Source organism: Parasteatoda tepidariorum, chromosome 2 (assembly GCF_982258835.1).
Source record: "Parasteatoda tepidariorum strain Cologne lab strain chromosome 2, Ptep-v5.0, whole genome shotgun sequence".
Taxonomy (NCBI): domain Eukaryota; kingdom Metazoa; phylum Arthropoda; class Arachnida; order Araneae; family Theridiidae; genus Parasteatoda; species Parasteatoda tepidariorum.
The window spans coordinates 20,836,028-20,939,086 of NC_141756.1; the positions used below are offsets into that span (position 1 = coordinate 20,836,028).

Genomic DNA, 103,059 nt, shown 5'->3' on the forward strand with positions numbered 1-103,059 from the left:
ACTACAAGGCTACGGAGTTGAACACTGATAGTCGTAAACTCAAAAATGAGTCGACTGTTCAACACCGGCTATGAAAAAAGAATTTCAAAAAAAAAAAAAAAAAGTAGAAATATATATGAATTTTTTTTCGCAGCGAAATAAGAAAAGAAGAAACGAATTCTTTCAAAATATGTTTAGCAAAAGAGTGATCAAAACCTTAAAGCAAAAAAAAAGAAAAGAAAAAAAAAAAAAAAGTGATTTTTATTTTTTTATTAAAAATTATTGTGCATTCAAAATAATAACAACGTTTTGACTAACTATGTTTCTTTTTTGTTACATTTATTAACATTTTCAATGTTTCTTATCGATTGCCCCACCCTGTATGCTGCATTTTACTGAGGTATCCAATGAAATATCCCAGCAAACCGAAGAGAAAGTCAACAGACGGGACTCACCATTCGAATTTCACCGCAGCAGGTAAATACATTTTCCTCTCCCCACTCCAGCACCTGGCTCTCATTTATGTCTACGAAAAAAAAGAAAAAAAAAAAATTTTTTTTAGAAGGGGAACCAATGACGTCACTTCCACCTTCCACCTCGCACCTGTCCTCTCAAGGCTTACTACTGCCGAGAATTAAGCGCTTTTTTGGCGAATATTCAAGCTAAACACTTTTATAGAAAATTAATATAGAAAACCTTTGTTAAAATTACACACTAACATATATGTTATAGTTTGGTAAATAAATTTTTTTTAATGGTATATTGAACAATAATCAATAAACTATTTTAAAGTACAATATAAGAAGTTTTTTTTCACTCTTTTTATTAAAAATAAAATTACTTAAACTGCAACGGGAACAGCGGTCTCCAAAAGTTGTAAGACGGAACAAACGTTGTAAAGCGGAACACTACCCGAAAGGATAACAGGGGTTCTGAAAGTTGGAACTTTTTTTAATAGTAGTTAATAATTATATATATGGAAACCATTATCCATAATTTATTTAATATTTCGCTTGTTATTTATTTGAACTTATTTATATAAAATACCAAAAAAAGAAGAAGTGGCAAAATTTAAATTTTTTTTCTTCTTTTCAATATTTTGAATGAATTGTAAGAAAGATATGCATTTATAAAAAAATCCAATAACTATTTCACGTCGAGCTTCTAAATTCAAAATAAAATAATTAAATTCAAGAATAAAGAATTCTTTTAAAATGATTTTTAACGTTTATAACAGTTATTTCTTGAAAACAGCTTTTCAACTTATTTTTATTTATTTTCAGCATACGCATAAACCGAAAACGAATTTAAAATTTTGCACTCAACCACCCCGTTCCTCTGTCATTTAAATATTTCATTCTTCACATTAATTATTATCAAATTATTGGCAGTATTTTGTTTTATTTTTTTCGATTTGTTTTTGGTTAGTATATTCACAGCTGTTAATGAACTTTTCTTCCCTTCAAAACTTAAGGAATTAACGGGTTAATGCCCGAAGAAGCTCGAACATTTAGTATTACATACCCGAAAAAAAATCAGAACTGCTGATGTAGACTACCTCAGTATTTGCACGGAGTGACAGACGTTTGATTCATGTACGATGGATGGATTTTAAGTTCAGGATGCATCATCCATCAGCTTCTTCGCATCCACTACCCTAACCCCTTTTCATCTATCTCCATCTTTCCTTCTTTTTTTTTTTTCACTTTCTTTTCTTCCTATTCGCTTTCTTGTTTATTTACTATCGTTACTAAATATTTTTTTTTTAAAATTTTATTTTTTCTTCCTTTATTCTTTTTTATTTCACCTTCATTACTTTTTTTTCCATTAGTTTTTTCAGTCGTCTTACATTCGTTCCTTTCCCTCTTTTTAGTGTCATTATTAGTTCATTCCTTCCTTATTTTCTTACTTTGCTACAATAACATAAATATACTCATTCATTTATTCATACATTTATTCTGCTACTTACTTCCCGTTTTTCCATTCCTTTCTTTTCATCAGTTTTTTAATTTTTCATATATTCCTTATTTTCTTCCGATCTTTCTTTTATTCATTCCTCCCAACATTCTCTCTTTTACCACACATTTTTTTAAATTTTTTTCATTCATTCAATCCCTTTCTCATTCATTCATTCAATTCATTTATTCACCAATTTGTTCATTCTCCAATTTATCCATTCCCACTTTATTAACACAGCCGACCAGCCTGTGTAGAGATGAGGGAACTGACCTTGCATCAGAAAAGTTCTGGGTTCGAATCCATGGCAAGGCATGATTGTTCTTTCCATCACTGTACTATCTGTCCTTATTGTGGGAGCAACATTGGCCCACCTAATATGATGCCCCTGAAAGAGTGGCCAACAAATCTGCCCTTCAGATGCCTGTTTGACCAAAGGGCATTCTCCTGGTGGGCATTGGAAAAAAAAAGTTTACTAATTCCCTTATTCTATCATCATCGTGCTGACCGAGGAAGGTTTACGTGATTTTCCACTCCATGTAATGATAATTCGGGTTAGTTCCAAGTAACGCGCAAATTCTCCATGAAGGCTAGTTCACCCCAATTATTAATCTTGATCCAGGAGTTCTTTTGTCTTCTGGGTTGAGTTTGAAATTACAGGGCTACGGAATTTAACATTGGAAGTGGTAAACTTAAAACTGGATCGGCTGTTTAACACCAGTTATTAAATAAAATAAAATATTAAAAAATACTGACATTGCTCTTTGTTCAAGTGTGTTGTTTTGATGAAAATTCCCAATTTATTCAATCCAATTCATTGCAATTGTTCAATTTTTTTTTTTACTTTCCTTATTTAAGAAAGAATCTCGAAATTAATTTGATGCAAATCCTGATTCAAAGAATCGATTTCCATTAATTGATTCACTAAATTTTCCCATTTCGATTCCATGTCATATTTGGATTCCAGCTGAAGTTAGATATTTTATGAACAGCTTATGTTTTCATCTCAATTCCCTAAACTGACTTGGAGAAAAATTCATGAAAATTTAAAATTCTAATTCTAAATCTAATATTTGAAATTCTAATTCTTCATAATTCTAAAAATATGTTATTTTAAGCGAAGTTCATACAATACTTCTATTTATATCATATAAATATAAATTTCTATAGACGACTATTATGCGTAACTATAAAATGATTACTTAAAAGAAATAAATCACACATTCTTATCATAGCTTGGATAGCTTGGATATATATACATAGCTAGGAAGAAAATTTAAATTTACAGAAGTAAATTTAAATTTTCCAGAAATTTAAATTTTTAAAGGAAATTTAGGAATCTTATTCTAAGAAAAAATGTATCCTTTTATTTATAACTATTTTTACATGTTTTTAACTTAATTTAAAATAATCAGTATAATAAATTAGTTGGAACTAAAATGTGAGAAAACATCTTTTTAGAAACTTTTAAAAATTGTGGATTCGACAACTTTTCAATTTTCCTCTAAACTGTGTGCCATAAATTGAATTTTCGTTGAATTTAAATGAACTTTTTTAAACCTTTATTTACAAAGTTAATGTACTAACGTAAGTTAACATACTCACAAACAGTATATTGAAAAATAAATGCCCTTAAAGTTCGAGCTAAAACTTTTATTTAATCGAAAATTAGTAAAAGATGAAAATTAAAATCTGACTTTTTAATAGAGTTTGGATAATTCATTCATATGAATGTTGTTTTTAAGCAAGCTGGAAGAAAATTGATAAAGTTATCGAGTTTGTGAATATGCATCAAAATAAAATACGTTGCATTATTTTCTGATACGAGTTTAAAATCATTAAATGATTATGAGTTTAAACTCATTAAATCATTATGAACTTAAATTCATTATGCGATTATATACTTAAGCTCATTATATGAATATGAGTTTAAACTCATTTGATGAATATGAGTTTATTGTGTGAATATGAGTTTAAATTAATTGTATGAATATGAGTTTAAGTTCATTGTATGAATATAAGGTTACATTTTTTATACTGCTATTAGTTCGAACTCATTATATTGATATAAGTTTAAACTGATTGTAAAACTCAAAGAACTGAATACGGGTTTAATCTCACAACGCGATTATTAGTTTAAACTCATTAAATGGGTATCAGTTTAAACTCATTGGATAAATATGTGTTCAATCTTATTGTATGAACATCAGGATAAATTTTTTATGTCATTATCAGTTCAAATTCATTACATGAATGAGCTCAAGTTCATTCGATGAATGTTAGTTCAAACTCTTACATAACTCATAAGATGAGTATGGGTTTAATCTCATTACATGATTACCAGTTTAAACTCATTACATAACTGACTCATTATATCAGATCCTTGCATAAATAAGATTTCAAACTCATTGCATGATTATGAGCTTAAATTCATTTCCTGAAGGAATAGAAGTTTATACTCATTAGAAGAATATAGGCTTAATCTCATTACATATTTATGAGTTTATACTTTTTAGAAGAATATGGTTTTAATCTCATTATATGTTAAGTGTTTATACTCATTAGAAGAATATGGGTTAAATCTCATTGCATGTTTATTAGGTTATAGGTACTCATTAGAAAAATAAGGGTTTATTCTCATTGTATGTTTATGAGTTTCTACTCATTAGAAGGATATGGGTTAAATCTCATTACATGTTTATGACAGGTTATGACATGCCTCATTACATGTTATCTCATTACATGTTACATGTTTATACTGATTAGAAGAATATAAGTTTAAATTTTAAACACACTTTAGGAAAATGTTCTTCAATTTGAACACTGTTGAGGTACGTAAAAAAATAATAAAACTGAATTTTTCCAAACTTTACAAAGATGTTCTCCCTTAAAAAAATTGTAATTTGTTTACCGATCAAAGAACTAAAAATAAATCTATTAAAAATTAAACATAGATATATAATTAATATTCCTAACAAAATGATAATGTCTGAAGAGTTTCGGGAAATGATGTCGCGTTCTAACTATTTCTCAGAATTACTTTTTTTCTTCTTTTCTCTTTCCTCGGGTCATCGGAAAGCCATCGATTAATTGAACTCATTTGCATTTTATTACGATTCACCGAATGTGTTATTAGATTAGAATTTGAGAGATGATGCTAAATTCTTTATTTTTATTTTGGTTAAATGACATCTCATTGAACTATTAAACTAATGACGATAAAAAAAATTGTTCACTCATGAAACGGAAATGAAATAATCATTTAAAATTCTTATAGCCATTTATTTGACCTTTAAATGTAGTTAAAACATTTCCTAAATGAATTTTGCCACACGTAAATCTATTTTTAAACGTCAAAGGTAAAGGTTATTTAAAATCTGGCCAGGGAAGAATTTGTTTTTGTATTTTTCGAAATTTTCCAAATGATTTTAGGACATTTCAAATTAATATTCAAAATGCAGTGATAGTCAGTTATAGCCACAATTCATAAAAGTAGAGGAGTAGTGGCTCAGGGAACAAATCATTCACGTCAAATTTTGGTGATCCAGGTTCGAATCCCAGTAATGATGGGTCAATACTAATTCTGCATCCAACTCGCACCAACCACAGTACTGGCTTAAAAACATCCTTAGTGGTAGACGGATCATGGGTTAGAATCCCCTTGCCATCGTGATAACCCTGGGTGTTTTCGTGGTTTTTAGCTCCGTGTAACGCAAATGCAGGTTAGTTCACCAAAAAGTCCTACACGAAGGTAGTTTGTTCCAATGCTTGATTCAGCTGTTCCCTTGTCTTCTGGGTTGGGCTCAAAATTACAAAACTACAGAGTCGAACATCAGTAGTTGTACGCTCAAAATTAGGTCGGCTATTCAACAATGGTTATGAAAACAAATTTTTAAACTTGGAGCTGCTGAAGATCAGGGGATAGAGCGTTTTCATTCCAGAGGTGAATCTGATTTGAATCCCAGCGAAGGTTGGTCGATACGAATTCTGCACCGGGCTCGCACTGACTACAGTGCTGACTTAAGAATATCCTCATTAATATATTATGGGTTAGAATCCCCCTGTCCTGCTAACCGTGAGAGGATTTCGTGGTTTTCTTCGCCATGCAACGCAAATCCGGGTTAGTACCATCAAAAAAGTCCTCCAAGAAGGAGAATTTCTTCGAATACTCGAACAAGGAGTTTTTTTTTTGTCTTTGGGATTCTGTTCAAAATTACAAGGCTATGGAGTTGAACATTGATAATCATAAACTCAAAATCGGATCGACTGTTCAACAAAGGTTATAAAATTCATAAAAGCAGATGAAATTAATTTTAAAGTGAGCTTGTGGTATACAAGCAAATGCAAACAAAAATATTACAATATACATATAGCAATATTACAATATACATATAGCAATAATACAATATACGTATAAAAATATTGCAATATGCATACAGAAATATTACGATATACATATAGTAATATTACAATATAGCAATATTACACTATATATCTAGCAATATTACAGCATACATATAGAAATATTGCAATATACGTATAGCAACATTACAATATACACAAAGCAAATGTAACAGCAAATACAAATATTCATTATTATAGTAGACTGAATTACGTAGCTCTTTGTACTTCACGAACGGTAAAAATTTCTACAACATAAATGATTGAATTAAAGGTTTCCAAATCATAATAAGTTTTAGCAAAAATCAATTGAAATGAAGTGCAATTGATAACAAAGAATGCTGATTTTAATAGTAAGTTGTCATGGAAAGGAAGGAAATAAAGGGCTTAATAGATATTTGATCAACAAAAGGAGCATTCTTTTGAAGTGAATTGCGGGATTTCTTTTTTCTTTTTAAAAAAGCGGAAGAGCTTTTTTGAATAAAAATAATGTTCATTTGAACAGAAAAAAGAATTTATTTCCGTGAATTTTTTTTTTGTCGCAACATTGGTTGGCTAGTAATTTTTAAATTGTTATAAACATATGATTTTGGTATCGTTTATATTATCGATATTTATTCCTATCGTTAGCATATTCTATCATTAGCGTATTCTCGTCGTTTAGTTTTTAGCATTTGCACTTTGCCTGTGACTTGGATATGTGTTGCAGTAGTCTTCTGTTATATTGAGCTTTTACGTTAGGAACAAAAAATAGCGTCATAGAGTTAACAAGTTACATTATGTTATGTAAGAAAAAAAAAATCGAAACTAAAAAAATAAGCATAGAAAAACTTATTGTGAAAATATTTAATGACACATTTAGGGGTTGCTCATAAACAATGTCTCGCTTGGAAAGGAGTTATTGAAATTGTGAGAGTTTTTGACAAAGAGGAGGTAGGGGCAACCAGAAATGTGATATCTGTATTTTGCATAAAATAAAAATATTTAAGATCAGCAAATTGAATATTTTTTCCGTCAAAATAAGTTCACAATTACTGTTATGCTTGGGAACTTCTTGAAATGCATAATTTGAAACATGTTCTGCAGCATGGGTGTTTTGTTTCTATAATATGTTTATTTAATATGTTTATTTAACATAGGTTGAAGTATGACACGAGGGATTGAGGGCATAGTGAAATTTGACACTTTGTGACAAAGGGGAGGAGGAAGTCAAAATATTGAAAAAATGTGTGTCATTATTTATAATTAACCCCTTACTATTACTATTTTTGTAATCACTATAATTTACATCTTCTAATAAAGAGAATAAACAAAAAATTACCATAATCTAGAACAACTTTTGTTTTTAGTATCGGAATTTTACTTTCTAAAAATCAATGATTAAAGTTCAATGGGTTAACTTCAAATACACTAATTAATTAGTGTTAACTCTCAATTAAGTAACGAAATTGATATAAAAGTGTATTTTCTCTGAATGAACTTGACTCTTTAAAAAATTTCGATTCTATCAAGGATTAGAAGAGAGCTGCATTCTGGAAAATAAAGTCTCAATAATTAGTAGAGCAGTCAAAAATTTCAACACCTTAATATCAATTTCACTGTATCTCTAGAACTTTTTAAGCGAATCAAAATTTTTTTTCCCCTCTGTTAATATATTTATATATCAAAATATAATTCCAAGTAAAAAATAGTTTCTAATAATTATACATTAATTGTTATTTTTTTATTTAATAACAACCGAAAAAATTACACATTTAAACAAAATATAAACTTTGGGCGAAATCGGACGAATAGTTCTTGAGAAATAGAAATTTATAAATACGAAACTCAGAACCATTTCGACCAATGTTAAACGAAATCGTATTTTGGCATAAAAATGATGTAAAAATTTGTTTAACTTTCAACTCAACAATTTTATTAACAATTACAATTTAAAATTCCTTAAATAAAATGATTAAAAAGAAATAATAATTATTAAAAATCACTTATCTTTGGATTACCTTTAAGTTATCTGTAGATAAACGAATTTTATAATTTTGTACAAAAAGATTTTGATTCGCTTATATAGTTCCCCAAAATGTACTCGAGAAGTTAAAATAACATTAAGAGGTCTAAACTTTCGACCAATCTCTTGTCGAAACTATTGGGATCTTGTTTTTCAGATTGCGGTAATACCGATTTAATTGATCAAAAATCCAAATCCGTTAAAAAAAAATCAAAAATTATTCAGAGAAAATACAGTTTTGGTCTGATTATATTAAGTAACAGTTTTCTTTAATAATTAAGCATTATTAACGTCAACATTTTAAACCATTAATATAGATTTTTTTTAGAACTTCAAAATGCGATCATTAGAATAAAAGTTATTCAGGATGATATCCTTTTTGGTGGCTCACTGTATAATCAAAGGTAAGTGGAGTGAAAAATCATGTAATATTGCTCAAGGTTTGCAATATGTACTGTTAATATAATACAATAAATCACGAAAATGTATTAAAACCTATAGTTTAAAATACTTTTTTTTTTTTTTTTTTTTTTTTTTTTAAAAAATCCAAAATTCCCTCTTAAGACGGACTACTTAAAAAAATGCATCTATTTCCGATTATTTCAAAATAACTCCAGCCTACGATACTCCACAAAATGTCTGAAATGCTATCCCTAAAAAACGGAAAATAATAGGAAGTATCTGTTAAAACATTTGGCTGCTTTTATTCCCGATTGAAGATAGTAAAATATTTCAGAGAATCGTTTTCATTTGGCGCTTCCCTTGGCGCGGCTCAGGTGAAAAAAGAAACTTTTTTTAGACGCAGCAGGTAACCCTGAATAGCGCTCGATCTTTGAATGAAGTTGTTCCCTAACTTTCAACTCAGTTTGTTCCACAAACACGCGACATGTAGACCGGTGTAGGCATATTCCACTTCTCATTGGATGCACGCTCAATTTACAGGATCGTCTGTGGATTAATACAAATAAAAACAAACGATCTTTTCGGATGAAGTGATAATTAAAAAGGATAGTTGTGCAAAATGTCCGGATTGGACAAGGATAGATTTCACAGGGCTGCTCGGGATGGATTTTTGGATTTGTTGAGAGATGCGACGAGAAAAGATTGCAATGCTCCGGATGAGGATGGAATGACTCCCACGCTTTGGGCAGCTTATTATGGGAATTTAGATGCTCTAAGGCTCATAGTTGGACGGGGGTAAGTTGCCATCATTTTAATTAATTCCATTTTTCACTGAATAATTCCCTCACTTTTCTACTTAATTTTGTAGTATTAGTACCACGCTTCTCAATTTTATTTTACACAATAATGTCCCACTCTTCCATTTTTTTGCCCATTTTTCATATTATTTTAAAGAATAAGCTGTCCACCTTTTAATGTTATTTTAAAGAACAATTAAACCATTTTTCATTTTGTTTTACGAAAAATGTTTTCGATTTTTAGGGTTATTTTAAGGAATAGGTAGCCCCTTTTTATCAGTAACCTCTTTCTGTTATTTAAAGTAATATCAGCGTAAATTTTATTTTGTTTTACGGAAAAAGTTGTTCACTTTTTAACGTTATTTTAAAGAATTATTAGACCATTTTTCATCTTGTTTTATGAAGAAGAAAAAAAAAAGTCAGATTTTCGAGATTATTTTAAGAAATTGGTTGCCCCTCTTCATTTTGTTATAAGTTGTCCTTTTTAAAATGTTATTTTAACGAATTAGTAACCTATTCTTCCTTTTGTTTTCGGAATAAGTTGTCCTTTTCCTAAATATTATTTTAAAGAATTAGTAACGCATTTTTCATTTTGATTTTGGAATGAGTTGTCTACTCTTTAATATTGTTTTAAGAAAGTGGTAGCGCATCTTTCATTTTTTTTTACGGAATAAGTTGTCCGCTTTTTAATGTTATATTCCAAAATTAGTAGCCTATTTTTCACTTTATTTTAAGGAATAAGTTGCCTGCTTTTTAATTTTATTTTATAAAATTAAAGTCCTACTTTTCGAAGGCATTTTGCAGAATTATTGCCACACATTGGTTGTATACTTTTGTGCTTAACGAAACGAGTAGCCCCCTTTTTCTTTTTTTAAAAAAAAAAACTTTTTTATGCAAAATAGATACCACAAATCTCACTGTCCTTTTGCAGAATCAGTATACCACCCTTTTATTTAAAACATTTTTTTAAAAAATATTTTATGGAATAAGTAACTGTTTCTTTTATCTTTAAGTGAGATTTTATTTAATAAACCGGGATAAATCAGAAAATGATTATTTTTCAAAATTAATAGATAAATAGAAAAACAGCTTTTTTATGTCAAAATTTTTTTTTCATTAATTGTTCTTAATATTATTTTGTAATCAATAAAAATTTAAATAATAGTACCAAATTGTTAATTTAATTTTTTCAAATAAGAAGGAATTTATAATCATTTCAGACAAGAATTAAAAACATTTCTTTGAAAATTTAAAGTTTCTTTCTTCTTTTTTATTAATGTGCACTTTTAGAACTTAGATGTTAGAATATTTTTAACTTAAAAGTTATATGATTCGTACTTTTAGTTATGTAACTTAAATTCAATTTCAACGCAGCTTATCAACAAGAATTAATAATTTAAAATGGAATTTAACTTAATAATGATAATTTAATTTTAACAAAAATAGTTTCCTTTTAATAATAATAGCTTTATAATAATATTTTAAAAGATAATCTTTTTCATAAAAATAATAAATTAGACTTCATGAAATTTTATAATACGTCATATTAATTTAATAAAAAATTTATAAATATAATTATACATTTGATAATATTAATTTTATTTAAAAATCAATATTAATTTAGATTTTATTTTTTAATAATTATTATTTAAAAATTTTTTTATTTTCATTCTTTTAACTGTAATATATTAAAATTTTCCGAAAATAATTGTAGAATTTTTCATTTATTAAAAACATATACACTGTAAAAAATTCCGCATCAAATTACGGTAAAAAGTACCAGCACTCCGTGTACCGGTATTTTTTACCGCAAAATCTATTTTTGCCGGAACATATTACAGAAAAAAAATCTAATGTACAGTAATTTTTACAATAATACAAGTAATAAACTAAACACTAAACTCAGTGGCAAGACAGCCCATGGACTTATTTTCTGTTTTCTTGACCTTGGGCACTGAGGTGCAAGAGCAGATGTTCCAATTGGTGGTCAGCTGAACGTGGAAACCCCCAGTGTTTAGTCCTCAAGCAGGCTTGGTACTGATTTTATCGATCCACTGAAGGGATGAAAAGCTGTTAATACCGCTAATAATTGCCGAAAATGAAACTCTAATTATATAAATTTTACAGTAAAAAATTACGACATAATATTTTACTGTAAAAATTGAATTTTGCATTTAAATTGATTTTACAGATGATGCACCCAAAGTTCTAGTAATTTATACCTAATTTTTTATAGTTTAGTTGGAATATTACTTTAATTAGAGCACGCATAAATTTATACGCTTATAGTCCACATATTTCTAAATTTAATTTATATTCATATATATTATTTAACCATTTAACGCAGAAGGGACATGGATATCACTTTTATATTTTTAATTTTTTAATGCTCCAATTACAAGCAATTAGTTATAAAAAGCAGTTTAATAATTACTAAAGAATATCGGAATTGTAATTGTACTAAAATATAAAATCCAAAAAATAAAGTAGCTTTAAAATTTTTTTTCTTCTCATTCGTATTCAAAAATCTTTAAATATAATTGATTTTAAAAATAAAGAAATTTAAATGATGAATAACCTGTTTTTCTCAGATCTAGATAACTGAAAATAAATGCAAATTTCAAAAGGCTTTTGTTTGGAAGTGAGCCCTGTTCGGGAGCTTTAGTTTTTAACCTAGAAAAAGACACCGGTATCTCAGAATGTATTACATTACCATGAATTATAAAAGTACTAAATATAATATCACTCATTTTGAACTACATTAATACACAATAATGAAGAAAAATATGAAAAATATGCTTAATTAAAATTCTACATCATAGTAACCCAACCCAATCTAGAAAAAATCTTTTAAGATACTGTTATTTTTTTTCCATAGTTTTTGAAATTTAAACCATTTTTTTTTAAAAAAAAACTATATAGCTCTTTTCATTCAATATTTTTTGATTTTTTAATTTTAATTCTTATTATTAACTGATTTGAATTGATATGATTGGGAAATATGAATAGTTTTTGAGAGAGAAAGTTCAAAAACACAAGAGAGGTATATATAGGGAAAGTGGAGCAGAGATATTTTTATTTTTCCTGAATAATTTCTCTTCTGGTGTTATAGATCAAACACTTTGTCGGGAGTAGATGTATGGATACTGAGATATATACAGACATTTCACATAATTCTCCCGAATTCAGGTCAAAGTTTTACTTTTTGTCGCAATTTCTGAATGACGCTAACTTCAGACGAATATGTGTGAACTGGAGGAGGAGAGAGAATAATAATAAAACAAATATACTGAATTCATTTCAAAGTTAGTTGATACAGAAAATATTTGAGGATATACTGTCGGACCCCGTTATAGCGAACGGTCTGCGGACAACCCAGTCCACCTTATATGATGGTTCACTATATCCCATATCTTCGAAACAATAATTTTATAGCATATTGTAGTAGTATTATTGGAAATAGTGATTGCAGTAGGGGTATATAATTTGCTGTTCAAGCTCAGTTAGTTAATGAATTATTAACTAACTGAATCTATAGTCATGCTATAGCTTGGTTTTCTTATAGCGAATTTCTCTTCATAGCAAAATATTTATTTTATTTTATAACCTGCTGAATAGCTGACTCAATTCTGAGTTTACGATTAACAATGTTCAGCTCCGTGGTCTTGTAATTCTGAATCTAATCTAAAAGGCAAAGGAGTTCAAGGATCAAGTATTTGGAGAAACTTGCCTTCACGAAAGACTTTTTTGATGGAACTAATCCGCACTTGCGTTACATGGAGAGGAAAACCATTAAAACCTACCTCGGTTAGCCCGATGGCAAGGGGATTTTATTTTATTTAATAACCGTCGTTGAACAGCCGACCCAATTTTATGGTTTAACGACTATTAATGTTCAACTCCGTAGCCTTGTAATTTTGAAGTATTGGGAGAAATTTTGCTTTCGTGGTGGACTTTTTCGATAGAGCTAACCCGCATTTGCGTTACATGGAGAGGAAGACCACGAGAACCTCCCACGGTTAGCCTGACGGCAAGGGGACTCTAACCCATGATCCGTCTCCCACTGAGGATATTTCACGTCAGCACTGTGGTCGGTGCAAGCCGGAGGCAGAATTCGTATCAACCAGCCACCCTTTGGATTCGAACATGGAACACCTATTTCGGAGGCATGCGCTCTATCCTCTGAGCTATCATGCTCTAAAATCTACTTTAAAAATACGCAAAATACTCTCCATATAGTGCAGTTATTGATCTCCATTTAACAAATTTTTAAGACGTTTATCTTTTCAATTTAAGTAATTTTTTGGAATTTTCTACGTGTTTACCTTTTTTATTTCCGTCATTTTTGAAAACAAAAATGCATTTAAAAGTTTGAATTTCTGTGTAACCGATTCAATTCTCCCAAATGCCTGTTTTTGAAGACCGGGCAAAGCGTATTAAGAATGTAAAAATGTGTCTTCTGAATTTTTAGACTTCCAAAAATGTTTTGTATGAATTTTAATTGTGCGAAGAAATTATATAATGTTTAAATTTGAAAATATGTTTTATAAATGTTGAGAATGTTAAAATGTTTTTTCAAAATGAAGATATATTTTATATATAACACGATTGGTGATTCTATGAACGTAAAGTACGTCAAAATGTCTTTTATGAATAATAAGAATGTGAAAATATGTTTTATCAATGTTAAAAGAGCAAAAAATTGGTATATGAATGTTGCGAAAGGAAAATTGCACTTTAAGAATGTTAAAATATAAAAATTCCTTTCCAAAGTGAGCATACATCTTATAAATTATTATGAAAGGTAAAAGTGTTTCAGGAATGTTAAAAGTATCAAGATATATTCTATAGATATTAAGAGAGCATGAATGCTAACCCTTTGATGCAGAATGTTTATTAAACATATTTTTCATACTTTTTTTCGTCATTTTGTATTAAGTTAGGTAAAAATAAGTGAAAAACACTAGATTTAGTATTTTAATAGTTTATGGTTATGAAATACAGTATGAAACACAGGTATCTTTTTCTGCGTTAAAGATAAAATCTTCCTAACTCGGCTCACTTCCAAAAAATAATTCTTCAAATTTGCAAGTATTTAGCAGTTATTTAGATCCAAGAAAAAACGGTTATTCATCCTCATTCATTATACGAGAAACAGTTATTTACAAAATAAAATATTGATAAACTTTATGAAAGAAAAAAAAATTCAAACCACTTTTTTTTGGATCTTTTTATTTTAGTACAAATATAATTCCAATGATTTAACCGATTTTTATAGTAACTATAAGACAATCCTTTATAATTAAAAAATACCAAAATATATATTTGCACGCAATTAAAACGTCAGAAAAAATATATAAAAGAGACACCGGTGTCCCATCTGCGTTAAAAGGAAGTGAAAAAGCGTTTATTAATTGTTAAGAATGTAAAAATGCATTTAATAATTGCAGTAAACTCTTGCTATTTCAAATGTAAAGGAACGTTAAAAAAATTCCGAGATAGCGAGTTTTCGAGATATTAAGTTCAGAACTAAATATCTTCTAAAAATAGAAAAATATATTTTAAAATATTACTCTTAGAAAAAAATAGAGTCATGATACATGAGAATAACGACTAATAAATATGTTTGTATTTATTTTAATGACTGATAATTTTAATTTGTATGAAATGAATTCTTCTTCTTCAGGAGCGCAACAGCCCTTTGCAGGCCCTGGCTGCCTCAACAGCACGCCTTCTCCAGCTCCCTCTGTCCATGGCAACTCCCCTCCAGTTCTTAAGTTTCAGGACTTTGAGGTCGTTTTCAGTGTCTTTGAGCCATCGAGTAGGTGGTCTACCTCTAGAGCGGGACCCCTGAGGGTTCTTGAAGGTGGCAATTTTTACAGGGCTATCTTCAGAGCCTCTCCATATATGTCCGAGCCATCTTAGTCGGTTGCTTCGGATTATCTGCATAATTTGAGGATGTTTATAGAGCCCATAAAGTTCAAAGTTGTACCGTGTTCGCCAACATCCCCCCTCTGGTATGGCACCAAAGATAGTTCTAAGTATCTTTCTTTCAAACGTTTCTATCGGGCGTTGTACGTCAAGGTTTAAAGTCCAGGTTTCGTTTCCGTATAGCAAGACAGGCAGAATGAGTGTCTTATATAATTTTAGTTTTGTTTTTTGGCTAATAAAATTCGATCTTAGTTGACTTTTTAGTCCAAAAAAACATCTGTTGGCCATATTGATTCTATTGTCAATTTCAGGTTTCAGTTTGTTTTGGTCATTGATAATTGTACCAAGATACTTAAATTCTTTAACCTTTTCAAAGGAATGTCCGTTTATCTGCAAAGGTTCACTATAGTTTACAGTTGAGCTTGAAAACTCCATGAATTTGGTCTTGTCTTCGTTAATGGAAAGGCCCATATTTATAGCAGAGGCCTCAAGGGCTTGAAAGGCATCTTTAACAGCCCGTTCTGATCTTCCAATGATATCAATGTCGTCCGCATAAGCGAGGATTTGGAGAGATCTGTTCCAAATAGATCCTCCTCGGTTTAATCCGCTATCCCGAATGCATTTCTCCAATGCCAGGTTAAAAAGCAGACAAGCAAGAGAGTCTCCCTGGCGCAGGCCTCTTTCGGTAATGAAAGGTTCAGATAGATGGCTTTGGATTTTAATCCTGCATCTCACATTGTTGATAGTGGCACGGGTGAGACTTACGAGTTTTGTAGGGATTCCGAACTCGTTCATCGCTTCAAGTAATTTATCTCTTTTAATGCTGTCGTAGGCAGCTTTGAAGTCTATAAATAGGTGAAAAGTCCTGATGTTGAACTCTTTAGTTTTTTCAAGGATCTGTCTTAGAGTATGAATTTGGTCAATGGTAGACCTTTGAGGCCTGAATCCACATTGGTAATTTCCGACCGCTTTATCAGCAAAAGGCTGGAGCCTTTTGAAAAGAATATTGGAGAAGATTTTATATGCCGTATTGAGGAGTGTTATACCTCTGTAGTTACGACATTCAAGTTGGTCTCCTTTTTTAAAAATAGGGCAGATGGAACCTTCTTCCCATTCAATGGGTATATTCTCAGTGTCCCAGATTTCAATTAGGAGTTTATGGATAGCATCAATAAACTGGGGTTCGCCGGTTTTAAGAAGCTCAGATGGGATACAATCGGGACCAGCCGATCTGTTGTTTCTGAGTTTTTTAATAGCCATTATCACTTCATCGATTGAAGGTGGGGGGTTATCTACATCCCTCAGTATGACTAGATCTACTGGGTTGTTGCGAGGGACAGAAATATTATAGTAACTATAAGACAATTTTTATAGTAACTATAAGACAATCCTTTATAATTAAAAAATACCAAAATATATATTTGCACGCAATTAAAACGTCAGAAAAAATATATAAAAGAGACACCGGTGTCCCATCTGCGTTAAAAGGAAGTGAAAAAGCGTTTATTAATTGTTAAGAATGTAAAAATGCATTTAATAATTGCAGTAAACTCTTGCTATTTCAAATGTAAAGGAACGTTAAAAAAATTCCGAGATAGCGAGTTTTCGAGATATTAAGTTCAGAACTAAATATCTTCTAAAAATAGAAAAATATATTTTAAAATATTACTCTTAGAAAAAAATAGAGTCATGATACATGAGAATAACGACTAATAAATATGTTTGTATTTATTTTAATGACTGATAATTTTAATTTGTATGAAATGAATTGCTTTACAGTAAATTTACATTATGATTTTTCCGATCCATTTCCATTTTCTATTTCGAAAAAAATTCAAAATAACAAGGTTTTGAGAAGAAGTTCTTCGACATAAGAATTCAAATTTACGTTAGGAGGATATTTAATGCCAAGGGAATAAAATATTTTTTTGACGTAACAAGGTTTTCGTAGTATCGAAGTTCGAGATATCGAGATTATACTGTATTAAGAATGTAAAAATGTGCTTTCAAAGCAAAGATGTGTTTTTAAAATATTACGAATAGCAAAAATGTGTTTTAGTACTATATGAATCCAGAAAAAATTACTAGGGTGTATTTTGTCTATTTGTCATACCAAAAGCTAAACTAATAGGTCATGTTTTATTTTCAACTCTAAAAATGTCATATGGTATGATGTTATGGAGGCCTATACGAAACCAGTGAGTTCAACGTCCACGATTGAGCAGGCAACGTCAATTGTTTTCATTGAATTATAAGAAATGTCCCCACATTGAAAAATGACTCTTTTTATGAGTGTTAAGACCGCGTATTGTCCGTGACCCTCTAGTTAACCTGAAAACTAATAATTCATAAAAACAGAGCTTTCTTTCGTGATTAGTAAGGGACCGTTTACCAATTACATTTTCCTTAAAGAGGATCTTCAACTCATGCTATTGTTTCTCCTACAAGAGTAATGGAAGTTAAACATAATTTTTTTTTATTGTAAAATAAATAATGAGATAAAGATAAAAATATTGAAACATAATTGTCGCAAGGGTAAGGATGAAGAGGGCATGTCAGGGGGCACAACTGAAATTTATCGTTACATTTTATAAATATTTTCTAGTGGAAGTTGTCAATTACTTTTGGAGACAAAATTTTGAAATTATTAATTTTTAATTTGGAAATTGGATATAAATGTTTTATTTAATTGTACGTATAACTCACTTAAACATGGTATAAATACAAAAAAAATATGAAAGAAATATTTAAAATTTATTTTATTTTATTGGAGACTGGTTAAAAAAATATTTTTTCAAAATCACATAGCTTTGTTAAAATTCATTTATCACATTTCAAGTCTTTACACTTAATTTTATTTAAAACTTACATATTTATGCTAATTATTATTTAATTTCTCACTAAATTTAGAAATAAAAGTTTTGATTTTTTTACAAAAAAAAAAGGATAATATAAGACATGATTTCGAAAAGCTCTAAGGACATCAAATTTCAATTTAAGGTCGTTTTTGATGGATTTTTTTTCTTCTGCATTTTTTAAGGGCTTTTTTAAGGAAATTTTTAAGTCATTAACGTTTTCGGCTCGGTTTATCAGGTATTAGCTTGCATTTTATTTTATTTACAAATTACATATTTATTTTATTTATTATTTTATTTTTTTTTAAAATTTAGAAATAAAAGTTACGATTTAAAAATTTTTTTAAGGAAATCATTTTTCAATTTAAGGTCATTTTTGATGCTTTTAAAAGACTTTTTTTAAGTTTTTTTATTTATTTATTTATTTTTAAAAGAATTTTTAGATCATTAACATCCTGCTTATACTGCTCAAAGAATATATTGCATTAACGTCATTTTTTTAAAAAATTAAGCACGAGCGTATTTTCCTACAAAAAATTGTTATTTGTTGTCAAAATTTCTCTCTAATTATAATCTAAAGTTAAGAATCTTTCCTGTTTTGAAGCGGTTGCATTAAATTACCATTTTTCGAGTGAGCAGTTTTAAAAAAGACGAGGGGGAAGTGCTCAAAAATGATGGTAATGATTTATACACGCTAAGTTAATTGTCAACATAACGATTAACCTGAGAACGATGCCGTGCGTTGTTAGATATCTTAAGAATTAGGCAAATGAGTAACAACATTTTAAAAATTCTATTCACTACGGAGTATTTATGAAAATAGGAAATTAGTTTATGTGCCAATGAAATTTGGTTTTAGCAACATTTAGTTTATAACAGCACAACTGTATTTTTACGAATAATTTTTCATTTAAAAATTACCATCTGGTAAACATGGAGTGCAATTTTTTTTAATAAATAGTTGCAAGTAGGTTCTTACATAAAATTACCGACATTTCTCATCATGAGATGATAATAATAATAATCAGGATTAGGATGTTTGATAACCTACAATTCTTAAAAAAGGGCTCAAAAACAATAAAAATAACTTTAAAATAAAAGATAATGTCCTTAAAAAATGTTCTAAATTGTTTTATATTATCTTCTTTTAATAAAAAAAGTATAAATCGTACTATGTAATTATTAAATTTTGTAAAAAACAAGGTAATAATTAAAATGATAAATCGAATTTATCTTTTTTGCCTACTTATTTACATTTCATTCATACGTACATAATTTATAAATAAAATTAAACCGATATAAGTATCTGATAAAGATAAATAAGATTTTATCAATTTTTCTTTGTGTTCTCAAGAGCATCAGAATTGCATCGCATTATCAATTGTTTTTAATATTCTTCGAAGAGGAAAATTGCTATTATCCAAAAGCAAGTTTTTATGCTTTGTAAAACTCTGTTCAAAATCAACGTTTTTTTATTGGAGGATATTTAAAATAAAAACTTTCAACGCAATATTTATATTAATTTATAAAGAAAAATATAAACACTGTAAAATTCATAAAATATGATTGAAAATGAGAAAAAAATCTAAGACGGGGAAAATTAACCCCTTCCCTAAAAAAAAGCAAATACGTAAAATAAAATAATGCTTTTATCATTAACATAGTAACCCTGATAATAATAATGATGATTAGCAACTTATTTTTATAATATTCAGTATGTAGAAAAAAAAGTGTGAACTTGTTGATAGCTAGGTGATCTAATGATCGGATTTTAATGTATTAAAATGCAATGTTAATGGTTTGAAGGCCTTAAACTAAATATGCTTGTTATATAGTTCAACGATAATTTAAGCTATGAAATCAGTGTATTTCTTTAAATACATATACCTTCTTTTCGATTTGTGTTCTTTAAATTCAAATTATGGGAGTGGGGTGTAGCCGTTTACTGGAAAATATGTTCCTAATGGTTTCCTCAGGACAGCAATTAAAGTTTAGACCCCGTAATGTTAATTTCACTATCTGCGTTGTCATCCAAAAGAGATCGCTTTTTAAAAGTTTATTTCTAATTTTGTCATTTGAAATTACGTTTACTAAATTGGTGTTCGGTTGTTGACTTGTTCTACATGGTCTAGCTACAGCCTAGACCAAGGATCTTCAAAAGGATCCCAAGAATCTTCGAATGGTAGCATACAAAAAAGGTGCATTGTAAAAAAAGGCGCATTTTTGCAGTCTATTTTCTGAAACACGCATTTCGAGTTGTGTCCATTTTCTAAAACACGCTTTTGAGATATGTCCGTTTTCTTTAATATGCATCTCGAGCTGTGCCCATTTTTTAAGCAGGCATTTCGAGCTGTGTCTATTTTCTTAAACACTCATCTCAAGCTGTGTCTATTTTCTTAAATACTCATTTCAAGCTGTGTTCATTTTCTTAAACACTCATTTCGAGCTCCGTCTATTTTCTTAAACATGCATTTCGAGCCACATCCGAATTCTTAAATATGCATTTCGAGTTATGTCAATTTTCTTTAACACGCATTTCGATTTGCGTCTGAATTCTGAAACATGCATTTTGAGTTGTGTCCATTTTTTAAAGCACACATTTCGAGCTGTGTCCATTTTCTTAAATACGCATTTCGAGCTGTGTCTGGAATAAAAAGCTCATAGACGTTGTATTAGAAGCGTTTATCTCACAATATTTTTGCAATAAAATTTTTTCTCTGCATTTATCGTACATGATGCACTTTTTCCAAATTCAGGAACTATTTCTCCAAAATCCAATAGTATCTTACTCGATATTCCGAAGGTAAATATTTTTTTTTAAAATTAAGTCTTATATCACCCTTACCCGGTAGTCTGACTCCATTGTCAATACAAAGTTATTATGCGACAACCGATCGCATAGCTAAGAATAAACGAACCCTCAGAAAAACCGTTACAAAAGCAAGCCAAGAGCAATTTCAGAAGTTTCGTCTGCCACTTCCTTTTTCCGGGACTTCCTCATCGCACAGAAGCCATCCATTGGCACGACAGCAACAGCTCTCTTGATGAAATTAGATTCGAACTTAGGAATCATTTTCGAATGTTTGCGTGTCGGTTGACGAGCTACAGCAAACAATGGACATCGCGGCCCCTGGAAACGTCCCTATTAAACAAAATGGTGAGGGAGGAAAGAAAAAAAGAAATGTCCGTTAAGAGAAGTGAAGAGACTAACTTTCTGCTTCGATGGTTTCTTCGAGAGAATGATTCTATTTTCCTTTTTTTTTTCTGATAGAAGGAGATGGAAGATTCTTGGATATTAACGATAATGATTTTAAAATGGATTGGTGTGAGACGGAGGTTTTTGAATCGAACTTTTAAATCGAATGTTTTAATACCAAGTCTGTAATAAGTTTGTTAAATTGTTGTTCTTTGTAGTTTACACGTCGAAAATGCTTGAATCAGAAATTAGTATCGTTCGAATCGGGATTCAATTCTTTCTGTTCGAAAGAGATGCAAGATTCTTGGATATTAACGATAATGATTTTAAAATGGATGGGTGTGAGACAGAGGTTTTTGAATCGAACTTTTAAATCGAATGTTTTAATACCAAGTCTTTAATAAGTTTGCTTAACTGTTGTTCTTTGTAGTTTACACGTCGAAAATGATTGAATCAGAAATTAGTATCGTTCGAATCGGGATTCAATTCTTTCTGTTCGAAAGAGATGGAAGATTCTTGGATATTAACGATAATAATTTTAAAATGGTTTGGTGTGAGGCAGAGGTTTTTGAATCGAACTTTTAAATCGAATGTTTTAATACCAAGTCTGTAATAAGTTTGTTAAATTGTTGTTCTTTGTAGTTTACACGTCGAAAATGATTGAATCAGAAATTAGTATCGTTCGAATCGGGATTCAATTCTTTCTGTTCGAAAGAGATGCAAGATTCTTGGATATTAACGATAATGATTTTAAAATGGATGGGTGTGAGACAGAGGTTTTTGAATCGAACTTTTAAATCGAATGTTTTAATACCAAGTCTTTAATAAGTTTGCTTAACTGTTGTTCTTTGTAGTTTACACGTCGAAAATGATTGAATCAGAAATTAGTATCGTTCGAATCGGGATTCAATTCTTTCTGTTCGAAAGAGATGGAAGATTCTTGGATATTAACGATAATAATTTTAAAATGGTTTGGTGTGAGGCAGAGGTTTTTGAATCGAACTTTTAAATCGAATGTTTTAATACCAAGTCTGTAATAAGTTTGTTAAATTGTTGTTCTTTGTAGTTTACACGTCGAAAATGATTGAATCAGAAATTAGTATCGTTCGAATCGGGATTCAATTCTTTCTGTTCGAAAGAGATGCAAGATTCTTGGATATTAACGATAATGATTTTAAAATGGATGGGTGTGAGACAGAGGTTTTTGAATCGAACTTTTAAATCGAATGTTTTAATACCAAGTCTTTAATAAGTTTGCTTAACTGTTGTTCTTTGTAGTTTACACGTCGAAAATGATTGAATCAGAAATTAGTATCGTTCGAATCGGGATTCAATTCTTTCTGTTCGAAAGAGATGGAAGATTCTTGGATATTAACGATAATAATTTTAAAATGGTTTGGTGTGAGGCAGAGGTTTTTGAATCGAACTTTTAAATCGAATGTTTTAATACCAAGTCTGTAATAAGTTTGTTAAATTGTTGTTCTTTGTAGTTTACACGTCGAAAATGATTGAATCAGAAATTAGTATCGTTCGAATCGGGATTCAATTCTTTCTGTTCGAAAGAGATGCAAGATTCTTGGATATTAACGATAATGATTTTAAAATGGATGGGTGTGAGACAGAGGTTTTTGAATCGAACTTTTAAATCGAATGTTTTAACACCAAGTCTTTAATAAGTTTGCTTAACTGTTGTTCTTTGTAGTTTACACGTCGAAAATGATTGAATCAGAAATTAGTATCGTTCGAATCGGGATTCAATTCTTTCTGTTCGAAAGAGATGGAAGATTCTTGGATATTAACGATAATAATTTTAAAATGGTTTGGTGTGAGGCAGAGGTTTTTGAATCGAACTTTTAAATCGAATGTTTTAATACCAAGTCTGTAATAAGTTTGTTAAATTGTTGTTCTTTGTAGTTTACACGTCGAAAATGATTGAATCAGAAATTAGTATCGTTCGAATCGGGATTCAATTCTTTCTGTTCGAAAGAGATGCAAGATTCTTGGATATTAACGATAATGATTTTAAAATGGATGGGTGTGAGACAGAGGTTTTTGAATCGAACTTTTAAATCGAATGTTTTAATACCAAGTCTTTAATAAGTTTGCTTAACTGTTGTTCTTTGTAGTTTACACGTCGAAAATGATTGAATCAGAAATTAGTATCGTTCGAATCGGGATTCAATTCTTTCTGTTCGAAAGAGATGGAAGATTCTTGGATATTAACGATAATAATTTTAAAATGGTTTGGTGTGAGGCAGAGGTTTTTGAATCGAACTTTTAAATCGAATGTTTTAATACCAAGTCTGTAATAAGTTTGTTAAATTGTTGTTCTTTGTAGTTTACACGTCGAAAATGATTGAATCAGAAATTAGTATCGTTCGAATCGGGATTCAATTCTTTCTGTTCGAAAGAGATGCAAGATTCTTGGATATTAACGATAATGATTTTAAAATGGATGAGTGTGAGACAGAGGTTTTTGAATCGAACTTTTAAATCGAATGTTTTAATACCAAGTCTTTAATAAGTTTGCTTAACTGTTGTTCTTTGTAGTTTACACGTCGAAAATGATTGAATCAGAAATTAGTATCGTTCGAATCGGGATTCAATTCTTTCTGTTCGAAAGAGATGGAAGATTCTTGGATATTAACGATAATAATTTTAAAATGGTTTGGTGTGAGGCAGAGGTTTTTGAATCGAACTTTTAAATCGAATGTTTTAATACCAAGTCTGTAATAAGTTTGTTAAATTGTTGTTCTTTGTAGTTTACACGTCGAAAATGATTGAATCAGAAATTAGTATCGTTCGAATCGGGATTCAATTCTTTCTGTTCGAAAGAGATGCAAGATTCTTGGATATTAACGATAATGATTTTAAAATGGATGGGTGTGAGACAGAGGTTTTTGAATCGAACTTTTAAATCGAATGTTTTAATACCAAGTCTTTAATAAGTTTGCTTAACTGTTGTTCTTTGTAGTTTACACGTCGAAAATGATTGAATCAGAAATTGGTATCGTTCGAATCGGAAGTACTTTCCATTTTTGCAAGATTTTTTTTGTCGAACATTTGGCCTGCTTGGGCGATAAAACTAAATTGGATGGTCTTCGCAAATTTGATGCATGTCATTACAAATAAATGTAATACATGTTTTTACATGAAAATATCAAATTACAGATATAAACATGTTATACATAGTATTACACGCAATTTGATATTTGTATCCAGATTTTGAAGCCTAATCAATTTTTTAATCTAATGATAGCTCTCTTTTTGAACCAAGTGCATATAAGTGCAAATATGTGTACACAACGTACAACTGAACACACACTTGAACAAAAATGCGTAAATTGCATTACGTTGTATATAATGTATCAGTGAGTATCAAGTACATATTATTGCATATAATTTGATATTTGCATATTTGTATCCAAATTTTGAAGTAAAAAATCTAATTATAACACCCCTTTTGAGTTCCAAATATAAACAAGAGCAAATATGTGCACAAAACACAGAACTCAGCACACATTTGAGCAAATCTTTCTAACTCCAACTCCTACAATTTTTTTCTGAACTCCAACTCCACGGCCCTGTAAATGATACAATGATAATAATTCAAAAACACTTTAACCTCTGAAACTTTATTTTTGGGAATTCTTGTATCACTTCAGATCCAAATGAGTCACCTTTCTTAGGAGTGGGCTGCTACGGTTTCTTTCATTGCGTGACTTGACACACACCTAATAGTAGAATCACTTATTACCTGGAAATAAATCCCAAGTTGGGGGCCTCCGGGGTAACAGGGTGTCTTCGTATCGATTTCTTGTACTTTTGTTTCGAAATTTCTTAGAAAAACTGCCAGACGAAACTAATTTATTTCGATTCTTAGAACTTACATGTCTCAATTATTTGAATTATAAAGCTCGAAATGTAGTAAATTTCTTCAGAAACCATTTGATTGACTTAAGAAGATGAATCTTAGTCGTGATTCAGATTAGAATTTACTAATTCAGGCAATTTTTTAGTATTATTGCATTAAACAATGCGTTTAGTTTCAATCACTAAAAACCACTGCATACTTTGAAAATTTAATTCACCCTAATTAACAATACAGAGTCGCTTAGGGGATAGAGCACTCGCCTCCCAATGAGGTGCCCCGGGTTCGAATCCCAGCGATGGCTGGTCGATTCAAATTCCGCACCCCGCTCACATCGACCTCAGTGCTGACGCAAAATGTTCTCAGTGGTAGACAGAACATGGGATAGAGTTCTCTTGCAGTCAGGGTAACCGTGGGAGGGTTTCCTCTCCATGTAAAGCAAATGCTGGTTAGTTCCTTCAAAACGTCCTCTACGAAGGCAAATTTCTCCTAATACTTGATCCAAGAGTTCCCTTGTCTTCTGGAATGGGTCAAAATTACAAGATCACGGAGTTGAACATTGGTAGTCGTAAACTCAAAATTGGGTAGGCTGTTTAATGACAGTAATATAATTAACAATACAGTAAACCTGCTAAGTTGACCATCTTTATATACTGATTATTTGTCTAAGTTTCTCTTAATGGTCTAGTGCAGTTTCCCAAAGTGTGGTACGCGTACCCTCAGGGATACGGGAGCAGTTTAGCTGGGGCACGCGTTCTTATGTGAAATATCTTGCAACAAACTAAATTAAAAAAAAAAAAATTAAAAACAAATCTAGCCAATAAAATTTACGATTACATATTTTTCTATGGGCTATTTTTTCAGTTAACAGTTAATAATTAGTTTTGTCAACAGCCAGTTGTGATTTTTAACTTTAGTGCAATTTTTTTATAGTAAAAAATACATTCATTTTCTTATTAGTGGAACCCAGCGCTACGAAAATAGTATTAGAAAGGGTACGCAAGAGTCATAAGTTTGGAAAACTCTGGTCGAATGGCAAAAACAAGCAACATTTTCCTTATTATCATAAAAACCGCTGTCATAAAAGTCATTGTCAAAAAGCGGCTCTTCATGACTGTTAACAAAACATAACCTAACAGTCGCGAATAGCTGTTACTAACTCAAGACATTCTCTCAAAAGCGTTTTGTTATGTGACGACGCAACCTTCGAAAAACGGCTTTAAAGGACACAAAAGTATTTTTTACACTCACCGTAACAGAGCAACGTTTTGTACTGGTTTTGGCTTATTTAATTTACAGTGTTTGTCATCTTATCTACCAGCGTTTCATGTCTTCCTTCTGAGTTATATTATACTCGTAAGGTCATAAAGATAAATGAAAATTGCCGGAAATACGAGTATAAATCTCACACGATAAACAATCTTTAAATCTGAAAAACTATTTCCTTGCATTTATTTGTTGTCAATAATTATATGATTACGGAAATTTTTCAAGAAATAATTCTTCTTGAAATCGGTTTTTACAAGAATCATGGGGATTAACCTCATCCAAGCATAGACGTAGTAAAAATTAAATAAGATAATAAGTTCTTCGTAATGAAGAAGTTTTATTTATCTTTCATCTAAAAATTTAAGAAATAAAAAATCTTCAAAAATAAGCGATGCTTAATCTTTTCATTCTAAGGAAAAAGTAGATAACAGTTGTTACAGTAAAAACCTTATAACGACGTTCTATGGCTAGTTTATTAAAAAGTATCACAATGAAACTCTTTTTATGTGAATTTTTTTTAATTTATTTCCCTAAATGTGGATCTAATTTTAAAATAGAGGCATTTAATTTGATGATTCGCGATTTTATTTCTTCCCCTTCATACAGTGGCGTGCATAGCGGAAGTGAAGAGGGCAAAATACCCTAAGCAAAGATTACATCAAAACGACAATTAAATACACTGAAACTTTAAGTCTGTTACTAGATTATGAGAGTAATTTTCATTATTAAATTAAAATTTTTGTTTGAAAAGTTTTTGGCTTCAGTGATATATTTTGTGAAGAATAAAATATTATTTTCGAGCATAATTAAATAATAATATAGGACTGGGGTTAGATCCTCAGTGGCAGCTTGAAGATTGTTTGAAAAGTAAAGGCGGCATGTGCGTAATGCTGAACATATTACCATGATCTTGTCGTTGATCTCGAAATTGTGGAGCCTTAATCTCTTTGAACCTTTTGGATCACAGCGGACATCATACTTTAGTTTAGTTAAGAAAGTTTTAAGTCATTAAAATTTAAATATTTTTTTTTATATTTATGATCATTTTGTAGGAAATAATACATTTTTACAAAAAAAAAAAAAAAAAATATTTATGAAGGCCAAGCATTCCAATGTCTTATACTATTAGTTTAATTATTTAATTTTTGTCTTCTCTAGACACTCCTCTTTTGAGGGGTTTATTTCCCCGAGCATTTATGTTCTGTCATACATCATTTAGTCTTTTCTAAACTCTTCAATCTATCTACAAAATTTTTAGCATTCAACAACTGAATTATTTGGGTGAATGAAAGACAAAATAAAAAATTGCTTGTGATGAATAGAAAAAGCTGCTATTATTCTTCTTAAAAATCAATTTGCTCCATACTATAGAAACATTGGCTTAGTGGTAATATTAAATATAAATGTTATGCAAAACTGAGTGTTAAATTGTATTTTTATATAATTGTGTCCATTGGGGAAAGTAATAAAATTAGTTACTTGAATAACGTTTGTTCAAATGATCAAGCACTGGTTTGAAATACAAATGATTCAATGTATAAACCTAAAAAAAGATTTTCGAAGCTCTATTGCAATGAGAAAAAAAAGCCATAGTTTAATCACTTAACACTTCAGGCAAAAACTATAATTCTAAAAAACGAGTCACGCGGGCTTAGGAGTGTTCGCCCTTCAATGAGGTGCCCCGGGTTCGAATCTCAGAGGTGGCTGTTTGTTACAAATTTTGTTTCCGGCTCTCACCGACCATAGTGTTGTCATAAAATATCTTCAGTGGTAAATTTATCATGGATTGGAATCCCGTAATCGTCAGGCTAACCATGGGAGGTTTTCGTTGTTTCCCTCTCCATGTAACGCAAATCCGGGTTAATAAAAAAGTCCTCCATAAAAGCTAAGTTGTTCCAATGCCTGATCCAGGCGTTTCCTTGTCTTCTTGGTTGGGTTCAAAATCACAAAGCTACGGCGTTGAACATTGCTAGTCGTAAACTCAGAATCGGGTTGGTAATGGTAATTCAATGCCGGTAATAAAATGATAAAATTTTAAACTACTAAATGTAGCATCTTGCTATAAATAATTTTCTGGGCCTTAGAATGGGCAAAGTACCTTAAATATTTTAGAAGTTACTAATTTTCAGAAAAAAATCTCCCATTTGGTGAGATTTTTCTCCCTAGATAAAATATTTCAAAATCAATAAAATAATTCTCAATATTTTTCAAATTATGACGCCAGATAATAAAATTTTTACACATTAAAAAATTATATCGCAAACGCTTTACATTTGCGGGAAACTGCGGCCTTTCTCTATAACGATGTTAATTTCAGAATTATCAACACAAAAGGCGCTGACTAAAAATAGTCAAAACTTCACCTAACAGTCGTGAGAAACTATCAGCAGTTATAAAAATAGCATCTTATTGGGAAAAGCACGTTATTATTTGAAAAAACGTTATTTTATGTGATGACTAAGCTTTCGAAATACAGCTTTAAAGACAGGTGAAATTCTGTTTTTTTTTTCCTTCATAGTCGAAGAGAGTGGTGTCTGGGGATTTTAATTATGCTGCTTTTAATCATTTTTATATAATATTCACACGAAAGCTGATGTTAGGTGATTTCCTAATTTTAAGTGATTTTTTTTACAACATTATACCAATACAAGTTTGCAATCAGCAGTATTTGAAAGATATTTTTTTATTTCTTTATTTTGTTTTTTAATAAATATATTTTTGCATAGTTTACCATAGTTTACGTTCACGCAATTTTTCAGCAAAAATTTAAATCAGTTTTCGTTAATTTGAACAATAATAAATGTAAATTTTGAAAAAATCTAAAAACGAAAAAATAATGCACACACAATTTTAAATAACCTATCCAAAATATCTGACAGCACTGTTTTATTGTTTCACCGTTTTGAGAAAGAAAGTTTATTCAGCCAAGCGACGCCTTAATCCTCCCCTTTCTTAGAAAATGATGTAATCGAATAATACTCTATCCTCTAAAGTCTTTTTTTTTCTAATTAAAAAATCGAAAATTAAGAATTTTACCTAAAATCTAAGATTTTATGGCAAGAAGTACTTTTAATTTTTTCCCCCCGCTTGTATCTTCCAATACACTTCCTTCAAGTTTAATGCATATGGAATAGAAAATCAAACAGACTATTGTCTAGTAACAGATGTAGCAGTATAAAATTAACCAAATAAAACTTTGAAGAAAGAAAAAAAAAACTTTCACTAAAATTCAATTTCACTTATTTATTTATTGAGAAGCTATTTAGCATTTCCTTGATGTTCAACTGAGACATTTTCAAATGTCTGAATTTAAATCCCATCATATCGTAGTTAATGAAATTCTGAATATTAAGTGCAAGTAATAATGCAATAATGCTCGCAGGTAATGAAATTTTGAATATTCTGTGCAAGTAATAATGCAATAATGATCGTAGTTAAAGAAATTCTGAATATTCTGTGCAAGTAATAATGCAATAATGTTCGTAGTAAATGAAATTCTGAATATTCTGTGCAAGTAATAATGCAATAATGTTCGTAGTTAAAGAAATTCTGAATATTCTGTACAAGTAATAATGTTCGTAGTTAGTGAAATTCTGAATATTCCGTGCAAGCAATAATGCAATAATGTTCGTAGTTAATAAAATTCTGAATATTCTGTGCAAGTAATAATGCAATAATGATCGTAGTTAAAGAAATTCCGAATATTCTGTGCAAGTAATAATGCAATAATCTTCGTAGTTAATGAAATTCTGAATATTCTGTGCAAGTAATAATGCAATAATGTTCGTAGTTAATGAAATTCTCAATATTCAGTGCAAGTAATAAATCAAGCAAGTAATAGTTCAGCACTTCGTTGACTCTCGATGTGGGTTCAAAGGGAAGAAAACTTTAAGTCAGTCGCTTTTCTCTGAGAGGCCAATATAATCGGCCATTGTTTAAGAGGGCAGCACAATGAGAATGTGTGTGAGTGAACACATTGTTCGGTCAGTTCTTTTTTTCTCAAGGACAGTCCAGGATGCGGGCACTTATGCAAAGTGTGATTCCCTGAGATCCACGACCTTGGCACTTTATTACCTGTGGGCGATGCTTTCATTCTAATCTTATGACCTGATCTTGATCCGTACTACTCGATCACAAAGGAGGAAAGGAAGAGGGTTTTTGTTCAATCTCTCTCTTAATAAAGAATAAAAGCTGATGACACCCAAATAAGAGCTAAGATGGCGGTCTGATATTAACACTTGGTAGACTCGAGAAAATTTAGTATATTCTACTTCACAACTTAACAGGGCTTTATAGGCAACTCTTTATTGCTTATTGTTTTTTCTTTCTTTATTTTTTTTTCTTTTGCTCAAACGGCTAAGCAGTTTGGAAGCATGGTACGAGGAGCGGATGATTTCTACCTCCGATATAAATTGGAGCTGTGTGAAGTGCGCATGCGCCACATATAGGGCTAAATTAGGAAATATTTTTATTGTTACTGACCAGTTGTAGCATTTTTAACAGTGACCACATCTTAAGGCAAGTGAAAATTGAAAGTTGTTAACGATTCAAAAAAGTGTTGATATTAAAAACGTAAAGAATCTCATTTAAAGCTTTTCATAAAATATGGTAAACATTACAAAAATCATTGCGGAAACGAGAAAAAAAAAACAAGCAAGGAGTACAGTAATTTTCTGAATATCATAAAATATTCATAATAACTCCGTATTTTTTTAAATTTTTTTCTTAAATTTATGCATGTGGAGTACATTTTCAAAGAAAAAATGACGATCTGGTGGTGACCGTTGATCTTGCCTTATATCAGATCATCAATAAAGATGAAACCCAGATCGTCACCAATAGTTCATTATTATAACGTTAGTACGACGTTATCAACCAAACTGAATTATTATTTACGTCACATGAATTCATATTATCACATGAATTATTAACGGTGAAAACAACTTATTGTTTCCGTTCAATACCAAGGTTAGGTCCAATACTAATTATGCTGAAATAGAAAAAAGGGATTACAACAATTCCAAATGATTCAACAAAGTAATTGTGTGTGAATGACAAGATCAGTATGTTACGGCAAGCATTCAAGATGGTGAAGATCAATCACATGATTAATTTATAAAAAGTCCTATAAGCATTTTTAACTGTATTTATAGGACAACTTTTGAATTCTTGGTGTTCGGACTGGGGGGAGGGGGGGTTCGGCCTCTCAGCCCCAACCGGTGAATTTTTATCTTTACAGAAATTCTTGATGTTAAGAGAATGATTCTCTTGATCTTCCTGAAGAACTTCCTTTCTTTATCTAATTATTTCTAAGTAAGGCCATATTCTCTAAATTATAAATCGATTTTTCACAAATTAATTTGTTTATTTTTCTGGGATAAATATCCCTTCTTTATAACAAATTAAGATGTATCTTACACGATCAAAAATATGCTTAATACTGCAATGATGCTACCTCCCCTAACCACTAAATTGAACTAACCACCCCCATCATTGATCCAGGAGTTACTTCGTCTTTTGGGTTGGATTCAAAATTACAAGGCTACGGAGTTGGACAATGATAGTTGTATACTCAATAATAGGTTGGTTGTTCAATTCCGTCTATAATTATAAGATAAAAGTATTTTTGGAGGACATGCGATACCATTTTGGAACACTATTGCAAGAGGCTCATACAAGGCAGAGAAAAAAATTCATTTCGAAAAATATTTACTGTTCTTCAAAATTCCTTTGGCTCGTATTAAACTCCGGATAAACTTTTATTACAGACTTCATCTATAGCATGTATCATTATACTCCTTTATTATAGTATTATTATAAGTAACACCTAAGCTATAAATTGTATCTGGCACACAAGTGTTTTATTTGATAATAAGCTATTGTTCTAAAATTAAAAAGCAAGTATATTCGAATATTCAAGCATTTCACCTTCGGTTTTAAACTCTCTTTTGAGGTCAGTTATGTAAAAAAGATTTCAAGATTTAATTCGCAGATATGAAATGTCCAGTTCCAATTGTCCAAATCTTATCATAAAGCACTGTAAACCATATTTCAATGCTCTTTTACATTCCATGTATTACAACATATCGCTTATCGTTCCATCGAAACATAAAAACAAAGACATAACAGATCTTAATCCAAATGGACAGAACGGAAAGGGTCACAAAGTATTCGAACCCAGGGTGGATGGAACATGGAATAAAAAAATAAAGTTGCAGTAAATGTCAGCACTTTAGAGATCTCCCTTTTGTTGTAGAGTTTCACTGCACGAAAAGGGCCTCTTCCTTTCCTAAAATCCCAGTAAATCGTCAGAATATCAACTCTCACCCCCTAGTTCCTCCCTTCCGCCGGAAGTGCATCCATACAGGTAACCAACCACCTGTGACAGACCCCTTGTTGGGAGTTCTTTCTTTTGCTTTTTGTTTTTTATTTTTTTATTTATTCATTCTGCACGTACTACTTTTAGCTCCGAATTGGGAGAAAAGAATGGGAAAGTATAGAAGTAGAATGATCTACCCTTTTTTTTGGTTCACATGACTGCGGTGGTATTTTTTGGTGGAATTCGAATGATTTCGAATAAGGTGAATTTAAGTTCAAATGTTGAAAGGCAAAATTTTTTTTTTAGATATTTGTTTTTAAAAATGTTTAGGTATTCCGTTTTTTTTTCTTTAATGTGTATAAAGTCTATACAAATAGTGTTACTTAAGGTTAATATCTTCTGTATGATTTTTACACACAAATTAAATACATTCATTTTTAAAAAAAATCATAAGTGATTGTCAATATTTATGCCACAATTCAAGTTGTTTTGAGAGCTTTTAAAAAATATCTTGCGCATAAAATTAATAAAAACAGAAGTATAAAGAAAAGAAAATTTTATTTAGTCATTTACTTACTCAACTAAGTTCCAAATGAGAGTGGTGTGTTCTTCGTGCTTAGTACTATTCGTAATTTTAGTGCTAAATGCATTCTCAGCTGCATTCTCAGCTACACATTAATGAAGCAAAGCGATTTCTCAAAAAAGCACAAATAACTGCACAAATTATACATTCTATAGTTTAGGTTCAATAAACAAGAACTGATATTATAGTATGTTCATTTTCGTACGTTGAACAGCCGATTCAATTTTGAGTTTACGACTACGTATGTTCTACTCCGTAGCCTTGTAATTTTGAATACGATCCCGAAGATAAGGGAGCTCCTGGACTAAGTTCCAAATGAGAGTGGTGTATTCTTTGTGCTTAGTACTATTCGTAATTTTAGTGCTAAACGCCTTCTTAGTTACATTCTTAGCTACGCATTAATGAAGCAAAGCAATGCAAAAAAAGCACAAATAACTGCATAAATTACACATTCCATAGTTTAGGTTCTGATTATAGTTTAGCAAGAACTGATATTACAGTATGCTCATTTTCGTACGTCGAACAGCCGATTCAATTTTGAGTTCACGACTACGTAGGCTTGTAATTTTGAATCCGATCCCGAAGATAAGGGAGCTCCTGGACTAAGTTCCAAATGAGATTGGTGTATTCTTTGTGCTTAGTACTATTCGTAATTTTAGTGCTAAACGCCTTCTTAGTTACATTCTTAGCTACGCATGAATGAAGCAAAGCAATGCAAAAAAAGCACAAATAACTGCATAAATTACACATTCCATAGTTTAGGTTCTGATTATAGTTTAGCAAGAACTGATATTACAGTATGCTCATTTTCGTACGTCGAACAGCCGATTCAATTTTGAGTTCACGACTACGTAGCCTTGTAATTTTGAATCCGATCCCGAAGATAAGGGAGCTCCTGGACTAAGTTCCAAATGAGAGTGGTGTATTCTTTGTGCTTAGTACTATTCGTAATTTTAGTGCTAAACGCCTTCTTAGTTACATTCTTAGCTACGCATTAATGAAGCAAAGCAATGCAAAAAAAGCACAAATAACTGCATAAATTACACATTCCATAGTTTAGGTTCTGATTATAGTTTAGCAAGAACTGATATTACAGTATGCTCATTTTCGTACGTCGAACAGCCGATTCAATTTTGAGTTCACGACTACGTAGCCTTGTAATTTTGAATCCGATCCCGAAGATAAGGGAGCTCCTGGACTAAGTTCCAAATGAGAGTGGTGTATTCTTTGCGCTTAGTACTATTCGTAATTTTAGTGCTAAACGCCTTCTTAGTTACATTCTTAGCTACGCATTAATGAAGCAAAGCAATGCAAAAAAAGCACAAATAACTGCACAAATTACACATTCCATAGCTTAGGTTCTGATTATAGTTTAGCAAGAACTGATATTACAGAATGCTCATTTTCGTACGTCGAACAGCCGATTCAATTTTGAGTTCACGACTACGTAGACTTGTAATTTTGAATCCGATCCCGAAGATAAGGGAGCTCCTTGACTAAGTATTGGGAGAAATTTGGAGGACCTTCGTGGAGGACTTTTTGAGGGAACTAACCCGAATTTTGCGCTGCATGGAGAAGGAAATCACGAAAACCTCACATGGTTAGCGAGGTAGCAAACTTCTAACCCATTATCCGTCTACTACTCAGATATTTTACGTCAGCAAGCGGTACAAGCTAAGAGCAGAATTCGTATCAATCAGCCACCGTGGCTATTGTACCATTATTTTTACTTCATTCACGATGTTTTTCTTCACTCATAGCTAAACTTTTTCACTCCTTTCTATGTTAAAAAATCGTAACCGACGATGTTTTGGGTATTTAACATAACGTTATATTTTTTAAAAAGTTAATGTTATATACAAAAACTGTAAGACATAAAAACTTGAAATTACAAAGGCATGTAGAAAGGTACACAGGGTTTATGATGCAATTAAAAAAACATTTAATAATTAGTTCAAGAATTATTAACTGTTAAATTTGTTGAAAAAATTCCAAGCGGGCAGCTATAGAGACCGCAGGGATACAATTACGGAGCTGAAATTTGACAAGCTGAAAGAATCATTTTTGTTTATGAACTTTAACGCGAACTTTTTTCCAAAGTAATTGAAATTTTAATTATTTCTTCTACGAATTTTTTTTATTTATTTATTTTATTATTATTTTCTTCTTACATTACATTATATTTTGCAGCTCAAAAACAAAAAGACTTAAAAACTTAAAATTGCTAAGATGCGGCGAAAAATTTACAAAAAATTAGATGATATATAAAATAATTTACGATTTGATTATTATAGTAATATAATAAAATCGATAGATTTATTTTTATTTATTATATGTATTACATTTATTTAATCTTTACGCATATAAGAGTCATGAGTCACTAAAATTTCATTTCCAACTGCACAATATATAACTACGATAAAAAAATTTTTTTAGAATAAAAACTTTATTAATTAAACTAAAGTAAAGGGGGAAAAAATTCTTCACAAATTGGCATAATAACTTGATGTGCCAAAATATTCTCTTAAATTTTCTTAACTATTTAATTTTTCTAACTTTATTAAATTCAAAACTAAGCCATTTAGTGCAGGAACACCATCAGCTGTTTGAAACAAAAATACTGTTTTAATAATTAAGAAGAAATGTGAAACAATTTGAAACCATTCCTGTTATTTTAAGGAATACCAATCAGGTCATTCTACACGCTTTGACCTCAACTTCTAGGGTGATCAAAATAAGTCTAAAAATTCCGGACCCATTGACGTGAATTGATAACGAAAAGTGATCTTTTGGATATTGTATTCCAGGCCACAACGATGAGGACAGAGGAAGTGTTTAATGTGAGTCGAAATATGTTGATCGAATCGACGAAGCCTATTGTTCGATAGTCCATCGTGATCTGAGTCTATAAGGAGGAATAATATTCGAATATTTGGGATATTTCTTCTATACGATGCCGCTGGAAGAAGCATGGTATTTTTGAACTCGAGATCTGTTATCGGATATTAGCTTCAATATGTATTATAATCCTTGAAAGACATCTCAATATATATAGATCAAATTTTTTTTTAGATATTTAAATAGTTTGGCTAATCAAGAGAATTATTTTCATATTTCAAAAGTATAGAGTTAAAATTCCGACTACATGGATAAAACCCATCCCAAATAGCAAAATAAGGTTTATTTTAACTCGGCAAAAACCTTTTAATGTGAACCTGAAAAGGTTTTTATGCGGTTTTCATTTAAACCTTCTAACCTTAAAACGAGATCTGCGACAATCTGCTCTATTCTACGCACATTACCCTAATCCAAAACCTTGAAACAACCTTCTATATAAAAACCTTAAATCGAGGTTGCCTTAGGGTTTTCAAGCGTGAAAAAATCCTTTAATAAAGCTAGTCTCAAGGTGAAAATAATCTTAAATCCAGGTAATTATAAGGTTTCTTTTCGCAAAGTCTTGTATACTCAGCTAAAATCCACCTTGTTTTGAAATTCTAATGGACAATGCAATTTATCATATAGCTCAGGGGTGGCCAAGCTCCTTGATAATCGAGCCACTTTTCAAAATCGCAAATTTTTTGTGAGCCGCAATTAAATACGTATTTAAAATGTAGGCAAAAAAGGTATTAAAAATCTTTTTTTTACATAAATTGTATTTATTGAGAACATGTAAGTAAAAGTATTGAATTTAAATATTAAAAATGAAACACATTTATTTTTCTTCTCCTGATAATTCTTTAAAATTTGGTGAATAATTGATGACAGCACTTCTCAGTAATTCTTTGAGATGCTGGTTAGTTTATACTGATCGGTGTTTGGATTTCATGAATTTTAAAGTGGAATAAAATGATTCACATAAGTACGTTGTTCCGAATATTGAAATAATTCGACAAGCAACCTTTTTTAATTCAGGATACTTCGATTCTGGTACAAATTTCCAAAATTCAGTAATCGACGTCGACTTATATTTTAATTGTAGAGCTTCATCTTCTTGCATCTCTATTAATTCCAATTCTACAGATGCTTTTTGTGTCATTATTACATTGGAAATGGAAAATTCACCTTGAATTGAACAACGTTGCATTTAGTCTTTCATATTTGTTCTCAGTAATTTAAAAGACATTTTGAAACACACACGGAACGATAATAATTTTTTAAAATATAATAGCACAAAATGAAAAGGGAACTCTGGTACATTTATCGAGAGCCACAAATAATCCTTCAAAGAGCCGCATGTGGCTCGCGAGCCGCAGGTTGGCCACCCTTGCTATAGCTAGTGGAACGTCAGCTTAAACGTCATTATGGACCTAAATGACCATTTTACCTAAGTAACACTACTTTTTAAAAAAGCTTTGAAAAATAATTTTTAATCCTTTTGGAATGAAAGATTTGAATCTGCAATATTTTTGCTTCATTTAAAAAAGGTTTTTAGTACAAACATTTTCGTGACAGTAAAAGTAAAATTTCGGCACAAGATTGCGGTATGGTTACATGCTTTCTGGGATGCATATCGAAAACTCTAAATCATTGTATAATCGGAATTATTTCATAAGGTGAAATTTATAAGTATGCAGACATTAAACATATCGATTGCCAATTTATTGTTATATCTGCGATTGATGAATCGCGCATTGCTATCTATGAATTTCCATGACGAATCATATTCGAACAATTTACGATTGACCAATACGAAACAAAAATTCTAAAATTTAGTGCTTTTAAGTGAAATTCTCAGCAATCACAAGAGCCAACTATTCCCCCAGAATTTAACATTGTGTGTAACTTGCTTTTTGAATGTTTGTACATGCGTTTCCTATATAATTTAACAAAATGCATTTCTAAACTTTTACGGGAATATAATTGCAAGAACAGTACTATTTTTATTAATATATACCTTTATTTTTGAATATCTGTATAGTAACATAACTAAATTTTTGCTATATTGTTGAAAGACTGTGCAATAACAAGAGTATACTGATTCTACATAGTTTGCCATTTCAGTTGAGCGCGTTATTTTTCATCGGGTTTTTTAACTGTTATTTTTATTGGTTTATGACTTTAGTTTTCTAAATCCGTGTTGATACTACAATACACTGTTCTTACATAGTTGAACATATCCAGTTTCTAGTTCAGTTTTTAAAAGTTAGTTTACTTATTGCTCTGTTTTTTAAATGGTATATTCATTGATATCTGAAGGTGTGTGAAATTATTATTTCTTTTTGTTTTATCGCGTAATTTTTAAAGGTCAGATGATACTTGTTACATAACTTAAAAGCGTATAGGGAAAAATTAAGAAACTTTGCTACTATCCAGTGGCTAGTAGTTATAACATCTTGAACAGTGGCCACATCTTAAAACTTGTGACCACTGTTTCAAAACACGAGAACATTTAAAATTTTTTCTTTTTTTTTAAATGGTGAGCACTTGGGGTTTGTCCCATTGGCCACAGAAATGCCGGAACTGCTAATCTCTTCTCGTTACCCAATGGGCACCTGTGGCGAAGACACGGCGGTGGAGCAGCGTCGCCCACGTCACACAACCACGAACCCGTTTATAGGGCGGGTCACACATTCACCATGCCCTGAGCAGGATTCGAACCCACGGCCAATGGCTCCGCAGTCAGACACGCTAACCACTCGGCCACCTGATCTGCACATTTTAAACTGTAAAACAGTTTTTGATATTAATAATGTAAGGCAGTTTTTGAAACATTTCTCCAAATGTGGTATATTTCTAAAATGAAGGAAAAAATTTAATAAATAAACAGGAAATAAAGTAATTCTCAGAGTATTACAAAATATTTGTAATAATTCTATATTTATGAAAAAAAGTAATTATAAAATGCCCATGGTGTGTATGTATATTCGACGAAAAAGTGATGATTGGCAGACGGTTTTTTAAACGCCTATTCTTATATTTACTTGTCGCCTTGTAGCTGTTGGCGACAGTTAATTTCGCCCTATAATGAAGAATGCCTTTTGTGCTTAAATTTCACCAGTTTTACACGATCACACTCTTCCCGGGAAGTTTAAGATGGTGTGCATCTTAAATTTTGAACTAGTGTAAAATTACAAATGAACAATCATCGCGGTACTTGGTTCCTGAAGATAAATCTGTGCACACGGAATTCAATTAAAAAAGAAATCACAAAAACTTCACGGTGGAGCTGATTGAGGTGTAAATAAACATGTTAACGAACACCGTTTTTGGTGATCGATCTCTCTCTTCTGGATGGAAGTGCTTTGAACCACATGTTGCGTGGCGGTGATTTTTGACAAGCATTGATGCCCTTTGATGCTTATCTATTGATTTCCGTCATTTTGTTTGTTTGTCTGAGGGTTATTTATACAACAAGAACGATCACAAGAGTTCATCTTTTGTGCTCGGTTCTTATTTATTAACCGAATTTGTTGGTTACTCATCACACACCAGAAATGAGTTTTAAATTGATGGAATTCTGATCATCGGTAACCATTGAAAAAGAATCTTTACGAACCATAAACTGCTTTTATATTTTTAAATAGTTTAATATTTTTGATGCTAACGCTGTTGTCTCACATTAATCTTCCTATTCCAGCAATGAACATAGGCAAGAGAAAGTAATGTTATAAAATTACCATTAAATTATATAAAACGCATGCATAAGTGCAGCGCAAATAATATTTAATGCTAGAAATGGTAGGATTTTAACATAATTATTTAAGTTAGTATGATTTAGTGTGGTTCAGATTCTCTTCCGTCACGCATGCGCAATATCTTTTTATTCATATTCAGCTTTCATATTGCCCTTTTGACGTTTTTGAAAGTTTTCATTAGAAATAGGTAATATTTATGCGATTTTATAGCGATTGCTCGATGGAATAAGTATGTTTTTATCTGGGATATAAGATATAGATTTAGGCATTGGATCCAGTTTGCAGTGGTCAAAACTTACAATGCGGATCTACGTATCATACGATAAAGTCTTATTGCTATACCATATCATGCTGTAATGAAAACGATTATTAGCTTAAGTCCCAACCCATAACATGTTGAAAATTTATTCGTGGTGCCTAGATCACCGGTTTTGAAGTATCATGGTTTAGAGCCCAAGTGGTATACCATACCATGCTGTAATGTAAATAATGATCCTTTGATCACCAGGGTCAATAAATCAACGATTATAGCCCCGATCTACCATGCTGCAACCTGACTCGTGATTTTTCTATAATCTGATATTCATGCACGATGGTTGAGAGCCCCCATGCAATGCTATGCTGTAATGTAATGTGTTGATAACCCATAATCCAACATCAACGAATCAAGTATTAGCTCCACTCTTGCACCATGCCACGCTGTGTTATGATCCTTGATGCGTCGATCACCGGCATGGAAGCATTATGGTTATGAGATTATAGATGTATGGTTAAGATGGCCAATGCAATGGCATCTCCTGTTGATAACCCATGATTCAACATCAATGAATCAAGTATTCTATAGACAATCTTGTACCATGATTGCTTTCAGAGCTCGATTCATAATTTTAAATACTGAGATAATAAAAGGTAACGTGATCATTTCTCATATAAACGGCTCAAGTTCGAATCCCGTTTTTTAAGAGACTCTTCCTCTCCCACAAATAAACTGATAATGAATATTTATTCTGTTAGTCAGTACCTTTCGATACATGCAAAATACAAGGCTGTCAGCCAATCGCAATTTGAGATACAAAGCGGGCGGTATTTTAGATTATCATTAAAAAAAATTTTCTGACAAAATTAGACCAATACAATTTTCCAATTAGCAGTTTTTGATATGTAGTTAAATAATATACAGTTAACTGTTTTTAGATTATTGATAATTATCTTTATTCTTATGCAATTAACTTTGAAGGACATTTTTAGCGCCATCCAAATTGCTTTTCACCATATTAAACTGCAATATGATAAGATTTTAAAAAATTTAAAAACTGAGAAACGCGTAGCTTTGAATTATATACTCAGAACAACAAACCGCATCGTTTTATTGCTTTAAAAATTTGAGGAAAATTTCATAGAATTTCTAAAATTATCAAGTTCTATTTCTCTTATTTCCAAGTTCTACTTTGTGCTGTATTAGAATACTTTATGAACAAAAGTTTGTTAAGTATAAAAGATATCGAGAAAACAAAAATTGAAAATTTTACGTCAAATTCAAGATGGCGAGAGTTGAGACATCTTAAAGTTGTCATTTATGTAATTTTATTCTTGATTCGTGCCTTCGCTGAATAATCTGAGGATCATTGTTTGTAACTCTATGCCAAACTGATATCATTTTGCATGTGTTTGCCATTGGAGTAAACGTAAGATATTACCTTGTTTTCTTTCATGTATAAAAAATATGCTCTTTAATACCCTAAAAATGTTTTCCATTGAACAAATTTGTTGTAATACTTAATTTAGAACTTACTTTGTCTTCCGTGAACTAATTATTGAAAATAGGGTAAAGAATTAAGTATATCGAGACAATAATCAAATGTGTGGCAAAAAGATATGAAATTAGAAATCAAAAAGCAATGATTACTACTTGCAGTTCGTAAATCAATACTTAGAAAACGAATCCTACTAATTCATTAGTAAACTTAAAACAATTGCCAATAGCATCTGTAATTGATGTGAGAACAATACGAACAGCAACTGAAGAAAAGACACTCCCTTTATCTTACATGATAGTTATCTTTATTTTCGACTAATAACCACTCATTGTTCTTTTTAACACCTTTTAAATGTCGTTGTTTTGTTTTCTATTAAAAGATCTCTATTGAGATTTGAATCCCTGTAATTTATTTCAACAGATCGTAAATAATAATGTTTATTATTCTTCGGTATACTCTGCAATTTTACTGTCTTGATATTTAAGTAGGATGCGTTTCAATTTGTAAGAGATATGGTTGCAGTTAAGTGAGATTAGTGACCCAATGTCGCTTGTGATATATAAAGATAAAAATGTGGAACATCTTGAACTTAACAGTTTTATAGACAATGTTTTAAAAGAAATAATGAATAAAAATATGTTTTTTTTCTGTTAATTTTAATTCATAAATAAATTCTGGTATTTCCTGTTACTCAATATCGTGTTTGAGGAAAAATTTTTAAATTATACAGACTAAATCTAAGATCAAAGGTTGGTTTTAGATAGAAAAATAGTTATAAAAATTGAATAGGAATAAAATAATAAATTAGTTTTTGAATTTTTTTTCTTACGTCGAATATACACAACATTTTCTTACTATTTCGGAAAGCTAAGCAAATAAAAGAAATATTTATATTTTTTATTAATACTTAAATACACATGTGTTTCAAAATAATGTTGTTTATCAGGATACCAATAAAAAATAGTAGTAATAAAAAATAATCAGCTGCAATAGTCCGTTATGTCTGATGAATCTTTATGGAGAGAACTGACTAAGACAGCCTTGACCGAAAAATGTTTTTAACAAAAATATTTTTTATGCATTTTTTTAATTTAAAATTTTTTTTAAAAAAAATTATGGCATATATTTTTTAAATAAATCAATAAAAATAAATAAATAAAATCAATAAAAATAAATAAATAAAATCAATAAAAATAAATAAATAAAATCAATAAAAATAAATAAATAAAACCCATGAAATGAACCAATGAAAATAAATAAATAAAACCAACTAAAAAAGGCATCAAAACAGGTTTTTTTTTTCTTCGTCTGAAGTTAAATTTAATCCCAAATTCAATTAATTCTCAATGTAAAATGTCCAATCCATAAAAATATTTAAAAATATTTTTATGGATTATTATTTGAGTTATATAAAGAATATCATAAGCATGTCTGCTACAGATTATTTTCCAACTTTATATGTTTAACTTTGGCATGAAACTTATTAAGCAATAGTTTAACAATAAAACTATCACACGAGTTCAAGTATTATTTTTATTTCATAACCGGTGTTGAACATTCTACCGAATTTGGAGTTTATTACCATAAATGTTCAATTCCGCAATCTTGTAATTTTGAGCCCAATCCAGAAGACAAGAGAACTTTTAGATCAAGAATTGGGACAGACTAGCCTTCGTAGAGGTCTTTTTGATGAGACCATAGTCCCTAGATGAGACTGAGCCCATTTGCGTTATATGGAGAGGAAAACCACAAAAACCTTTCACGATTATCCCAACTGCAAGAGAATTCTAATCCATGATTCATCTACCAGTGATGATATTTTACGTCAGCACTGTGGTTGGTGCGTGCCAGGAGCAGAATTTGTATCAAACAGCCCCTGTTGAGATTCGAACCTGGAACGCTCTATCTCCTGAGCCACCACTGCTCACGAATTCAAGTTATGATTTTTCGAAGTTGGATAAAATATTGAAATAAAGAAGTTTATTCTTAAGAGACCTTGTCTCAAGCCAGCTTAAATTTTAAGTTTAATTTTTGACTTTAGTTAAAAAAAAATTATTAATATCAAACTTTTGATGATAGAGTGTCTTTCGACAAGTTAGAAAATGAAGGGGTCACTTTATTAGGTTAAAACGTGGCCTTGTTTACATTAGCAACTGTTCTTTCCATTCTATTTCGAGTTAACTTACCTCATCAAGTATCAATTCTCTTAAGTGATAATCCTTCACAAAGATTCACTCTTTTGCAATGATTTCAATTCTTTCACCATCTATTTCTTACTTAACACGAAGACAGGCACGAAGCCTCGTAGAGTATAAACAAACTAATTATGCATTGAAGTTGCCAGGTACACAAAGCAAAAATATATCACTCATTGCAATAGAATACATAAACAAATAATAAATATAAGAAAAAATGTTTCAATATATTCAATGTGCGATACGGAGCTGTATTTAATTAACATTCTAACTTATGTGAAAAAACTTAACTCAACTTTGTGACCTATGACGATCAGCTGGAGCTGACGTCATAGGTCACATGTGTGGGTATGTTTGATTTTCTTCTTCTCGAAGTGCAAGTACCAAATTGCATGGATGGGATTTTATCAGAAAGAAAAATGAATTAGGAAACTAAAATATCGTTTGCAAGTGCAATATCTCAATTTGTGGTTGCATGACAGTCTTCTATTTTATGTGCATCAAAAGATAATGGCGAAGGGAATAAAAATTCACTATTAGTTAATTGGTTTAAAAAAAATTAAGGGCATATTTAGAATTTTCATCAACGTGCAGCACCCCTACGACAAGGCTTCGAAGAAGGCCTCTTAAAGCCTCAATGAAATAGCTTACAGAATTTTCGTATCGTTAAAATCAATTAATTATTCGCGAATGCATACTCGTGATTTGTTTTCTTTCGATTTTCATTTAATGAGCGACAGTCATTCATGAAATTATTCACGATTAAAAATACTCCATGATTAAGCGTATCGACCTTTCATGTTTTGTCTAGATTTAATCCTTATGCTCGTAATCATAGTGATTAAAGATGGAAGCGAGAAAAATCGTTCTCTTAAGTAGATTATCTCTCCTTTCTTTAGACATTCACCACGGGTTTATTCACACGTTAAAATAAACAAAATAGTTTTCTTAGGTGCGGAAGACATTAACTAAAATGGCTGAAGTTTAAAGATAGTCCATCATTAGAATGAAGAGAGGCATTTTCCTAAACCAATCATCCGCCATCTTTGGTCGTCTAGTTTACACATGAGACCTGTAGTTTGATAAGACTTAGAATTTCTAATGCTGTATGGCTCTTTATAAAATTTATGTTATAGAGTTTATATTAATTTTTTCCATATATATTCCATTTTTTCCATATGTAATGATTATTACTCGGATTAATTTTTTGAAAATGATTTGAATTTCGCACTTACATGTAATTGTATGAAACTCAAATTTCTCACATTTGACAAACTCATGTAATTTACAATCCAAATTACTTTTAGTATGTTGTTTTATGAAAAAAAAGTAGCGTTAAGTGAAAAATTCGTTTAGAAAGCGATTTTTAAATATAAAGGATGCATTTTTAAAATCGTTTGTAGTATCGATGTTTGATATAAATTTGTAAGTTTGGATTTATTCGATTATCAATTTATAATAATTAAATTTAATTTAATTATCAAATATCGAATAATTTATGAATTTATTCGATATTTAAATTTTTGAAAATGCAAATTTTGCATTTACATGCCTTTGTATGAAACTCTCATATTTGTCAAACTCTCAAAATATTTACATTTTAAACTAAGGTTAGCGTGTATTTTTTATGAAAAAAAAATATTGTTAAGTGAAAAATTCTTGGAGCAAACGATTTTTAAATATAAAGGGTACATTTTTAAAATCGTTTGTAGTATATCGATATTCTGTTTTGTTAATAGAACAAAATAATTTATAATAAAACATTTTGATTTAAAAAACACTTAAAACAAAAGTTTTTGAAATTGAAAATCTAATTTTGATGCATAAGTAAAAATATGAATGTATAATTTACAAACTAAAACCCTATAACTAAACATTCCACAAACAGTCTTTGTGAAAACGTCACGTTATTGCAACACTCTAACATCGTCAGAGATTGCAAAGAAGGTTAATTTTTTTATCATTTGTCTATAGTTTAATAATGAAAACAAATATTGTTTCCTTTAAGCTACGGTAATTTGCTCGAGAATTTTAAAGAAAAAATAAATCCTTATTCTATGAGTGAAATAATTAGTTGCGGAGTAACAATGATTTAAGTTTAATCTAAGGTTGAAATTTCACAAATCTTTCTTAAGTAGAATTGTCAATATTTTTTAATATGTGGAGGTGGTAAAAAATGGCCGCTGTTTGAATAATTCGAACTTGAATGAAATGCCTTAAATTTTTAACAACGCTTGATCGGTCCATTGACACGAGTAAATGGCTGATTTAACATCGAAGGAAAAAAATTAAATGAAGGGAAGAAAAAGGAAGCTATATACCATTCACTTTCATTACCAAATATCTTCACTTCATTTCTGCCTACCATTGTAGTGCATTCTTTCAATCTTTTCTTTTTTTAAAAGAAGGCAGAATTCTTCTTAAGTTAATAGTTTTGACGACCTTAACTGTGTTGGTTTTTTCCCGTTTTGCGTCATTATCCAAAATAATGAAAAGCGTCTGGAGATTGTAAAGGAAAAAAGAAAGATGATTTTAATTGACGAAAGATATTTTCAGCAACTTTATGCGCAGAACTGCTTCCGCATTGAGATTTAAAATTCTAAGTTTATTAGGATGTGTTTCGATAGGGCAAACAATTTAAACTGACATTGCAATAATACTTAAAGAAAATAATTATATTATATTTATAAGACCACAATAATTAATAATAAATATCTTTTTACCCGTATTCTTGCGCCTTCTTTCATCTCTTATAAGCTTCTTGCTGTTATCTTTAACTATTAAATTTGTGGCGTTAACTACCACTACGATTATTAAACACCAATTCACTGGTATATAAGACTCGAAGTCACGTTAACTCGATTCTATACTGAGGTACCTTATATGAATATTCTATAGGTCGATTCTATGATGAAAGTTGGCAGTGTCGAAAGCTCCCTCCCCACAAAATAATGTTAAATTTTGTAAATAATTGATCCTACTTTTAAAATTACTAATCGTATTTTTCTTCAAAACAATTTCTAATTTGAAAGAATGTAATACTTGAAATATTAATAACCTGGAAGTATTAATAACTTGAAAATAGGTACTCAACTTGAAAGTATGCATTAAAAGGAATAATTAGGGATATTTAACAAAAATATTTAATTAAGTATTCACCATCAATGTATGGTAAATGTTTCTAAATTAAGTAGACATTGAATCAGAATATCAAGAGGTAATCACAAATCACTTTATCTAACGACAAATACAGAGTATAGACGAACAATGAGGAACAGACGATTGACAAATATAACTTCGTGAAAATAACTCAATCAAATGGTATATATCAGGGATGGCGAACCACTGGCACGCGTGCCATTTATGACACGCGACACAATATTTTGATCACGCCACTCATCACAAAGTTCACTATGTATGAAGCATATTAACAATTAAATTAAAATTCACAATAAACAAACTAAAAAATAAATTTTTTTCAACTAAATAATTAACAATTAATGCCAAAAAACAATTAATAAGCATAAAAAACAAGCTAACAATAAATAACTAGCAAAAAATTAACAGTAATGCTTGAATTAACATCTTACATCTTACAACAATTAATAAGCATAAAAAACAAGCTAACAATAAATAACTAGCAAAAAATTAACAGTAATGCTTGAATTAACATCTTACAACCTAATATAAGTTATTTGTCATCTAATCTGCAACAACAGAAGTCACAAAGATGTTGAATTACGCATATAACTGAGACATTGCAAAATGTATTATTTTTTATAGTAAATAAAGAGTTTTCAGTTGATAGTATTTTTTAAAATTATTTGACGGCACGTCTATGGCCTCATTAAACATTTTTTTAGAAAAAATGGCACGCTGGTGCATAAAGGTTCGCCATCCCTGGTATATATGCTCAAATGATTCTCAAATGAATTATAACAGTAAATTACTCATTTATCACATTAAACTCGAATAACCTACTCTTATCATAGAAGCTTTTAGAACACACAAACAATCGTTTCTACGAGGACAAAAAATTTAATTAAAGCGAATCGTTTGCACTCACGTGACAAGTAAATATTGTTTATGCAAGCCTAGAAATAAAAGGTCACAATTTCTAACTCTAAATGTTAACGTTTGCTGGTGTAGGGAAGAAAAAATTATATTTTTCAATTTTTTTTTTAAAATTCGTTATACTATACTATACTATACTATACTATACTATACTATACTATATTCATTATACTATACTAAATATTGAGATTTATGGGTATAAAGGATAAATTACGATATTTGATAAAAATATTTAATTCTAGATTTATCATCTATGTCTACAAGTACCGGTGTTAAAAAGACATTAAGCAAAAATATTTAATTTAGCATTCACTATCAGTGCATGCAGAATATCGAAATTTACCGTCTTAAGGCTGAGTTAATTACATTTAACAAAAATATTTCATTCTCGAGAACGTACTAAATGCTGTCACTGGCCTGTGTAAAATCGAAAAAAATAATATCTAAAGCAATGCCATTTACCATTCTTAATAAGAGCATGCTGAGTGTTAAGATTTGCAGATATAAATGAAAAAGAAAGATATTTAACAAGCATATTTCGATCTTCACCATCAAAAGGACTATCTAAATGTGGACATATACTAATTTTGGTTTAAAACAGCAATATATGTATTCAATAAATATTTAAAAAACGTTTAAATTGTAAGTTTTTAAAAAAAATAAATGTCAGTTCTAAAAATAATGGCCTTTTTATAAATTTAAAAAATCAAAATTGAAAACAATATGTGTTGCTATTTCATTAAGAAAATGCAAAAGAACCTCGTGAGGACTTATTGAGAATTAAAAAAAAAACTATATTAATTTTATAATTTTTTCTTTTGAATTTGTCAAATAGCTTATAAAAAAATTATGATGAAAAATGTTTGAGTATATAAGGAATTTTTTGTAAGGAAAGAGTAAGGAAAAAGAAGGCAAGGAAGTTTTAAGAAAGTAAGGAAAATAAATTTTAACCATGGCTCTTAAAATGAATAATTTATTCTTTTATTTAATTTGAATAATTTTTAAAGAAAATATTCGCTTAGAATGATGTAGATAATTATAATGAAAAACACAAATAAATTTAAGTAATTTTCAAAATAAAAATATATTTGGGAAAATTGTTTCGATTTTTACTTAAATAAACATTTAAAAATGAGATAAATAATATAATTACCTGAAAAATTGCTAAACAAAAGATGGAATAATTATTTTCATACTCTTCTACAACTTACATACATTCTTTAGAAAAAAAAAACTTAATCCCTTTTTTTTTCTTTGTATTATTATTATAGGAACACTTAACAGTGGTTGTAGAGTTTCTGCTTTTTAATCCGGTAATTGCATTTATTAAAGAACTAAATCACGTTCGAAAACTAAAAATGAAAATAATAGGTAATAAAAAAAAGATTAGAAAGTTACTTTCTTTACTCCGTCATTAAAATTTCAAAAGTGGTGCAATAGGTTACATTCATAGGTATGAACTGATCGTAAATACTGCAATGAATAGGGGGGGGGGGGATAATTCAATAATTTAAAGGAATGGAAATTTGCTTTTAAGTGTATTAATTAAAAAACGTACCAGTCTAATTAATAAAGTGTAGGAATTTTAAAAAGTATTATTCTCATAGCAAAAGTTACGAAACTGATAAAAATAAACCATTCGATAAAAGGAAAGGACTGCACAAAATTTTAATTTTAAAGCTAAACAATATCTAATTAAAAAATGCTTCATTACAATGCCTTATTTTAAAGAATTTCACAATGGCCTCTTGCAACAAAGGAATTCATTACACAGTCTAATTTTTGAAGATTTCATTAAAGTGTCTTGTTTAAAAGGAATTTATAATAATATCGAAAAGTAAAGGAAACTGTGTCTAACTGTGATCCGTAACTGTCTAAATTTAAACGATTTCATATAACAGTGTCCCATTACGAAAACAATTTTAGCAGTTTCTAATTATAAACGATATAACGTGTAAATATCAACACGATTTTAAGGTGTAGTATCAATTATAGTCACATTTTGTTTGTTTGTTCATTGGTATAACGTACATTTGCAGGCTTGTGTGCTCAATTAAGGCTTATGCTAAGTAGAAGAACTGATAGCAAATTACAGAAATATACAGCACGAAGACATATCGGGCTAACAGCGGGATTTGAACCAGCTACCTCCACGCCTCGCACAGCTTTTGTCGGGCGATACTGCGAGACCAGGGAGGTCCTTCATCACATTAGAGAAAATGTCAGTTATAACGAAACTACTGGAACTTGTACTAGAGTTTTTGCATAAGTTTGATACTTCTATCATATTGCTTTCTAGTGCATACGTCATAAGGACTAGTCCTAGTAGAATAAATGACGCTGCGCACGGTACTCGGTAGTGCATGTAAACTGAAATTATCTATATTAATTAACAACGTGAAATCCAGCTTTCACAGTTATGAGCGTTTAAACGCGGAGGTATCCAAAATTACCTTTTGATCGAAACAGGAGGCACAAAATTAAAGTCGAAACAGTGTTTAAATATTCTGAAAACCTATTAATTTCGGAATTATTATTATTAAAGAAGCCGCTTTCGATTCGAAAACGATTGCACGCGTGCTAATATGACCGGTATGTTCGAAAGGCCCTGCGGCCGAGTCAAGATCACGGTTATCATATATGGGAGGGGGGAGAGGTATATTATCATCTGCTTTTTTCTTCTTTATCCAGCGAACAGGTATGCAGAGTGGCTGGTTAAAGAATGAGAAGCATTCTATTTTGCTTGCCTTGCTGAAATGTGTATTACTTTTTTTTTCTTCTCCATATAGTTTTATTTCCGTTTTTGACTTCAACCACAAAGTGAAAGCACCGCAGGTATCTTAGAGATGGACGGTCAAAACAAGATAAAAGCGGGTATATGACCTTTTGCCTATGCAAATAAAAGGAACAATTTCCTGTCTTCCTAAATTTCTTTGGGGTTACTGTTTTTATTTCTGATGAAGATTTTCCTCACTTTTAAATGTAACTTTTGGTAAAGAGTAACCTTTGGTTTTTCAAAAACTTCATTGTTGAATAATTATTATTCTCTTCATAGATTTTATCATCATATTCATTACTTCATTTATTGATTACTTTATTACATTCATTACTTAATTATATTCATTACTTCATTGTATTCGTTACTTCATTTAATTCGTTACTTTATTTAATTCGTTGCTTCATTTTTTCCTCATGAACCAAGCAAGAAATAAAGAGAAGATTTGAACTAAAAATTAAAGTTTTAAACCTTTATGATTTAAAAATAATGTTCAAAAAATGTAATGTTATTAAAAGTAAATGTTCAATTCAAATAAATAGGATTTAAGAAAAAATAATTAAAAAACACGTGGCAAATACGTATAATTGTAAAAATATCGTTGTTTAACGTATAATTGCAAAAAGAATGCATATTTTTTTAATTTAATTCAAAAAGGAGGATTGGCATAAAACATTAATTATGGAAAGTTTGCGAAAAAAATACATTTACTTTTCCATAATGTGAAATCATAAAAAAAAAGAACAGTTTATTATAAAAATAATATGCTTCTAAGAATGTTATACGAATATTTTGAGAAAAATTTCATCAACTTTTTCCATAATATGAAATCATAAATAATTTGAATAGTTTATGAAAATAGTATCAATAGTTTATGGAAAAATTACATTATTATTTTAATAAAGTATGCATATTAGGGAATACTAACCCAAAAATATAAAAATTCTTTTTTTTGTACAAAAAGAGTATAATAAAACATTTTTATAAAATGATGCACAGCTCGATTGTTACTTCGTAGTAATATAATCATTTTATGTTATTGATGCTTCATCAGTTATGCAAATTTTTTTGTCACGCTAAAAAATAAAAACTAATTAATAATGCAGAAAATGTCATAATTGCTAAACTATCGTCGAATAGTGGATTCACACAAATATCATGGTTGGTCGTTCCGAAACGGGTTGTGGTCAAGGTATGGATCATAGGTATGGCTCATAGAAGACTTCCAAGGAGATGTAAAAGTTTCTCTAAAACAAAAGTTAATTTTTTATTCTTCTTTTTATTGTAAAATTTCCACCTTTGGCGACCGGTTTGGCATCTTTCATGAACTCGTCTCTTCGCGGTTCAGCGATATAACAAAAATTAATTACATCATTTATTCTTCTTTTTATTGTAAAATTACCAATTTTTGAGACCGGTTTGCCCTCTGCCATGAACTCACCTCCTTGCGGCCCTTCGATATAATATTTTGGTAACATGACATTACAATAATTAATAAACTACTGAATTTCTTAAAATTTTTAATTTTAACTCAAAGCATTGAGCGAATCCCAAACTTGTTCAAATTTGAGAGAAGACGGAAATAACAGTCTGCTTACGATACTCGCTTGACAGAGTCTGAAATTATATAAAAATTAAAACTAAGAAATGTATAAAGATCCCAATTAAATAATCCAATTTAAATTAAAAAAATATCCAATTATTTGGTTTGTTGTAATCATAACAACTTTCAGTAATTGACAAATCAAATTAAAGAGACAATATACTTTATAAAGATAACAAATAACTACTGGCGTTTTTGCTACTCTATTTAATGATTTCCAGTGAAGCGGTTGGTAAATGATTATTCTAGTTGGTAAAGGTAGTAAGTTATCATCTATCGTGGCTGAAAGTCCCATTATTGGTTATGGTATGGAAGTTTGGAAAGGGGAGTTCAAGCTCAGGAGCTGTCCACGTCATCTGACTGGGGTCAAAATTACATGGCATTCCTATCAGGATCTCCTTCCTACTATGACAGTTAAAAGCTGGACAAGTTGCAGAGTCAAGGTTGAGTGATGTGTGTATTCTATTTTTCCCTTTGTCACTGAAATCTATAAGAACACTTCACAAATCTAATTAAATCAACCATAAACTGAAATTATTAATAAAGGGCCGTCCATGACTCACTTTTTGTCATTATTTCTTAACCCTTACTCCCCTTCGTCACGAAGTGTCTCCCCTCACCCCCTTTCCACATTTCACTCTACATTCTATAAACATATGCTAGAGATTCAGAAACAAAACACATCTAATAGACATCCTTAATTTCGTTTAAAAGCATTGGTGTGCATAGCAATGCAATAATTATGATTAAATGCGCACATTTCTTCTAACTGCTGAAATTTCATTATTCCCCTCCAAGCGCGACAGAATTTATGAACGGCCCCTAATGCTAAAATTAAATGTATGTCATAGGATGAAAATTCGAGAAAAATTTATTTTGTTCGTACATACATAAGTTTCTATTTCTCCGTATGCCCCCTGACGGGGGCGGGACGGGTTTAAGCTTTGATGCATAAGTTTCAAAAAAAAAAAAAAAAAAAAAATTAAAAAAAAAAAATTAATGGACATTTATGTTAATATCTTTGATAAGTATAATCTTCTTCAGCCATTATCTATCCTTGGTAAAATTGGATACCTACAGGTGACGTCACCGTTTGTGTGGATCCTGGTTTGGTTGTTGAAACTTGTTATTTGCTTATGTTAGTAACTATTTTTTCCATTTATTTCGAGTAAGCCTTCCCCGCTAAGCATGAGTTCTTAGTGACCCAATGTAATTCTTCCACAAAGATTGGTTTATTTCTTATAAGTATTAACACAAAGACAAGCATAACCAAGGACATGCTAGACCATGTAGAACATATACAAACTAATTACGCTACTAAGTTATACACAAAAAAAATAAATAATCAAACTTACAATAAAATACATTAGCAAATAATAAATCCGTGTTGAATAAAATACATAGACAAGAAAGAATTATACTTTAACAAATTCGATATGCGATACGGCATAATATTTAATTAATTTCACGTTTAACATTCTAACTTATGCAGAGAAACTATATTTAACATAGTATATTTTTAATATATTCTATTTTTAATATAACTCTATATTTAATATATTGCCCAACAGTCTTTTCATCGATGTTCATCGTAGATTAAATTATTACAGTTAATTGTTTTATTGACTTTACAGAAATAATGTTAGTCTATAATTACAACTTAAAATGCTTTGCTAACTTCTAAAGATTATTTTTTTAAATATTTCTTTTCAATCAATATTACATTTATTTTGCTCAAATTTTTGTCTTGCGAAAATGATCAAGACAATCGCAAAATTTTAAATCAAACGTAGGTGATTTTTCAGATCTTAATTGGCTGATTTATAGGAACGCAATTCAAAGTGCCAAAGATTAGAGGCGCAATTACTTTACCATACAATTTCATCGGCCTTTCAATTTGAGCGTCTAATTGAGCGAAGAAGACGCCATATACAGAAAAATATGTCTATTTTATTTTTTTGTCCAGTTTTACTTCTTTAGAATGAAAACGAGAGGTTTTCGCAGGTTACTCAACCTTGCTTGTTAGACGAAGAAAATTAAAACCTCTGAGCAGTCACGTGTCCTTTGTTTATGATCTCATCTTGCCACATGACATTGTCCCAACAATTGAGCTGCCATATTCGAATGTATGTTGAAAAATAAAATTCTTTACTTTTCAGGAAATAAAGACTAATTTTTGACAAGAACTGAGAAGGAAAAATGTATGGTATGTAAAACGATGACAGTAATTGGAATGATACAGCTCAAATTAAGCCTATTTCGCCACCTAACATTTGATTTGTAAATTTTTTTCATCGTTTTTTTTAGTAGAAGCTTGCTGGAAGTGCAAAAAACGGTGTTTTAATCATTATTGCTGAAAATCAACTAGTTTTAGTTTAAAATTTTGTGATTGTCTTTATCAATTTCGCAAGAGAATATTTTTGCAATATCAATGTAGTATTGATTGAAAGATCATCTTAAGTAAGCAATGTATCATTAATAAGTAAAATATTTATCGAATAGATTTTTTTCGAATTTTTAATTTCCAAGTCATAATTCTGAAATTTAATTTTGCTGATCAGTATTTTATATCTTGAAACCAACTGGAAAATTAATGTACTTTTTTTGATTGTAATAAAAGTCGAAATTCAAAGTGCCAAAGATTAGAGATGTAATTCTAAGATTAGATTCAAAATGATAAAAACTAGTGTCGAAATTCAAAGTGCCAGAGATTAAAGATGTAATTTTAAGATTAGATTCACAATTCAAAATGACAAAAACTAGAGTCGCAATTCAAAGTGCCATAAAATAGAATCGCAGCTTAAAGTGCCAAAAATAGTGTTCAAAGTGCCTTAATATGTGAGATTTCAAGGCACTCTTACTCTTATAATCACAAATATATATATATATATATATATAGAGAGAGAGAGAGTATATATTACAAAAAGTACTGTAGTTAATATCAATAATATTACTAGAGAAAATATTAATAATCTATTTTAATTTTTGTAATAAATATGATTTCTTTCTTTCTAGCAGTTGAATTCGAAGGAAAAGCCATTTTATTATTTTAGTTAGCCTTCAATTTGTTGTAGCAAATTGTTTCTTTTTTTGCTGTAATTATCTCCTTAATTACGTATTACTGTTTCAGTTGATAACCTTCATCTATTAAAAATAAAAGCATATATTTCTAGAGCTTGAGATAGGTAAATGATTTCTGGCTCAAAGGTGAATATTCAAAACTGAGAATTTGTTAGTTTTACGTACCTGATCTTTCGACCTCAAGAGTACGTTCGATTGTAGAATAGAACATTTTAAGGGTTTTCTGAGAGGTCACAGAGGCTCATTTTCTCTCTTCCGCTTGTGTGAGTTGAATAATGTAGGAAAAGGTACTTGTAGGTAAGATCTCCTGCCCCACCCCCACTTGCTTAGGGTGAGATCGTTTGCTAAACACTCGGGTGAATGACACCATGACATGAAACAATAAGAGGAGACGACACATTTTCTACAAAGCACACACATTACTGTTTTTCTTATGAATTTTTTTTTCTTACTCTCAATAATTTCTTTATATTCCACGGATGAAAAAAAGATTTTAATTTCTCCTTTTTGAAGTATTGAGATGGTACGAATTCAGTTTCTAATTAAGGGCTTCAAAGCTGCAATACGAACTATAATTTTGAAAACTGAATTCCGTACATTTTGCTTTCATTAACCAAAATCATGTTTTTTTTTTAAATTTATTATTATTTTGTTTAAAGAACCAAAAATGTCGTGACCTTACCGTAGTTTCCAGAATTTTTTTCTTCGTGTGCAGTAGTAAACATGGTAATAATAACGCGGTAAACATGATAGGTAAACATGGATGAAGTTGAATCCCTTTTCTGTCAGAAGGAGACAAGTTCAATTCTTCAAAAGTTGATAAAATTAAACTTATTATTAATATAAAATGTTAATACATTAAATGCATTAATGTTAATACACTCATGGACGAAAAAATTAGCTCACTTTAGCTTGGTGCGCTAATTTTTTCGTCCATGAGTGTATATTAATTTATTTAATGTTAATACATTAAACGAATTAGTATTTTAAGAAAGAATTTTTGAAAAAAAAGTTAAGTGTAATATATATAAAATTCTAAATAGAAGTAGAAAAAAATAAAGTCTTTAATATGAAAATGTAAAGAGATTAAATATTAATTTAAAACATGAAGACAGATAATGTAGGAAATGTAAAATATTAGAATGAAATGAGATGTACACGCACCAATCAAAAATATCAAGCATTTAGCCCCCATTTGTAAGCGTCTACCTTTTAACAGCTATAGTAAGAATGCCACGTAATTTTGGCACCAGTCGTAACGACATGGATAGTGCTGGAACTAATACCCCTCTCTAGAAACTTCTACACCATAACTAACTAGAGAACTTCCAGCTACGACAGATTTGATGAGCACCTTGCGTTAACACAAACGCTGGTTATTTAGTTAGGTATTGCGATCGAACTCGCGATACGCAGCTCCCTACCAGCCAAGTGATCTACGCCTCTGCCGACTTCGTAACTGGAGTACTAACGAGACGTGTATCTAACACGAGGACAGAGTTAGAAAGAAATTTATATACACATATTAGAACCGTGGTGGTTCAGGTGATTAAGCGCTCGTATCCCAATGAGGTGAGCCGGTTTGAACCCCAGCGGTGACTGGTCGATTCGAATTCTGCACCCGCTTTGCACCGACCACAGTGCTGACGTAAAATATCTTTAGTGGTAGACGGATCGTGGAATAGAGTCCCCTTACCGTCAAGCATCAATGTGAAGTTTTCGTGGTTTTCCTCATCATGTAACGCAAATGCGGGTTAGTTCCATCAAAAAGTGCTCCACAAAGGCTAGGTCTACTTGATCTAGGAGTTCCCTTGTCTTCTGAATTAGGATCAAAATTACAAATATAAGGAGCTGACCATTGGTTGTCGTAAACTCAAAATTGGGTCAGCTGTTCAGCGACGGTTATAAACTAAGATATATATATATATATATATATATATATATATATATATATATATATATATATATATATATATATATATATATATATATATATATATATATATATATATATATATATATATATATATATATAAGAGCCTCGAAATTTCAGAGGATGGAGCGTTCGCCTCTCAATGAGGTAACCCTGGGGTTCGAATTCCAACGATGGCTGGTTGGTACGAGTACTTCTCCCGACTCGCACCGACAACAATGCTGACGTAAAATATCCTCAATGGTAGACGGGTCATGAGTTAGAATTCCCTTGCTGTTGGTCTTACCGGGAGAGGTTTTCGTGGTTTTCCTCTCCATGTAACGAAAAGAGGGGGGAGGGTAGTACCATTAAAAATTCCCCCAAGAAGACTATTTTGTCCTAATGTTTGATCCGTGAGCTTCTTTGTCTTCTGTGCTGGATTTAGAATTGCGAGGTAACGGAGTGGAACAATGATAGTCGCCAACTCAAAATTGGGTCGGCTGGTCATAAAACATTATTAGAATTAGAAGCTCGTATTCAGATAAAAACAATGATTTCTACAATTTTACTTCACGAATTAAGTCCTTTTTCAAAAGAAGAAATTTATAATAATAAAATTTAAAATTAAAAATTTATAAGTAAGCATTCATTAAATGTGAAATCCCATTACAAAATTAATAGTTTCAAAATTTCGATTTAGAAAACTGAAGTGTGCTTCATTTTATTTACCATTTGTATGCTATGGCCCGCTGAAGTCATAGGCGCTTATCTTTGTACTCTCAACTAACACGGTGAAATAATCGTCAATGATGTTCATGAAACAACAGCAATCTGTTCGTAAGAACAAAAATAACTCTCCATTTTGAAAAGAGTTTAATGCCCTTTTTAGATACAACTCCGATTACTTACTTTTGACAATTGGCCTGATCAAATATTGCCCTTTTGTCTCCTTTATTGAAACAATTCATTTATTCTCTCAAAGCGTTATTTTTGCCCACGGATTCCTTTTATGTTTGCAATAACAATACAGTCTTCTCTTTTTACAGTCTTCTTTAATCCGTGAATAATTAGATGAACTTTGCCAACAATGGTGGCAACTTCTGTACTGGGAAGTCTTCAAATAATGAGGTTTATTTGTTCATAAAAGAGGAATGTAATTAAGGAATAAATATGTACTTTGAGGATTCCTTTTATGCAACTCTCTTTCAAAACAAATTTTGTTATAAAATGATTGCAAGTGTTCGATTATAAATTGTTTAATTTAATAATTGGTTAGAAAAATATTATTTTGAAATAAAATTAGTTGCTATTTATAGTTATTAACAATTAACAACTTATATAATAACAGTTTAATAATGTAATTAACAATTAACTTTTAATCAGTGGGCTTTGCGGATTTTAGTATTTCATGAATCTTAAATAATAAATATAAAATAAAGAGTTATAAAAACTGTGTTTTTAAAGTAGACCAAAGAGAAAATGATGTATTCATTTTTTTGTTTATTTTGTTTAAAATGAAAAAAAAGACAGGGGTCATCACTTTTGAAATACGTGAGGGGATTTCCGACGGTAATAGAAATTCATTTCAAAAGTGATGCTCCTTTCCAATATTTTTTGCTTTTAAATCTAACGAAAATAAAGTTTTTATTTTAATTGAAAGCGTAAAATATTGATATTTCCTAACAATGTATGGCAATATTAAAATTCCGATACAGTCTGCAGCTTCATTCATAATTATTAAAAAATAAAATAAAAGCTTGGCATCACTTCCAATAATAGTTGAAAAGTTTAACGTACGAATTTTACCCTACCTAATGTTTTGTTACAAAACTAATTACTACGGAAAAACATAAGCATTACAAAGACTACTAAAAAGTAGCTCAGCAAGAATACAACGTAACGCGTTTTTTCAATCTGTATATTTAATTATTATTTATTAATTTATTGAAAACATTTCATTCTAAACAAATAGGAATAGGATAAAAATTGACTAGGTCTAGATCACTAGGTCCATATTAGAGATTTAACAATTAAATACATAAATTTTAGAAAGATTAAAAGAAGGAAAACAAACAAAAAAAAAGGCGTAACTTTCGAAAAAACGTCGAATAAATTATCTCCTTAAAGTAAATAAATAAATAAGTAAAATGAAGTGAAAGAAGTGAAAAAAATTATTTCACTTATCATTTTATATGTATTGTAAACATATAATCTAACAGGAATGTTGTGTTTGTAGGGGGATCGCCTTAATAATGTTTCGGCTCAAGTGAAGATAAGTGATATCGTTATAACAGTATATTAATAACAACAAAAAACGGCCGTGTCGGGTAACAAAACATATATGCCAAGGTTTCAATTATTTTTTCTTTTATCCATTTTTTTTATTCCCAACTTTTTCCCTCCCACAGTAGAGTCAGATGAGATCGGTAATATAATAAGGACGATTAAAATAACCTTTCAATAGGTTATATTACAAAGAAAAAAAAATTTAACCTGAGGCTAAAAGACAAATGAATTCTCCACACGATATAGTAGGTTTTTAGTTTTGTTATTGTATTCTAGCGTGGAACAAAGGTAGGCCTACAACAGGAAGATGCAGACGATATTACGCGTTCGGTGAAGTGAAATGAAACAAAGAAAAAGTTTCTTTTGTCATCAATGTCATCTGCATAAAGCTTGGCTAATTGTTCAAGGCTTTCTGTACCAGAAGCTTTGATTATTATGTTCTATGATGAGCAGATATTGTTCTATTTATGCATCCAATATCTGATCGAAGAGAATTCTTTTTAAACGTGTTGGAATTTCTGGTCAAGATTATGTCGAGTAGGAAATAAAACGATATGCAGATTAGAATTCATTTTTACTTGGTAAAGAGTGACGAATTTAATATAGTTTTTTATTCCAACTATTTATGCATTACAGATCGTACGTTTTGTATAGCCCCATAGAATATATCTATAAGAGTCTGCTATAAAAGTGATTCCATGAGTTTGCTAGTATTAGTTTCAGCAATTACACAAATTGTACCAAGTTTGTTAAAAGCTACCATACGCAGTTATGATAATTAAGCCTCGTTATAAATATCTGAAAACTGACTGCCACCGTTGTCACGTGACTGATATATTTTTTTCGACTGAGATCATATTAGATTTGTGAACACGTGGGATTTGTATTTTGAGATGCGAGTATGAGTATTTGTATTTAAATAAATCTGCATTATGTGTTTTTCATCATCTGTAAATATATCATGCTTATATTCGTTCATCTGATCTTGTTTATTAAAAGGATCAATCAATAAAATAGAACCTAACAATGTGTTAAACAAACATGAGGAAGTCAAAAAGTGATTAGTCCCACTCTACACATAAAATCACAATGTAATTTTATGCGTACGTTTTCATTTATTATGGCAACCTAGCAACCGTTTAAGCTCTATAAAACGTGCTCTTTGTAGAACTGTATACAATATGTTTAACGAAAGCGTAGAAAGGTGCTTTTTATACTTGTATTAAAGAAGACATAACCTAAAAAGGATTTATGATAGCATTAGCAGAGCTGTCACTAGACTTTTCGATGCTCTAAGCAAGTGTTTCCCAAAGTGTGGTACGCGTACCCTCAGGGGTAACGGGAACAGTTCAGCGGGGGTACGCGTCCTTATGCGAAATATCTTGCAGCAAACGAAAATTTCAAAACCTTTTAGTTAAAAATAAAGTTAGTCATGAAAATTTGCGATTATGATTTTTCTATTGGTTATTTTTTGCGAAATTAACAGTTAATAATTAGTGGTGTCAACGGCCACTTTTGTGTAAATTTTGTTATTTTTAACTTTTGAGTAATTTTTTTAAAGTAAAGAATGCATTCACTTTTTTATTAGTGGTACAAAACGTAACGAAAATTTTAGAAAGGGTGCACAACAAGGGTTTGGGAAACACTACTCTAAGCTAAACATTTTACAATGATCTTTAAATATTTTTTTCCTGCTCTCTCCGTCACAATTTCGTCTAAGTGATTGAAATTATTTTTTCGATTTTCCTTCAAAAGAACAGTCAACTTAGCATTCTTATATTATTATAAATTATTTTTCTTTATTTATTATTATTATTTTTTTCAGATTTATTCTATCGTTAAAGTTTTATCAATGATTTATCGGGCACGAAGCACTTAAAAGTATAAACACGGAACTTTGCGTTAAAAGAAGCAATTTTAATAATTATCCAAAAATGCTTAATGTATTATTTTCAAATTCCATGTTTTTGATTTCTGTGAATAGTTTTCTAGTGTGGGGGACATAGAAGTAAGAAAACCACGGGATTTAAAGGGCCATACCTAGGTCGTATGTTATTATTTAAGAATCAAATAAATAACAAATGTTTCGATTTTTCAATTAAAACAATAGGACTAAGTATTTAAATAAATTAAATTTTTATATCATTAAGAAAGGGTTTGCGAATATAACTGGCATGGCTCTGTCTATTGTCCTAGAAATGCGGCCCACTTGTCCCTCCCTTTCGACGGCATTGAATACTAGCCCCACATTAATTATGCAACATGTAACACTAACTTGTACATACGCTTTAGTCTCTGAATGCTTGATTATCCGACTTCTGAATATAATTTCATATTTGGGAATAACACTGATTACATCTGTTCAACTGTCCCGCTATACTGATGCAATTGCAGCAAATAGATGACAATCCGTGGGCGGACTTATATGAAGAAAATTGCCTTCAAATTGCAGATGTTGTATATAGGACCTTTGATCACATTTAAAATTATTTTCTGTCCATGACACGATACCAACCAATAACACTGATCGTCAGTGTTTCGCGAAATACCGATTGCGACTCCATTCATAAATCACGTAAATGAGAATCGTGATTTGTGGTCCGTATATCACCTGAATCGCTATAAATAATTACAGGTAACACATATTACGTCATGAATTCTGCGAAAGCAAATCGCGATTTAGAATTTGTATTGATACTTGCAAACAAGAATTAAATGGTTTTTAATAAGAATTGTGAACAAAATAAATCTGCATTGTTTCAGTTTCTTCAGCATTTCTTCATTATATTTTCTTTTTCATCATTACCTTTTCCATCATTATCTTTTAAAAAGAAATACATGCTTAGGCCGTGAACTCTAAAACTATTCACATAGGAAAAGGAAGGAATTTATAAAAATCAACTTTATTATCGCTTCGTTTAAATAAGTGTGGGAAAAAATATTTATTTACTTCATGAATCCCTTCATTATTTTAATATTGAATTTATTGAAGTTTTTTTTCTTCGCTGTGTTTATGGCATTTTAAGTAAAGTCACTCTCTCTGAATATATATATATATATATATATATATATATATATATATATATATATATATATATATATATATATATATATATATATATATATATATATATATATATATATATATATATATATATATATATATATATATATATGTATATGTATATATATATAAACAAACTATTTAACATTTAACATTTTTTTGTAATTTTAAATATTTTATTTTTTTAAAATTTATACTAGAGTTTAGTTTTTTTTTTCAATAATGTATAAAGCGCAAAGCTTTGAGAAATTATTAGGTGATTTTTTGCATTTATGGTTGTAGTTAAAATAATAATTTAAAAATGTTTAAGTATATCTTAATTTCTAATTTTATGATTTTGGTTTCGATGAATATTTTCTAGAAATGAGTAAATCTGCTTTTAAAAGATTTTCATCCAATATGTTAACATCTAATATGATAGGTATCGCAAAAAAAAGTTTTTAAATTTTAGATCCTGAAAATAAATGTTTTAAATAAGTCGAATTATTTACAATTATTTAAAAAGTTTTTTTTAAATTATTATTATTTTGAAAACCCGGCCTCCGATCTCTGTATAATAGAAATGCTGGACCCTGAGCAAATGCCCAGCTTTCCCACCCTTACGACGGCTCAGAGCATGAAATTAATAGATTTGTATGTTGAGGTTTGAATTTGTGAATTAAATATTGTACAATTTTCCTTTTTCTTTTAATCATTAATACAGAAGTCAGTTTTTTATAGTAGTTTACATATTAATATTATCATAAGGAAAAATATATATAAAAAAAATGCAACTGATAAACTTTTTGTTTAAATCGGGGGCACAAAGAAGAAAAAAGAAGCATTAAAATCTAAAACTGATAAACATTCCAAAGAGAAAAATTTTAATGCACTCGTGTTTACTAAATTACTTGCAAAAGTATGTTTATGAATTTTTAATTACTAATAATTTCCAATGGAATTATACAAAAAGAAATAATTATTTGATTTTTTTTGCTTATTTTTTAAAAGATGTTAGTAAAACACATGTATTAATTAAATTTATTTCTACAAACCGACATTGTACCCTCAGTTATTTTTATTTTCTGAATAATTTGAGAATTCAATATAAGTGAGTCTGGTTTTAATTTATAACATCGAATTACGTAAGACATAAGCAACAGAAGATTTAGAACATAGTTAGAACTTCGGTGTCATCCTGACATACTTACCGAGTTAGTGATTACTTCTGAGTAATAAATACACGTCGCTTTATTGAATTCCTCGTTAATTGTATTACTGAAGTGGTGGTATCGAAGATGCTCACTTTTTTCATAACGAGCATTGAATGCTAATTCATCATCTTGCCTAAACGCGCTTACTTTTAAAGATGCCACATGCAAATTGCCGAATACTGTTACTTGTTCTTATTTAACATCGTGGCCTGAAATAGAACAAGAGGATTATGTCATCTCATTCTTTTCAATGCATGTTCTCTAATACAATAATCATAAACAATTTTCTATCTTTTAAGTATTAGATAAAGATAAATAAAGATGAAAAGAGATTAAAAATAATGCTTGCATGTATGATGGCTTAAAGAATCGGATTACTGAAATGATGATTGGAATATTAGAAACATCATGATGATATAAAAAAGCAGATTGAATTTTTTTTTTTAGTCGAAATGGTAGTTGATAGAACATGAGAAAGATTAAGAGACGCATTTTTATTGATAATCGTATTAGTTATTTAGCTTTATTTGTAGTTCTTGTAGATCGTTTGTTTGTGCTTGAGAAAGCGGCTGATTATTTTACGAATATTTTTCGCTGCTGAAATGATGGAAGTTGGAACATAAGAAACATCGTGATGATATAAAAAGCAGATTTGTTTTTTGTTTTCATTAAAGTGTTTGATGACTGAACGTGAAAAATATTAAAGTACATTTTTTATTGATAATCATAATAGTTATTTTTATTTCAATATGAGCTCTTGTAAAACGCTTGTTAATGCTTATGAAATTGACTGCATATTTTAAGGTTTTTTTTTAAAAGATGATTGCTGAAATATAAGAAACATCATGATGATATAAGAGGTAGTTTTTAAGTTATTGTCGATAGATTGATAAAATTTTTTTATTGATAATTGTATTACTTATCTTTGCTTCATTCGGAACATTTGCAGAGTTTTTGTTGGTGCTTAAGAAAACAGCAAAATATTTTAGATTTCGAACTCTTCTTCGTAATAAGCCTTTTAGTGAATAATGATCAATTTTTTATAACTATTGCAATTTCATAACTATTATGTTTAGTTTTCTCTTTATCTAGCCAGCGCCCTCTATGCTGATAAGGAAAATGGCACAAAATCTCAATATATAGAAAATTCAGTTTATTAAAATTCAAAATCGTTTGTGATCTAATATTTTTAATATATTTCAAAAGTTATTCATTATTACATTGTCTTCGCTAATAAATATATTTAAACAAATTCTTCTTTGCTTTAAATGACTTTCTTCTAATTGAAAAAAAAATTCTCCCTGAATTGGCTGTTTAAAATTAAATATTCTAATCCATAATTTTTTTCTGAACAATGTGGTGTATATAGTATAAAAGTAAAGTTAAAATTGTGTAGAAGGTATTCAAAATAAAGTTTATTTTATTTTCCTAGACGAAATGGTTTTGAGAAACAACTATAGGAAATTTTTTGAGATACTTAAAAGTAAATGTTATTTTTAATATAATTGGAATAACATCTTATTTCTATCAGTAGTTCTGAAAATTCTAAAACTAACTGAACTAAATTAAACTTTTCGAACTAAACACGAAAATCATTATTTTATTTATCTACTTTTTTTTTGATAGAACATTTAAAAATCATTCTATATTTCCCGATATTTCTGAGAAAATTACTAATTGTTATACCCAATACTTTACTTCTTAATATACAATGCTTTTATTGTTTTGCCTAATGTTTTGCATTGTAACGAAATAAAATACATCATTTGACAATCTTTTATAGGTAGTGAAAGTTCAAAAACTCTTGAACACGATGGCCTAACCGTTCATAAAAAGTGGACTTATATGCTTGAATGATTGGTTAAATTTAATCAGGCTATTATCTCTTTCTCTAACATCTGGATTGTCCCTTTCGAAAATTTTCAATTGTGTATGCTTACTTGGTCAACCAAATTGGTGGGCGGCGCTGTTTGAAATTTCAAAAAAACATTTCAGGCCTCACCGAAAAAAAGAATTAATGTGACTGAATGACAGAAATCTTTGACTAGCACATCTAATTGCTGGAGGCTGTTACGAACTTAGCGAACCAGCTATGGTATATTCGTCCAGTTCAATGATATAAATCGCGTACGGAAAGCGAAATCTTTTCAGGAATTACTACACGCTCAGGTGGATTCCGTTTTACTTTTTTGCATTTTTTTAACGGAATATTTTATGGAGGTTTTCTTTTCTTGAGAGTAACATTAGTATACAATTTTAAGCCTCACTAACCTTCTTATAGAGATTGAGAGTTGGGAGAGGGGGGTAAGATAACAGGGAGGATAAAATTTTCGAAAACGGAGGGGGATCAATTCCCGTGAGAGAGAATATTCTTTTTTATTCCTTTTTTCTTTTTCGATTCTGTATGCTTTTACTGTCTGGTTCATTCATACAGAAACGGAAGAATTTCACACAACCTGTTCTATTTTGATTTTTCTTCTTTCTGAAATAAGTAATAGTGGATTTATTTTTTTAATTAAGTATATGTGATCCATTAGATTATAGATCACGTTTGAAATATATTGGATTAACTTTTTTTTTTGATTTATAATTTAAATAATTTATTTATCAGAAATCTATATTTACGCAGCTCTTACATTAGTGACCTATCAGTTGAATAAGTTTGAGTTAATAACCTTTATTACCATATAATTTTTTATAAAACTTTAAAATATTATGTAAACATTGAAATTCTTCCGTTTTACTCTTAAAGACATAATTATTTTCCGATAATTCACTATAAATATAAACTATAATTTATGATGTTTTTTTAAATTTTAATTTCCGTTAAATTAATGTATTTTTTTAAACGTCATACAGCAAGATATTTAAAACAATTAATTGCTTGAAACAAAAATGAATAAAAAAAAAGTATATATGTTTTTATGGACATAGAATCATAAAAAAAATAATAATAAGTCTGTTTTGCCCTTCACTACCCCCTTCTTTAAAATATCAAACAAAATTATTTATTGTAATTTAACTAGAAAACTTTGAACAAAAATTATCAATAAATAATACTATTGGTATTTAACCAAGGCTCTAAAAATATAAATTAAAAAAATTTGTATATTTTTCCCCGTTCTCAGCCTTTATTATAATAATGTGCTTATTACATGCAATTAAAATCTAAGTTACTTATTTATTTATTTATATATATATATATATATATATATATATATATATATATATATATATATATATATATATATATATATATATATATATATATATATATATATATATATATATATATATATATATATATATATATATATATATATATATATATATATATATATATATATATATATATATATATCTTTCCACTTCAAAGGACGGAAGGTACCAAAGGGTGAATATAAAAATTATAGATTGTTATCCTTTTTTACTCTTAAGTTTTTCTTCTGAACATCTCATTTTAATCAATACCTAATCAATACCAGCAGAGCTTATCACTGCATCAGTCGGGTGACAACACATCTAACAATATTTTTCACGTAGCTGGCATGTTTTGAGGATGGTTGTTATGGCAACTTATGAATCACACTTCAAAATCCGTCTTAGTTGGAAGGTTTGGAGGGATTCCCAAATACTTGTAAGAGAAATTTGCAAATAATTATTAAAACTATGAATATAGTGAGAACAGGTGAGGTAAACTTGCATAGTTTATTTGCTTCTTCTACAAATATTATCTGTAAGTCAATGTTTAAAATTGTGATCTACATACTCATATATGTAAACATTTTGCTTAGCAATTAGGGAAAAACAAAGTGCACGCCAGTGCTACAGAAAAGGAATGTAGTTTTTTGTTGCATATGTATTCAATATTATAAAATAATGTATTCAAAATTTTAATATCTTAACTATACTCCTTTATTCCTTTTAAAAAAATAATTCGATTTCTCTTAATTCTAGAGCGAATTTTTTTAAATCTAATTTATCTATAATTTTTTTTATCTAAATGAAAAGGTAAAAAAGTAATTTTTAATAAGTGGTTCGATTATAAGTAGAAAAGAAAACGTTATATCATTTCGTAATATTTAATTCTCCTTTTCTGTTTAAGTGTCCAAAGCTTTCAGAAAAAGACCTAAATTATTTAAGTAATTCCCAAGAAGATTTTTTTTCAGACTTATAGACTTATTTAAGTATTCAAAATAAAAAGTAATCATTAGACCGTGAATGACGATTTGATTCCCAGCATATATTTTCCGATCGAATTTATACATTTAATTTATAGATCATATTATGTATTCAAATGAAAAGAAGTAATCAAACTAACATGATTTTAATAAAAAGTACATAATTGTTAGAGCATTAATGGATATTAAATACTACATCTGGGAAAAATAATTGTTAACATAAAAAACCAAATTCTTGCACTCTTTGAATTTTTTTTTTCTTCTTGTTTATTGACTATTTTATGTGCTCAAAGGAAAAAATAATCTGTAAAATATAACTCGATTATAATAAAAAGTTTTCGTAAGATTATTAATGTATATTAAATACTCTTTCTGTTCAAAAATAATTCTTCAATTTGGAATTTCGTTTTGTCTTATGGATATTAAAATCTAAGACAAATTCCAAAATTAACCATTATAAACTCAAGACAAAATATGAATTAAAATTAGATGGATATTATTTATACTCCACAGCCTAATAAGTAATCCTACGGTGTTAAAAATCACCCGTTATAATCAAATTTGTAATTTTTAAACGCATCTAAATTTTTGAAACTGCGCATTGCATTTTTCAGAGGGATTTGAAAAAAGGGTAAAAGAAATCCAATTTTCCAAGCTCGTTAAAAAATAGGCCTTTATCATCGTTTATTTTTCCTTGTTTCTGAGTATGTAGTACTTATACATATTAAGTACATAGTACATATTAATGTATGGTAATTTCATGCACATAATACTAGAACTTGATATGTTACGTAAACAATTTTGAAAAAGAAATAATATTTTTTTTTAAATGATTATTATTTTGGAATACATAGTCCTTACTGATGATTATTATTTAGGGGTCCTTAATGACCATTCTGTTTCTGATAAATATAATACTTCTTAATATTTATTATTTGGAACTATATTAATAAATAATAAAATAGTGGGTTTAGTTGCTGTTGTTGTCGTTTGACAAGTGCAGAAAAGTACAAGTTGAATGGGACCAAAGGCAAGTGGATTTAGTATTAAAGCTAAAGAAATCTAAAACAACAAGGACAGGAAGCCCATAACAGTTAAAATAAAGTTTTGAAAAAGATTAAAGTTTTAAACTAGCATTATTTCTTATATTAAAAGTTGTCTCATTCTAACACTTGCCGATAGTTGTCATTTACTTTTAGTTGTAGATATAGGGCAAAATTAGGAAATTTTACTTCTGACAGTGACATGTTGTATTATTTTTCAAAGCAGACACTTTAAAACCACATGGCCATTTTTCGAAAATTAAAAACTTTAAACGATTGAAAAAGTGTTAGTATTTATTTTGAGGCATTTCTTATTTCAGAAAAAGTAAATTTTTCAAAAAAGTTATTTTTTCAAAATATTATGAAATATACTTAATAATTCAATATTTAGTTTTTTTTTCCAAATAAATGCACATGGGTGTATTTTCGACGAAAAAAGTAGCCATTGGGTGGCAACCGATGGATTTTTTAATCGCCATTTGTTATAATTAGTCGCCTTGTTGCCGGAAGCGACTGTTAATTTTATTCTATAGTAGTAGAGTTATAGAATTTCAAAGCTGTAACTAGTTTTTTTTTTTTTAAATGTAACAACCATTACGGTACAAATAAAAAAAAAACATAATAAAAAGAAGTAAATATTAATAAAAGAAGTAAATATTAATAAAAGTTACTTAAAAATTCATAACCTTTTACGAAGAAATGATTTTATAAAATGGTTGTTGGTAACGAAACTGGAAAAAAAAACATTACTATTATTATAAAACAAATCTTTAATTTCTTTTTCGAAGGACAGTTAAACTGATATGTGTCCATTTTTTTAGTTCTTAAATGTGGGACTTGTCCCTTTGTCTTGTCAGTGTGAATTCGCAACCCTTTGTCATCCTGGATGACCATACAGCGTGACATTGTCATAACTTTTCAGAATGAGTACTTCTTTAACACAGATTCCCCATTTGGTCCTTCCAGCTTATAGCTCAGTTTCATCTTAGAATTTTTTTGTGAAAATAATGCTTTTAAGTTCTGAAATAATGTTCGTCATTCTTGCGTCATTACAAAAAACAAACAATGCTCGCTGAAAAACAAAAAGATGAGGCTATATGGAGAAACTATGTAGGTGCGCTTCTATTTAGTGTGAAGTTCTGCAATGTTTAAAGATCATACGTAATCTATTGTTTTAAAACAAATTTGAAGAGTGATTTTGGACAATCGAAAATTTCATTATTTAATTCCAGTAAAAGGCAATAAAATATATTTTGCAAATATATATTATACAATAAAATATATTATATGCATTAGGCGAAAATTGAGAGATTTTATAATTTTTTTCAACTCTGTTATAACCATCCGGTTTACCATTTTTTTTTTATTAAACTCATTAGTTTACAGAAAAATATTTTTAGACATATTATAAATACGTAATAATTTTTTTTAAAGTTAATTTTTTGTCATATTTGCCACGTATTCATTTCGCCATATTGCATTGAGATATTTTTGAATACGCAGTTTCTATTTTATTTCACAAACAGTCTACAATTTTGAAATTTGGTAATGTGCAATTTAAACATATTATTTTTAACTGGCTCGTCTACTCCGGTTGAGCCTTCGTCAAAATTCCAATGTATGCTGTTCTGTTCTTTTCTAAGGTTTACCAGTTTGTTATTCTAATAGGTTTAAGGCTTTTTTTTCCACACAGTCTATTCACCTAAGTTTTGGTTTTCATCTCTGAGGTAAAAGATAGCTTGATGGTAGTCGACCTATCAGATGACAAGATCTTTATTACGTGTCCTGCCTATTTAAACCCCTTTTTTTAGCAGTCTAATATATCTTAACACATTTATTGGAATAAAATTATAATTTGCACATTCTGTAGTGTAGCAAAAAACTGAACATCACATTTAGTGATGTTTAGTTTTTTGTTTTGTTTTGCCATTTATTTTTCGAATTCTGCTGTTTGCGTTGTTTTTAAAGATGGAAGTTTTAAATAGAATTATAATTTGCCTATTTCGCATTATAATATTTATATGATGTTTCATTGGCATGTAGTTTGGCCTGTGATGATGATAATTAAAAACTACAGAAGTGTTACTTTTTTTCTTATCATAATTTTTAAAATTACATTAATTTACTAAATATTTTTAAAGTTACATTAATTTTACGTTTGCGTGAAAAGTGAATTTTGAAAACTTTAAATTATATTTTATAGTATGTATTGTGATGTTTTTAGTAAATGATACCTCTTTGAACTAATCAGTAATGATGTTCGTCAATCTGTCAGGTGACAATACACAATGTAAAAACCCCGAATCTAAGCATTGACTCGTTTGAGATGGAAGTTTAAGATTAAGTTAAAGATGGAAGTTTTAAATAGAATTATAATTTGCCTATTTCGCATTATAATATTTATATGATGTTTCATTGGCATGTAGTTTGGCCTGTGATGATGATAATTAAAAACTACAGAAGTGTTACTTTTTTTTCTTATCATAATTTTTAAAATTACATTAATTTACTAAATATTTTTAAAGTTACATTAATTTTACGTTTGCGTGAAAAGTGAATTTTGAAAACTTTAAATTATATTTTATAGTATGTATTGTGATGTTTTTAGTAAATGATACCTCTTTGAACTAATCAGTAATGATGTTCGTCAATCTGTCAGGTAACAATACACAATGTAAAAACCCCGAATCTAATCATTGACTCGTTTCTACTTCAAATCATAGAATAATAGAATTTTTTTTTTAGTAAAATTTTTGCTATAAATAATTTTTTTCTTTGAAAAAAGGTAATTTAAATTAAATAAAACTATTTAAACGCTAAATTGTAAATAATTAGAATCAGGGTTGGAGGAAGGTGTGATTGGACCTAGGGCTGATGTGTAATTTGAAGCCGTACCTCTATTAAATTAGTCAAAATTTCCCTATATTCGTAAATGAAATTTTTTTTAGTAAAATTAAATTTTTACATAAATTCAAAAAAATTTTTTTTAACGTTTTTAATTTTAAGAAAAAATCGTTTAGCATTAAAATACGAATAAGTTGTCTATGTCATTATTCTGTATGCATTATTCTATATCTATTCTCTGTCTATTATGCTCGAAAATATCTAATGAATCTTTTCTAAAATTATTTTTATTTTCATAAATTCATTATTTTTTCTCCTTTGGGTTCCGCATAAAAGAGTTATTCCGAGAAGATTATTTAGAGGTCCCATATGAAAACAGTTGGGGGCTTGGGGCTACAGCTCTAGTAGCACCCATTTTTTCCCCGCCCTTTTTATAACAATAACCCAAAATAATGTGCATAGTTATAAAAAAGAGATTGAACAATTTGACGTTTATGTAAACCTTTCGATTTTTAAACTTTTTTTAAATATATTCTGTGGCTATCTATTTTTTTTTTTTATGATTACATCGAAAGTAAAAGATAATAGGTAAACATTGTATCAAATTACAAAATCGACAAACCGTTAAACTGAAACACCAAGAAAATAAGTAGAAGAAGAAAAAAAAATTGTCTTGGAGGCAGATTTTAAACGACAAACAGAAATTTCTCCAAGCATTCATGCATTTCATAAAACAAAATCCTTTGTTTGAAACTTCTCCTGTCCTGTCAGCGATGGACTTGAAATTAAACGTTTTTTGTTGTTCTAATATCCCTTTTCAAAAAAGATTGTTCCAGGTATAAGTCGTGTTTACACTATTTTCCTGTAAACAAAAGTACTTTTCTGCCTTTGTTGTAATTCTTTACCATGGTGAAGAATATGTCATTAAAATTAGTTTATTTTACACTTAATGAATCAGAAGAAAATAAAGGAGAGTCTTAGAAGGCAGTATTTTAAGGAGAACAACATTTAATAAAAGTTCTTTTTTCGTATTTCTGTAGTAATACAATATTAGACCTCAAATCAGTAGAGCTATGATTTTCGTGATAATGACAAAGATAAGGTAGCATGAAAGAAACTATAGTGCAACTCTGTGTCTGTGAGGGCTATATAAAATCAATTACCACAGTACCTACATTACGTAAGTGTATTCTTATATTAAGTACATTAATATAGTAGTATAAGAATCAGTAAAAATATTTATTTGGGAGAAGAAAAAATCAGTTGAAATATGAAACAACAGAAATAAACAGTCAAATAAGGTTAATTTTATTTTTATGTATTCACTTTATCCTGATTCTTTGTCTTCTTTCCCTGAATAGGTGCGTTTGACACTCTGTACGAGCCAACAAGCGATGTGAGACTTAAAACGTCTATTGATAACGTTGATGTGAGACTTAAAACGTCTTTTGAGAACGTTATACGTCTCATATCGCTTTTAATGTGATAACTTTTTACCTTCCTAAGACACATACCTTACGTCTATTAGCGTCTATTGAGAACGTTGATGTGAGACTTAAAACGTCTTTTGAGAACGTTATACGTCTCACATCGCGTTTAATGTGATAATTTTTTACCTTCCTAAGACACATACCTTAAAATGCAATGATTTTATGAAATTCCTATTTAAATGTATTAATGACGTTTGCTAATTACATGATAATATTTTATTTATTTCTTATATTGTGGAAAATAGCCTTTAATATCTCTAAACAACTTTTATTATTTTCTAATCATAAGAAAATACTTATATTTTATATTTTTCTTCCAGAGGAGATCCTGACCGCTGCGACCATTTTGGAAATACAGCTCTACACTGGGCTGCAGCAAACGGTCACATGAACTGTGTATCGTTCCTCGTCAACTTTGGTGTTTCTCTCTGGGCACTGGACAATGATTTTCACACGGCGTCCAATGTTGCTGCCATGAACCAAAGGGACGAAATCATTCGATATTTGGACGACGTCGTTGCCAGACAGAGTGCCCTTAACAAGAAACTAGTTCAGAAGCTGAAGGAGAAATCTGTGATCGACACCGAAAAACGAATAAAACAGTACCAAAAGCTGCAGAGGAAAGCCGCCAAAAGAGCCGAAAAGGAAGAGAAAGAAATCGAAAAGCAAAGGCGAAAGCTATACGGTTCGGAGTTCCAGCTAAATGGCATCATCAGCAAGGCTTCCAGTCTCACTTTGGCGACTTTGAAACGAGATTGCAAAATAACGTACGCATCGCCAAAGTATTCAGACATCATCAGCAATGGTGCGGGTACGACGAAGAAGGGTCTTGGTGCTGTGTCCAAAAGGATTCAGCAAAAGAAGCAGCACGTGGTGATGACAGCGGCCGACTTCAAAGTGAGGGAAACAGAACTAAACGGCAAAAGATCAATCCGATCTCTATCTGGACTTCTAAGAGATTCGGAAGTACTGTATGTACCTAAATACGACACTCAGAGTACAACTTCGGGTGGTAACAACCACCGGAGACACATGAAAGATGTGTTTGACACCAAGAGCGAATTGTCCAGGGCAATAAGCGAACCCGACTTCCTCCACACGACAGATTCTGGTTTTGGTGACGATGTTTCACCATTGGAGACTGCTGGCAGTATCTTCGAAAGACCAGGATTTGGTTCTGTGGCATTCAGGAACTCTATGTCTGGTACATTGATGTCTCTGCCTTCCACGTCCACCGAAGAAAATGACGATGAAAGTGATGATGATATTGATTCGATGAGAGCCAGTGAGAAAGACTCTGACGTGCAAAATGGCTCAGTCGAAGACAGTATAGGAAGTGCTGGTAGTCTGGCGCAAAGAAATAATCATCCTCCTTGGGAGGATGATGAAGGACATTTTGATGATGAAGAAGGTAAAGTAATCTCTGATTATTTTTTTTTACGTTTCTATGATTGAGCTATTTTAATTCACTTTTCAATCATTGGAACGAATTACTCAGTTATTTGAACCAATCGTTTTAATTCATTAAATTATTTAAAATAATCAGTATCAATCTTTATAACATGTCTTAGACTCAATGATTCCTATTAAGTGATAGGAATCAGTAGAATTCATTGATACAGCAAAATGTGTTGATTTATTTTGACGATCTCAAATCACTTCTAATCCGATTAGGCGTAACAAAAGAAGATGCACACTTTTTATTTTTAGAAAACTGTACGTTTATTTTAAATTTTGTGTATTTATGCATAGTTATTTTTTATATGTATGCATATTTATATATTTACATAAAGTATGTATAAAACTTAAAATAGACGAAAAGTTTTCTAAAAACGAAAAGTGTATCCCCTCACGCTACGCCTATGTTAATCCATGAGCCCTTTGATTCATATACATATATTGAAACGATTCTAATCTGTTAATTTGAATCAGTTGATTAGAAGCTGATTTTTATATTGATTCATATTTTTATTCATATTTATTCATGATTCTGTTCGAAAAACTTGATTCGCAATTTAGTCATTTGGCAATGAACATAATGTCTCAATTTGAATAAGTGGTACAGTTTGCGGATACAATTTAGTAAATTGGAATCAGTGTTTTCGGAATAATCCAATCACTTGATTAAAATCAGATTCAGTTAATAATAATTCCTAGATTCAAATAAAATACTTTGATCAATTTTGAAAACTTTTTTTATTTTGAATGATGCAAAATTTATATCAATTAATTTGAATCACTGATATTATTACTGTAAATGATTTTGTTAGGTCAAATAATTTGAATGAATCCTTTTGCTTAACTCATTGTGCATACAGTAGAAATTTTCAAAACCACTTTATTGACTTTCATTTTATCCAGATCCTTTTTTTCTAAAATTGATATATTTGTTAACATTTCGACTTGACTGTTAAATTTTGTTGCAATTTATTGGTAAATTCTTCATCAAAATTAGAAAATAAAACCATATTTTTATTTTAAAAAAATTCTGTAATCGTTAAATGTAAAGATATATATTATTCATTGATTGTTATTAAGTGATTTACATTAAAAAAATCAAAATAATTACAAATTTTCGCTCATTTAGAATTCAAAATAATTTATTTTGTCCACAAATTATTTAAAATTTTTTTAAATTTAAATAATTTAAGAAGCATGTTTTTTTATTGTGATATTGTATGAATTCGAAAATAATATAAAATTATGCATTTTAGATTTATAAATAAATATGACAAAAATGTAAAACTTACAGGAAATCCAGTTTTTTTTTTTTAAATTTGATTAAAAAATTATATGATTTAATGGAAAACATTGAGATTATTATTAAAATGTCTGAAAAATGCTTGTACTGTAACAAAAGATCTTATTGAGAATGAAAAAAAAAGAAACTAACTAGATGGAATAATAGAATTCTCACGACATATTATTGTTTGAAACAAATAGAAACGTAATTGAAAAAGAAAAAATAGCTTTGTTTTATTTTAGTTTCCAATATCGACTGATTTTACCCCTGATATCATATCCAATTATGCAACTAAAAAAAAATCTTTTGCTATTCTCATTTTTAACAGACGACAATAAGTACAAATCAAAAAAAGAAGGGTCCTTCAGAAGTCAACAAGCATTTTATCGTTTGCTCCGTGGGTGCTTTGTGCGTTCTTTCGTGTCTTGCGTGATTTGGGTGTTCGAAATGGCGCTTTTTTTCGGTCCCAGAATGAAAATAGAACCGCCCGCGTTACCTGATTATGTGACATTCTGTCTCTGGTCGTGACTCAACCTTTTGCACGAATATGGTTCAATGCTACGTTTGTGGCACTTGGAAAAATGAGAAGAAAAAAAGTTAATAAAATATTTTTACGGTAGAGTGACCGTAAATCCATTCTTCTAATGGTGGGGGTATCGGTGACTCTTAAAATTCCAATCAGACGCTGAAGTTAATCAATGATTGTTTATCCGGTTAAGGTTTTATGGTTATTAAGTAGGATAGTTTGTGGGCGAAAAAAACATGCAAACCTACTTAGTAGCAGCTGCTACACGGAGTAGCAAATAGAACTTTCCGAACATCTGTTTAAGTATCATTTTTATAAGCTACTTAGGTTTTTTGTTCTATTTGTTACATTAATTCCGTTGCTGTTTTCATACAATTGCTTAAAAACTGATATTTAACTCGTACATTAAGGAAACATCCAGACAGCCCTCAACTCCTTTTTTTTATTTTTTAAATCGATATTTTTTTCGCTCTTTGCCTTTTCGGAAAACCTGTAGTGCTCAAAATAGCTTGTTAAAATGGCTTTCTGCAGTTCGAACTTTTTTTTAATAACCGTCGTTAAATTCCCGACCCAAGTTACGACTGCTAATGTTCAATTCCGTATCCTTGTATTTTGAACCTAATCCAGAAGACAAGGAAACTCCTGGATCAAGTATTGGGGGAATAAAATCTCTCTCTTATAATGCGTCTATGTTTCTAAAAAATTAAAAAATGTAATTGTAAATGAGTTTAAGATGAAAGAAAAAAGCAGAAAACAAACTTTCCATTTTAAAATAAAATTAAATAAACATGTGTTAAAATTATATATACTAATCTAACAATTAACAAAAATTGTTAAGAAGAAAAATTATATAATAAATGTGCTTTTAGCTTATACAGGGTGTCTCACTTAAGCGTTTCAGAACTTCTAAGAGGGGTAGGGGGCATCCTGACGAGTCGAAATCATATAGCAATGTGGGGTCGGAAATGCTTTCCTGAAGCGGTGACGTACACAGAAGCACCATAAGGAAAAGAGACCGTAAGTGAAAAATCGCTATAATAATACATTGAAAAAATTATATGGTACATGGGCCAAAGTAAGTGTTCGAAGTTTCTGCCACCGGCTACAATGTACACCTCACATCTCCAGCGCATGGACATTCGAACATTCTGCAATACTCCAGGCATATCTCGCAGGCAGCTACTGCGATTCTTGCAACCAGCATTATCAACAGGAGTGTCATAAACCAGTGTTTTCATATGACTCCAGAAATCAAGACTTGATAGGTCGGGTGACCGAGGAGGCCATATAATTTTTTCAATGTATTATTATAGCGATTTTTCACTTACGGTCTCTTTTCTTTATGGTGCTTCTGTGTACGTCACCGCTTCAGGAAAGCATTTCCGACCCCACATTGCTATATGATTTCGACTCGTCAGAATGCCCCCTACCACTCTTAGAAATTCTGAAACGCTTAACTGAGACACCCTGTACATCGTATAAAGTAATTGGGGAAAAATATATAATGCAATTTACATTTCAGTGCTATCATCTATGAAAAAAACTAATAATAGTTATTAATAATAATAACAGTTGGAAAATTTAAGCAACAAAATATATAATAGATAAAGAAGTTAATATAAAAGAAGTATTTGAACTGTAAAATCCTTAAAAAAATATTCAAATAGGTAATATTTGTAGAGCTTAACATACAAACGTAAACTAAAAGTAAACCATTTTATTGGTTTTCTTTCTTTCTTAGGGTAACTGTTTAGAAGTCAGAGCCTACATACATGGATAAAAAACCGTTATAGACTTTATCCTTCGCGGCTCCATGGCACCGTTTATTGTTTCAAATTTGAAGAGCCATATTAAAATAGATCAAAAATAAATCTAAATAATCTAAATCTTCGTAACTAAGATTTTATTTCTCTAGAAATACAAAATTATTCAAAATAAGTACTTAACGTATAACTAATTGTTCAACATTACTTAAATTATTACTTAAGACATTCTAACAAAATAAATCTAAATAAATACTTAATATATAAATAATTTTTTAACGCTAAGTAAGGCAAACTTAACAAATTGAATTATAACTACTGTGTTGTAAATAGTTAGAGAAATACCCGAGTTTATGGTGACACCTAAGAGAAATATATTTATAGATCATTATCGTTGTTTTTTTATTTGTATTCTTGAGTCTTTCGAAAACTTTAAGAATTGACTATTATATTTTGGAATTTTCTGGAAAATGAGAAGAATGACCACTCACGTGATTTCGCAGTAAGGACGGGAGCTCATCTCGTGACTTCTAGACAGTATATTCTTTCACTAATATAACTGTACAGTAAATGTTAAATGTTTTTAGAAATAAAATGTCATGAATCTGGCCCAAGTATCTCTATGTAAACTATCTGAAATCAACTATCTAAACTATCTTAAACTATGTAAACCAAGTATTTCCATCTAAAATGCCCCAAGTATCTCTATGTAAACTATATGATGTAGAGACAGTTTTTAACGCACTGTACAGCTCAATTATTGCTTAAGATTTATTATTTTAATTTGCTTTTAATTGACTTGTCTGAATAACAAATTGTTATTAAAATCGATTAATTCTGTTTTCCAGGACTGGACGCTACGCCTCTCGTTGTCTTCCTCGTCGCACATGGTTTAATGGAATACACAGCAGCTCTGGCCAAAGAAAAAATCGACCTGGAGGCACTCATGCTTCTCACAGAAGAAGATCTGAAAGACCTCGGACTCCCCCTGGGCCCACGAAGGAAGTTGGCCAAGGCCATTGAAGATAGAAAAATGGCCATAGTCACTCCAGGAGATCTAATGGATTCTAAACTGTAACTTTATTTATGCATCTGAACTCAATGCAGTTTCAATCGATCAATACTAGTTGGGCAATTTCCTTGTGATGGCATTGCTTAAGCAGTTGGCAATGTTTTGACTGAAAACACACTATCTAATCAGTGATGAATTCAAAGAAAATCAGTGATGGATTTATCCTGATGATGGCATGGAACATTTAAATGTTAGTGAAAATACATTGAGTTAAAAAAATTCTATAAACTGCTGTGATAATATGCATATGTAATTTTGATAAGTGATTATACCTTTTTTTCTTTTCTCCTGTGCTTGACTTTTGTTGTGAAAGTGCCTCATTATCTTAGTTTTGAATGTAAAACTCAGCTGCATGTCGATTTATTTCGTATTTAGGGAAATGATTTGGCAGCATGGATTCCAAAAAAAAACACCACCTGTGGATTTTGAAAGCTGCCCGCATTTGTGTGCGACGCTGTGTATTTTCTCCTTATTTATTTTTTTTATATTGATGCATAAATTATTCAACTGTAAGAATAGTTCTTATTAAGGAAAGCATTGATTATATAATTAAATAGATGAATAAATTCAAGGGCAATACAACAAAAAAGGTTTTTGTGAAGAACTTTCAAACATCTGAACTACTGCGTTTCATTTATTCCATTTATTTAAATTTTTAAATAAATGGAATGTTTTAAACAGACGAACAATTTCTAAAGAGTTAATTAATTTTTAAGGACTAGGGAAAATTAATTTTAATACTCAAATCCAGAATCGTCATTTCAAGAATACTACACTAAAAACTAAATACAATAAATTGCTAGTAAAATACCTTAATATTATGAGTCAAATATCATTTTAAACAATAGGAAATTTCTAAATACATTATTAATACACTGTACACTACAAATCGTTAAATCATGTTATCACTTAATCGGAAATTAAGGGAACTCTACCTTCGCCAACCTTGGTCAGAAAAAAAAATGCATCATACCCAGCAAAAAAATTTATCTTTTTAAGCGATGAATTTAATTAGTATATTTTCTATTTCATATTTTAGTAAAATATTGTTACAATTCTGTTGCTACACATTTTGAGCAGGAATGATTTGCATTGTATTAATAAATGTGCAAAATGTATTTACACTAAGTTCATTTCATCAAACTCAAGTATTTCTCATGCCGCGATCATTAAGTAGCATCATAAATTCTATTACTAATTTCAATTGAATATCTATTTAAAAACCCTTTTACTGAAAAAAAGGCACAGTATATAATAATTATCATATTTTATACTTGACATTATCATTTTATATCATTCTATAAAATGACTCGACATTCTATAAAATGTCTACATTTCATTAATAAATTATTATTTATTTAATTTATTTTTTAAAAAAATACTTTCTCGCTAAATGTTAATACTTTACAGCGAATATAAAAAGATTAATTTGGAACTTCATAAAGTTTATAATTGTTTGTTATTTTTGATTTGCTGTCGTAATTTTGAATACGTCTTGTTTTAAACTGTCTGGAAAATTTCGTGAAAACATTATGTATATAAGAATGTTAAGCTCTGTAATATAATTATCGCAGTTTTGTAAAATAAGTTGATTTACTCCCTGTATGAATGAAAAATTTTAATTAATGTTTGTATTAGAAAAGTATTATATGTTTTTGCATGATCATGTCAAGTCATGTTGCCTATCAGAAATCCGTCCAAGAATATAAAAATCTATTTTTTTTCCAAAGATTAAATATTGTTACATTTAATCTTATTAATTGTTTGTTATAAATAGATATCTTTTATTAAAAGCTTGTAAATAAAAATCATGCATATATTAGATAAAGTTCAATTTTTCTTTCTTTCTAAAAATAGCACATTGCTTTACAACACATTTAATATCTTAAGACCATTTTGAAAAGATACGTGTACAAATAATGTTAAGGCATTCTAATAGGACAAGCAATTGTAAATTTGAGTCTAACCAAATGTCACGCAAAGCCTATCATAAATCCGTCCATAGATATATGTGAAAAAATAATGTTAATGCATTACATGTTTGTGCATTACCAATCAATGTAAAGCAAAGTCTATCAGAAATCCTTCCGGTTTTTGTGTTTTCTAAAGATTGTGAAGCAATAACTTGTAAATAAACAAATGCATATATTATCTAAAGAACTATTTTTCGTCTATAAGCGCAAATCATTATATCACTTTTAACATCCTGAGGTCATCTTAATTTGCTAAAAGGTTATCATATTTAGCCTTTGTAATAGAAGTCGTAATTGTAAATTTGTGCATAGCCAATGTTATGCAAAGCCTGTCAGAAATCCGTCCACACATTTAAATAATCTACTTTTCTAAAAATTGATTTGTAATATATGTAAATAATTGTACGTCTCACATTGTATACCGTATATTCTTTGTAAACTGAAAGCACCTTATATAAATTTATACATTATATTTTAACATGTTAAGCCTCAAAATTTGCCTTCATGTGTATAAAAATGTTATACCATTGTAATAGAACAAGCATTAAGTTTGTGCATAACCAATATGCTATGCAAGGCCTATCAGAATTCCGTCCACGAATTTATAAAGTTGTAATACTTCCCAAAGATTTGTTTCGTCATGTAATTATTTGTAAATAAAAGAACGAAATGTATTGTATATTGTATTCTTTATCATGAATATGAACATTAAATAAAAATTTCAAGACTCATTTTCACTAAGCGAAAAAGGATATGGACCAAGTTATATCGAGGCTCTAATATCTTGAAATATTTTTTTTATTTCCAATGAGCTGCACAATTGGTCTTGCCGATAAGCAGACCTAGTGTGTTCTCCAGAGGTGGCATCCACTCTTTCAAGACCACCACAATGGGTGAGATACCGTTGGTCATGTTAATTTGGACGCCTAGTTTCTGCCACACTAGATGGCAGCACCGAGACTCTATTTGGATGCTAAAGTGCACTAGGATTTAATTTTGCCGGAAATGCCAAGAGCCAATAAGGCACTCCAGGGATCTTTTACATGCCACATAATCATACGACAAGGCCGCTGAGGATTTTCTGCATCCCGAAAATCCGGTGTCTGGGCCGGGGATCGAACCCACAAACTTGGGCTCAGAAGGCCGACGACAAACCAACTGCGCCACCCAGCCATATCTTGAAATATCGTCGAAAAAAATCGATATTTTACAATAAATCGCAATATTCTTTCAATTTAACTGATTAACATTATTATTGATCAATTTTCAAGTGAAATTTATCAATCCTTCCAATATTCAATATCGATACTCAATATCGATACCGATAATGCTTGCGATATTTCAGTATTTAATATTTATTGTTAAAGACAATGTTATTACATTTGACATTTATCGTTGTCATTAATTCTCAGGACATTATTGCTGGTGATAATAATCGCAATATTGTCTTTGTTGATAAGTATTATATAACATGGTATTTATAATATCATACGCATACTTTTTTTAAAAATATTGTTGCGATACTTAAGAAAAATTAGTGATGTTTCGCGATGCGCATCCGTATACTGTTCAACTCTAATATAGACATTAAATAAACTTTTATGTTCAAGTTTGATACAGAATTGAGAGTTACATTTTAAAAAATGGCACCCGACGCCTCAACTTCGCCATTTTTTTGAAATTAATATTTTCATTTCTTTTCAAGTCCAAAGTCTGCCTTTTTCAACAACAACAAAAAAAAAACTCTTCAAAAATAGTAATAAATGTATTTTTTAATTCTGTTAAAAATAAAAGATAGAAACACTATTTGACTAAAGGTATTTGACCAAAAGTATTTGGACTGAGAAAGCACTGAAACATATTTTAACATAGATTTTTATGATGTTTGCTTCCCTTTTGCATCGATGACAGTCTACACACATACGGAGAGACTTTTCACTCACTTTTGATAGATGACCACAGAAAATGACAACTAGGTGTCCATCACAGCTAAAGTGAGAGCTGGTAGTGAGAATGGTCGATTGGGCTCTCTACGTAATTTGCATTCGAATTTGTCCCAAAGGTGGTGGAATTTAGGCCAGTCTAGTTTATAAACACTTACACGCTTATTAAAATACGGTTGCACAAATCTCGATGCGTGAATGGAGAAGTTATTTTGCTGGAAGAGGCATATGGGCCTTCCCCAAAATATTGCCCATTTCTGAGTTTATGTTTCAGAATGTCCACATACATCTCAGAGTACATGTTTTCAACCATTGGAACTGAGCAATTGAGGATGTCCACATATATCTCAGAGTACATGTTTTCAACCATTGGAACTGAGCAATTGAGGATGTCCACATACATCTCAGAGTACATGTTTTCAACCATAGGAACTGAGCAACTGAGGATGTCCACATATATCTCAGAGTACATGTTTTCAACCATAGGAACTGAGCAACTGACGATGTCCACATACATCTCAGGAGACAAACAAGATCAAGATAGGGTATATATTTTCAACCATAGGAACTTCGCAACTCAGGCCAAACCAAGAAAGGCACGCCCCCCACGTCAAAACTCTCCAAATCTAAACCATTTGGGTATCTGGGTAGTGTATATAGATTTTAATCCTTTATGATGATAAGTTATTAAAATCTATATACACTACCCATATATAGATTTTAATCCTTTATTATGAAGCCGTGTGCACAGTCTAGACTATTTGCTTCCCCAAAATGAGAAAAAAAACCTTTGGAAATGCAAGATCAGTTGTTCCTAAAGCTATCCTTCTTTTTTAAGCATCCACTCTCTTTTACGCAACATAAAGTTAAAATATATTTCTCTATTAAAAATGTACTATTCACAGTCATAGTTGCAAATGAATGTGATGTTTGACAAAATTTAAAACTTCCTCAGCTATACAAAAATGTTGAATTGTAAGTTTCTTTTTCTTTTACACAAGAACACAAAAGTTCTTAAGCAAAAATTGGCAAATTGCCAATTAAAAGAGAACTATTACTTTTTCCGAGTTACAGAGAAGGTCTGTTCCATGACTCAGAGCTTTTGGAGTCCGCTTCAATTTCTTCAACTTTTGAGAAGTTTATCGTTTTAATGGTTATTTGTTGTTAATTTTTTTAACTGTTGATTGACTTAATTCATAATTTTCACGACAGTCAGAATTTTAAATATTTCTTCCAGGAAATTAAATTAAAATAAAAAGTTAATTTTAAATAATAATAAAATACGACATATTTTAAATAATAATAAATACAACAACAACAACAACAATAAAATACGATTCGCGATTTTTGCAAACTTAGGGAACATTCCAACTGAATGTGGTTTGATCTTTCTCTTTTAAATGCACCAATCAAATTCTCAACTTGTAAAGTATATTTTATATGATTTTTTATTTTGATGAAAAGTGACAAAAGATACCGTCGGTGCAGAGTTTGAAAATATTTTGTATTACAATGAAAAGTTTGTTTTTAAAACATTTGAACTCTACACAAAATCGTTATTTATAACAATAGGAAAAGGAAAAATAGGTTCTCACTCTACTCTTAAGGTGAAAACCGATTGAACTTTTCAGTTTGTTTCCAACAGCTTCGTCAGAACAATTTCAAGCTAGTTCCAATAGTTCCGTATCAGACAACAAACTCAGAGATAAAAATAAATAATCTTCACAATTTCTGTTACGCCTGAGTTTTCTCAAAATAATAATAAATTAATTGCCCTTCATCAAACCCGAGTTAATTAGGAATTACTCATAGAAACGATAAAAGCAATTTCCTCTCGTTCTTTAAAACATTTCAAAAAACTTACCACCATTTTAAGGAGAAGAGAAGGATTCAAACACAACAAATTACGTGTTAAAAAAAACGTTTTTTTTTTTAAACACTACGTGTTAAAAGAAAACTAGGATTTAGGATACATTTTTTAATTTACTTATATGAAAAATGCCAACATATTTTTGGCTAGAAAAACTAATTTAAAGAAATTATAATAAGGATTTCCTTGATTATTTAATTAAAAAAATATACGCACACAAACTGAATTTAAATATATTGAAAATACACTAGTATGTAATTTTCAATTAAATTTTATCTTGAGTGGATTTTTTAAAATATCGAAATGTTCCCAGACCCTATAGCAATCTCATATCTTCTTACAGCCTCTTTTGTGTACGATTCCTTAGTTTTATTAGTAGTTAGTACTTATTAATTAGCTTGATTGAGATTAACCCATCACAGGAGTGTCCAATCATTAGAACAAAAATTATTCAGTGTGATTTTAATGTAACCACTTACTTTTTCAAAGAGTTATTGATTTGGAAATGTTTTATCACTTCTTTTACCAATTTTCCATCGAAATAAAAGAATATTGCTGTACTAGTGGCACTGAATATATTATTTTGAGAATTTATGAGGAGAATTAAATTCCATGCTTCCCAAAAACTGATGAGGAGGTCCTCCTCAGAAAACTCTGAACTAATTATTATATTTCAACCAAATAAACTAAAGTAAGCTTAACTGTTTTTGAAACGAAATATGCGGTTTAAATTTATAAAATGTTTTAACACTAGAAATACATATAATCCCTCCATATTTTATTTAATTATAATTGCCAATTAGAAAAAGAAAACATGCCGATGCTACACATGACTGGAAGTTCACAATGATTTCAATCAGTTACGGTTATAGCGATAAAGTCATGACCTCCGTTACGCAGACAGCTTTTTATTCATTAGTTCAGACTGATGATATAAATGAATGAACTGAAAACGAATAAGTTACGCTCGATAAAAAAATTGAATTGAGAAAACTGCATTCGATTCCATAAACAAAAGAATTTTTTTGGTCGATACTGCTGCCATCTGTTGACGATATCTATAAGAGGTAAACTAATGAGCTCTCAGTTCGCGTTATTCTATAGAGTTGATGAACTGATGTTATTTTTATTTTACTCCTTCTTTAGGACTTTCCAACAACAAACGTTTTATTTAATAGTGTGCCTATTTTTTAATTTAGATGGAGGGGCATATCGGCATATGCTCTCACCGGTTAAAGATTATGAGCTTTATCACCCAACACAATTTTGGAACGAAAATTAATACAATTTCATGAAAAGTGAATAAAATACTACTATTACATCTGAGTGAAGTTGGTTAGCATATTCCCGGGGCAAGCATGAAAGAAACTATTTCATTTTCAAAACATCAAAAGTATCCTACATGATATACATTAAATATTACCTCGATACGTTGTTTCATCCATTTAGATGCAATACTTTTTTTAGTCTTTTTTTTTTTTTTTTTTTTTTTTTTTTGTCTTTCCTAACGAGCAAAATATAAAAAACTGCAATATTTTCCAAAATAAAAAAATAAATAAATTTTACTACCTTGGCATACACTTATACACGTTAAAATATATTTCTTCACACATTATCTTTGCAATTAATTCTAAGACGGTGCTTGAATTCTGAAGCCACTATATCGATTTTATATTCACATAAATATTTTTTCATAACCAGTTAACCAGAATTCATATTTGGTTCGATAAAAAATACAATGACTTGATTAAAAATACAATAGTAATAAATACTTTACAGTGCACAAATTACTTTTGATCTAATGATCGGATCTTCACGTACTAGGACTTAACTTTTACGGTTAAAAAATTATAACCTAATACGTATATACTAATTAATTCGTCCTTACAATATTTTCAGTTATGAAATTAGACACAAAAACGTACTTTCTTTGTAAAAACATAATTGTATTTCGACGGTCTTCCTTCAAAATATGGCCAGAAGTCGTAGTTTGAAAAGTAGGAGCTCAAAAGCTTATACCGGAGACTTATCAAAAGCCTGGACTATTTGAATTAATAACTCTAGAGCTAATGAAACTAATAAGGACGATTTTTTAATGAGCGAATCCAGAGATTATAAATTTTGTTTATCTAAAGATTTTTTTAAAAAAAATAATTATCCATGTGAAAAAAAAAAATTGTGATAGTTTATTATTTTCTAACATTTAATTTACAAATTGTCGACAAAAATAAATTGTAAGGTATACAAAATTTAATCTGGAAAAATTTTAAATTACAAAATTTCAATTTAATCTAAGTAATTTTTAATGATAAAAATCCAAATTTCGAAGAAAATCGGTCAAATAGTTCCTGAGAAATTAAAATTTAAGATACGACTTGTTTAAAATGGCAAATATGTGGCCCAAATTTTCTATCGACTGTTCCGTTCCTTTCTTACGCTCATAAAAAGTAAGCAATACTTTAATTCAAATCATTAATTTTAAAAACTTCTTATCACCTTTATGATTTTTAATAAGAGATTCGAAAAACACTTTTAATAATTATTCTGATTATCATAACTCCGCAATGGAAAATAATAACTAGTGGAAAAAATTCTCATCACATTGACGATTTTAAAAAGAGATTCGAAAAATACTTTTAATATTTATTCTGTTTATTATAACTCCGCAATAGAAAATAATAACTCGAAATTTAATTTGAATTTTAAACTACATAAACAAAATTAATCTGAAAGTAATATATGACAAAGCTACACAAATATTTATTTTCTAGTTTTCATTATACTCATTTTTTTAAATTTATTATCTACAAACGATTGATATCGAGATTATTAGTTTGTTCTATTAATATCTATCCCATATTTAAAATCTTCATGTTTTCTGGATTAGTGATTGGTTCAGCTAAAATTCAAACTGTAACGTTTTGTTGATTTGAGTTTTATAAAAAAAAGAGATATACCGGAAATTTATCTTTTTAATTTCTCACATGACATAAACTAAACAAGCCATTCTGTGAAATCTAAAGGAAAATTGGAACAATCATTAAAGCTGTATCAACATCTGTATCCGCTGAAAATAGTTTAAGCAAACATGATGTTCGAATGAAGTATAATCGCTGAACAAACACTCGATTTATTGCTGAATAAAAATTTTTACTTCCCCCTTCTCTTGTCACAAATGAGAATTTCTTCGAAAAATTCTGAAAATCAGACACTATTATTTTTAGTTTGTCTAGCCTTTTTCGTAGAACATATCTCGAGAACTCTTCTAAAGAATTTTCATCATTAATAGTATTTTCCGGAGCACTTTCGCCAATTAAAAAAAAAGTAGCCTAGTTTAAATGCCTTAAGCTTGAATCAAAGCTATAATTTTAAACTTAACATGCCATCTTGCCATAAAGAATTATCAGGGCTTTAGAATGGACAAATATTTTAAGTATTTTAGAAGTTATAAAACTTTTTTAAATATCGCCAGTTGGGCGAGATTTATTTTATACATGTAAACACAATTAAAATAGTAAAAACTTTAAATTCTTTTTTATGAAGCCATACAATGCAGCACACGAATAACTTTTTTAAAACTAGAAAAATAGAAATTTCCACAAAAAGTGGCTTTTTTGAATTTTGATATTTTGCGCCGTTTATATAATTAGAATAAAGGGCCCTGGCTAAAGATATGTTAAATTTGACTGTTAAAAACTCGTCACAATAGTTATGAAAAGTGTATATATATATTAACCTAAAACTGTTATTTCATGTGATTTGAAAGCTTTCGTATAAAAGCCTTATAAGGAAATTCAAAGCTATTCCTCCTTTATTTAATCTCCATTTGCGAGAAATTTAGTTAAGAACTTCTTTGTCTTAGAAGTCCATTGTTTTTTGCCACCTGTTTCTATTGTCAGGGAATAGCAGAAGAAATGTATACATAAAAAAAATCAATTATTTTTTCAGAAAAAACTTCAGATTGAATATTTTTTAACAAGGTAGGTTAAACAAGCTAACAAGCTAACATCAGAATTTTTAAGAACGGAGAATTAACAAGCTTAAGCAGAATTACATGGCAATCTCCAGCAATATTTAATGAATAATATAAATGTTATTATGTTGCGTACGTGAGTTATATGTACTATATCAACTTTGGCAGGTTACTTTAAAGTCGTGTTTATAATATTCCAAAATATAATTAGTTCAAGCACAAGAATTATTCAACATACAAAAACATGTTATTCACATAGTGTGTTCACGTAGCAGAACAATTCTGTTCTTATATCAAAATAACGGTTCGATATTATTACTAAACTTTCTTCGGCCTCAAATGCAATTACTTTAGGCATCAAAAATGTTTGAATAAAACAAACATCATATGCGAATAGTGTGTTCGAATTCTAGTTCTCGTAGCAAATCTATTTCTGTTCACAGAACAAAATAACGGTTCTATATTATTGCTAAAGTCTCTTTGGCCTCAAATGCAGTTAGTTTTGGCATCAAGAATGTTTAACATAAAACAAACATTTCATTCTAATAGTGTGTTCTAATTCTAATTCTCGTAGCAAATCCGCCCACAGATCAAAATAACGGTTAAATATTATTGCTACACTTTCTCTGGGTCTATTTCTGTTATTATCATTATCACCTCACAATGAAAGGTGATCATTAGGTATGCAGTGAACATTTGAATTGGCGGGATTAAAATTTTTCATTTTAAGTCCTGTTATCAATTCAGCATCATGAAAAAAGGAAATTCCAATCCATTTTTAATCAAAGATATCCGTATTGTGTGATGACATCAAAAATATCCCCATCAAAGCCATCTGAAAAGGTCGCCAAAACAGATGGCCATTGCCTTTGTTCTACATCCGTAGCTCTATTTACCTAGCTTCCTGTTGCCATATGTAAATGCCTAATTCGCGGTGAAAAGAACTGAAACATACGTTGCCACTTTTCGCTGCTAAACATTTAGTACTTATCAACCTGCCAAGCTCCAGATATTGTTTATTTCATATGTATAGAATGAATCACATGTCAATGAAATCCCGGGCCGAAATTATGATATAATAATTTTTCATGGAATAAATTCTATCATAATAAAATAAAAAAAAATCGTCTGCACTGAATGAAAATTCCCAAAGACGGATGCAAACTTTGAGAATGTGTTTCAAATGATATTTTCTATGCACTTTCTAAACAACGTCCTACTTTCGACTTTGACAGAACAATAGGATTTATGAAGTCGAGTAAAAGGCGAAAAATACTGAAAGCGAGATGAAAATATATTAAATTATAAAGGAAATCCGTTATCTAGAATTGATTTTGACTAAAAAATTACTTAGGTATTCTTATTTTTGAATAATATGTATCTACTTAGTGTTTGTTATGTGGTTTGAGAAAAAATATGGAATTCACATTAAAGTTTCATCACACATAACTGCACTATTTCGAGTCAAAGTAATTTGTCTGATTTGATGACACTAATTCTTAATTGAAATTTCAGTAATAACGTTAAAGTTTCATGACATACAATTGTGCTGTTCGAGACAAGTACTGAAAATTAATTTGTCCTATTTAATAAAATTAATTTTTAAATGAAATTTTGAAATTCACATTGAAATTTCATGACATAAAACTGTGCAATTTTGTCTCAAATACTCAAAAGTAATTAGTTTATGAACTAATTTTTAGTTGCAGTTTAAGTATTCATATAAAATTATAAATATTAACTTGGTATTAAATATTTATTTACTGTTAGAGAGCGGTTGGTTAATACATGATTACTATTATTGCTAGTTACTCATTAAATAATTAAACTTCACAGGCACGAAGGAAATTAAAGAAATTTAAACAAATAAGAACAGAAATTTGAATAAAAGAAATGCAATGTAAAGAAATTCAGATATCCTCCTAATCATCTCTTACTCTAACACTACGGATTTTGTTTAAATTTAAATTGAATTTATTCCATAAAAACCTCAATGCGTGTTTAAGAAAATGGACACAACACAAAATGCGTATTTAAGAAAATGGACACAGATTAAAAAATGGACAAAGCATTTGATTCTGATTTTCGAACTAATTTTCTAATTTTAAAGAATAAACTAATGTATACAAATAAATTCGTAATATGATATCGTCCATTTGCCTGAATCACTTAGTATATTTTTAAAAAAATTAGTTTCATATTTAATAGAAAAATATTAAAAACAAGAGTTAATTTTACAATGTTGTTTACGAACATTTTTGGCTGTATTCCTTTTCTTAAACACATATTTCGAGCTTTGTCCGTTTTCTTAAACACGCATTTCGAGCTATGTCCATTTTCTTAAACACGCATTTTGAGCTATGTCCATTTTCTTAAACACGCATTATGAGCTATATAGATTCTTTTAAACATAATTTTTAAGGCCAACTTTTTTTCAGATGACAAAAAATTATCGAAGAGGAGCGGTCGCCATAGCAACGCATACAATGACGACCAATGCTCCCTGTTTGCTATTACTTTTGAACACAGATGAAAAGTGTGATGTCGTCCAAATAAGGTGCGTACGCCATCAAATCCAAAACAACACCCATTTTGCCAATGGGTAATAACTGAAATTTATTGATATTTTCAACTATTTATTTAAAAAAAAATATGTACAGAATCTTTCTGTACATTACTTTAAAATTGCTGCTTTTGATGTTATACTATAAATTGAATAAAATTAATAAATTTTAAATTGAGGAATGTGCAATTATCATTAAATTGAGACCGTCTCTTACAAGTACACAACGAAATTTTCGGACTATAGTCACTATACCAATTCTCCTTTAAAAAGAATGGATTGTTTGAAAAAAAGTGAACAATAAAACAAAAAAAATATGAATGTAGTTTTTTTTATTGTCATTTCATAATTCTTAAATAGGAACTTGTATATGCTTAAATTGAATGAAAAAGAATCTATTTTAAAATGAAGCTACTTTAGCAAAACAAGAAGTGTTGGAAAGAAAAACTTTTTTTCAATTGGAATAACTCTTAGACGTAGTTCACATAGCTATTTTTAAACTTTTGATCGAAGTGACGCTATTCTAAAACTGAAATAAATCATTCCTAAATTTAAAAAAGTTACCAATTTTAAAATTGAGAATAACTTAAACAACTTTTAAAACGAAAACGTAAGCAACATTTTAAATTAATTTAGAAATTGAATGGAAGTGAATTATTTTAAACTTGGGGGGAAATGAATTTATTTTTTAATTGAAAGATAGTGTACAATTTCGTGAATTTATTCTTAAAATGAATGAAAATAAACAATTTTTCGAATTAATTCTTTCGAAAGAATATCAGGGTCATTTTTCCAAAAACTTGCATTTTTCATGTACCATGACTTCAAGTACTTTTAATTGCTTAAAATCATGGTACAATTGAAATAAAATTCCAAATAATATTTTAAGCATTCAAATTATTTTACCTTATGTTATACAAAATGCATAGATAGAAATTAGTAGTATTTTAAAAATAATATCTGTGCAATGCCTTTTTTATATGTCTGATACAGCTAAATTGCTTCTTACTTTATTGCAATTGAATCAAATAATTTTAATTGAAAATAATTTTAATTTATCTAGTTAGGAAATATATATAATATTATTATATGTAATATATGCTGCTTATCTGATATACAAGTATATAAGTTATATGTAATATATGCTGCTTATCTGATATACAGTTTTGAAATAAATTTTTTTTATAAAAATCAAACATTTTATTGTCTCCCGAGAATTTTTTCCGCTACAACTGTTGCCATAATTGTTGCATTAAATTATTTCTGTTGCGTTGTTAAAAATGGATCCCATGTCCAAATGGACTATTTTTTAGATCAGTTAAGCCATTTTAAGAAACTTAATTAAATCTGCTGTATTTAAAAAAATAAAGTTTTACAATATAAATGAAAGGTTTTATTCATTTTCCTCTCTGTTACGAGTATAATTGTCTTAAATTTATAGTTCTAATGTTTATTTGATTTTTTTATGGTAAAATCAAATTACGTTTTTCAGTTTTTTATACTATTTATGATATCGCTATGAAATGTTTTGGGGATATATTGAGATTATATCAGTTGTATGCTGTGATAATGTTTTATCGTTAACAAGAATACTTTTTGAGATATGAAAGATTTTTGATGAAACTTTTTAAAAAATTAAGAATCCTCAATTCATAATTTTTTTTAAAAATTTCTGCCCAAGATATGTATCAACAGCTATCAGTGTAAGGATGTATAAGAAAATATTTTGTAAAAAAAATGAAACAATATCTTAGATGTTGAGAAAAGGCACATCGACAAAGGTCAGTTTTAACATTATTAGTATATGCCCTACCGACTCCCTTAAGTTTTATTTCTCTATATAATTTAACAAAAAGAAATTTTAGTGTAACTTTAACTGGGATGTAAATTGTTTACTGTTCTAGGTAATTCATTTTTTTTATTTAAGCACTTTTGAATGTTGATAAGAGAAAGGAACATAATGCAGATTCAAGTTAATGCATTATTTTATATTCCAGATCAAAACATGCGCTGGTTTTTCAAGTTTTATGGACAAGAAACATTTCAATTGCAACTGAATTTTTATCAGTAATAACTCGAATGTGTAGTATTTAAGAAAAAAATTTTCAAAATACCCCTTCATTTTTAGAATGACCCATTAAGAATTTTAAATTTGTCCATTTTATAACTGAAAAAAACAAACAATTTTATTAATCGATTCTTAAATTAGAAGAATGTGGAAAATTCCAAAAAGAGGGGAAGAAGTTTTTTATTTTAATCGAAACATAGTAAACAATTTGAAAAATCGATTTTTAAGTTGAACGAAAGTGAAATGCATCTTAATTTGAAGAAATAATTTTATTAATTGATTCTTAATTTAGAAGAAAGTGAACATATCTTTTCTCTAATTTCAACCGGATTTATACTCAATTTAAAACTGAAGATACACTTAACTATTCGTGAATGTATATCGTTTTCTAAAGAAGAATATTTAAATACAAAATAATTAACTGAAGGGGTAAGTAATAAATAAATATATTTTATAACATATACGAGACAAAGGCAATATACAAGACAAGGTATTATACAAGACAAAGGCAGAGGGTGACACTACACGAAGAAGTGTTGGTGTTTTGCCACAAGCATTTTCGATGGTGCTTCAATTACAATGAATATTAATGAGTTCGAAATTGTGGTTCAGTTGACATAGTTCAATGATGCCTTCTAGTGTAGCTTCTGATAATCTTTTTCCAATATTCTAAAAAAAGATTTTATTTTTTTTAATTGAAGGAAAGTAAACAACTTTATGAATCAATTCTTCAGTTGAAAGAAAGTGAAAGGAATCTTCAATTCAACGAAAGTACGTTGCTTCGAGAAATGCATCAAAAAGTAATGGTGAATATTTTTTATTGCGAAATATCCGCTGTGGAATGTAGGGAGAAGAATATATCCGGAGTAGTTACAAACATTTACAATACACTTTGGGCGAGGAATGCATTTTTCCATTAAATCATTTCCAACAGGATAGGGCTGAATCGGACAAGGGCGGAACAGAGGAAGATATTGTTTAGTCACAAATATTCCTTTTTGTATTAACTTCCATTTTGTCGAAAATTGGAAGGAAGTACGTGTCCCAAGGGCAACTATGTGTGGCGAACGAGTTTCTGTCAACTACATGCATGAAATTGATATATCACACTTGTTTTTGAACTGTGTGTCGAAAGAAAAAGAGATATCACACTCAAGCATTTTTTATATAATCATTGGATTTTCATGCACTGAAATTCAATTTTAACGGCTCAAAAAGTAAATTTCAATTATACTAATTAGTTGATATACTGTAAAAAATTTTAATGTATTTTAACAACAAAAATGGTGCAATTACTTTACGCCAAAGTTTTGTAGTGAAACACCATAGATAAATCTTGGTACTCGAAATAGATATAGCGAAACACGTAAAAAGTAAAATCACCATTAATGAGTCCAAACTTTTCAACTCTCTCCAGACCTATTTTTTAAGACCATATTTCCCAGATTGCGGCAACTCCCTATGTTTTGGGGGTCAGAAATCTGAATCTTTAAAGAAAAAAGGTATGTTTATTCAGAGAAAGTATGTTTTTTAGTCTGATTTCGTAACTTAAACATATCGTCTGCACAAATTAATTAGCATATTTTAGGTCCCCCCTCCTCAAACCATAAGATTGATTCCTAGAACTTGAAGATCCGATCAAAATTAATTCAAGGTGGTCCATTTTTTTAACGCACTGTACGAAATATGAATTAAGTGACGAATTCCATCATAAAAAAATTACATCCCTTAACAAACATCATTTTAATGATAGCAATTTCGTAGGATAAAATAGAGGAAAACATGAAGAAGGGAAGTAGCTATTGAAAATTATGGTCCCAAACTGTTTGATCAGTCTAGCTCAATTCTGTTTGATCGATAGTTCGGTCCCCTTAATGATATTTTTACATTTTTCAAAACTCCTGCAACCATTTATGAAACTCATTAATCCAAGGATAATTTCATACAAAAGTGTTATAATAATAATAATATAATAATAATCCTTGTAATAATAATCTATAAATAATAATAATAAGCTTTCATGCGTATATATGTTACCGCAAAAGCCCGAAGTTTGGTAAATCCTCGATTTTACCGATAAAACCCAGAATTTACCACACTTCAATCTTTTTCAGTAACCTATATATTTTGTTATTTAAAATAATAATCGGAAAAATTTAGACTGTAATAAATAAAAATTATTGTATAAAAATTATATAATATATTTTTAAAGTAGTACGTGTTCCTCCAAAATTTGAACAAAATAGATTGAATGGTTTTCGAAAAAAAAAATGACTTTCTCTATTCAAATGATTTAGTTATAAGTTTTCACCTTTCTCAAATTATATTATTTAAGAACTTGTAGAACATTGCATACCTCATCATTATTTAAAAAAGTATAGATCGTTCTTAATGATAATAATAGATATTGGTAGTAATAGTTATTGGTAGTAATAGTTATTGGTAATAGATTTTGATAGTATATATACATGAAGTTTCGTTTAGGCAAATCAAGCCCATAAAAGTGAACAAGAATATTTTGATTTGTAAACTTAAAAAATAGTAAAAAGGACATAATGGGACAAAATTTTAGTCTTTTTCTTGCTATTACTATTTTCTTGAAGTAACAAATATACTATTGCATTTATCCCGCATATTTCTAGGATCAATAATTTAAATGTTTCAATAAGAAGTATTAGAAGAAAGAGAGGCAGTAGCAGCAGAAGACAAAGGATGAGGAGGAAAAGCAGAAGTAGAAAAGAAGAAAAAGAAGAAGAGAAAGATGGAGGAAAAACTGGAAAAAAAGGAGGAGAAGCAGAAGTAGGATAAGAGGATGAAAAATCATATTCGAAGTACTAATTAAGCACCATATTAAGAATGTATCTATAAGATTTAAGTTGATTACTTGAGAATCCGATCCTCATATCAAAAATATTTAAGTGCTCATAGAAAATTTATAAAGTTAAATTTTAGATTCACGTTTCTCTCGGTGTTTTTGTTGTTCTAATAAACTTTTGATATCATTAGACAACATTATACTTTTCGAAATGTATAAAAAGGGTTGATAATTTTTGAAACTTCTGTGGAATTTCTTAAATTAAATTTGTAAAACAATAAAATGTTGCGATCAAGCATTTCAGAAAATTATAGCTATACGTTGTGTTGTACTAAACTTCATATTTAAAAAAACTCTGAATGAAGTTTACCTGTTCCGTTTTTAATTGGCTCATTAATTATCAAAGTTATAAATTTTTTGACGAAAACCAATACTTTTCATCGTATAAATAAAAAGAAACAAAATTTTACTTCCATATTACTTGTAATATCGTTAAAATTTTGAAAGGAAAAAAATAAATAAATAAAACAAAACTATTTAAGTAAAGTAGCAATAAAACCTTTAAAAAAACTACTAATTTAATTGCTTCAAGTAGAAAGACATAAATTTGAGGTTTTTTCCTCCTTTTGATGGACATTAACCGCATTTCAAAGATGTTTGATACTTACATAATTTTATTATTTATGCAGTGAAAATAATTGAACCTAATCAAATTGATAATGAACGTCAATAAAATAGGAATAAACGAATAATATTTCAAATTTTTATGCGTCTATTTTGATATAATACCAAAAATCTAGCTGTGTTGAAGATGAATAAAATGTAAATATAATATAGAGATGTAAATAAAATTCAAAAAATTATTAGTGGAATAAAAATATATACTAACTTGCCAGATCATGGAAATTTTAAGGTGTGGTGCTGCCATCTATTGTTGATGCATAAAAACATATTGCACTAGTGAAAAAGTGTTTTAGTTATATGGTGGTGCTGTCATCTAGTTTCGTATTTTTTAAAGAAAAATGAAAAAAAACCTCTGCATTTTTTTAAAACATTAGCTGCAATTGTTGATTTGGAAAAAATAAATAATTCTAAATTGAGAATTGTTTATATAATTTAATTAATTTGTTATTAAATAGCTCCTTTACTCGTTTTTGTTAATGACCAGACCCACCAGTCTACAATACAAAATAAACCTAAAATTTGCATTTTTTGTTTAAACTTATTCAGTATTCACTCTCACAGCTCTTTTTTTCAGTGTTTAAGATTTTAAATTTTGTTGTTTCATAATCTTATACATACTCGAAAATCTTTTACATCTAACGAGATAAAATTTTATCATATATTCTGAAAAATAAGAATTCAAAAATAAATCGTAAATTTTTATAATTTTTCCGGTATTTATCATTTAAAAAACTTGGAAACTTAGTGAACTCCAATCTTAAATTTTACAAAAAATTTTTGATTTGCGTCTGGATTAATTTATTTGACAAACTTTGAATGATCTATATTCTATAGTATAATATATAGATCTACATTCTATAGTATGTATCTCTTGACAAGACTACACCTATCAGAAAAGATTGAAAAATAAAGAGGTCACCGTATTAGAATAGGAGAAATAGTGTTTGATAATTTTTAGAACTTCGAAAGATAATTTTTCCAAAAAAAACAAAGCAATAAAATAACTTGATTTGTCGTTTTAAGTAAGTCAATTAATTTGTCTATTTTAAAATTTCTATTTTCTCACATTTTAAACTAACAAAAACTGATTTGAATGATGCTAATAGAATTTTTTTTAACGCTAATTACGGTTATCAAAAATCCGACAATTACATAATACCAAATTACCTTACAAGAAATGTTGCTTTCAGAATTCTATTGCTATAATTTTGTCATGGGGAAAAAAAAGAGAATACAGGATCTAAAACACAACTCGTCTTTTATATCAAATTGTGATTGGATGACAGCCGTGTATTTCACATGTCCAGCACCAGTTTGCAAAAATTAAGTAAAAAGGATTAAAAACAAATTTTAAATGTTTCCCTCCCCCGTCTCCACCCACTCGACAGTTGAGCTCGGTGAGAAGAAAAAAAGGATTTTGAACATGTACATTTCCTTTTCAAAATGTAATTATTGATATTGAAAGAAAAATTAGTTCATTGACTGAACACCTTCAAATAATATTTACTACTCATTTCAAATTAATTATGGTTTAATAATATGGCATCGTTGCCATAATTTTAAACCATACTGGGCGCATTTACATTTCCTTGAATAATTAGACGTATGTAGGAGAGTGGGAGGGAAAAAAACTGAATTGTTTTTTTAAATCTGTGCTTTTGCTTACCATAAATATTTTGGCTTCAGTTATAAATCCTTTTCTAATATGATGCATACTAAGTTCTACAATTGGGTATAATATAAAAAAAACACAACTACTTCCACTTAGTAGGAATAACATTTACCATGACGCAATGCTAAATTCTATGCCACTATCCACATAAATCAATTATTAATCAAAAATCGAATATCAATTACTTTTCTTTATAATGCAATAAAATCTGGCGAGCAGCTATTTAAACGATCAAACACTTCGTTTGTTTATTTGTGGCTTGAAGTTAGGCTCGCAGAAAATGCCGTTCATGGGTTAAATTTAGTAGGAATAACACAACCTGTGACGTAGGCTATAGTATACCCAATTGGATACTTGTAGAGCCTCTGATAGTATAGGAGCCTTAGGTACTTGCAACTAAAGGAAAAAAGGATCACTGATACACAGACACGTGACCTGTGATCTCATCCACAGCTCATTGTTTATAAATAACATGGCATGTTAAAGTCGAGCTAAGTTTTTACACATAAGTTAGAATGTTAATGAATTAATTACAACGTTGTATCACGCATTGAATACGTTAAATTGTAATTTTTCCTTCTTCTCAATTTCTTTTGCTTAACTTAGATTTATTATTTGTGCATGAACTTTAATGTAACCGTGATTAATTTTGCTTTAAGTATTTGCTAACTTTGATGCTCTGTTAGTTTATGTCTTTCGTGGCTTCGTGCCAGTCTTTGTGTTAAGTAAGAAATAAATAGTGAATGAATTTAAATCTCTGGGAAAGAATCTTTCTGGAAAAATATAGAATGTGTGGTTTAAAACAAATGTCACGCTTTAACAATGTCACTAACAAATGTCACGCTTTAACAATCAGTCAGGGTCAAGACACCCACACCATGCCACTTGCAGGTTTCCCATTGGATATCTGCAAGCGACGCCATCGAGGGTATGGATCCTGATTGGCAGTTGAAACCTGGCATTTATTTATGTTAGCAATTGTTCTTTTTTATTTCCAGTAAGCGAAGCTCGTCAAACATGAAACGTGGCGCAAACAAGAAAGAATTTTATTTTAACAAGTTCGATGTGATGTGATATACGGTGTTGTATTTATTTACTTCTCGCTAATTAACGTAGGAGAAATTTAGATCGGCCTTAGCCATCAATATCCAGAATATTAACACTCCACCTTGTTTATAAAAACAACTATACTAAACTGCAATGTTTCTTGACAATGGAGAAATATGCTGAGGGCAAACGAAGAAAATAGTTCCCGGCGCGATGTCTGTATTTCGAGGTAAATTACGCATTTCACAATAGAAATATGATAAGTTATCTTAACCCACACATATATAGCGTTAATTTGCTATTTTCTTAAAATTTTATATATTTCCAAATTTACGAGCGGCGCATCGCGGAATGGTATCTTTATTTAGAATTGAAGGCGTTAGCCAATGAGAGCTCACGATCAACAGATCCCGCCAAAGCGCTTTTAGGGAGAGCTTTTGTTGTGTAATTTCGCGCGCGCTTTATTGCATATTATCTTCAATCTTTTGCTCTGCTGTAGTTTATTTTTTATCGTTTGAGAAACCAGCTTTTTTAAAAGCTAATATATCGTTATTATTCTACCTATTCGTTAATTTCGTTATTATTAAAATAATGGAATCTACTCCTAAGTTGAGCTACGTCTTTCAAATCCACAAGAAAGGCAGCGCTTTGAAAAGCTCTGAAAAGACAATTGTTATGAATGTATTTCATAAATTGCGAGAAGGGAATCCCAGCGATTCTATGAATGATGTGCTGTGTAAAACTTCGGACTTAACTGGCGTATCTACCAGCAGCATCTCACGGATGCAAAAAGAATATGACGTTAATGGCTCATTTTCCACTCCTGGGAAAAAAAGACCTGCAAGAAAATGCAAGGGAACTAGACTACAAAAGTTTGATGACTTTACTTTGTGTGCCATTCGTCGGAAGGTGCACTTGTTTTTTAAAAGAAATGAAATTCCAACCGTGGCTAAAGTTATGAAAGTAATCAATGAGGATTCTGACCTTCCGAACTTGACTGTTGACACAACCAGGAGGCTAATGCTCGATTTAGGATTTGTATATAAGAAGCGATCCCGCATTTCAATGCTGATAGAAAGGGAAGATATACAAGTGTGGCGACGTCAATTTTTAAGACAAATTCGTCGGTACCGAAATGAAGGAAGGAATATAATTTACACCGATGAAACCTGGGTGAATTTTGGTCACACAAAAGAAACAGTTTGGCAAGACACATTTATAAAGAGACCGAAAGATGCATTTATGTCAGTCCTCTCAACTGGACTAAAAGCGCCTTCCGGAAAAGGATCCAGGTTGATCATTACCCATGCTGGAGGTGAGAATGGTTTTGTCAAGGAAGCTGAAGATATCTTTAAAGGAAAAAAAGGTAAAGGTGATTAACATGAAGAAATGAATGATGATTACTATGAAAATTGGTTTCAAAATAAGTTACTCCCCAACCTTGCTGCCAATAGCATTATTGTGATGGACAATGCATCATGCCACAGTGTTTTTGTGGACAACATTCCTAACTCTTCCACCAAAAAGGATGACATTCGACAATGGCTGACATCGAAAAACATTTCATGGAGCTTTGACATGCTAAAAGCTGAACTTCTGCTCCTCGTGTCTAATGTCCGTAACAAATATGAGGGTTATCGGGTTGATAGACTAGCCGAGCTTCAAGGGCATACTGTTTTGAGACTGCCACCTTACCACTGTGAACTTAATCCAATTGAACATATTTGGAGTATTGTGAAAGGTAAAATTGCAGCCGAAAATAAAACATTTAAAGAGAATGAAGTGAAACAGATCACGAAAGAAGCAATTCAAAACATTTCTACTGAAACATGGAAGAACTGTGTTAGCCATGTTATTAAAGAGGAAGAACTAATGTGGGAACTTGACGGAATGTGTGATTTCACCGTTGAAAGTTTGGTTATTAATGTTGATCCTGAATCAACTGAGACTGCTTCCGAAGGAGACACCAGTACTGATGAAGTTGTGTGTATGTCATCATAAATGATACATGAATTAATTTTTTATTTTTAAGGAATAAATCTTGCAGTGTGTCATCCTTAATACCTACTAAGCTAAACAACTAACCACTAAGTTTAACAACTAAAAACACAATAAAAAGAGCTAGTAAATAACTTGTTTTTAATAGTATTAATCTGTAAAAAAAAACTATCGAAAAAAATAATTCCTTTAAGTATATTTTGTTTCAAGTGGACACATTTAAAAGTAAAAATAGGTACTATTTAGCTTTAAAAAAATTAAGTATACTTTTCTAAAGTGTAATAGAACAGTAACAATGTAAAGGGGAAATTTAAGAGACTGAGTATACAAAATGAAATGGTCAAATAAGAATAGAATATTCTAATATAAATATAAAGAAAGGTTGTGGTGTAAAAATACTGTTGAAAGGCTGAAGAAAATGATTGACTGTTGGGAGTTTAAATAAATATTTAAAAAAATGATTTTTTTAAAATAAATAATTGAAATTGTGATTTTATTTGAAAAATACTTGAAATTGAGATTTTTTTAAAAGTGATATAAATCAAATTTTTTTTTAAATCAATTTATTTAAATCATTGACACCCTGATATTTAGGTTGAGAAAAATATTGATCAATTGAAAAAAAAATTACACAATAATATCAGATTTATT

The 103,059-nt window shown here is 29.8% G+C and overlaps 2 protein-coding genes across 4 annotated transcripts; both read left to right on the forward strand.

Annotated features, from left to right (window-relative positions):
• Positions 1 to 9,162: 9,162 nt before the first annotated feature.
• On the forward strand, positions 9,163 to 82,449 carry LOC107437217 (pre-mRNA splicing regulator USH1G). Of its 3 annotated transcripts, none has more exons than XM_016049142.4 (3): positions 9,163 to 9,538; positions 74,019 to 75,109; positions 79,579 to 82,449. In XM_016049142.4, exons 1-3 carry the CDS (start codon positions 9,363 to 9,365, stop codon positions 79,806 to 79,808), a joined length of 1,497 nt encoding a protein of 498 aa, XP_015904628.1. In that variant the 5' UTR covers positions 9,163 to 9,362; the 3' UTR covers positions 79,809 to 82,449. The 3 variants fall into 3 exon arrangements, with proteins under 3 accessions (XP_015904628.1, XP_015904629.1, XP_087013086.1); XM_016049143.4 differs by lacking the exon at positions 9,163 to 9,538 and adding an exon at positions 67,676 to 67,828; XM_087156960.1 differs by lacking the exon at positions 9,163 to 9,538 and adding an exon at positions 67,746 to 67,876.
• Positions 82,450 to 101,799: 19,350 nt separating this feature from the next.
• On the forward strand, positions 101,800 to 102,411 carry LOC147814602 (uncharacterized). Its single transcript, XM_087156497.1, has one exon. The coding sequence runs from the start codon at positions 101,800 to 101,802 to the stop codon at positions 102,409 to 102,411; it is 612 nt and encodes a 203-aa protein (XP_087012623.1).
• The last annotated feature ends 648 nt before the right edge of the window (positions 102,412 to 103,059 follow it).

Coding starts and splice junctions, on each gene's coding strand:
- LOC107437217 (XM_016049142.4), top strand. CDS start 9,363: ATGTCCGGATTGGACAAGGATAGATTTCACAGGGCTGCTCGGGATGGA. Junction 9,539..74,018: donor AGGCTCATAGTTGGACGGGG/GTAAGTTGCCAT, acceptor TTTTTCTTCCAG/AGGAGATCCTGACCGCTGCG. Junction 75,110..79,578: donor ACATTTTGATGATGAAGAAG/GTAAAGTAATCT, acceptor TCTGTTTTCCAG/GACTGGACGCTACGCCTCTC.
- LOC147814602 (XM_087156497.1), top strand. CDS start 101,800: ATGAATGATGATTACTATGAAAATTGGTTTCAAAATAAGTTACTCCCC.